This window comes from Chiloscyllium plagiosum, unplaced genomic scaffold (genome assembly GCF_037043375.1).
Source record: "Chiloscyllium plagiosum isolate Xiang-an unplaced genomic scaffold, Cpla_swu_hap1 HiC_scaffold_44, whole genome shotgun sequence".
NCBI classification, from domain to species: Eukaryota; Metazoa; Chordata; class Chondrichthyes; order Orectolobiformes; family Hemiscylliidae; genus Chiloscyllium; species Chiloscyllium plagiosum.
The window spans coordinates 36,304,527-36,448,705 of record NW_028270182.1 but is presented as its reverse complement, the minus strand read 5'-3'; positions in this window follow the sequence as shown (position 1 = coordinate 36,448,705).

The following is a 144,179-nucleotide window of genomic DNA, read 5'->3' as shown; positions in this document are numbered from 1 at the left end:
AGGGAGACTTGGAGCCTTCAATAAATCCTGAACTGAGGTAAGATCACTCACAGTGCACAGCGCAGTGAGCAATGAGAGGGCTCCAAACATCGGCCAACATGGCATGACATAGTTACAGTGCTGGAGGTGGAGCACAGTACAGACACACCTCAGGCTCAATCACCGCTCCTCCTTTAACTTACGTTGCACTGAGACAGCATTGGAAATTCAGAGTTATTAATCCAGGTCTTAATTAGTAAGCATCCGTACAACAGAGGGAAAAGCAGGCGTCCTACAAGAGGGTGGGAATGCTGACTGAGATCTTTCTGTTCTGTGTTCCCTCTCCAACACTATCTATGGCATGTCTGATGGACCAGTCTCTTCAAAAATTTGTAATTCCTACATTTGTTCCTATCCTTGTAACCTCCTCCTTTCCCTATAGTCCCTCCCCATATTTGAAATGTACTGCATTCCAGACTACCACCCTATCGCTGTAAGTTGCTTCAGTGTCTACAACATGCCTTACCTCGATAGTCTCTTCTTCCAGTAACTTAATACAGATTCATACAGGACGAAAACAGAACCATCGGCCCGACTATGATGAACAGGTTTCCCAAACTGAATGAGGCCCATGGCCCTTCAAACCTTCTCCTCTCCATGTACCTGCCGAAATGTCTTTTCCATGTTGTAATTGTTCTTGTTTCTCCATGTGCCACTGGCATTCCTTTCCATCTATGCACCTTTCACTGTGGATAATGTTGCCCCTCAGCTCCCTCGCTGCTCTCTCCCCTCACGTTTATGCCTCTAGTTTTGGACTCACCTACCATTGGCTATTCACCTTCCTTATGGACAGCATTGTTTTACAAACCTTTATAAGATCAACCCGTAGACTCCTCTGCTGAAGGGAAATATTGAGGACAATATTAAAAATATCTCCAACTGATGTACTCAATGCTCTGATCCATAAAGGTAAGTGTGCCAAATGCTGCTTTCCCTACTCACAGGTTCCACCAGGCCCCGGGAACTTATCAACCTTCAGACCTAACAGTCTCTCCAACACCAATTCCTCGTAAATATAAATTCCCTTATGTTAAGGTCCTTCAACCACTGTTACCTCAGGGAGATTGCTTATGTCTTCCCCAGTGAAGTCAGATCTGAAGTACCAACACAATTCTTCTGCCATTTCTTTGTTCCCCGTAATATATTCCACTGTTTGCGTCTTCAATGTCCCAATTTTAGTCTTAACCATTTTTTTGCCTTTCAAATAACTAAATAATTGCTTTTACTATCCTCCTTTATATTATTGCCAGTTTACCTTCGTACCTCATTTTTTTCCTCTGCGTATTTCCTTCTTAGAAATCCTCTGTTGTTCTTTAAAGCTTCCCAGTCCTCCGTTTTCCCACTTATCTTTGCTATGTTATACTTTCTCTCTATTAACTTTATATGTTTCTTAACTTCCCTAGTCAGCCACGGCCACCCATGCCTCCTCCTAAGATCTTTCTTCCTTATTGGAATGAACTGATCCTGCAACTTCTGCATTATACATAGAAATATCCGCCATTGTTCCTCCACTGTCATCCCTGCTAAGGTATTGCACCATTGAATTTTGGCCAGCACCTCCCTCATAGCTCCATTTTCCCCTTTATTCAGCAGAAATATTGTCACTTCCGATTGTACCCTCTCCCTCTCAAATTGCAGATTGAAGCTTACTGTAATATGGTCACGACTTCCCAATGGCTCCTTCACTTCGAGGTCCCTGACCAATTCTGGTTCCTTTTTCAATACCAGATCCAGAATTGCCTTCTCCCTGGTCGGCTCCAGCACCAGCTGTTATAAGAATCCATCTCTGAGGCACTCCCCAAAGTCTCTTTCTTGAGATCCAATACCATCCTGATTGTCCCAGTCTACCTGCATGTTGACATCCCCCATAACAACTGTAGTAACATCTTTGCGACAGGCCAATTTTGGGTCCGGATTTAACTTGCATCCTACATACAGACGACTGTTTGGAGTCCTGTAGATAACTCCCAAGAGGGTCATTTTAGCCTTAGTATTACTCATCTCTATCCACACTGACTCTGCATTCCCTGATTCTAGATACCCCCGCGCAAGGGACTGAATATCATCCCTTACCAACATGGCCACGCCACCCCCTCTGCCCGTCAGTCTGTCCTTATGATAGCACGTGTAGCCTTGAATATTCATTTCCCAGGCCCTATCCACTTGAAGCCACATCTCAGTTATCCCCTTAATATCGTATCTGCCAATTTCCAAAAGAGCGTCGAGCTCATCCATCTTATTTCTAATGCTTCGTGCATTCATGTATAGTATTATTAGTTTGTTACTGCCCTCCCCCTTCCCATCAACTCCTATTTCACTCAACCTTACAGCATGATCCCTTTCTGAGTTTTCTGCCTCATTGATACAGTTGTCTTTCTTGACTTCCCTTGTTCTAACTTGCCCTCCAATTTCCTTCTTAAGCATCCAGTTTGTCCGCTACACCCCCCCCCCCCCCCGCTAATTAGTTTAAACCTGCCAGAATGCTGGTCCCTAACCTATTAAGGTGCAATCGTCTCTCTTGTAGAATTTGTGCTTACCACAAAACATACCCCAGTGGTCCAAGAATTTAAATCCTTGCTTCCTGCACCAGTTCCCTAGCCACACGTTCAAGTCCATTATCTCCCTGTTTCTGGCCTCACCAGCCCGAGGAACTGGAAGCAAACCGGAGATAACCACCTTGGACGTCCTGCTTTTCAGCCTTCTTCCTCGTTCCGCTGTAGTATATTCCTCCTCTTCTTCCGACATCATTTGTGCTGACATGTACCACCACCTCTGGCTTTCACCTACGTCTTTGAGGATTTCCTTCACTCTGTCTGTGGTGTCTTTCACCCTGGCACCAGGAAGGCCACACACCATCCTTAAGTCCCGCCTGCTGCCACAAAAACCTCGGTCAGTTCCTCTCACTATGCAGTCCTGTATTACCATGGCTCTGTGCTATGTCCGACTCTTCCATGCCAACTTTTGATTGACAGACCTGGATGCCTCGCGGACTGGCAGTGTCATCTGTCTCTACTGTTTCCAAAAGATTCAACTTGCTCCTGACAGGTACTTCCCCCGGAATCTCTCGCACCTGTCTCGTCTCTGCTTTCCTCATCGTCTGCTTTCTTCTGCTCTCTTCTGGTACGATTGGTGTAATAGCCTCGCTGAAGGTCTTGACCAGAAAGATCTCGTTCTCTCGGATGAGCCTAAGGTCCTCGAGTTCCTTCATCAGTGCTGCAATATGCTCTGTCAGTAGCTGAACGTGCACACACTTTCCACACTTCTACGAGCCAGACAAACCAAAGTTGGTGACCTCCCACATCAAGCACGTAGCACACTGAACCAGCTGGGCAGTCATGTCTTCAACCACATCCACTGTGGTGTAATCACTTCACTCAACTTCCTTGTCAAAGACTCCTGAGCTAAAGCCTCACTCTTCAATCCACAGGAACTTCCTTGGACCCTCTTTTTGGGGCAAGTCTGTGGACCTTTAATTTAGGTTAGAGGAGGAGGGAGGCCCTACTTTGTAGGACCTGGGGTCTAGAGCACACCCACTCAAATAACAATCACTTACCTTCCCGACCGGCTTTGCGCTCTGCCTTCACTTCCGCCCAGCTCCCGCCGGTCTCTGATGCAGAGCTGTGAGAGATGAAGAAATGGTGACGCTGAAACACGAGGAGTGGCAGCGATCACTTATTTCCAAAATAGACATTGATAGTGTGAGAATTTCCATACTGTAACCAGGATTGATTGGTTTGATTTATTGCTACGTGCTCCTCAGTACAGGGAAAAACTTTATTTATGAGCATTGGAGGGAGATCATAGTAAGCATGAACAGACAGATCACAGGGTGGACATAGGCTGAGACAGAGTAAGGCATACAGGTTACTCTGCACAGGATGTGCACTCGACAAATCAACATGAACACGATCAGCATTATTTGAACTTAGAGTCCATTAATCCGTCTAACGTGGCTTTCCTAATGGTTCATATGTCTAAATTAACTCTCCCCACGTTATTGTGATGTCCGCATGTGAACCCGTACTGAATGTCATGTTGTTCACAATCCCTGGCAACAGCCACAATACCTTCATTCTGAAACAGGTAGCCATTCCCACCAGCTTCCGCCCTACATAGAGAACACTCGTCTATCTTCTCGGAGATGGAAGGTGCCTTCTTGAGACTTCACAAAAGACATATGGCTTCCCTCCTCATCATTAGAAAACTACGTTAAAGTCCAACCTGTGTATCATGAGCAACGGAGCCACGAGGAACGACATGGAGCAGCCTGTCTGTGTAGCCTCTGCTCCACTGGTTCATCATGTTGGAGCATCTATTATGAGACAGTGAGGACAGTCGATGCTGGAGATCAGAGTAGACAATGGTTTGCTCGAAAAGCACAACACGTCAGGCAGCATCCGAGAAGCAGGAGAATCGACGTTCCGGGCATAAGCCATTCATTAGGAATCAGCGTCAATTGCCTAATTCTGTCCCTGTGTAATTGCGTTGATGGGGAAATGGCCTCGTACTGTTCTTGCCTGAGTGGCTCAAGGGGCTGAATGGCTTCCTATTGTTCAATGTAAGCGACTCAAGGGGATGAATGACTACTTCCTCATCCGATTGGACAGGGCCAAGTGCCTGATTGGGTTACCCCTGGTTCCTGTTTGACCGCTTGATGTGCTGACAAGTGTGATGATGCTGTAGCTTTAAGAGGTTATCTTGTCCTGGTTTCTTTTTAAGAAAGAGATTGAATGATCGTTACCATGCTGACTAGTTAAGACCACTAAAGCAAACAGTTAGGGAAGCCTTAATTTATTTTAGTACAGCCCGAATGGGTGTGACCAGCTCTCACAGGTTCGGATCTCTGGGTTTTGTTTTCTCAGGAACATCAGAAGCTATTGGGGTCTCCACAGAATTGGAACCTTCAGTGGATGTTTCATGGCTGCTACTCTCTCTGAATTTTCTCTTCATGATGTTTTTAACTACTGGATTGGAGAAATGTTTGTGACAAGCTGTGTCTGAATATTCCTTTCTGCCAGGGGCTGTGTTTATGGGATTTTCCTATATTGGAATAGTTCCTAGATCTATTATTCTGTTAACTTGTCCCATAGACCTTCGTTATTCTAAATTCTTCTTTCTCTGGTTTCATTTTATCCTTCGTGTTTAAGTAGATGGTGTTTTGCTTCATACCGAGTAGTTTGACCAGTCACACTGCATCTGGAACAGACACTTTACATTTCCTTCAAAATAAAATAAAACATCAGAGTCTAGGCTACCACCTTCAAATATTGTGGAGGGGCTCTGGGGTGATCCATCACACTAGACTCCTTCTCTTCCTGAGTAATAGGCTGGAGGCACTGAATGGGCTGTCCCTGTTCTTCTCCAATAGAATCAATTGGCTGAATGACTTGCTCATATTTCTGTGAAACCAGCGTGAGGTGCTGAATGAACTCTTGTTTTACTGTGGCAATGTGCAGTGTCTGGCAGTGCTGTTACATGAATTTTACGGACCATTTAACAGCAGAATCCTCAATGGAGTCCGGGTCTTGCTGCATATGAACACAGACCAGTTTACGAGCTGACAGGGGAAAGATTATTCTGAACATTGTAGAATCTTCAGTGACTATCACTACTTCTGATCCTATGGTGGGGATGGTGGGAGTGGGGAGACGTTGATGAAGCATCTGACGATGTTTGTGAAGGGGATGCTACCTTGATGATGTCCCACAGAGGTGATCCAGGACTGAGATGATGAACATCTTCCTTTGTGCCATGTTTGACACCAAACACTGGAGAGTTTACAATGATTCTCATTAAGTCCAGTTTTGATAAGCTCCTCTATGTCAACAGAAGCCAACCACTGCCTTGATATCAGGGCCAGTCATTTGTACCTGAACCCTTGTGTCAACCTCTTTTGTTCATATCAAGAGGTCAAGATATAGGAGAAGCAAGCTTTTTCTTCAAACAGGTGGTATTGAATGTCAGGATTTCTCTTCTCAAGAGTGTTGGGGGAGCTAGATGACTGAAAGCATTTGAAGAGGAGGTAGATAGATATTAACCTGTCAGAGAGTTGAGGACTATGAAGAATTGGGTATGAAAGGATTTGAGACCAAGAGCAGATCAGTCATAATTTTAGTGAAGGACAAAGCAGGCTTGGGCGGTGAACGACCTGCCCCTGATTCTGATGTTCTCACATTCTGTTTTGGAAAGTTAGTGGGTGTTATTTTCCTGGAAGGTATTTTATTGAATAGTGCAGTGAGGGAGACCAGAGGATTTCCTGAGCCATCTCTGGGTGAGGTATAGGGGCTGTATTCACAGTAAATCTATGTCTACAAAATGACCAACAAATGAAGCACAAGTTGCTAAGAGGGGAAGCTCTATAAATAGAGATGAGGGGCCTCTTTCATACCCAGCCTGGGTTTTCTAACTAAATTTCCCAAATCCCTTCAAAGCGTGTGTGACAGTCGTGAAGGGCCGAATGGTCTCCTCTCTTTCTGTGCACCAGATTATAGCAGGAAATAGCCTCCCACTGCTCCTGTCTCGCAGGTTTGAGGGGCTGAATGGAACACAGGAACATGGTACTGAGGAGCAGGAGTGGGTCATTAGACACTTTGAGCCTTCTCCACCAGGCACTAAGAGTGTGGCTGATCAGGTTGTGGTCTCAGCCCCACTTTCCTGTCTGTATCCCATTATCCATGACTCACTTCCCTGTCAAATATTTAACTAATGCAGCTTTCAATCAATGTGAACACAGAGACACGATAAACTTTCAGTGAAGAGAAATCTGACTTGAAATGTCCTATCAGAATTTTTCGTCCTCTTATAGAATCAGAGAGTCATGCAAAATGGAAACAGAGCGGTTAGTCCAATCTGTTCACTCCGATCAGATATCAAATCTGATCAAGTCCCATTTGTCAGCATTTGGCCAATATCCCTCCTCTTTCAGATACTTCTTAAATGTGCGATTGTAACCGCCTTCAGCACTTCCTCTGACAGCAATTTCTGTACTCACACCACTCTCTGTGTGAAACATTTATCTTCAGGTCCCTTCTAAATCATTCGCCCTCTCCCCTTCAACCTATGCCCTCTTGTTCTGGTCTCCCCTATCCTGGGGAGCAGAACGTGGCTGTTCAGAATATCCATGACCCTGATGGTTTTATAAACTTCTATAATGTCACCCCTCGGCCTCCAACACTCCAGGGGGAGACACCTCAACCTATTCATCCTCTCTGTAACGCTCAAACCCTCCAGTCCTGGAACATCCGTGTCAATCATTTCTGCAGACAACCGACCTGTGTGCAGTATTCTTAAAGTGGCCTCACCAACATCCTGTACAGATGCAACATACCACCACAACTCCTATACTCAATGCTCTGATTGATTAAGGCAAATGTGCCAAATGTGTTCTGCACCACATTGTCGACCTGCGACTCCACTTTTAAGGAACAAATAAACCTGCAGCCCTCGGTCCCTTTGTTCCACAACATCCCCCAGAACCTGACAATGAAGTGTATAATTTCTGTCCTGATTTGCATTCCAAAAATGCAAAACCTCGTATTTATCTAAATTAAACTTTATCTGTCACTCCTTGCCCATTTGCCCCATCTAATTTTCGTCTCGTTGTACTCTGAGATAATCTACTACACCACCTTTCTGATGTAATCTGTGAATTTGCTAACTATGGCCCCAATATTCACATCCATATCCTTTATATAATTAATGAAATGCAGTGAACTCAGTACTGATTCTTGCAGCACACTGCTGCTCACAAGCCTCCAGGCCGAAAAATATCACTCTTCCTTCAAGCCAATTGTGACTAGATTCCTCTGTATCCCATGTGACCTAACCTTACTAATCTGTCTACCATTCGGAATGTTATGAACACCTTGCTGAGGCCTATGTAGACAAAGTCTACCAAACTGCCTTCATCAATCTTTTTGTCACCTCTTCATAAAACTCAATCAAATTAATGAGACATGATTTCCCATGCAGAAAGCCACGTTGTCTAACCCGATCAGCCCTTGCCTTCCCAAATGTATGAAAATGCTATCCCTCAGAATCCCCTCCAACAACTTATCCACCACTGACATCTATAGTTCCCCGGCTTTTGGGGTCACTGTTTCCTTTTCTAGTCCCACTCCTCCACTGCTCACAACAAATGTTAAATGTAACCATGTTGGTGATATGACCGATGATATCGGTCACAGACTGGGTCAGGGTCAGTTTTAGGAGCAAGTCAGGCTAGTTTCTTTAATCTGCAAAATTAGCACGTTTATGATCCAGAGCCATGTTACTCAAACTATGATGGAAATATGAATAGCAAACTGTTTGGATATTGCAAATATAGAATCGATATTTGCATTTTTAAATACACTGCCACACATAAACACTGCAATTTCAAATTGGAAGAACCTTGTCCAGATATTAGTGTAACTCTTGACAAAAGGAAAATTTGAGAGTTAGTCGAAAATGTTATTCTGCTTCTGAAGACATGCTACTCACACAAGTTGCTAGCAATGGGATTTTATCCTGGAACAGTTGGATTGGCTGAATTCCCTTTGCATTTGGCAGTGAGGAGATTCCAATGAATTCTGATCATGGATTGCCCCAAGGGTAGTACGGTGGCTCAGTGGTTAGCCTCGCAGCACCAGGGACATGGCTTCAAGTCCAGCCTCGGACGACACTCTGTGTGGAGTTTGCACATTTTCCCCTTATCTGTGTGAGCTTCTAATGGGTGCTCCGGTTTCCTCCCACGGTCCAAAGCTGTGCATGTCATTTGGATTGCTTATGCTAAATTGTGCATAGTGTTCAGGGGTTTCTAGGTTAAATGCATTAGTCAGGCTAAATGTAAGGGAACGGGTCTGGGAAGTTTGGCATGGACGTTTACGGCTGAAGGGCCTGTTTCCACTCTGCAGGAATTCTATAAAAATAAGAATCGTAACGCTGACTGTTGAGGGTTTTTTTTAGCTCACACACATTGTTGTGATGAGGAACAATGAAGGAGAGAGAGTGCAATCGGCTGTTCCTTCTCGGGCAGATTACATTTTCTCCCACACTGAGTTGAATCACACAATAATGTCATGCTCTCCCAAACTGGACCATGTGAGGTTTCTTTGTACATTGTCCAAACTATGTCTCCATCACATTCCCTGCTCCATGTGAGTGCATTATTGCTGTTGTCATGCACAGAGCCATACACTTAGCAGAAAATGATCTCAGTCGATTTGAAGATATGTTTATATGTTAAGTGTCATTAAAAAATAAAATGTTTAATGTATTCAGAAAATTGTGTCAAAAATGAATGCATTTTGTAACAAATACAGAAATTCCTGGAAAAGCTCGGCAGGTCTGTCAGCATCCAGATGTCTTTTCCATGTTGTAGTTGTACCAGCCTCCATCACTTCCTCTGACAGCTCATTAAATACGCACACTACACACTGTGTGAAAAGGTGCCCTAGGGCTCGTCAAAATCTTTCCCCTCTCACTTTCAATCAAAGTCCTCTAGTTTTGGACGCCCCTAACCTGAGGAGAAGCCCTGCCTACTCACTCTATCCATGACCATTATGATTTTATTAACCTCTACTGCTCCGAAATGTGACTTCAATCAACACGAATGGCTGTACTTTCAGTCATCCCTGGCCGAAATTCTGAAATTCAATACTGACACCTCTTCCTTCTCCATCAAGTCACAATTTTAAATCCATTTTTAATCAGTTTGTTCAAATATATTATGAAACATTTCTGTGGGATTCACACCTAGACCTTTGTGCCCAGAGGTAGGGACACTAGCACTACTCGGCAATACCCATAAAGCTGTAGCACTATTCTCCTGTGTGTTTGCTCATCAGCATGTTCTGACATGCTGTGACATACCTCTGCAACAGGCAGGACATGAATCCAGACCTTCTAGTCCAGAGCTAGGAACACCACCACACAAGTTCAGGAATTGAAATCAAATCCAGAGTTTTGGCTCAGAGGCGGGGACACTACCCACTACACTACCAAATCCAGATTTTGGGTCATATTTTAAGTGCCAGCTTTCAGCTCGGTGTGGATTTACTATAATGGAGTTACCATTACTAAACGACACAAAACTCTTTGTATTGTTAAACAGTTGCAAGATATTTGTCTCAACTATAGGATGTTGAGTGCGCGTGCTGTGCCATTGAAATTAACAATGAACATCCTTAATTGCTATTATCTGTAGTCTGCAATATTAGGGAAAGACATCCTGCAGACACACTCTGCCCAATGAAGGGTGTCAAATAGATATTTATTACTGAACACCAGAGATGAAGAAAGACCATAATTTCTGGCCCCAAAATACCAATCACTATTACCCACATCTAGCGTGTGACTGCCCTATTCCGAAAACCATGAAATGATACCAGGCCGCTGATTACTGTCCGGCATTTCCTGCCCACTGACTCTGTCTGCAATCTGTCCCTCCTCCCCCTAACCACAAAAAGCAAACCAAGCTCAGTGTCTTTGTGAAAATCAAGACTGAAGTGTGCAGTCTTCCTGGAGAGGGGGAGAGAATTTTAAATTAAACAGGGAAGGTGAGGAGGTGGTAATAACACTCACTGAGCTGAGAAGTGGCAGATGGAGTTTAGTTTGGAGTAATGCGAGGTATTGGATTTTGTAAATCAAACAAGAGCAGGACCTATACAATTAAAGGTATGACCTTTGGCAGTGTTGTAGAACAGAGACCTCGGCCGTCTGGTATAAATATTTAAAATTTGCATCCCATATAGATAGTGTGGTTAAGAAGGTGTTTATCACACTTGTTTTCATTGGTCAGACCTTTGAGTATCGGAATTGGGATGTCATGTTGTGGTTGTACAGGACATTGGTGAGACCACTTCTGGAATACTGTGTCCAGTCTGGTCACCCTGCCCGCTCATTCCATAGACACACCACCTTCTGGGTGAAAGAGCTGCCCCTTAGGTCGCTTTTAAATTTTTCCCCTCTCACCTTAAAAGTATTTCCTCTAGTTTTCGACTCCCCTCCCCTTAGGAAATATTTTGATTTTTCACTTTGATATTATTGACCTTGATATTATTAAGCTGGACAGGGTTCAGAAGAGATGAACGTGGATGTCGTTGGGAATGGAGGGAGTGAGCGATAAGAAGAGGCTGGATTTTCTGGGGCTTTTTTCACTGCAGAGGATGAGATTAAGGGGTAACTGCCCAGAAGTTTACAAAATCGTGAGGGGTACAGATAAGCAGAAGGGCTGATGTATTTTCCCTCGGATTGGGGATTCAAAACTGAGGGATATTTGAAGGTGCGAGGAAAAAAGATTTACATAATCATAAAAGGTAATTATTGGCTTGTGTGTGGAATGAACTTGCAAAGCAAGTGATGAAAGCAGGGACAGTTACAACTTTTAAAGGACATTAAGATCAGTGCATGGATAATACATCCATTTGGATGGTGCTGTGACCACCTGCCCTCTCCCTCCGCCTCTCTGAATGGATCCCAGTTGGTTTTTACTCTGTGCCAATGCCTGTGCAGTGGCGTAGCGAGGCCAGCAGAGGGTGGCATTGCATCACCTTAAGAATCGCAGAGACTGCTAGACCAGCCCACACAGAGATACACAGAAACACACACAGGAATTGTTAGGACACGGCATTGAGCTCATCTGGTAATTTAAACTAAACATTAAAGAAATGCTCAATTTGCCTCGTAAACTGTTAAAATATGAGTGACAGAGAACTCCCAAATTCCACTGTTTATATAAAAACATCAATTTATTTTTAAACTCTGAAAGTGAACATTTTACATCAAGCATTCACACTCTGAGACCCACTTTCTCTTCACTGCTTATTGCCCCACTCCAACTCTATAATAATATACTCTTTCAATCAGACATTTATTAAAATTACATCAACGTAATTTCAAAACCACACAGCAGCTTTTGTTTTTCTTCCAGCTGTAGATCTCCCTGGGCCTTTTCCTTTCTTTTTACTGCGGATATTTTTCATATGAGAAGGTACCTTTGATAGAACGTGTTTCCATGTCTCTTGGATCTGCGTTGATGGCATTTCCTTGGTCTGCAGTTTTCAAAATGCCTGCATTTTAGATGTCCACAAAGTCGGATTATCTCATTTGTTTGTTTTTTGAAAAACAATTAATTCAAACTTGATTTGGTTTTTAGTATCCTGGGGCATAAATTAAATTGATGGGTAAAATTATAATTGTTGTCCAAAGAGCAACCATCCCAGGGATCTATTTTACAGCCAAATGTGACAAATTTTCAATTGTCCTTGACACTCTGGGTCTGCCATCCTCTCATATACATGGGTGCTTGTAAGCCATCAGTTAAGAAAATCATTCATTCTTTCTTAAATGTACAGTACGCACTTTCAACTCAATAAGATTAATACCATTATGTCAATATGAATAAGTGGAGCCTATCCAGATTTCTCTTGCTCCATGGTTTATCAATCTTTCAGTCACTCCGTCTGGTGTGTGTCTGGATTTTTGTTGCTCTGTTGACAACATCTCATTATTTGACTCCCACCGTGGGAATATAGCAGTATTTCACTTGCTCAAACTCGTGCGTGGGGCAGGGTTTCAGTTGTTTCTTGGGGACTGTGATGCTGTGACAATCTCAGTGTTTGCAGATGGCACCAAACCTGGAAAAACTGTAAAGTCAATGCAGGACAGTGTGGAACTCTGACAGGACAATCACACGTTGGTGTAGTGTTCAGATGCATGGCAGCTGGGAATCAATGCAGAGCAGTGTGAGGTGATGCACTTTGATTGGAAGAACATTGAAAGACATTTTAAAACAGGTTGTACCGTTATAAAGGGGGTGCAGGAGCAGAGAGTCCTGGCTGCAGATAAGCACAGATTATTGAAGATGTCAGGACAAGTGGGGAGAACAGTTACTATCACAGATTAGTTTCAGTATCTAAGCTGTTTACAGGAGGAGGTGTAGGACGGAGTCTTGGTGCTCCCTTCCTGGGAGGTGGGGGAGATGATGTGTTGTGAGCCCACCCTCCAGCCCAGCGATACCGTGGGGATTCCATTTGTACCAGCTCGACACAAAAGGGAGATGGCAACAGGGCCACGGTTTCTAAGTTGTGCCGAGGGGAAACGGAGCTGCCAGTGGGTTTAAAGTGAGAATAGCCCTTAACTGAACATTGCTCCTTACTCGTTTAGTGGGACGTGGATGTTTCAGAATCTCCACACGAGGCGTCCCGGTGCTATCCAGCTCGTACCAGGTTCCTCCCCACATGGTGGGTGGATTGGTGTGAGGGAATGGATATCGGGCACTCCAACACCCGGCTTGGCCCTTTCTGCCCTATTCTAGGCTGTTTCTCCTGGAATGGGAAAAAGGGAGGGAGGGAGTGAGGGTGGGAGTGGGTGTCCCTGCTGTTAGTGCTGGTGTAGGTGTGGGGGGTGCGGGAATGGTGAGGTGTCAGGAGAGAGTCAGTCCACAGCGTTTTATGCATGCAGTGTTGCTCGTGTAGGGGGTAAAGTGGAGGGGGAGAGATAGGTAGAGAGAGAGAGAGAGAGAGAGAGAGAGAAAGAGAGAGAGAGAGAGAGGGGAAGGTGTTGGCCTGTAGTATAGAGAATGGTGGAGCATGATCTTTTTTCGGGGGTAGGCGCTATAACAGATTTTCAGTGAGTGTGAGGGAGCAGAGAGAAGACGGTGAGCCTTATCCTGACAGAACGGGGAAGGTTATTGACGCTTCTCTTGTATTGCTGGACATTTCTTCAGACCTCAGATCCTGCACTGAGCTGGGTGGTGAGCTCAGACCATGCTCAGTGGGTCTGATGCTATGGCCCACTCTGGGAAGAGAATCGTTCCCCTCTGTACTAGCCCATCCACCAGGCCCTCCGTGCCCCTGTCGACAAACCGTGGTGCATTTTCCCCTTATCTGTCATGCTCGGGGTAATCTGTGCAGAGCAGCTCAATACTGAGAATGCTTAACCGTGTGCACATTGGCCTTTTAAACGTAGCACCAGTGTTAGGGAACATGGAATATCCAGCGACATCCGGACGAAGGTGAGTACCTCCAGCCATGATGGGTGGGAGAATCGGGCTGGTATTGAAAAAGAGGGACGCCATGCAGTGGGGTGGGTCGTTAATAAGGTGAGTTCAATACGACATCACCAGGAAATTAGCTCAGCCTCATGCAAATAATCCCTCTGTCACACTGAAGGAAAATCAAGCAAAGATAAATTATTGTTAGAATCTGCCCAAAGTGTCACACATTCAGTGCAAACCAATTCTAGTTACAAAGGTGCAGAACAAATGCTCATCTGAGCTCACACCAACATCCATTTTTCCCATCTTGCCTGGAAATACTGGCTCATGTTACAGGATGCTATCGAAGTGTCTACATTTCAGCATTCTGAAACCTGCGAACACATCCTTCCATGACACTGCCGCTCAGAATACCCCTCTCTGTCGACTTCCCAAACCACTCCGATGTGGTGATATTTCAACTGACTCTCCCGCTATTTCTCTCTGAAAAAGATATTTACGACAACAGCAACACCTTATCATGGCACAATGGAGATATGGTGCTTTAAATGGATAGAAGCATGTGCTGCAAGTTTGCCCACGCTGGACAGGGGTCTAACACAGAGTTAATGAGCAATGCACAGCGGTGGTGTACTCAATCCAACATGCTGGGAGCGTAACTGCTCCTGGTTTACAGATCAATGCACTGGAGCGGGTTATACAGCTCTACATGCTGGGAGGGTAACTGCTCCTGGTTTACAGATCGATGCACTGGGATGGTGTATACAGGTCTACAGGCTGGGAGGGGAACTGCTCCTGGTTTACAGTTCAATGCACTGGGGTTGTGTACACAGCTCTACGTGCTGGGAGGGTAACTGCTCCTGGTTTACAGATCAATGCACTGGCGGTCTGGCCACCCCAGTGCACTGATGTGCAACCAGGCACATTTATAATCCCAGCATGAAAGACGGTGTACACTCCCCCAGTGCACTCACCTGTAATCCAGCAGCAGTTCCCCTCCCAGCATGTAGAACTCTTTACAGTGCATAGATCTGTAAACTAGGAGCACTTACCATACAAGCATGTAGAGCAGTGTACATCACCTCCGTGCATTGATATGTAAACCAGTAGCAGTTATCCTTCCAGCATGAAGAACACTGGACACAACTCCAGTGCATTGATCTGTAAACCAGGAGCAATTACCCTCCCGCATGGTGGGCGGGTAACTGCTCCTGGTTTACAGGTCAATGCACTGGGTTGGTGCACAAAGACCTAGATGCTGGGTGGGAAACTGCTCCAGTTTTACAGATCAATTCATTGGTGTGGTGTACATGCTCTTCTTGCTGGGATGGTAACTTCCTGCTGAACAGATCAATGCACTGTTGTGGTCTATACAGCTCTAAAAACTGGGACGATAACTGATCCTGGTTTACCAATCAAAGCACTGGGATGGTGTACACTGTCCAAGATGCTGGGACGGAATCTGCTCCTGGTTTACAGGTCAATGCACTGGGGTGGTGTACACACCTCTACTCGCTGCGAGGGTAACTGCTCCTGGTTCAGATCATTGCACTGGGTTTTGCACACAGTCCTACATGCTGGAAGGGTAACTGCTCCAGGATTACTGATAAAGCACTGGGATGCTGTGCACAGTCCTACATGCTGGGACGGAATCTGCTCCTGGTTTGCAGGTCAATGCACTGGGGTGGTGTTCACAACGCTATATGCTGGGAAGGTAAGTGCTCCTGGTTTATAGCTCAATACACTGGGTTGGTGTACATAGCTCTACTTGCTGGGAGAGTAATTGCTCCTGGTTTACAGATAAATACACTGGGGTTGTGTCCACTGTTCTTCATGCTGGAAGGGTAACTGCTCCTGGTTTACATATCAATGCACGGAGGTGGTGTACACTGCTCTACATGCTTGTACGGTAAATGCTCCTGGTTTACAGATCTATGCACTGTAAAGAGTTCTACATGCTGGGAGGGGAACTGCTGCTGTATTACAGGTGAGTGCACTGGCGGAGTGCACACAATCCTACATGCAGGGATTAGAACTGTGCCTAGTTGCACATCAGTGCACTGGGGTAGCCACATAGTCCTATATGCTGAGAGAGTAACTGCTCTTAGTTTGCAGATCAATGCCCTGGGGTGGGCAACACAGCTCTACATGCTGAGAGTGTAAATGCTTCCAGTTTGCAGGACAATGCAATAGTGGGGGCTACACAGCCATACATGCTGGGAGGGAAACTGCTCCTGGTTTACACATCAATACACTGGGGTGGTGTACTCATCTCTATATGTTGGGAGGGTAACTGCTCCTGGTTTACGGTTTAATGTACTGGGGTGGTCTACACAGTCCTGCATGCTGGGAGGGTAACTGCTCCAGTTTACAGATCAATGCACTGAGGCGGAGTACACATTACTGTATGCTGGGCTTATAACTGCGCCTGGTTTGCAGATCTATGCACTGGGGTGTTGTACGCAGTCCTACATACTGGGTGGGTTACTGCTCCAGCTGTACAGATGAATGAAATGGATTTGTCTATAAAGCTGTACATACTGGGACGGTAACTGCTTCTGTTTACTGACCATGGCACTGGGGTGTTTATTGATCATTGCACATGCACATTCCTACATGGTGGAAGGGTAACTGCTCCTGGTTTACAATTCGATGTACTGGAGTGGTGACACAGTCCTAAATGCTGGGAGCGTAACTGCTCGTGGTTTACAGATCAATGCACTGCAGTGGTGTATACAGTCCGACACGCTGTGAGGGGAACTGCTTCTGTTTTACAGATCAATGCACTGGGGTGGTTTGCACAGGCCTGCATGCTGGATGGGTAACTGCTCTGGTTTACAGATCAAAGCACTGGCGCGGTATACACAGTCTTACATGTTGGGCAGGTAACTGCTCCTGGTTTACTGATAAATGCACTGGGGTGGTGCACACAGACATACATGCTGTGAGGGGAACTGCTCCAGTTTCACAGATCAATTCATTGGTGTGGTGTACATTGCTCTACTTGCTGGGATGCTTACTGCTCCTGCTGAACAGATCAATGCACTGTGCTGGTCTATACAGCTCTACAAACTGGGACGACAACTGATCCTGGCTTACAGATCAATTCATTGGGGTGGTGTACACGGTCCTACATGCTGGGAGGGTATCTGCTCCTGCTTTACAGATCAATGCACTGGGGTGTTGTACAAAGTTCTAGATGATCGGACGGTAACTGCTCTTAGTTTACATATGAATGCACAGGGGTGGTGTACACAGCTCCATATGTTGGGATGTTAACTGCTCCTAGTATACAGATCAATGCATTGGGGTGGTGTTCACAACGCTACACGCTGGGAGGTTATCTGCTCCTGGGTTATAGATGAATGCACTGGGGTAGTGTACACAGTCCTCCATGCTAGGAGGTTAACTGCTCCTGGTTTACAAATCAATGTACTGGGGTAGTGTACTCAGTCCTCCACGCTGGGAGGGTAACTGGTCCAGGATTACAGATCAAGGCACTGGGGTGGTGTACTTAATCCAAAATGCTGGGAGGTTAACTGCTCCTGGTTTAGAGATCAATGCACTTGAGATGTGTACACAGTCCTACATGCTGGGGGGGATAAATGCTGCTGGTTTACAAATAATTGCACTGGGCTATTGTACGCAGACCTACATGCTGAAATTGTAACTGCTCCAGGATTATAGATTAACGCACTGGGGTGGTGTACACAGTCCTACATGCTGGGACGGAATCTGCTCCTGGTTTAAAGGTCAATGCACTGGGGTGGTGGACTCTATCCGACATGCTGTGAGGGTAACTGTCCCTGGTTTACAGATCAATTCATTGGGGTGGTGTACATTGCTATAATTGTCGGATGGTAACTCCTCCCGGTTTTCAGATCAATGCTCTGTTGTGTGTATACAGTGCTTCATGCTGGATGGTTACCTGCTCCTGGTTTACAGTTCAATGACTTCGATGGTGTACACAGTTTAACATGCTAGGACGGTAACTGCTCCTGGTTTACAGATCAATGCACTGGGATGGTGTGCACAGTCTTACCTGCTGTGAGGGTTTACGGATCAATGCTACTGGTTTACAAATCAATGCACTGGGGTGGTGTACACAGCTCTATATGTTGTGAGTGTAACTTCTCCTGATTTACAGTTCAATGCACTGGGGTGGTGTACACAGTCCTACATGCTTGGACGGTAGCTTCTCCTGATTTACAGATCAATGCACTGGGATAGTGTACACAGTCGTACACGCTGGGTGGACAACTGCTCCTGGTTACAGATCAACTCACTGGGGCTTTGTACACAGTCCTGCATGCTGGGTGGACAACTGCTCCTGGATTACAGGTCAATGGACTAGGGTGGTGCACACAGTCCTACATGCTGGGAAGTTTAACTGCTCCTGGTTTATTGATTAATGCACCAGTGCTGACTGCACAGGTCGTGGTGCTGTTCAGAATATTTAGTTATGTAGCCTGTGCATCTCCCCATGCTGGATGGATATTTGTTTCAGGTTCAGACATCAGTGCACTGCCGTGTTCTGCATTGCTCCCCGTGCTGCACTGATATCCAAGCAGGGTTTATGGATCAATGTATTTCTGTGGTCTGCACAGCTCCCGTTGATGGACAGATATCTCACCCGGGTTTATAGATGAATGCACTGCTGTGGTCTGCACAGCTCCCCGTGCTGGACAGATATCTAGTCTATGTTTATAGACCAATGCACTGCTGTGGTCTGCACAGGTCCCCGTGCTGGAGAGATATTTAGTCCGGGTTTGGAGATCAATGCACTGCTGCGGTCTTCACTGCCTCCCCGTGCTGGGCAGACATCTGGACCATTTTATCGACCAATACACGGCTATGGTCTGCATAAATCCCCGTGCTGGTCAGATATCTAGTCCGTGTTTATAGATCAATGCACACAAGTGTGTACACAGTCTTACATGCTGGGTGGCTTACAGATCACTGCACTGTGGTGGTGTACACAGTCCTACGTGCTTGAAGGGTAACTGCTCCTGGTTGACAGATCAATGCACTGGGTGGTGTGCACAGGTCGACATGCTGGGAGGGTAACTGCTACTCGTTTACAGATCAATGCACTAGGGCGTTGTACACAGTCCTATATGCTGGGTGGGTAACTGTTCCAGTTTACAGATCAATGTAGTAGGGTGATGTACACAGTCCTACACGCTGGGAGGGTAACTGCTCATGGTTTGCACATAGATGCACTGGTGTGGTGTACACAGCTCTACACGCTGAGAGGATTATTGCTCCTGGTTTACATTTCAATGCACTGGGGTGGTTTACACAGTCATACATGCTTGGAGGGTATCTGCTCCTGGTTTACAGATCAATGCACTGGGGTGGTCTACACTGCTCTACTCACTGGGACGGTAACTACTCCAGGCTTACAGATCAATGTACTGGGATAGTGTAGATGGTCCGCCATGCTGGGATGGTAACTACTCTTGGCTGAAAGATCAATGTACTGGGATGGTGTACACAGTCCTACATGCTGGGAGTGGAGCTGCTCCTGGTTTGCAGTTCAATGCATTTGGTGTGGTGTACACAGTCCTACATGCTGGGAGAGGAACAGCTCTTGGTTTACTGTTCAATGTACTGGGATGGTGTACACGGTCCTACATGCTGGGAGGTTATATGCACCTGGTTTACAGATCAATGCACTTGGGCGTTGTACACAGTCCTACATGCTGGCAGGGTAACAACTCCTCGTTTACAGATCACGCACTGGGGTGGTGTACACAGTCCTACTAGCTGGACAGGTAACTGCTTCTCGTTTACAGATCAATGCACAGGGGTGTGTACGCAGTCCTACATGCTGCAATAGTAATTGCTCTTGGTTTACAGGTCAATGCACTGGGATGGTGTATACAGTCCTACATGCTGGGAGGGTAACTGCTCCTGGTTTACAGATCAATGCACTGAGGTGGTTTACACAGTCCTACATGCCAGTAAGGTAACTGCTCCAGGTTTACAGATCAATGCACTGGGGTGGTCTACACTGCTCTACTCACTGGGAGGGTAACTACTCCAGGCTTACAGATCAATGTACTGGGATAGTGTAGATGGTCCGCCATGCTGGGATGGTAACTACTCTTGGCTGAAAGATCAATGTACTGGGATGGTGTACACAGTCCTACATGCTGGGAGTGGAGCTGCTCCTGGTTTGCAGTTCAATGCATTTGGTGTGGTGTACACAGTCCTACATGCTGGGAGAGGAACAGCTCTTGGTTTACTGTTCAATGTACTGGGATGGTGTACACGGTCCTACATGCTGGGAGGTTATATGCACCTGGTTTACAGATCAATGCACTTGGGCGTTGTACACAGTCCTACATGCTGGCAGGGTAACAACTCCTCGTTTACAGATCACGCACTGGGGTGGTGTACACAGTCCTACTAGCTGGACAGGTAACTGCTTCTCGTTTACAGATCAATGCACAGGGGTGTGTACGCAGTCCTACATGCTGCAATAGTAATTGCTCTTGGTTTACAGGTCAATGCACTGGGATGGTGTGTACAGTCCTACATGCTGGGAGGGTAACTGCTCCTGGTTTACAGATCAATGCACTGAGGTGGTTTACACAGTCCTACATGCCAGTAAGGTAACTGCTCCAGGTTTACAGATAAATGCACTGGGTTGGTCTACTCGGTCCTACATGCTGGGAGGGTAACTGCTCCTGGTTTGCAGATAGATGCACTGGTGTGGTGTACACAGCTCTACATGCTGGGAGGATAACTACACCTGGTATACAGATGAACGCACTGAGGTCTTGTTCACAGCTCTACGTGCTGGGATGTTAAAAGCTATTCGTTTACTGATCAATGCTCTGGGGTGGTTAAAAGAGCTCTTCATGCTGGGAGGGTATCTGTTCCTGATTTACAGAACAGTGCACTGGGGTTGTGTATACAGATCTACATGCTGGGAGGGTAACTGCTCCTGGTTTACAGACTAATGCACTGGGGTGGTGTTCACAACTTTTTCTTGCTGGGAGGGTAACTGCTGTTTGCAGATCACTGCACTGGGGTAGTGTACACAGCTCTACATGCTGGGAGGGTAACCGCTCCTGGTTTACAGATCAATGCACTGGTGTGTGCTACAGAGCTCTACATGCAGGAAGGTTAACTGCTCCTGGTTTACAGATCACTGCACGAGAGTTGCGAACACAGCTCTACCTGCTGGGAGGGTAAATGTTCCTTGTTTACAGATCAATGCACTGCTATGGTGTACACAGTCTTACATGCTGGAATGGTAACTGCTCCTGGTTCACAGATTAATGCACTCGGGTGGTGTACACAGACCTACATGTTGGGATTATATCTGCTCCTGGTTTTAAGCCGATGCACTGTGGTGGGTTCTACAGTCCTACATGCTGGGAGGGCCAATGCTCCTGGTTTTCTGATCTTTGCACTGGTGTGGGCTATACAGCTCTACATGCTTGTAGTGTAATTGCCCCTGGTTTAAAGATCAATGCACTGTGGTTGAGTACAAAGTCCCATATGCTGGGAGGGTAACTGCTCCTGGTTTACAGATCAATGCACTGGGGAGGTCTATACAGCTCTATATACTGGACGGTAACTACGCCTGGTTTACAGATTAATGCATTGGGGTGGTGGACACAATCCTACAAGCTGAAAGGGTAACTGCTCCTGGTTTACAGTTCAATGCACTTGTGTGGTGTACACAGTCCTACATGCTGGGGAGTGTAACTGCTCCTGCTTCCCAGATCAATTCACTGGTGTGGTGTAGAATGTCCTACATGCTGGGAGGGTAACAGCTCCTCGCTTACAGATCAATGCACTGGTGTGGTGTACACAGTCCTACATGCTAGAAGGGTAACTGCTCCTGGTTTAAATTTCAATGCACTGGTGTGATGTACACAGCTCAAAATGCTGGGAAGATTAAATGCTCACGGTAACAGATCAATGGAATGGGATGGTGTACACAGTCTGAGATGCGCGGAGGGTAGCTGTTCCTGGTTTACAGATCAATGCACTTGGATGGTGTACCCAGTCCTACAGGCTGTGAGTGTAACTGCCCCTGGTTTACAGTTCAATTCACTGGGGTGCTGTACCCAGTCCTACATGCTGGGAGGAGAACTGCTTCGTGTTTACAGTTCAAGCTCTGGGGTGGTGTACACTCCTACATGCTGGGAGTGTACCTGCCCCTGGTTTACAATTCAAGCGCTGGGGTCGTGTACACAGTCCTACATGCTGGGAGGGTAACTGCTCCTGGTTTTCAGATCAATGTACTGGGGTGGTGTGCACAGTCCAGCATGCTGGGTGGGTTTCAGCTCCTGGTTTAGAGAACAGTGCAGTGGGGTGGTGTACATAGATCTACATGCTGGGATGGTAACTGCTCCTGGTTTACAGATCAATGCACTGGGATGGTGTACACAGCCCTACATGCTGGGCTGGTAACTGCTCCTGGTTTGCAGATAGATGCACTGGGTGGTGTACACAGTCCTACATGCTGGGATGGTATCTGCTCCTGGTTTGCAGCAAGATGCTCTGGTGTGGTATACACAGCTCTACATACTGGGGGGATTACTGCACCTAGTTTACAGATCATTGCATAGGGGTGGTGTACAGAGTCCGACATGCCAGTAAGTGTAACTGCTCCTGGTTTACAGATGGTGTGGTGTACACCATCTGCTCCTGGTTCATAGATCAATGCACTGGGGTTGAGTACACAGTCCTACATGCTGGGCGGGTAACTGCTCCTGGTTCACAGATCAATTCAACAGGGCATTGCACACAGACCTACATGCTGGGAGGGAAACAGCTCCTCATTAACAGAGCAATGCACTAGGGTGGTGTACAAAGCTCTACATGCTGGGAGGGTAACTTCTCCAGTTTACAGATCAATGCACTGGGGCAGCATACACAGTCCGATATGCTGGGTGGGTAACTGCTCCTAGGTTAAATTTCAATGCACTGGGGTGGTGTACACAGCTCTAAATGCTGGGAGGATTAACTGCTCACGATAACAGATCAATGCAATTGGGCGGTGTACACAGTCCGTGATACGTGGATGGTAACTCCTCTTGGTTTACTGGTCAATGCACTGCGGTGGCGTGTACAGTCCTACATGCTTAGAGGGCAAGTGTTCCTGGTTTACATATTAATGCAGGAGGATAGTGCACACAGTCCTACATGCTGGGGTTATAAGTGCTCCTGGTTTGCAGATAGATGCACTGGTGTGGTGGACACAGTTCTACATGTTGAGGGGGGGGGGGATTACTGCTCCTAGTTTACAGATCATTGCATAGGGGTGTTGTGCAGAGTCCTACATGCCAGGAAAGTAACTGCTCCTGGTGTACAGATCAATGCACTGGGGCGTTGCACACAGACCTATGTGCTGGGAGGGAAACAGCTCCTAGTTTACAGAGCAATGCACTAGGGTGGTGTACACAATCCGACATGCTGGAAGGGTAGCTGTTCCTGGTTTACATTTCAATGCATTGGGGTGGCATACACAGCTCTACATGCTGGGAGGATAACTGCTCCAGTTTACAGATAAATACACTGGGGCAGTGTACACAGTCCGACATGCTGAGCGTGTAACTGCTCCTCCTTTATAGTTCAATGGACTGGGGTGGTGTACACAGTCCTACATGCTGGGAGGGTAACTGCTCCAGGTTTACAGATAAATGCACTGGGGCGTTGTACATAGTCCTACATGCTGGGAGGGTAACAGTTCTTCGTTAACAGATTAATGCACTGGGGTGGCTTACAATTTCCTACAAGGTGGGCGAGTAATTGCTCTTGTTTACACATCAGTGCAAAGGTGTGTGTGTACGCAGTCCTACATGCAGGAAGGGTAACAACTCCTGATGTACAGATCAATGTACTGCGGTGGTGTATACTGTCCTACATGCTAGGAGAGTAACTACTCGTGGTTTACAGAACAATGCACTGAGGTCTTGTTGACAGCTCAACATGCTGAGAGGGTAACTGCTCTTGATTTACAGAACAGTGCACTGGGGTGGTGCACACAGATCTGCATGCTGGGAGGGTATCTGCTCCTGGATTGCAGATAGAGGCACTGAAGCACTGTACATAGCTCTACATGCTGAGATGATTACTGCTCCTGTTTGCACATCAATGCACTGGGGCAGTGTTCAAAGTCGTACATGACGGGGCAGGTAACTGATCCTGGTTTACATTTCAATGCACAGGTGTGGTGTACACAATCCGACATGATGGAAGGGTAACTTCCCCTGGTTTAAAGACCAGTGCATTGGGGAGGTGTACCCAGTCCTGCATGCTGGGACGGTAAGTGCTCCTGGTTTACAGATCAATGCACTAGGGTGGTGTACATAGTCCTACATGCTGGGTTGGTAACTGCTCCTGGTTTGCAGATAGATGCAGTGGTGTGGTGAACACTGCTCTATATGCTGGGAGGATTACTGCTTCTGGTTTAAAGGTCAATGCACTGGGGTGGTGTACACAGTCTAATATGCTAGGATGGTATCTGCTCCTGGTTTGCAGCAAGATGCAGTGGTGTGGTGTACACAGCTCTGTATGCTGGGGGGATTACTGCTCCTGGTTTACAGATCAATGCCCAGCGGTAGTGTACACAATCCTACATGCCAGTAAGGTAACTGCTCCTGGTTTAGAGATGCACTGAGGTCTTGTTCACAGCTCAACATGCTGGGTGGGTAACTGCTCTTGATTTACAGAACAGTGCACTGGGGTGGTGTACACAGATCTGCATGCTGGGAGGGTATCTGATCCTGGCTTGCAGACAGAGGCACTGAAGCACTGTACACAGCCCTACATGCTGGGTGGGTATCTGCTCCAGTTTACAGATCAATGCACTGGGGCGGTGTACACAGTCTGTCATGCTGGACGTGTAAGTTCTCCTCCTTTACAGTTCAATGCACTGGGGTGGTTCACACCATCCTACATGCTGGGAGGATAACTGCTCCGGGTTTAGAGATCAATGCTCTGGGGCGTTGTACACAGTCCTACATGCTGGGAGAGTAACTGATTCTGGTTTACAGTTCAATGCACTGGGAAGGTGTATGCAGTCCTAAATGCTGGGAGGGTAACTGCTCCAGGTTTACAGATCAATCCACTGGTGTGGTGTATACTGTCCTACATGGTGGAAGGATATCTGCTCCTGGTTTACAGATCAATGCATTGGGGTGGTGCACACAACTCTTCATGCTGGTGTACACAGCTCTATACTCTGGGAGGGGAACTGTTCCAGGTTTAATGATCAATGCACTGGGATGGTGTACACAGACCTACATGCTGGGATCTTTATCTGCTCTTGGTTTATAGATTAATTCACCAGTGATCACTGCACAGTTTGCGGTGCTGGTCAGACTATCTGGTTGATGTATTCTGTGCACCTCTCCATGCTGGATGGATATTTGCTTCATGTTCACATTAGTCCACTGCTGTGGTCTGCGTAGCTCTCCATGCTGTACAGGCATATAAGCGCCGTTTTATGGATCAATGCACTGCTGCTGTGGTCTGCTCAGCTGCCAGTGATGGACAGATATCTCACCCGGGCTTATAGATCAATGCACTGCTATCGTCTGCATTGCTCCCCGTGTTGGACAAATATGTAGTCCATGTTTATAGACCAATGCACCGCTGTAGTCTGCACAGCTCCCCGTGCTGGGCAGATATCTAGTCCGGGTTTATAGATCTATGCACTACTTTGGTCTGCACTGCTCCCGGTGCTGGACAGATATCTAGTCCTGGTTTTTAGCTCAATGCACTGTTGTGGTCTGCATAGCTCCCCGTGCTGGACAGATATCTGGTCCGCGTTTATAGATCAATATACGGGTGTGGTTTGCACTGCTTCTCATGCTGAATGCTTGCTGGAGGAACACAGCAAGTCAGGCATCATCAGGAGGTGTAGAATTTGATGTGTCGGATGTAGTCCTCCTTTAGGACTCTTCCAGAAGGGTTACACCCGAAACGTCGACTTCACCACCTCCCGATGCAGCCTGGCTTGCTGTGTTCTCCCAGCTTCCTGCATGTCTACTTTGGATTCCAGCATCTGCAGCTTTCCAGTCTCTATCCTGGCTTCCCGTTCTGGACATATGTCGAGTCAGCGTCTGACGATAAGTGCGTTTATATGGTCTGTGCAGTGTTCTTCTTTGAACATATTGCTGGGTTACAATGAGCAGTAAATTGGCCTGGTCGGCACAATGTTCCACGGTGAACAGATATTTCCTCTGGGTTTCTGATGTCCGGGCTGGTTCTGTGGGGTGGATTGAGAATGTGGTATACCGAAAAATTTCAGCTGATCTGGCAATGCTTTTAGTTGCCATTATTATGATTGGGCCCTCCGTCTCTCACCCCATTAATGTTACAGTGTGGCCGTGCCCAGTACATCATGTTGATGGAGTGGATGGGGGGAAAAGTGATGGACAGGTCAAGGAGTTCCCCGGAATGTTCTGCCCCCAAAATTCTATAAGTGACACTCCCCGGACCGTTTTGTCCCCAACATTCTGTAACTGACACTCCCGGGACCGTTCTGTCCCCGACATTCTGTAACCGCCATTTCCTGGAATGTTCTGTACCGACATTCTATAACGCGGCACGGTGGCGCAGTGGTTAGCACTGCTGCCTCACAGCGCCAGAGACCTGGGTTCAATTCCCGACTCAGGCGACTGACTGTGTGGAGTTTGCACATTCTCCCCGTGTCTGCGTGGGTTTCCTCCGGGTGCTCCGGTTTCCTCCCACAGTCACAAAGATGTGCGGGTCAGGTGAATTGGCCATGCTAAATTGCCCGTAGTGTTAGGTTAAAGGGGTAAATGTAGGGGTATGGGTGGGTTGCGCTTCGGCGGGTCGGTGTGGACTTGTTGGGCCGAAAGGCCTGTTTCCACACTGTAAGTAATCTAATCTAACCGACATTACCCGTAACATTCTGTCCCCTGACATTCTCTAACTGGCATTCCCTGGAACATTCTGTCTCTGACATTCTTTAACTGACATTCCCTGGAACATTCTGCCCCATAACATTCTCTAATGTACATTCCGCAGAACATTCTATCCCCGATATTCTATAACTGACATTCTCCGGAATATTTTGACCCTGACATTCTCTAACTGACAGTCCCCGGAACGTTCTGTCCCTTGATATTCGATAACAGACATTCACCGGAATATTCTGCCCCTGACATTCTATACCGGACATTCCCCGGAATATTCTTTCCGCAACATTCTATACCGGACATTCCCCGGAATATTCTGTCCCCAACATTCTATAACTGACATTCCCTGGAACGTTCTGTCCCCAACATTCTATAACTGACATTCCCTGGAACCTTCTCTCCCTGACATTGTTTGTGAACGGCCGGACGTCAGTGAATTGAACAAACGTTAAGATCCCGAGGGAAGAGATCCCGTTCCAGGGAGAAGAAGACACTGTTCCGAAGACTGCTCAGATAGTTAAATGGGTGAATATGTTTTCGCTGCGTTTACATTTCTTCACGACACAGGATCGACCACAATTTCGACCAAAATACAGAAATTCCCAATCAACGTTTGTCTTCAGGAAACTGGGAGAGAATCCTTCAGGACAGCAACGTTTCCACCCTCCGTATCAGGAACTGGAATGAAGACACCTGTGTCTACTCTCGAGTGATCGAGTGTGTGGGAATGTTCCAGAAACCATCTTCCTTATGGATGTATTTCTGCGTGTTTGGGGAGGGAGTGTTTCTCGTGATTTATGTCACATTTTTGTCACAAATTCTGGCCTTCCCATTTGTTATTCCAGCTTCAATTGTTTTAATAAATCTTTGAATAGTGACACATTTGAAAATCCTACTGGGTCCCCAATTAAACTGGTACCTTTGCTCCAGGTTGATGGATAATGTGTGTGTTTTCCTTCCTCGAAATGAACATAGTGCCATCTACGTCCTGCTTTATAAAGATTGTGGATTGCCTCCATGTGTCAGACGTTACCTGGGGGCCATGGCAGCGGCGGATCTCCTGGTCATTATCCACGACCTGATCCTGAGACACATTCCCATTGTTTATCGGCAACAGTTTTATTTCCTGTACTCCGTCCCCGTGTGTAATATCCCCGCCGTCCTGCTTTATGCAGCCACTGACTGCTCTGTTTGGTTCATCGTCACTTTCACCTTTGATCGTTTTGTGGCCATTTGTTGCCAGAAGCTGAAAACTAAATATTACATGAGAAAATGGCGGCTGTGGTTCTGGGAGCAGTGACTGTGCTGAGCAGTTCAAAGAACATTTCCTGGTATTTTATGCTCACGGCTCGGTATTTTCTGGGGAACCGCCCCTGGTTTTGTGAGGTAACAGACGCTGTTCTATTCTCCATTGTCTGGGTCACAATCGAGTCCCTCCACCACATTCTAACCCCGTGTGTCCCATTTCTCCTGATTCTGCTGCTCAATGTTCTCACCGTCAGACACATTTTGCTGACCAGCAGAGCCCGCAGGAGACTCCGCGCTCACACCAACGGGGACGCTCAGTCTGACGCTGAAATGAGAAACCGAAAAAAATCCATCATTTTACTATTTGTGATCTCGGCCAATTTCATCCTGCTATGGTCAACGTTAATGGTGTATTCCATATGGGACCGTATGTGGTTTATTGGGTATCGGTCTGTGTCTCTCCATCACTTCGTGCAGGAATTGGGCTTCATGCTGCAGTTCCTCAGTTGCTGCACAAACACCGTGATTTATGCCGTGACCCAGACTAAGTTGAGGCAACAGCTGAAGAATGTGCGGAAATATCTCTTCACCCGAATCCATCAATCAATCAAATTCCCTCATTAATCAATCCCTCCTGGATTTTCTCATTTCAGTTCAGTGTTTCAGTGATGGAGCTGCCTGTCGGTATGGTAACAGACTGAGGGTAGCGCTGGTTTGTCCATCCATATCCCACAGGGGGGTTACAGGGACACATTTCAATGTTTCTAACAATTCAGGGTCCAGTAAGAAAAGGCACCATCCCACTGACTGTATCCCTCACTTCCATTTGTAAACAATAAAAAATGTCATTCAAGGGTGCCAAGCAGCAGAGTGAACGATGTTGTTTTGTGTCTTTGTGCTGAAGAAGCTGGAGAGAGGGAAAGAATCAGACCGAAGTCCGGGTCCTCAGAGAAGGGGAGGGAACGCGCCATGAGCTCAGGAGCTGGGTTTAACTCCCTCTGTCCCCGCACTCCAACCTGGCCGCCCCATTTCCTCTCCCTTACTCTTTCTGCTCATTTCTCTCCCCCTCTCTCTCTTCAAATACACTCTTTCTCACCACCTCTTGCTTGCACTCTCCCTCGTCCGCCCTCTCTCTCACATACATCTACTCCCCGGTTTCTCCACCTGCCTCCACTCTTTGCTCTCTCCTCCACTTCACTCTCACTCTCCTGGGGGAGAGAGTGTGGACGAGAGGGTCGAGAGAGAGGCGGGAGAGAGTGGCAGAGAGACGGGTTAGAGGGGAGCAGATTGGTCGAGAGATTAGGGGCGAGAGAGGGCGAGAGAGAGGGGGAGAGAGGGGGAGAGAGAAGAGGCGAGAGAGACAGAAATTGGACAGAGAGAGGGAGGCGAGAGAGAGAGAAAATGGTGTGGGAGAAAGAGGGGAGAGAGAGTGGTAGAGAGACGGGGCGAGAGAGGGGGCGAGAGAGGGGGGCGAGAGAGGGGACTAGAGTGCGGGCGAGAGAGGGGATGAGAGAGAGGGGGGTGAGAGTGGGGGGAAAGACAGGGAGCGAGCGGGGTGGCGAGAGAGGTTGCATGAGAGTAGTCGAGAGAATGGGGCGAGAGAGGGGAGCGAGAGAGAGGGGCGAGAGAAAGAAGGGGACGAGAGGGGGGAGAGAGTGGGGGGTGAGTGGGGGCGAGAGAGGGGGAAGAGAGCGGGGCGCGATGGAGGAGGGCGCGAGAAGAGTGCGAGAGAGGGAGGCAAGAGAGGGGTCGAGAGAGTGGGGCGAGAGTGAGAGGGGGATGAGAGAGGGGAAGAGACAGGGGGGCGAGAGAGAGGAGGTGAGCGAGAGAAAGGGGAAAGACAGAGGGAGGGAGGTAGAGAAAAAAGGGTGTGGGAGAAAGAGGGGAGAGAGAAAGTGGTAGAGAGATGGGGCTAGAGAGGGGGCGAGAGAGGGGGGCGAGAGAGGGGGCAAGAGATGGGGTGATAATCTGGGCGAGAGAGGGTGGTGAGATAGAGGGGGGCGAGATAGGGGGCAAGGCAGGGAACGAGCGAGGGGGTGAGAGAGGGTACGAGAGAGTGGTCGAGAAAATGGGGCGAGAGAGAGGGACGAGAGGGGGGAGAGAGTGGGGGTGAGTGGGGCGAGAGAGGGGGCAAGAGAGCGGAGTGCGATGGAGGGGGGCGCGAGACGGTGCGAGAGAAAGAGGCGAGAAACGTGTCGAGAGAGTGGGGCGAAATTGAGAGGGGGACGAGAGAGGGGGAGAGAGAGGGGAGTGAGAGACGGGAGAGATAGAGAGTGGGAGTGAGAGTGGGGAGAGATAGTGAGCGGGAGAGAGAGAGTTGTGAAAGACAGAGAAGGAGTGGGGAGAGAGACTTTGGGGAAAGAATGTGGGGAGAGTGAGAATGGGGTGTGAGAGAGGGGGAGAGAGTGTGTGTGGAGAGAAAACGGGAAGAGTGAGAGTGGGAGAGAGAGAGTGTGGAGAGAGAGGGGGAGAGAGGGAGCGAGATGAGAGAGAGCATGAAGACAGAGAGTGGCGAGAGAGAGTGGGCAGAGAGAACGTTCGGATAGAGAGAGTGGGCAGTGAATGAGTGGGGAGAGAGAGGGTGGGGCAAGATAGAGTGAGGAGAGAGAGTATGGTGAGATAGTGGGGAGAGGAAAAGAGTGGCGAAAGGGAGAGAGTGGGGAAAGAGAGAGGGGAGACAGAGAGAGTGGGGGGAGAGAGAGTGGGGTGAAAGAGGGTGGGGAGAGAGAGTGGGGAGCGAGAATGGAGAGAGAGAGGGTGGGGAGAGAGAGAGTGGGCAGTGAGAGTGGGGAGAGAGAGAGTGGGGAGAGAGGGGGAGAGAGAGTGGGGAGAGAGAGTGGGCAGAGAGTGTGTGGGGAGAGAGAGTGGGGAGAGAGAGACAGAGAGTGGTAGAGAGGGAGAGTGGGGCCAGAGATATTCGGGAGAGATTGGGCATAGAGAGAGTGAGGAGAGAGAGAGTGGGGAGAGAGAGAGAGCGGGGGGAGAGAGTGTGGAGAGAGAGAGTGGAGGGAGAGAGAAAGAGTGTGGAGAAAGAAAGTGGAGAGAGAGTGAGCGGGGAGAGAGAGATTGTGGAGCGTGAGAGTGGAGAGGGAGGGCGTGGCGAGAGATCGAGAAGGAGAGAGAGAGGTAGGAGAGAAAGAATGGGGAGAAAGAGAGGGAAGACATTGGGAAAACAAGGAGTGGGGAGAGAGTGTGTGTGGAGAGAAAGGGAAGAGAGAAAGGGAGGGAGAGAGTGGGGAGAGAGAGGGGAGAGAGAGAGACAGAGAGTGGGGGAGAGAGAGTGGGATGTGAGAGAATGGGGAGAGAGTGGAGAGAGAGAGGGAGAGAGCGAGTGTGGAGAGAGAGGGGATAGAGTGGAGAGAGATTGTGGAGAGGGAGAGTGGGGAGAGAGGGAGCGAGAAGAGAGAGAGGGTAGGAAGAGACAGATTGAGGAAAGAGAAGTGGGACGAAAGAGCGGGCAGCGTGTGGAGAGAGAGATAGAGTGGGTAGTGAGAAAGTGGGGGTACAGAGAGTGGGGAGAGAATGAGTGGGAAGAGAGACAGTGTGGGAAGAGAGAGGGGGCGAGTGAGAATGGGGAGAGGGAAAGAGTGGGGAAAGAGAGAGTGGGGAGAGATAGATTGGGGAGAGATACAGTTGGGAGCGAGAGTGTGGGGAGAGAGTTTGGGCAGACATAGAGTGGGGAGAGAGAGAATTGGGATAGAGAGTGGAGCGAGAGATACGGAGAGTGGGGGAGAGAGAGTGGGGTCTGAGAGAGTGCGGAGACACAGTGTGGGGAAGCTGAGAATGGGGAGGGAGAGAGTGGTGAGGGAGAGATTGGGGAGGTCGAGAGAGCTGAGAGTGACAGAGCGGAAAGAGAGTGCGGGGAGAGAGAGTGTGGGGAAAGAGAGTGTGGAGAGGGAGAGAGTGTGGCGAGAGTGAGTGGGGAGAGCGAGAGTGGAGAGAGAGAAAGTGGGGAGAGATAGTGGGGAGAGAGTGAGAAGGGGGTGAAAGAGAGAGACTCTGGACGAGTGAGCGTGTGGGAGAGAGTGAATGCGGAGGTGAGAAAGTGGGGACAGAGAGTGTTGGGAGTGAAAGAGTGGGGATGGAGAGACTGTGGAGAGATAGAGTGGGAAGAAAGAGCGTAGGGATAGAGGGAGCGGGAAGTGAGAGAGAATGGGAAGAGAGAGAGTGCGGAGAGAAGAGGGAGCGAGAGGGGAGGGAGAGAGTGGGGAGGGAGAGCGCGGAAAGAGAGAGTGGGGAGAGAGTGTAGTGAGAGAGTGTGGTGAGAGAGTGTGGGGAGAGCGAGAGTGGGAGAGAGAGCACGGGGAGAGAGAGAGTGGGGAGGGAGAGAGTGTGGGAGAGAGAAAGTGGGGAGAGAGGCAGCGGGGAGAGAGTGAGTGGGGACGGAGAGAGTGGGGAGGGAGGAAGAGCGGTGAGAAAGAGCGTGGGGAGAGAGTGGAGAAGGAAAGAGTGGGGAGAGAGTGAATGGGGAGCGCGAGTGTGGGGAGAGAGAAAGTGGGGAGAGAGAGTAGGGAGAAAGCGCGGGGAGAAAGAGAGAGAGTCTGGAGTGAGGAGTGTGGGGGAGAGAGAGTGCGGAAAAAGAGTGGGGAGGGAGAGAATCGGGAAGGAGGGAGTGGGGAGAGAGAGAGTGGGGAGAGAGAGTTCAGAGGTGCGAGAGTGGGACGAGAGAGCGGTTGAGAAACAGAGAGAGCCTGGAAAGTGGGAGTGTGGGAGAGAGTGAGTGCGAATGGAGAGTGGGGAGGGAGACAGTCAGAAAGGAGGGAGTGGGAAGAGAGAGAGTGGGGAGAGAGAGTACGGAGGTGAGAGAGTTGGGATAGAGAGAGACGGGAGGGAAAGATTGGGAAGGGAGAGGGTGGGGATGGAGAGAGTGGAGAGAGAGAGTGGGGAGGGAGAGAGTGGGGGTGGAGAGAGTGGGGATGGCGAGAGTTTGGCGTGAGAGTGAGGGGAAGGGAGATAGAGGGGAAAAGAGAGAGAGGGAGGGTGGCAGAGTGGCGGGAGAGAGTGGGGAGTGAGGGGGAGACAGGGAAAGAGAGAGAAGGAGAGGAGAGAGAGGGAGAGAGGGGAGACAGAGAGAGCGGGGAGTCAGCGTGGGGTGAGGGTGATGGGCGAGTGTGAGTGGAGGGAGAAAGGGGAGAGAGGGAGTGGGGAGAGACAGAGGGTGCGGGGAGGGCGAGTGGGGAGAGAGAGTGGGGAAAGAGATGGGGGAAAGACAGACTGCGAGAGAGAGAGAGAGGGGGGAGAGATAGAGTGGGGAGAGAAGTGGGGAGAGAGACAGAGAGTGGGGGAGAGAGTATGGAGATAGAGAGAGTGGAGGATAAACTGGGAAAGAGAGAGTGGGGGAAGGGAGAGAAGGGAGAGAGGGGGTGGGAAGAGAGACATTGGGGAAAGAGAGTATGGTAAGAGAGAATCGGGAGTGAGGTACGGGAAGAGAGAGAGAATGGGGAGTTAGAGAGTGGGGAGAGAGAGTGGGGAGAGAGTGTGGGGAGAGAGTGTGTGCGGAGAGAGAGAGTGTGGAGACTGAGTGTGTGAAGAGAGAGTGGGAAGAGAGAATGGGGATAGAGTGGAGAGAGTGTGTGGAGAGAGAGTGGGGAGAGAGGGAGCGGGAAAAGAGAGAGTGGGAAGAGACAGAGTGGGGAGAGCGAGAGTGGGAGAGAGAGCGCCGGGAGAGAGAGAGACTGGGGAGGGAGAGAGTGTGGGAGAGAGAAAGTGGGGAGAGAAAGCGGGGAGAGAGTGAGTGGGGACGAAGAGAATGGGGAGGGAGGGAGAGCGGTGAGAAAGAGCGTGGGGAGAGAGAGTGGAGAAGGAAAGAGTGGGGAGAGAGTGAATGGGGAGCGTGAGTGTGGGGAGAGAGAAAGTGGGGAAAGAGAGTAGGGAGAGTGCGCGGGGAGGGAGAGAGAGAGTCTGGAGTGAGAGAGTGTGGGGGAGAGAGAGTGCAGAGAAAGAGTGGGGAGGGAGAGAGTTGGGAAGGAGGGAGTGGGGAGAGAGAGAGTGGGGAGACAGAGTTTGGAGGTGCGAGAGTTGGGCGAGAGAGCGGGGAGAAACAGAGAGAGCCTGGAGAGTGAGCGTGTGGGTGAGAGTGAGTGCGAATAGAGAGTGGGGAGGGAGACAGTCAGGAAGGAGGGAGTGGGAAGAGAGAGAGAGGGGAGAGAAAGTACGGAGGTGAGAGAGTTGGGATAGAGAGAGACGGGAAGGATAGATTGGGAAGAGAGAGTGTGGGAATGGAGAGAGTGTGGGGAGGGAGAGAGTGGGGATGGAGAGAGTGGGGATGGAGAGAGTTTGGCGTGAGAGAGAGGGGAAGGGAGATAGAGGGGGGAAAAGAGAGACAGGGGAGGGTGGGAGAGTGGAGGGAGAGAGTGGGGTGAGAGGGGGAGATAGCGAAAGAGAGAGAAGGATAGGGGAGAGAGAGGGAGAGAGGGGAGACAGAGAGAGTGGGGAGTCAGCGTGGGGTCAGGGTGATGGGCGGGTGTGAGTGGAGAGGGAAAGGGGAGAGAGGGAGTGGGGAGAGACAGAGGGTGCGGGGAGGGCGAGTGGGGAGAGAGTGTGGGGAAAGAGATGGGGAAAGACAGACTGCGAGAGAGAGAGAGGGGGAGAGATAGAGTGGGGAGAGAGAGTGGGGAGAGAGACAAAGAGTGGGGAGAGAGAGTCGAGATAGAGAGAGTGGAGGGTAAAGTGGGAAAGAGAGTGAGGTAAGGGAGTGAAGGGAGAGAGGAGTGGGAAGAGAGACATTGGGGAAAGAGAGTATGGAAAGAAGGCATAGGGAGTGAGGTACGGGAAGAGAGAGAGAATGGGGAGTTAGAGAATGGGAGAGAGAGTGGGGAGAGAGTGTGCGGGGAGAGAGAGTGGGGAAACTGAGTGTGTGAAGAGAGAGAGTGGGAAGAGAGAATGGGGATAGAGTGGGGAGAGAGTGTGGAGAGAGAGAGAGTGGGGAGAAGGAGCGGGGAGAGAGATAGAGTGGGTAGTGAGAAAGTGGGGATAGAGCGAGTGGGGAGAGAGACAGTGTGGGAAGAGAGAGAGTGGGGAGAGAGAGAATGGAGAGAGGCAGAGAGTTCTGAGAGAGAGAGAGGGTAGAGAGAGTTAGAGAGTGGAGGAGGAGAGAGAGTGTGGTATCAGAGAGAGTGGGGTGAGAGAGACTGGGGAGAGAGAGATTGGAGAGACAGATTAGATTAGATTAGATTACAGTGTGGAAAAGGCCCTTACCCCTTACCTAACACTACGGGCAATTTAGTATGGCCAATTCACCTGACCTGCACATCTTTGGACTGTGGGAGGAAACCGGAGCACCCGGAGGAAACCCACGCAGACACGGGGAGAACGTGCAAACTCCACACAGTCAGTCGCCTGAGGCGGGAAATGAACCCGGGTCTCTGGCACTGTGAGGCAGCAGTGCTAACCACTGGGCCACCGTGCCGCCCACGAAGAGTGGGGCGAGAGAGAGTGAGGAGAGTGGGAGAGTGTGGGGAAAGTGACAGAGTGGGTAGAGAGAGTGTGTGGAGAGAGAGAGAGTGTGGGAGAGAGAGCGGCGAGAGAGACTGTGGATAGAAAGAGCGAGGAGGGAGAGTGGGGAGAGAGGGAGCGGGGCGAGAGAGAGTGGGAAGAGACAGAGTGGGGAGAGAGAGCGGGAGAACGAGCAGGGAGAGAGATAGTTGGGAGAGAGATAGAGTGAGTAGAGTGAAATCGGGGATTCAGACACTCGGGAGAGAATGTGTGGAGCGAGAGAGAGTGCCGAGAGAGTGTGATGAGAGAGAGTGGTGAGAGGGGGAGAGTTGCGACAGGGACAGATTGGGGATAGAGAGAGGGGAGAGAGAGTATGGGGAGAGTGTGTGCGAAGAGAGAGAGTGGGGAGACAGAGAATGGGGAGACAGAGAGTGGGGAGATAGAGAGTGGGAAGTGAGAGTGGGGAGAGAGAGAGTGGGGAGAGAGAGAGTGGGGGAGAGAGAGAGTGGGGCAAGAGAGAGAAGAGGGGGGAGCGAATGGGGTCAGAGTGAGTGGGGAGAGAGCGAGTGGGGAGAGAGAGTGGGGAGAGAGTGGGGAGACAGATTGTGAGGAGACAGATAGTGGGGAGACATAGATTGGGGAGTGAGAGTGGAGAGAGAGAGTGGGAGAGAGAGAGAGTGGGCAGAGAGAGTAGGGAGAGAGAGGAGAGAGATTGCAGAGAGAGAAAAAGAGAATGTGGAGAGAGAGTGGGATCAGAAAGAGTAGGGAGAGAGAGTGGGGAGAGTGAGTATGGGGAGAGAGAGAGTGGGGCGAGCGAAAGTGAGGCGAGAGGAGTGGTGAGAGAGAGTGGAGCGAAGGAGAGAGTCGTAAGAGGGAGACCGTGGAGGGAGAGAGAGAGTGTAGGGGGAGAGAGAGTGGGGAGAGAGTGTGGGGAGTTTGAGAGTGGAGACAGAGAGTGGGGAAAGATTGTGTGGAGAGAGATAGTGGATAGAGAGGGGCAGACAGAGAGTGGGGATAGGGTGGGGAGAGATTGTGGAGAGAGAGAGTGGGGAGAGAGTGCGCGGGCAGAGAGAGAGTGGGGAGAGAGAGAGAGTGGGGTCAGAGAGAGTGGGGCGAGAGAGAGTGAGAAGGGAGGTGTTGTGAGAGACAGTTGGTAGAGGGAGAGACTGTTGAGAGGGAGGGAGTGGCGAAATGCAGAGAGTACGGTGAGAGAGAGGAGACAGAGAGAAAGTGGGGGGAGAGTGTATGGGAAGAGAGAGTGGGGAGTGAGAGAGTGTGGAGTTAAAGAGCGCGGAGAGAGTGGGGATAGAGAGTGTGTGGAGAGAGAGGCAGAGAGAGTGGGGAGAGAGAGTGGCTATAGAGTGGAGAGGGAGAGTGTGGAGAGAGAGGATGGGGAGAGAGAGTGGGTAGAATGAGCGGGAAGAGAGAGAGTGGGAGAGAGATAGTTCGGGTAGAGAGAAATTGGGTATAGAGAGACTGGGGAGAAAATGAGTAGGTAGAGAGACATTGGGGAAAGAGAGTGGGGGAGAGAGAGGGAATGGGGAGTGAGAGAGGGGGAGAGAGAGTGTAGGAATTTAGAGAATGGGGAGAGAGTGTGGGAAGAGAGAGCTTGTGGAGAGAGCGTGAAGAGAGAGAGTGGGAAGAGAGAGTGTAGAGAGTGGAGAGAGAGGGAGCGGAAAGAGAGAGATTGGGAAGAGAGTGTAGGGAGAGAGAGGGGGAGAGAGAGTGGAGAGAGAGAGAGTGGGGCGAGAGAGAGTGAGGAGAGGGTGTGGTGAGAGACAGTGGGGAGAGAGAGAGACTGGTGAGAGGGAGGGAGTGGCGAAAGGGAGAGAGATGGGTGAGAGAGAGAGGAGAGAGAGAGAGAAAGTGGGGGGAAGAGAGCGTGGGATAGTTAAAGAGTGTGGAGACAGTATGGATAGAGACTGTGTGGAGAGAGAGAGGGAGAGAGTGGGGCGAGAGAGAGTGAGGACAGGGTGTGGTGAGAGAGAGTGGGGAGAGGGAGAGAGACTGATGAGAGGGGAACGTGGCGAAAGGGAGAGAGTTGGGTGAGAGAGAGAGAGGAGAGAGAGAGAGAAAGTGTGGGGGGGTGAGAGAGTGGGGAGTTAAAGAGTGTGGAGACAGTAGGGATAGAGACTGTGTGGAGAGAGTGTGGAGAGAGAGAGTGGAGAGGGAGGGTGGGGAGAGAGGGAGCTGGAAGAGAGTGGGTAGAGAGAGAGTGCGGAGGTGAGAGAGTGGGGATAGAGAGAGATGGAAGGGAAAGATTGGGAAGGGAGAGGGTGGGGATGCAGAAAGTGGAGAGAGAGTGATGAGGGAGAGAGTGGGGATAGAGAGAGTCGGGCGTGAGAGACAACGAAGGGTAGGACAGTGGAGGGAGAGAGTGGGGAGAGAGAGAGAAGGGAGACAGGGAAAGAGAAGGGAGAGAGAGAAGAAGAGGGGAGAGAGAGGGAGAGAGGGGAGACAGAGAGAGAGGGGAGTCAGAGGGGGTGAGGGTGATGGGCGAGTGTGAGTGGAGAGAGAAAGGGGAGAGAGGGAGTGGGGAGAGACTGAGTGGGAAGAGTGAGTGGGGAAAGAGAGAGAGGGAGAGAGAGACTGGGGAGAGAGAGTGGGGAGAGTGGGGAAGAGAGACACTGCAAGAGAGAGAGCGGGAAGAGAGAGATTGGGGAGAGAGAAAGAGTGAGGGAGAGACAGTGAGGAGAAAGAGTGGGAAGGAGAGAGTGGGGAAAGGGAGAGAATGGAGAGAGGGGGTGGGGAGAGAGACATTGGGTAAAGAGAGTAGGGAAAGAGAGAATGGGGAGTGAGGGATGGGAAGAGAGAGAGAATGGGGGGTTAGAGAGTGGGGAGAGAGTGTGGTTAGAGAGATTGCGTGGGGAGAGAGAGTGGGGAGAGAGTGGAGAGAGACTGTGGAGAGAAAGTGGGGAGAGAGGGAGCGGGAATAGAGAGAGAGTGGGAAGTGACAGAGTGGGGAGAGAGAGTGGTGAGAAAGAGTGGGGAGAGATATAGTGGGGAGAGAGATAGAGTGGGTAGTGAGAAAAAGGGGATAGAGAGAGTGGGGAGAGAATGAGTGGGGAGAGAGACAGTGTGGGAAGAGAGAGAGTGGGGAGAGAGAGAATGGGGAGAGGGAGAGAGTGGGGAAAGGGAGAGAGTGGGGAGAGAGGGGAGAGACAGTGGGGAAGAGAGGGTGGGAGATATGAAGTGGGATAAGAGATAGTGGGGGAGAGAGTGGGGAGAGAGAGAATGTGGAGAGTGTGTGTGGAGTGAGACTGTGGATACAGGGAGAGTGGGGAGACAGAGTGTCGAGATAGAGTGTAGGGAGAAAGAGAGTGGGAAGAGAGTAAGTGGGAAGAGAGTAGGTGGGGAAAGGGAGTGGGGAGAGAGAGGTAGAGAGAGTGAGTGTGGGGAGAGAGAGATTGGGGAAAGAGAGAGAGTGGGGAAGGAAAGAGAAGGGGAGAGAGGGGATGGGGAGAGAGACATTGGGGAAAAAGAGTAGGGGGAGAGAGGGAATTGGGAATGAGAGAAGGGGAGAGAGAATGTGGGGAGTTAGAGAATGGGGAGAGTGTGTGTGGAGAGACTGTGTGGAGAGAGCGCGGGAAGAGAGAGAGTGGGAAGAGAGAGTGTGGAGAGTGGGGAGAGAGGGAGCCGAAAGAGAGAGTGGGGAGTGAGAGTGGGAGAGAGAGAGAGTAGGGAGAGTGTGTGTGGAGAGAGTGTGGGGATACAGAGAGAGGGGGAGAGAGTGTGGAGAGAGTGTAGGGAGAAAGAGAGTGGGAAGAGAGTAAGTGGGAAGAGAGTAAATGGGGAGAGAGGGAGTGGGGAGAGAGAGAGGGAGAGAGAGTGAGAGTGGTGAGAGAGAGTGGGGAAAGAGAGTGGAGAGTGGTGAGAGAGAGTGTGGAGAGAGAGAATGGTGAGCGAGGGAGCGGGAAGAGAGACAGTGGGAAGAGAGACAATGGGGATAGAGAAGAGAGAGAATGGGGAGAGAGGGAGTGGGGACAGAGAAAGTGGGGAGACTGAGAGAGTTGGGGAGAGAGAGGGGAAGAGAATAAATGGTGTGAGAGAGAGTGTGGGGAGACACAGAGAGTGCGGGATAGGGAGTGGGGAGAGAGAGAGGGAGACAGAGTGGGGAGACAGAGTGGGGAGAGAATAAAGATAGAGTGTGGAGTGTGAGAGTGGGGAGAGAGGGAGAGAGAGGTGTGATAGAGTGTGGCGAGAGAGAGAGAGAGGGGAGTGGGGAGAGGGAGAGCATGGTGAAAGGGAGAGAGTGGGGAGAGAGAGAGTGAAGAGAGAGAGTGCAGGGAGAGAGAGTGGGGAGAGAGTGTGGGGAGTGAGAGAGTGTGGAGTTAGAGAGTGGGGAGAGAGAGTGGGGAGAGAGTGTGTGGACAGAGTGGAGAGAGAGGGGAGAGACAGTGGGAATAGACTGGAGAGAGAGTGTGTGGAGTGAGAGAGTGGGGAGAGAGAGTGCGGGAAGAGGGAGCGGGGAGAGAGAGTGGGGAGAGATAATGGGTAGAAAGAGCGGGGAGAGGGAGCGGGAAGAGAGAGAGAGTGAGAAGAGAGAGTGGGGAGAGAGAGTGGGGAGAGGGAGTGGGTAGAAAGAGCGGGGAGAGAGAGACTGGGGAGAAAGAGTGTGTGGAGAGAGAGAATGGGAAGAGAGAGAGCGGGAAGAGAGTGTGTGGTGAGAGAGAGTGGGGAGAGAGCGGGAAGAGAGAGAGAGAGTGGGAAGAGAGAGTGGGGAGAGAGAGTGGGGAGAAAGAGCGGGTAGAGAGAGTGGAGAGAGAGAGGGGCAGAGAGAAAGAGGGGGTAGAGAGAGTCGGCAGAGAATGAGTGGGGAGAGAGAGAGTGGGGTCCCCACTCTCTCTCTCCCCATTCTCTATCCCCTCTCTCTCCGCACTCTCTCCCTTTCGCCACTCTCTCCCTCTTACCATGCTCTCCCTTTCCCTACTCTCTCCCTCTTACCACTCTCGCCCCGTCCCCAATCTCTCTCACCAAACTTCTCTCCTCATTCTCTCTCGCCCCACTCTTTCTATCCCCACTCACGCTCTCCCCACTCTCTCTGACCCCACCCTCTCTCTTCCCACTCTCTCGCCACTCTCTCTCTCCCCTCTCTCCCCACTATCTTCCCACTCTCTTCCCGCTCTTCCTCTCCACACACTCTCTCTCCACTCTTTCTCCCCGCTCTCGAACTCACACTCTCTCTCTTCGCCTCTCTCACTCCCAATTCTCTCTTTCCCTACTCTCTTTCCCTACTGATTCTCTCCTCGTTCCCTCTCTCCCCACTCTCTTTCTCGCCACTTTCTCTCTCCCCACACTCTCTCCCCCACACTCTCCCCCACTCTCTCACCCCACTCTCTCCCTTTCCCCAATCTCTCCCTCTCCCTATTCTCTCATCACACTCTGTCTCCTAACTCTCTCTTGCACCACACTTCCTCTCCCCACGCTATCTCTCTCCCCACTCATTCTTCCCGCACTCTCTCTATCCCCACTTTCTCTCTCCCCACTCTCTATCCCCTCTCTCTCCGCACTCGCTCCCTTTCGCCACTCTCTCCCTCTCCCCACTCTGTCTCTTCCCACACAGTCTCTCTCCCCACTCATTCTCTCCCCACTCTCTCTATCCCCACTTTCTCACTACCCACTCTATCTCTCTCCCCACTCTCTCTATCCCCACTCTTTCTCCACACCCACTCTGTCACTTCCCACTTTCTCTTTCTTCCCACTCCCTCTCTCCCCACTCTCTCTCCACACTCTCTCTCCACTCTATCCCCACTCTCTATCTCCCCCTCTCTCCACTCTCTCCAAGCTCTCTCTCTTCCCGCTCTCTCTCTCCACAGAATCTCTCTCCCCACTCTCTCTTTCCATTCTCACTCCCCATTCTGTCTTTCCCTACTCTCTTTCCCCAATGCCTCTCACCCCACCCCCTCTCCCTTCTCTCTATCCCCACTGTCTCTCACCTCAATCTCTCTCTCCCGCGCTCTCTCCCAGTCTCTCTCTCCCCCACTCTTCCCACTCTCTCTCCCCACTCTCATCCTCTCTCTCTCTCTCCACACTCTCTCTACCCACTCTCTCTCCCCACACTCTCTCTCCCCACTCTCTCTCCCCACTTGCCGTCTCCGCACTCTCTATCTCTCCCCAATCCCTCTCACCCCTTTCTCTCTCCACTCACACTCGCCCATCACCCTCACCCCACACTGACATCCCTCTCTCTCTGTCTCCCCTCTCTCCATCTCTCTCCCCTCTCCTTCTCTGTCTCCCATCTCTTTCCCTGTCTCTCCTCTCTCTCTCCCCACTCTCTCCCTCCACACTCCCACCCTTCGTTGTCTTTCCCTACTCTCTCTCCCTCCCCTCTCTCACAAGCCCCATTCTCTCCATCCCCACACTCTCAATCCCCACTCTCAACCGCCCCACACTCTCCCTCCCCACTATCTCTCCCCACTCTCTCCACCTCCACTCTTTCCCGTCCCACTCTTTCCCTCCCAACTCTCTCTATCTCTAACTCTCTCTTTCCCCACTCTCTCTCCAAAATCTCCCTCTTCCCACTCTCTCACCACGCTCTCTCCCTCCCCAATCTCTCCCTCCCCACTCTCTACCTCCCCAAACTCTCTCTCCCAACTGTCTTCCTCCCCATTCTCTCTCCCCACTCTCTCTCTCGCCACTTCCTCAATCCCGACTCTCTCCCTCCCAACTCTCTCTCTCCACTCTTTCCCCACTCTCTCTCTCCCAAACTCTCTCTCCCCACTCTCACTCTCCCTACTCTCTCTCTCCACTCTCTCCCCACTCTCTCTCTCTTCCAAACTCTCTCTCTCACCGCTCTCAGTCTCCCCACTCTCTCTCCCCACTCTCTCCCCACCTGCCCTCTCCGCACTCTCTATCTCTCCCCACTCCCTCTCTCCCCTTTCTCTCTCCACTCACTCGTCCATCACCCTCACCCCACACTGACACCCATCTCTCTCTGATTCTTCTCTCTCCCCTCTCCTTCTCTCTCTCCCATCTCTTTCCCTGTCTCCCCTCTCTCTCCTCACTCACTCCCTCCACACTCCCACCCTTCGTTCTCTTTCCCCACTCTTCTCCCTCCCCTCCCTCTCACGCCCCACTCTCTCCATCCCCACTCTCTCAATCCCCACTCTTAACTGCGCCACACTCTCCATCCCCACTCTTTCCCTTCCCACTCTTTCCCTCCTAGCTATCTCTCTCTCTCAGTCTCTCTTTCCCCGCGCTCTCTCCCACCCACTCTCTCCCTCCTCTCTCTCCACAATCTCTCTCTTCCCACTCTCTCACCGCGCTTTCTCCCTCCCCAATCTCTCGCCATTGTCTCTCTTCCCACTCTCTCTCTTCCCGCTCCCTCTCTCACCACACTCTCTCTCCACACTGCCTCTCTCCCCTCTCTTTACCCACTCTGTCTCACCACTCTCACTCTCTCTCCCTCTCTCTCTCCCCACTCCTTCTCTCCCCACTTACTCTCTTCTCACTCTCTCTCCACTCTCTCTCTCCCCACTCTCACTCCCCACTCTCTCTCTCCCTACTCTCTCTCCTCACTCTCTCTCCCCACTAGCTCTCCCTTCTCTCTCTCCCCACTCTCTCGCTTTCCCCACTCTCTTCCTCTCCCCTGTCTCTCACCACACTCACTCCTCACTCTTTCTCGCCCCTCTCTCTCTCCCCACTCATTCTCTGCCAACTTTCTCTACCCCCACTTTCTCTCTGCCCTTCTTCCTCCCCACTCTCTCTCTCCCCACTCTCTGTCTTCCCGCTTCCTGCCCCCACTCTCTCTCTCTCCACTCTCTCTCTCTTCCCGAACTCTGTTCTCCCGCTCTCTCCACGCACTCTCTCCCCACACTCTCTCCACACTCTCTTTCCCCAATGTCTGTCTCCCCAATCCCGCTCTCCCCTTCTCTCTCATTCCCCCACTCTCTCTCTCCCCTGTCTACCACCACTCTCTCCCTTTCCCCACTCTCTCCCTCTCACCACTCTCTCGGACCACACTCTCTCCTCTCTATCTCTCGCCCCACTCTCTCTCTCCACCATGTCTATCTCCGCACTCATTCTCTCCCCACTCTCTCTATCCCCACTTTCTCTCTACCCACTCTATCTCTCTCCCCATTCTCTCTCTACCCGGTCTTTCTACCCACACTCTCTCACCTCTCTCTCCACTCTCTCTCCACACTCTCTCTCTCCCCACTCTGCCCCCACTCTCTAACTGCCCACTCTCTCACTCCCCACTCTCTCTCCCTCCACTCTTTTTGTCCCCCCTCTCTCTCTCCCCCTCTCTCTCTCCCCACTCTCTCTCTCTCCACACACACTCTCTCCCCACTCTCTCTCACGACTCTCTAACTCCTCACTCTCTCTCTCCCCACTCTCTCTCCCCACTCTCTCTCTCTCTCCCCACTCCCGCCATGCCCGGCGGCACGGTGGCACAGTGGTTAGCACTGCTGCCTCGCAGTACCAGAGATCCGGGTTCAATTCCTGCCTTGGGCGACTGACTGCGTGGATTTTGCACGTTCTCCCCGTGTCTGTGTGGGTTTCCTCCGGGTGCTCCGGTTTCCTCGTTCAGGCCAGGTGAATTGGCCATGCTAAATTGCCGTAGTGTTAGGTAATGGGTAAATAATGTCTCTCCTCTCTCTCTCGCCACTCGCTCCCTTTCGCCACTCTCTCCCTCTCACCATTATCTCCGACTCACTCTCCCTATTCTCTCTCACCATAATTCTCTCCTCACTCTCTCTCGCCCCATTCTCTCTCTCCCCACTCTCTCACTTCCCATTCTCTCTGACCCCACTCTCTCTCTTACTCACTCTCTGTCTCTCTCTCCTCCCTCTCTCTCTCTTCCAACTGTCTCTCTCATCCCGCACCCTCTCTCCCCACTCTCTCTCTCTTCACCCTCTCTGCCCCTCTCTATCCACTCTCTCTCCTTTTCTCTCTCCCCCCTCTCTCTCTTGCCACTCTCTCCCTTTCCCCACTCTCTCCCTCTTACCACTCTCTCCCTGTCCCCACTCTCTCTCACCAAACCTCTCTCCTCCTTCTCTCTCGCCCCTCTCTCTCCCCCCACTCTTTCTCTCCCCACTCTCGCTCTCCCCACTCTCTCAGACCCCACTCCCTCTCTCGCCCACTCTCTGTCTCTCCCTCTCCACTCTCTCTCTCCCCACTATCTCTCTTCCCGCTCTCTCTCCACACACTCTCTCTCCCCACTCTCTCTCCACACGCTCTCTCTCCCCACCTCTCTCTCCGCTCTCGCTCTCTCCGCTCTCTCTCCCCACTCTCTCACTTTCCCCACTCTGTCTCTTCCCACTCTCTCTCTTCCCGTTCCCTCTCTCCCCACTCTCATTTCGTACGCTCTCTCTGCCCACTCTCTCTCTCTCCACTCTCTCTCTTCGCTCTATCGCCCCACTCTCTCCCTTTCCCCACTCTCTCGCTGTCCCCACTCTCTGACCACACTCTCTCTCTTCACTCACTCTCTCCCCACTCACTCCCTTTCGCCACTCTCTCCCTCTCACCACTCTCGCCTTCTCACTCTCCCCATTCTCTCTCACCATACTTCTCTCCTCACTCTCTCTCGCACCATTCTCTCTCTCCCCACTCTCTCACTGCCCACTCTCTCTGACCCCACTGTCTCTCTTACTCACTCTCTGTCTCTCTCTCCTCACTCTCTCTCTCTTCCAACTGTCTCTCTCATCCCGCACCCTCTCTACCCACTCTCTCTCTCCACTCTCTCTGCCCCTCTCTAGCCACTCTCTCCACACACTCTCTCTCCACATATTCTCTCTCCCCACTCTCTCTCCCATCTCTCTCTTGCCACTCTCTCCCTTTCCCCACTCTCTCGCTGTCCCCATTCTATCACCACACTGTCTCTCTCTTCATCTCTCTTTCTCCAACCTCTCCCCACTCTTTCTCTCTTTGCGCTCCCTCTCACCCTACTCTCTCTCCACACTCTCTCGATTCTATTCCCCACTCTCTCCCCCCACACTCTCTATCCCCACTCTATACTGACCCCACTCTATCTCCCTCACTCTCTGTCTCGCTCTCTCTCTCCACTCTCTCTTTCACCACTCCCTATCTCCCTACTCTCTCCACACTCTATCTCCCCACTCTCTCTCCACACACTCTCTCTCCCCACTTCCACGCCCCGCTCTCTCTCTCCCTACACTCTCTCTCTCTCCACTCTCTCTTTCCCCACTCTCTCTGCCCTCTCTCTCCAATCTCTCCCCATTGTCACTCTCCCAACACTCTCTTTTCTCACACTCTCTCTTGCCGCTCTCTCTCCACACTCTCTCTCTCCCCACTCACTATCCACGCACTCCCTATCTCCCCACGCTCTCTCCCCACTCTCTCTCCCCACTCTCTCACCCTACTCCCTCTCCCCACTCTTTTTCCCCATTCTCTCTCGTCACTCTCTCTCTCCCCACTCACTCTCCCCCACTCTCTCCCTCTCCACTCTCACTTCCCCACTCTCTCTCCGCTCTCTCTCCCGACTCTCTGTCTCACCGCTCTCTCTCCTCAACTTCTCTGTGCCCACTCTATCTCTATCGCCACACTCTCTCTCCCCACTTTCTCTCTTCCCTCTCTCTCTCTTCCCGCTCCCTGTCTCTCCACTCTCCCTTCCCCCTCTCTCTCCACTTCTCTCTCCAATATCTTCCCACACTCTCTCTCTTCCCACTCTCTCTCTCTTCCCGTTCTCCCTCTCCACACGCTCCCTCTCACCTCTCTCTCTCTTCCCACTCTTTCCCTTTCCCCACTCTCTCCCTCTTACCACTCTCTCCCCGTCCCCAATCTCTCTCACCAAACTTCTCTCTTCATTCTCTCTCGCCCCACTCACGCTCTCCCCACTCTCTCTGACTCCACTCTCTCACTTCCCACTCACTCTCCCCACTCTCTCTCTCTCGCCACTCTCACTCCCCTCTCTCTCCACTATCTTCCCACTCTCTCTCTTCCCGCTCTTCCTCTCCACACACTCTCTCTCCCCACTCTCTCTCCCCGCTCTCTAACGCACACTCTCTCTCTTCCCCTCTCTCACTCCCCATTCTCTCTTTCCCTACTCTATTTCCCTACTGTTTCTCTCCTCGTTCCCTCTCTCCCCACTTTCTCTCTCGCCACTCTTTCTCTCCCCACACTCTCTCCCCCACTCTCTCCCCCACTCTCTCTCCACACTCGCTCCCTTTCCCCAATTTCTCCCTCTCCCCATTCTCTCATCACAGTCTGTCTCCTAACTCTCTCTTGCCCCACACTCTCTCTCCCCACACTCTCTCTCTCTCCACTCATTCTTCCCCACTCTCTCTATTCCCACTTTCTCTCTGCCCACTCTATCTCTCCCTACTCTCTCTCCGCACTCACTCTCGCCCCACTCTCTCCCTCTCCACTCTCTCTTCCCCACTCTCTCTCTCCCCGCTCTCTCTTCCCACTCTCTCGCCGCTCTGTCTCTCCCTCCCCACTCTCTCCCTCCCCAGTCTCAACATCCCCACAATCTCTCTCCCCTTTCTCTATCCCCAATCTCTCTCTTCCCGCGCTCTCTCACCGCGCTCTCTCCACTCTCTATCCCTTTCCCCAATCCCTCCCTCTCCCCATTCTCTCATCACACTCTGTCTCCTAACTCTCTCTCTTGCACCACACCTTCTCTCCCCACACTATCTCTCTCCCCACTCATTCTTCCCCCACTCTCTCTATCCCCACTTTCTCTCTGCCCACTCTATCTCTCCCGACTCTCGCTCTCCCTACTCTCTCTCCGCACTCACTTTCTCCCAAACTCTCTCCCTCCAGACTCTCTCTCTCCTTCCCCCCGCTTTCTCTCCCCACTTTCTCTCTCCGCACTCTCGCTCTCTCCACTCACTCTCGCCCCACTCCCTCCCTCTCCACTCTCACTTCCCCACTCTCTCTCTCTCCACTCTCTCTCGACTCTCTCTCTCACCGCTCTCTATCCCGCCGCAATCAATCCCTCCCTCGCCTCAACATCCCCACAATCTCTCTCCCCATTCTCTATCCCCAATCTCTCTCTTCCCGCGCTCTCTCACCGCTCTCTCTCACGCCACTCTCTGACCCCACTCTGTCTCCCCAACTCTCTGTTCTCTCTCTCCACTCTCTCTTTCAACTCTCTCTCTCCCCACTCTCTGTCTGCCCAGACTCTCTCTCCCCACTCGCTCTCTACCCCTCTCTCTTACCGCTCTCTTTCTCTCTCCCCACTCTATCTCTCCCCACTCTCTCTCCCCACTCTCTCTCTTCCATCTCTCTTTCCCCACTCTCTCCCTTTCCCCAATCTCTCCCTCTACCCAATCTCTCTCGTCGCACTCAGAATTCCCACACTGTCTCTCTCCCCACTCTCTAACTCCCCATTCTCTCTTTCGTTCCCCAATGTCTCTGTCCCCACTGTGACTCTCCAATCTCTCTCTCCCCGCTCTTTCTCCCAGTCTCTCTCTTTCTCACTCTCCGCACTATCTCTCTCCCCACTGTCAACGTCTCTCTCTCTCGTCCCACTCTCTCCCTTCCCGCTCTCTCTCCACACTCTCTCTCTACCCACTCTCACTCTCCCCACCCTCTCTCTCCCCACTAACCCTCTCCGCCCTCTCTATCTCTCGGCACTTTCACTCTCCCCTTTCTCTTTCCACTCACCCTTGCCCATCACCCTCACCCAACACTGACTCCCCTCTCTCTCTGTCTCCCCCTCTCCCTCTCTCTGCCCTCTCCTTCTCTCTCTCCCATCTCTTTCCCTGTCAACCCTCTCTCTCCCCACTCTCTCCCTCCACACTCCCACCCTCCCCTCACTCTCCTTCCCCACTCTCTCTCCCTCCCCTATGACTTCCGACGCACTCGCTCCATCCCCACTGTCACAATTCCCACTCTCTCCCTCCCCACTCTCCCTTCACTCTCTCCATCACCACTGTCTCCCTTCCCATTCTTCCCCTCCCAACTCTCTCTATCCCCAGACTCTCTCTCTTTCTCCCTGCTCTCTCTCCCCGCTCTCTCTCCCCACTTCCTCTCTCCAAAACTCTCTCCATCCCAACTCTTTCTCTTTCCCCGCTCTCTCTCCTACACTCACTCTCCCCACTATATTTCACCATACTCTCTCTCCCCGCGCTCTCCCACTCTTTCCCTTCCCACTCGCTCCCCTCGTTCTCTACGCACTCTTTCTCTTCCTATTCTCTCTCACTTCCCGCTCCCTCTCTCCCTACTCTCTCTCTCCCCGCTCTCTTCTCCACTCTCTCTCCATCCCCACTCTCTCCCTTCCCACTCTTTCCCTCCCAACTATCTCTATCCCGACTCTCTCACCTCCGCACTCTCTCTCCCCACTCTCTCTCCCCACAACCTCCCTCCCGACTCTTCCCTCCCCACTCTCTCCGCACTCACTTTCCCCCACCTCTCTCTCTCCATTCACTCTCACCACTCTCGAACCCCACTGTCTCGCAACACTCTCTCCCCACTCTCGCTCCTCCCACTCTCTCTGTCCCCACGCTCCCTCTCCCCACACTCTCTGTCCCCTCACTCTCTCCCCTCTCTCTCCCCACTCTCTCTACCCGCCGCTCTCTCTTCCCCACTATCTCTCCCTCCCCACTCTCGCTCTCCCCAATCTCTCTCCCCACTTCCTCTCTCCCACACTCTCTCCATCCCAACTCTCTCTCTTTCCCCGCTCTCTCCCACACTCTCTCGCCCCAAACTCTCTCACCACACTCTCTCTCCCCGCTCTCTCCCACTCTCTCCCTCCCCACTCTCTCCCCTCTTTCTCTACGCACTCTTTCTCTTCCTATTCTCGCTCACTTCCCGCTCCCTCAGTCCCCACTCTCTCTCCCCGCTCTCTCTCCACTCTCTCTCCATCCCCACTCTCTCCCTTCCCACTCTTTCCCTCCCAACTATCTCTATCCCAACTCTCTAACCTCCGCACTCTCTCTCCCCACTCTCTCTGCCCACGCCCTCCCTCCCGACTCTTCTCTCCCCACTCTCTCCGCACTCACTCTCCCCCACCCCTCTCTCTCTATTCACTCTCACCACTCTCTAACCCCACTGTCTCTCTCGACTCTCTCCCCACTCTCGCTCCCCCATTCTCTCTGTCCCCACGCTCCCTCTCCGCACACTCTCTATCCCCTCTGTCTCTCTCCTCTCTCTCCCCACTCTCTCTCTACCCGCCGCGCTCTCTTCCCCACTGTCTCTCCCTTCCCACTCGCGCTCTCCCCAATCGCTCTCCCCACTCTCTCTCTCCCACACTCTCTCCATCCCAACTCTCTCTCTTTCCCCGCTCTCTCCTACACTCTCTCGCCCCAAACTCTCTCACCACACTCTCTCTCCCCGCGCTCTCCCACTCTTTCCCTCCCCACTCGCTCCCCTCTTCCTCTACGCAATCTTTCTCTTCCTATTCTCTCTCACTTCCCGTTCCCTCTCTCCCTACTCTCTCTCTCCCCGCACTCTTCTCCACTCTCTCTCCATCCCCACTCTCTCCCTTCCCACTCTTTCCCTCTCAACTATCTCTATCCCGACTCTCTCACCTCCGCACTCTCTCTCCCCACTCTCTCTCCCCACAGCCTCCCTCCCGACTCTTCCCTCCCCACTCTCTCCGCACTCACTTTCCCCCACCTCTCTCTCTCCATTCACTCTCACCACTCTCGAACCCCACTGTCTCGCAACACTCTCTCCCCACTCTCGCTCCCCCCACTCTCTCTGTCCCCACGCTCCCTCTCCCCACACTCTCTGTCCCCTCACTCTCACTCCTCTCTCTCCCCACTCACTCTACCCGCCGCTCTTTCTTCCCCACTATCTCTCCCTCCCCACTCTCGCTCTCCCCAATCTCTCTCCCCACTTTCTCTCTCCCACACTCTCTCCATCCCAACTCTCTCTCTTTCCCCGCTCTCTCCCACACTCTCTCGCCCCAAACTCTCTCACCACACTCTCTCTCTACCCGCCGCTCTCTCCCACTCTCTCCCTCCCCACTCTCTCCCCTCTTTCTCTACGCACTCTTTCTCTTCCTATTCTCGCTCACTTCCCGCTCCCTCACTCCCCACTCTCTCTCCCCGCTCTCTCTCCATCCCCACTCTCTCCCTTCCCACTCTTTCCCTCCCAACTATCTCTATCCCAACTCTCTAACCTCCGCACTCTCTCTCCCCACTCTCTCTGCCCACGCCCTCCCTCCCGACTCTTCTCTCCCCACTCTCTCCGCACTCACTCTCCCCCACCCCTCTCTCTCCATTCACTCTCACCACTCTCTAACCCCACTGTCTCTCTCGACTCTCTCCCCAGTCTCGCTCCCCCATTCTCTCTGTCCCCACGCTCCCTCTCCGCACACTCTCTGTCCCCTCTCTCTCTCCCCTCTCTCTCCCCACTCTCTCTCTACCCGCCGCGCTCTCTTCCCCACTGTCTCTCCCTTCCCACTCGCGCTCTCCCCAATCTCTCTCCCCACTCTCTCTCTCCCTGCTCTCTCCCCCTCTCTCCCATCTCTCTCTCCCCTCACTTTCTCTTCCCACTCCATCAATCCCCACACTCTCTCCCCACTCTCTCTCTGCCACTCTCTCTCCCCATTCTCGCTCTTTCCCCAACTCTCTACACCACTCTCTATACACCCCTCCCTCTCCCCCACTCTCTCCCCTCACACTCTCTACCCTCTTTCTCCCCTTTCTCTCTCTACTCACACTCACCCATCACCCTAACCTCACACTTACTCCCCTCTCTCTCTGTCTCTTCTCTCTCCCTCTCTCCCCTCTCCTTCTCTCTTTCCCATCTCCCCCTCTTTCTCCCGACTCTCTCTCTCCAGCCCCCGCTCTCTCTCTCCCACTTTTCTCCCTCCCCACTCTCTCTCTCCCTAGTCTCTCTCTCCCCACTCTCTCTCTCCCCTCTTCCTCCCCTCTCTTCCCTCTCTCTCCCCTCACTTTCTCGTATCACTCTCTCGCTCCCCACTCTCCCTCTCACCCATTCTCTCTCTCCCCATTCTCTCTCGCCCCCACTCTCTCTCCATAGTCTCTCTCCCCACTCCATCTCTCCCCACTCTCTCTCCCTACTCTCTATCTCCACTCTATCTCTTCCCGAACACTCTCTCCACCATCTCTCACTCCGGTCTCTCTCGTGCCCCCTTTCTCTCCCACTCTCTCTCTCTCCCCACTCTCTGTCCACACACTCCGTCTCCCCTCTCTCTCCCTAGTCTCTATCTACTGCCCCGCTCTCTCCCCCCCACACTCTCTCCCCCACTCTCTCCCCAATCTCACTCTCCCTCTCTATCCCCTCACTTTCTCTTCCCATTCGTTCTCTTCACGCTATCTCTCCACCCTCTCTGTTTCCACACTCTCTCACTCCCCACTCTCTCTCGCCCCCACTCTCTCTCCATTCTCTCTCTTCCCACTCTCTCTCCCTACTCCCTCTCTCCAGACTCTCTTTCCCCATTCTCACTCTTTCCACACTCTCTCTCTTTCTGTTGCCCCACTGTCTCTCTCCCCACTCTCTGTCCACACAGTCCCTCTCCCCTCCATCTCTCTCCCCACTACCTCTCTTTCTCTCCCCCCACTCTCTCGCTCTCCCCCCTCGCTCCTCTCACATTCTCTTCCCATTCTCTCTCTTCCGGCTCTCTCTCTCCATCCCCTTTCTCTCCAATCACTCTCACCACTCTCTTTCCCCACTCTATCTCCACTCTCTCTCCCCCACTCTCTCTCTCGCTCCCTCTCTCTCCCCACTCTCTCTCCCACTTTCTCTGTCCCCACGCCCTCTCTCCCCTCTCGCTCTCTTCCGGCACTCTCTCTACCCCCCGCTCTCTCTCCCCAACCTCTCCCTCCCCACTCTCTCTCCCCTCTCTGTCCCCCTCTCTCCCCTCTCTCTCCCCTCACTTTCTCTTCACACTCTCTCACTCCCCACTCTCTCATCGAACCTCTCTCTCTCCACTCTCTCTCACTCCCCACTCACTCTCTACAGTCTCTCTCCCCACTCCCTCTCTCCCCACTCTCTCAGTCTCCCCACTCTCTCTCACCACTCTTTCTCTCCACACTCCGTCTCTCCCCACTCGCTCTCTCCCCACTCTCTCGCTCTTCCCTCTCGCTCCCCTCACTTTCTCTTCCCAGTCTCTCTCTTCCTGCTCTCACTCTCTCCACCCTCTCTCTCTCCACACTCTCTCTCCCATTCTCTCCCCTCCCCAATCTCTCTCGCCCCCACTGTCTCTCCCCCTCCCTCTCTTTCTCTACTCTCTCTCCCACACTCTCTCCCTCTCTCTCTCCCTCTCTCTCTCCCCACTCCATCCTTCCCCAATCTGTGTCTTCCTAACTCCCTCTCTCCCCCACTCTCTCGCCCCCACTCTCTCTCACCCCACCTCTCTCATCAATATCTCTCGCCCCACTCTCTCTCCCCACACTCTCTCCCCACTCCATCTTTCTCCACTCTGTCCCTCCTCACACACTCTCCCCAGTCTCTCTCTCCATTCTCTGTCTCAAGTCTCTACCCACTCTCTCTCCCCACTCTTTCCCTCTCCCTCTTTCGCTCTACCCACTCTCTCAGTCTCCCCACTCTCTACCCACTCTTTCTCTCCACATCATTTCTCTCCCCACTCTGTCTGTCGCCCCACTGTCTCTCTCCCCACCCTCTCCCAGCTCTCTCCCCACTGTCTCTCTTTCCACTCTCTCTCTCTTCCCGCTCCCATTCTCATCGTTCTCTCTCTCCACAGTCTCTCTACTCTCTCTCCCCACTCTTACTCTCTCTCACTCTCTCTCCCCACTCCCTCTCTCCCCACTTACTCTCTTCCCACTCTCTCTCCGCACGCTCTCTCCCCACGCTGTCTCCCCACTCTCTCTCTCCCCACTCTCTCTCTCCCCACTCTCTCTCCCCAGTCTCTCTCTCCATTCTCCTCCTCCCCACTCTCTCCCTCCCCACTCTCTCCCACCCCACTCTTTACCTCCCCACACTATCTCTCCCCATTCTGTCACTCTCCACTTTCTCTCCTCACTCTCTCTCCTCACTCTCGCCCACCTCACTCTCTCCCTCCCCACTCCCTTCCTCCCCACCCTCTACCTCCCCACACTCTCTCTCCCCAATCTCTCCCTTTCCACTCTCTCTCCCTACTCTCGCCACTCTCTCTCTGCCCTCTCTCTCTCCCCCACTCTCACCAACTCTCCTCACTCTCTCTCTCCCTCTCCCCACTCCCTCTATATCCCCTCTCACTCTCCCTACTCTCTCCACCCCCACTTTGTCTCACCCCAATCTCTCTCCCCACTTTCTCTCTCTCTCTCTCCCCACTCTCTCTCCCAACATTCTCTCACCCCACACTCTCCCTCTCTCCCCACTCTCTCACTCCACACTCCCTACCTTCAGTCTCTCCCCACTCTGTCTCCCCACTCTCTCAATCCCTCTCTCTCTCCCCACTCTCTCTCTTCCCGCACTCTCTCTCACCGCGCTCTCTCCCTCACCACTCTCTCCCTCACCACTCTTTTCCTCCGGACTCTCTCCCTCCCCACACCCTCTCTCCCGATTCTCCCCCTCCCCATTCTGTCTCCCTACTCTCTCTTTCGCCACTCCCTCCCTTCCGACTGCCTCCATCCCCACTCTCTCTACTCTCTCTCCCCATTCTCTCGCCCACTCTCGCTCCCCACTCTTTCTCCCTCTCCACACTCTCACCCCATTCTCTCTCTCCACACTCTTTCTCTCCTCACACTCTCTCTCCCTGCTCTCTCTCACCGCTTTCTCTCCCTCCCCACTCTCTCCCTCTCCACTCTCTCGCACCCCACTCTCTAACTGCTCACACTCTCTCTCCCCACCTTCTGCTTCCCCACTATATACTCTCACACTCTCCCCACTCTCTCCCCCTGTATCGCCCATCCTCGACGCTCAACTTTCTGTTCCCCCTCTCTCCCCACTCTCTCTCCCCCTCTTCCTCCTCCTCTCTCCCACTCTCTCCACTCTCCCTTCTTCTCTCCACTCACTCTCTACAAAACTCATTACTCTCCCCACTCTCTCTCCCCACATTCTCTCTCCCCACTTTCATTCCACACACTCTCTCCCCTTTCTCCCCCCGCACTCTCTCCCTCTCCACACTCTCCCTCTCCCCACTCTCTCCCTCTCCCTACTCTCTCCCTCTCCCCATTCTCTCCCCACACTCTCTCTCCCCACTCTCTTTCTCCCACTCTCTCTACCCACACTCTCTCTCCCAACTCTCTCTCTCACCCGACTTTCTGTCTCCCCACTTTCTCTCTCTCCCCACTTTCTCACTCCCCCACTCTCTCTCTCTCCACCCTATCTTTCTCTCCCCTCGCTCTCTCTAAATCACTTTCTCTCTGCCCCAATCTCTCTCTTCCACACTCTCTTCCCACTCTCTCACCCCCACTCTCAATCTCTCCATTCTCTCTCGACACTCTCTCACCTCACTCTCTCTCCCCACTCTCTCACCCGCACTCTCTCTCTCCCCAGTCTCTGCACACTCTCTCACCCCACTCTCTCTCCCCAGTCTATCTCTACCCCTTTCTCCACACTCTTTCTCCCTCTCTCCCCTCTCTCTCCCCACTCTCTCTCTTCCCACTCTTTCTCTTCCTGCTCCCTCTCTCCCCATACTCTCTCTCCCCAATCTGTCTCCCCACTCTGTCTCCCTTTCTCTTTCTCCCGCCTTCCTCTCTCCCCGCTCTCTCTGTCTCCCCACACTCTCTCTCCAACCTCTCTCACTCAGAACTCTCTCTCTACTCACACTCTCTCTCTCCCAACTCTCTCTCTCACACCACTTTCTCTCTCCCCACTTTCTCACTCTCCCCACTCTCTCTTTCTCCACCCTCTCTCTTTACCCTCGCTCTCTCTACCTCACTTTCTCTCTGCCCCAATCTCGCACTCCCACACTCTCTCTCCCCACTCTCTCTCCCCCCTCACCTCCTCTCTACCACTCCATCCACTCTCCCTTCCTCTCCCCACTCCCTCTCTACAAACTCTCACTCTCTGCACTCTCTCTCCCCACTCTCTCTCCCCACTCTCATTCTACCCACTCTCTTACTCTCTCCACTCTCTCTCCCCATTCTCCCTCTCCCTATTCTCTCCCTCTCCCCATTCTCTCCCCACACTCTCTCACCCCACTCTCTGTCTCCCACTTTCTGTGTACCCACTCTCTCTCTCCCAACTCTCTCTCTCACCCAACATTCTCTCTCCCCACTTTCTCTCTCTCCCCACTTTCTCACTCTCCCCACTATCTCTGTCTCCACCCTCTCTCTCTCCCCTCGCTCTCTCTAAATCACTTTCTCTCTGCCCCAATCTCTCTCTCCCAAACTCTCTCTCCCCACTCTCTCACCCTCACTCTCTCTCCCCGTTCTCTATCTAGACACTCTCTCACCTCAATCTCTCTCTCCCCACTCTCTCACCCGCACTCTCTCTCCCCACAATCTCTGCACACTCTCTCACCCCACTGTCCCTCCCCACTCTCTCTCTACCCCTCTCTCCACACCTTCTCTCCCTCTCTCCACACTCTCTCTCTCCCCTCTCTCTCTCCCCACTCTCTTTCTTCACACTCTCTCTTCCTGCTCCCTCTCTCCCCACACTCTCTCCCCACTCTGTCTCCCCACTCTCTCTCCCCACACTCTCTCACCACACACTCTCTCCCCGCTCTCTCCCACTCGCTCCCTCCCCACTCGCTCCCCTCTTTCTCTACGCACTCCTTCTCTTCCTATTCTCTCTCACTTCCCGCTCCGTCACACCCCACTCTCTCTGTCTCCCCCCACTCTCTCTCCAACCTCTCTCACTGAGCTCTCTCTCTCGCACCCTCTCTATATCTTGCCCTGCACTGTCTCTCACACCTTTCTCTCTCGCCCCCTCTCTCCCCTCTCTTGAATCCTCTCTCTGTTCACCCTCTCTCTCTGCCATCTCTTGCTCCCTCTCTCACACCTCTCTCTCCCTCCTCTCTCAGCCCCCACTCTTGGCATTTCTCTCAACCCTTCTCTCTCGCCTCGTCTCTCGCCACACTCTCCCCATCTCTCTCTCACTCTCTCTCGTCCTCTCTCGCATCCCTCTCTCACTCACCCCAATCTCTCGCCCCTCTCAACCCACTCTCTCGACCCCCTCACTCTCGTCCATTCTATCCCGTCTCTCTCCCCCTCTTTCTCCCACTCTCTCGCCGTCTCTCTCACCCCCTCTCTCTCGCCACCATCTCTCTTCCCCTGTCTCTCGCGTCCTCTCTCACCCCCTCTCTCTCCACCTCTCTCATCCTCCTCTCTCTCTTGCCTCACGCTCTCGGCCCCTCTCTCGCCCCTCTCTCTTACACTCCTGTCTCGCCCCCTTTCTCTCCCCTATCTCGCCTCCTCTCTCGCCCACCTCACTCCCGCCCGCTGTCTTGCCCCCTCTCTCTCCCCCACTCGCCCTCACTCTGTCCCCCTCTCTTGTGCCCCTCTCTCTCGCGCGCCCCTCTCTCGCCCCATTCTCCCGACCCTCTCTGCTCCTCTAGCTCTCACACCCTCTCTCGCCCCCTCTCTCGCACCCCCCGACTCCATCTCACCCACCCCCCTCTTTCCCCATCGCTTGTCCTACACTCTCCTGCCACCTTTCTCGCCCCTCTCTCTCACACACCCCTCCCTCCCCCGTCTCTCGCCCGCATCTGTCTACCCCCTCTCTCACCCCCTCTCTCTCGTGCCCCTCTCTCACCCCCTCTCTCTCGGCTCCCTCTATCCCCCTCTCTCACCCCGTCTCTCAAAAGCCTCTCTCGCCACTACTCTCTCGGCCATCTCTCGCCCCCTCTCTCTTGCCCCCTCTCTCGTCACCCCTCTCTCTTCCCCTCTCTCTCCCCCTCTCTCTCGCCCTCTCTCTCGCCCTCTCTCGCCTCCCTCTATCGCTCACCCCAATCTCTGGACCCCCATCTCTCTCTCTCACCGCACTCTCTTGAACCCTCTCTCACGCCCACTCTGTCCCGTCTCTCTCTAGATCCTTCCTCCCCCTCTCTCGCCCTCCTCTCTCACCCCCTTTCTCTCCGCCTCTCTCGTCCTCCTCTCTCTCGCCCCACTCTCTCAGCCCATCTCTCGCCCGTCTCTCTCACACTCCTCTCTCACCCCCTCTCTCCCGCCCGCCTCTCTCGCCATCCCTCTCCTCCCACTCTCTCCCCATTCTCTCGACCTCTCTCTGCTCCTCTCTCACACATCCTCTCTCTAACCCCCTCGCCCCACCCCTCTCTTACACCCCCTCTCTCGCCACCAGTCTCCCCCTCTCTCTCCCCCTCTCTCGTCCAACTCTCTCTCACACCCCTCTCTCTCCCCCTCTCTCGTCCCCCTCTCTTGACCCCTCTCTCGCCCGCATCTCTCTACCCCCTCTCTCGCCCACTGTCCCTCTTGCATCCCTCTCTCTCACCCCCTCTCTCTTGGCCCCTTCTATCCCCCTCTCTCACCCCCTCTCTCGAACTACCCTCTCGTCTCCACTCACTCTTGCCAACTCCCCTGCCTCCTCTCAACCCCACTCTCTCTCGACCCCTCTCTCTACCCCTTCTCTCGCCCACTCTCTCTCGCCCCCTATCTCCTCCATCTCTCTCGCCTACCTCTCTCACCCACCTCCCTCTCCCTCTCTCGAACACCTCTCTCTCTTGCCCCCATCTCGATACACCATCTCACACCCTATCTCTCTCACCCCCTCTCTCCCTACTCTCTCCCTACTCTCTCGAACCCCGTCTCTCGACTCCCTCTCTCTTGCACCCCTCTCTCTCCCACTCTCTCTCCCCCTCATTCCACACACTCTCTTTTATCCATTTCTCCTCACCCTCTCTCTCTCCACCCTCTCTTGGCCCCACGTCTCTGTTCTCTCTCTCCCCCCCCCTCTCTCGTGCCCTCTCTGTCCCCCGCTCTTGCCCACCTTCGATTGTCCTCCTCACTCTCCCACTCTCTCTCCCCACTTTCTCCACCCCTCTCTCTCCACCCTCTCTAGGCCCCCATCTCTCGCCTCCCCCCTCGACCCTCTCTCTCACACCCCACTCTTTCCCTTCTCTCTCTCTCGCCCGCCTCCCTTCCTCCTCTCTCTCACCCCTCTCTCTCTCGCCCCCCTCTCTCTTGCACCCCTCTCTCTCCGCGTCTCTCTCCACCTCTCTCCCACCCCTCTGTCTCCACCCTCTCTATCCTGCCTCACTCTCTAGTCACCCTCTCTCTCTCACCCTCTCTCTCACCCCACTCTCTCTCCCCACATTCTCTCGTCCACTCTCTTTCTCACGCCGTCTCTATCCGCCTCTCTCGCCCTCCTCTCTCTCCCCACGCTCTTGACCCCCTCGTTCTTCCCCCATATCGAACCCCTCTCTCTCTCTTTCGCCCCCTTCCCTCGCCCTGCCCTCTTTCTCGACCCCTATCTCTATTTTCCCCTCTCTTGCCCCCTCTCTCTCGCACCTCTCTCTCTCGCCGCCCCTTCTCTCGCCCGCTCTCTTGGCCCACTCTGTCCGCCATCTCTCGCCCTCTCTCTCACCTCCCTCTCTCCCCCTCCGCCCCCACTCTCGCCCCCTCTGTCGCCCATTCTCTCTCGCCCCGTCTCTCGCTACCCTCTCTCCACCTGTCTCCCCATCTCTCCACCTCTTTCGCCCTCTCTCGCGCCCCCTCTCTTGCTCAAAACAATCTCTCACCCCCTCTCTCGCTCACCCCACACCCCTCTCTTCCCCCCCGTCCCGTTTCTCTCTCCCCTCTCTTTCCCCCATCTCGTCCCCCTCTCTCGCCCCCTCTCTCTCGCCCCACACTCTCTCGCCCCCATCTCTTGCCCCCTCTCACCCCCCTCTCTCCCCCTTCTCTTGTCTTCCTCTCTCTCTCGCCCCCTCTCTCGCGCCACTCTCTCGACTCCTCTCTCGCCACTCTCTCTCTCATACCCCTCTCTTGCCCCCGCTCTCGCCCTCTCTCTCGCCAACCTCTCTCGCGCCCCGCTCTCTTGCTCCCCTCTTTCGCCCTCTCTCACCCCCCACTCTCTCCCTCTCTCTCGTGCCCCTCTCTCTTGCACCTTTCTCTCGATCCCTCTCACGCTCCTCTCTCTCTTGCACCCTCTTTTGCCCCATCTCTTGCCCTCCTCGACCCCTCTCTCGCCCCCCTCTCTCTCGCCCCCTCTCTTGCCCCAACTCTCTCTCACACCCCCTCTCTCACCACCTCTCTCACCCCTCTTTCTCTCCCTGTCTAGTCCCACTTTCTCGACCTTCCCCCTCTCGCCCCAATCTCTCGACCCTTTGTCCCTGTCTCTCGCCCTCCTCTCTCTCGCCCCTCTCTCTCTCATCCCCACTCTGTCTCACCACCCCTGTCTCGCCACCTCTCTCACCCCTCTCTCATGCCCCATTCCTCGCTCCTCTCTCTCACAGCCTTCACTCGCCCCCTCTCTCGACCCCTGTCTCACCCCCTCTCTTACCCATCTCTCTCCTGCCCCCTCTCTCGCTCCCTTCTTTGTCTTGCCCTTGTCTCGCTCCTCTCTCGCCCCCCTCTCTAACCCGTCTCTCTGGCCCCCTCTCTCCTGCCCCTCTCTCCCGCTCCTCTCTGTCACTCGCCCCCCTCTCTCGCATCCTTCTATTGCTCACTCTCTCTCGCCCCCTCTCTCGCGCACCGCGCACTCTCTCTATCTCTCCCCATTTCTCGCTCCCCTCTCTCTTGTCCCCCTCACTCTCCCAATCTCTCTCCCCCTCTTTCAATCCCCATCTCTCCTCCCATTCCCTCTCTCTCCACCCTCTCCCGGACCCCTTCTCTCACCCCCCTCTCTCGCCCCACTCTTTCTCCCTCTCTCACTACCCCTCTCTCTCCCGCTCTCTCTCGCCCCCTCTCTCGCCCCATTTCCCTCTCTCTCCCGCATCTCTCCCCTCTCTCTCTCGCCCCCTCTCTCTCTCGCCCCTCTCACTCCCTCACCCTCTCTCTCTCACCCTTACTCTGCCCCTCACCCCTCTCTCTCCACCTCTCTCCCACCCCTCTCTCTTCTGCCTTTCTCTCTCTCGCCCGCCATCTCTCCCACCCCACTCTATCGTCCCCGCTCTCTCTCGTCCCCTCTGTCCCTCTCGCTCCTCTGTCTCTGCCTCTCTCGCCCTCCTGTCTCTCCCCCTGCTCTTGCCCTGCCCTATCTCTCCGACCCTTTCTCCCTCTCCCACTCCCTCGTCCCCTCTCTTGACCTCTCTCTCTCTTCCCATCTCTCGCACCCTCTCTCGCACTCTCTCTCACACTCCCTCTCTCTTGCCCTCTCTCTCGACCCCTCTTTCACCCCCTCTGTCTCGCCCACTCTCTCTCTCGCTCCACTCTCTCTCTCGCACCCTCTTTCCCCCCTCTCCCCCTCACTCACCCCCTCTCTTTTCCTCCTGTTCTCTCCCCCGCCTCTCTCGCCCCCTCTCTATCCTCCCCTCTCTCACCCACCTCTCTCGACTGCCTCTCTCGCCCCCCTCTCATCGACTCTCCCTCTCGCAGCCTCTCTCTCACGCACCCGTCTCTCTCACGCCCCTCTCTCTCTCGCCCCCTGTCTCTCTCCCCCTTTCTTGCACCAATCTCTCCACCTCGTCTCTCGTTCCCCGCTCACACTCGCCCACTCAATCGCCGCCCCCTCTCACCCCATCTCTCCTCCTCTGTGTCTCGCAACACTCTCTCACCAGCCTGTCTCGCAAGCCTCTCTCTTCTCGCGCCCCTCTCTCTACCCCATCTCTCTCGCCCTGCCTCTAACCCCTCACGCCCCGTATCTCTCCCAACTCTCACTCTCGCCCCATCTCTCCACCCGCCTCTCGCCCAACTCTCTCGCCCGCCTTTCTCTCCCCATAGAACATAGAACATAGAACATAGAACAACACAGCACAGAACAGGCCCTTCGGCCCACGATGTTGTGCCGAACTTCTAACCTAGATTAAGTACCCATCCATGTACCTATCCAAATGCCGCTTAAAGGTCGCCAATGATTCCGACTCTACCACTCCCACGGGCAGCGCATTCCATGTCCCCACCACTCTCTGGGTAAAGAACCCACCCCTGACATCTCCCCTATACCTTCCACCCTTCACCTTAAATTTATGTCCCCTTGTAACACTCTGTTGTACCCGGGGAAAAAGTTTCTGACTGTCGACTCTATCTATTCCTCTGATCATCTTATAAACCTCTATCAAGTCACCCCTCATCCTTCGCCGTTCCAACGAGAAAAGGCCGAGAACTCTCAACCTATCCTCGTACGACTTCCTCTCCATTCCAGGCAACATCCTGGTAAATCTTCTCTGCACCCTCTCCAAAGCTTCCACATCTTTCCTAAAGTGAGGCGACCAGAACTGCACACAGTACTCCAACTGTGGCCTAACCAAAGTCCTGTACAGCTGCAACATCACTTCACGACTCTTGAATTCAATCCCTCTGCTAATGAACGATAATACTCCATAGGCCTTCTTACAAACTCTATCCACCTGAGTGGCAACCTTCAAAGATCTATGTACATAGACCCCAAGATCCCTCTGTTCCTCCACCTGACTTAGAACCCTACCATTAACCCTGTATTCCGCATTCTTATTTGTTCTTCCAAAATGGACAACCTCACACTTGGCAGGGTTGAACTCCATCTGCCACTCCTCAGCCCAGCTCTGCATCATATCTAAGTCCCTCTGCAGCCGACAACAGACCTCCTCACTGTCCACAACTCCACCTATCTTCGTATCATCTGCAAATTTACTGACCCACCCTTCGACTCCCTCATCTAAGTCATTAATAAAAATTACAAACAGCAGAGGACCCAGAACTGATCCCTGCGGAACTCCACTTGTAACTGGGCTCCAGGCTGAATATTTACCATCTACCACCACTCTCTGCCTTCGACCGGTTAGCCAGTTTTCTATCCAATTGGCCAAATTTCCCTCTATCCCATGCCTCCCGACTTTCCGCATAAGCCTACCATGGGGAACCTTATCAAATGCCTTACTAAAATCCATGTACACTACATCCACTGCTCTTCCCTCATCCACATGCTTGGTCACCTCCTCGAAGAATTCAATAAGACTTGTAAGGCAAGACCTACCCTTCACAAATCCGTGCTGGCTGTCCCTAATCAAGCAGTGTCTTTCCAGATACTCATAAATCCTATCCCTCAGTACCCTTTCCATTACTTTGCCTACCACAGAAGTAAGACTAACAGGCCTGTAATTCCCGGGGTTATCCCTATTCCCTTTTTTGAACAGGGGCACAACATTCGCTACTCTCCAGTCCCCTGGTACCACCCCCGTTGCCAGTGAAGACGAGAAGATCATTGCCAACGGTACTGCAATTTCCTCTCTTGCTTCCCACATAATCCTAGGATATATCCCGTCAGGCCCGGGGGACTTGTCTATCCTCAAGTTGTTCAAAATGTCCAACACATCTTCCTTCCTAACAGGTATCTCTTCTAGCTTACCAGTCCATTTCACACTCTCCTCTTCTACAATACGGTCCCTCTCGTTCGGAAATACTGAAGAGAAGTACTTGTTCAAGACCTCTCCTATCTCTTCCGACTCAATACACAGTCTCCCACTACTGTCCTTGATCGGACCTACCCTCGTTCTCGTCATACCCTCCCATCTCTCTCTCGCTCACCTCTCTTTCACCAGCCTCTCTCCCGACCCCCCTCACGACCCCCTCTCTGTCTCGCCCCGTCTTGATAACCCCTCACCCACGTTCGCTCTCGCCCCGCCCTCTCTCTCCCCCACTCGCTCCCCCTCTTTTGAAACCCCTCTCTCGCCCCATTTCTCGCACCCTCTCTATCCCCATCTCACGCCCCAACTCTCATTGCACCTCTCTTTCCCACTCTGTCTCCCCCTCATTCTTCCTCCTCTCTTTCATCCCTTTCTCCTCCCCCTCTCTCTCCACCCTCTCTTGGCCCCCGTCTCTCTCCCCCTCTCTTGTCCCCCTCTCTCTACCCCTCTCTCGCCCCATCCCACTCCCCCTCTCTCTCCACCTCTCCCTCCACTTCTCTCTCCCCCTCTCTCGCTCCTCTCTCATGTCCCCCTAACTCTCCCCATCTCTCTCCCCCTCTCCTTCCCCCTCTCTCGCCCCCCTCTTTCGCCCCCTCTCACTCTCCCCCACTCTCTCTCCACCCCATCTCTCACCCCATCTCTCCCACCTGTCTCGCAAACCTCTCTCTTCTCGCTCCCCTCTCTCTACCCCTCTCTCGCCCTCCCTCTCTCACCCCGTCTCTCTCCCACGCTCTCTCCCACCTCTTTCTCCCACACCCTTTTCTCCCTGTCACGCTACCCTCTCTCTATCCCATTTCTCTTACTCACCTCCTCTCTCTCACCACCTTCCTCTCTCGCACCCCACTCTCTCGTCCCACCTCTCGCTCCCCTCTCTCGCCCTCTCTCCCGCCTCTCTCTCGACCCCTCTCGTCCAATCTTTCTCCCCCAGGAGAGTGAGAGTGAAGTGGCGGAGAGAGCAAAGTGTCGAAGCAGGTGGAGAAACTGGGGAGGGGATGAGTGTGAGAGAGAGTGGGGACGATGGAGAGTGAAAGGGAGAGGTCGTGAGAAAGAGTGGGTGTGCAGAGAGAGACAGAGGGTGAGAAATGAGCAGAAAGAGTCGGGGAGATGAAATGGGGAGGCCAGGTTGGAGTGCGGGGACAGGGGGAGTTAAACCCCAAACCCTGAGATCAAGGTGCGGTTCCCTCCCCTTCTCTGAGGGCCAGGACTTCGGGCTGAGTCTCTCTCTCTCTCTCTCTCTCTCTCTCTCTCGCCAGATCAGCTTTTTCAGCACAAAGACACAAAAACAACATCGGTCACTCTGTTGCTCGGCACGATTTAATTAAATCTTTTATTGTTCAGAAATGGAAGTGATGGATACAGTCAGTGGGATGGTGCCTTTTCTCACTGGCCCCTGAATTGTGAGAAAAATCGAAATGTTTCCTTGTAACCCCGCTGTGGGATAAGGATGGACAACCAGCGCTACCCTCAGTCTGTTACCATACCAACAGGCTGCTCCATCGCTGAAACACTGAACTGAAATGAGAAAATCCCGGATGGATTGATTAATGAGGGAATTTGATTGATAGATGGATTTGGGTAAAGGGATATTTCGACACATTCTTCAGCTGTTGCCTGAACTTAGTTTGGGTCACGGCATAAATCACGGTGTTTGTGCAGCAACTGAGGAGCTGCAGCATGAAGCCCAATTCCCGCACAAACCAATGGAGCTTCACAGACCATAACCCAATAAACCACATCCGTCTCCATAGAGTAAACAGCATTAACGTTGACCATAACAGGATGAAATTGACCGAGATCAAAAACAGTAAAATGATGGATTTTTTTCGATTTCTCATTTCAGTGTCAGACAGAGCGTTCCCATTGGTGTGAATGCGGAGTCTCCTGCGGGCTCTGCTGGTCACTAAAACGTGTCTGACGGTGAGAACATTGAGCAGCAGAATCAGGAGAAATGGGACACACGGGGTTAGAATGTGGTGGAGGAACTCGATTGTGGCCCAGACACTGGAGAATCGAACAGCGATTGGTACACGACAAAACCAGGGGGCGTTCCACAGCCAATACCGAGCCGTGAGCATAAAATACCAGGAAATGTTCATTAAACAGCTCAGCACAGTCACTGCTCCCAGTACCATAGCCGCCGTTTTCTCACTGCAATATTTAGTTTTCAGCTTCTGGCAACAAATGGCCACAAACCGATCAAAGGTGAAAGTGACGGTGAACCAGACAGAGCAGTCAGTGGCTGCATAAAGCAGGACGGCGTGGATATTACACACGCGGACGGAGTCCTTCAGGAAATAAAACTGTTCCCGATAAACAATGGGAATGTGTCTCAGTATCAGGTCAAGGACAATGACCAGGAGATCCGCCACTGCCATGGCCCCCAGGTAACGTCTGACACATGGAGACAATCCACAATCTTTATAAAGCAGGACGTAGATGGTCACTACGTTAACTGTGAGGAAGGAAAACAAACCCATTATCCATCAGCCTAGAGGCAAAGGGACCCGTTTAATTGGGAACCCAGTGAGATTTTCAAATGTGTTCCCTGTATTCAGGGGTTTATTAAAATAATTGGAGCTGGAGTAACAAATGGGAAGGTCAGAATTAGTGACAAAAATGTGACATAAACCACAAGAAACCCTCCCTCCCCAAACACACAGGGACACATCCATTAGGACAGATGGTTTCTAGAACATTCCCACACACTCGATCTCTCGAGAGCAGACACAGGTCACACCTTCCCAGTACCTAATACGGAGGGTGGAAACGTTGCTGTCCTGAAGGATTCTCTCACATTTTCCTGAAGACAAACGGAGCTTTGGAAGTTCTATATTTTGGTCGAAATTGTTGTCGATCCTGTGTCGTGAAGAAATGTAAACGCAGGGAAAACGTATTCACCCCTTTAACTGCCTGAGGGGCCTTCGGAACAGTGTCTCCTTCTCCCTGGAACGGGATCTCTTCCCTCGGGATCTTGTCATTTGTTCAATTCACTGACGTCCGGCCGGACACAAACAATGTCAGGGACAGAACGTTCCGGGCAATGTCAGCTATAGAATGTCGGGGACAGAAATTTCCGGGGAACTCCTTGACCTGTCCCTCACCTTTCCCCCCTACCCACCCCACCAACATGATGTACTGTGCCTGGGCACACTGTAACATTAATGGGGAGAGAGACGGAGGGTTCAATCACAGGGATGGGAACTAAAGGCATTTCAAGATCAGCTGAAATGGTAAGATATTCCACATTCTCAATCCACCTCACAGAACCAGCCCAGACACCATCAACCCAGAGGAGATATCTGTTCACCGTGGAACACTGTGCAGACTAGGCCTGTGTACCGCTCAGTACAACCCAGCAATCTGTCCACATTCATCCATTGCACTCGTCAATAAAATCCAGTAATCTGTCCAGAGTGAAACACAGCACAGATCATGTTACGGCACTTACCTTCAAACGCAGACTAGACATCTGTCCAGTTTGGGAATCTGGGTTAGAGACGTAAAAATTGCAGATGCTGGAATCCAAAGTAGACAGGCAGGAGGCTGGAGGACACAGCAAACCAGGCAGCATCAGGAGTTGGAGACGTCGACGTTTCGTGTGTAACTCTTCTGCAAGAGTCCTGAAGAAGGATTACACCCAAAACATCAAATTCTACACCTCCTGATGCTGCCTGGCTTGCTGTGTTCCTCCAGCAAGTATTCAGAAAGGGAAGCAGTTCACACCCGTGCATTGATCTATAAACCCAGACTAGATATTTGTCCAGCACAGGGGGCTATGCAGATCACAGCAGTACATTGATCTATAAACCCGGACTAGACACCTGTCCAGCACGTAGTGTGCAATAAGAGAATGATCAAAGAAAGAGTAGGGCCGATCAGGGATAGCATAGGGAACTTGTGTATAGAGTCCGAAGAGCTAGGGGAAACCCTAAATGAGTTTTTGCGTCTGTCTTTACTAAAGACATTGACCTTGTTGTGAATGAAACCATTGAGGCGCTGGTAAGCATGCTGGAACAGATAGAGATTTGGAAGCTGATGTGCTGAAAGTTTTGACAAACATTAAGATTGACAAGTCGCCAGGGCCAGGCCAGATTTGTCCTCGGCTGCTTTGGGCAGCAAGAAATGTATTGTTTCGCCGCTTGCGAAGATCTTTTCATCCTCGCTCTCCACTGGAGTCGTACCTGAGGACTGGAGGGAGGCAAATGTAATTCTTCTCTTCAAGAAAGGAAATAGGGGAATCCCCGGCAATTACAGACCAGTCAGTCTCACGTCTGTCGTCTGCAAGGTGTTAGAAAGGATTCTGAGGGACAGGATTTATGACCATCTGGAAGAGGATGACTTGATTAAATGCAGTCAGCGCGGCTTTGTGAGGGGCAGGTCATGCCTCACAAATTTATTGAGTTCTTTGAGGATGTTACTGGACAAGTTGATGATGGTCGAGCGGTGGTTGTGGTGTATGTGGATTTCAGCAATGCAATTGGTAAGGTTCCCCATGGTAGGCTCGTTCAGAAGGTCAGGAGGCATGGGATACAGGAAAATTTAGCTGTCTGTATACAGAATTGGCTGGTCGACAGAAGACAGCGAGTTGTCGTGGAAGGAAAATATTCTTTCTGGAAGTCAGTGGTGAGTGGTGTTCCACAGGACTCTGTTCTTGGGCCTGTACTGTTTTTAATTATTATTAATGACTTGGATGAGGGGATTGAAGGATGGGTCAGCATGTGTGCAGACGACACAAAGGTCAGAGGTGTCGTTGACAGTATAGAGAAATGTTCTAGGCTTCTGCGTGACATTGACAGGATGCAGAGATGGGCTGAGAGGTGGTAGGTGGAGTTCAAACTGTATAAATGCGAAGTGATGCATTTGGGAAGGTCGAACTTGAAATTTGTGTGCAGGATTAAAGCCAGGATTCTTGGCAGTGTGGACGAACAGCGGGATCTTGGTGTGCTGGAACATCCATCCCTTAAAATTGCCACCCAAGTGGACAGGGTTGTGAAGAAAGCATATGGTGTTTTGGCTTTCATTAACAGGGGAATGGAGTTTAAGAGCCGTGAGATCTTGTTGCAGCTCTATAAAACTTTGGTTGGACCGCACTTAGAACACTGTGTCCAGTTCTGGTCGCCCTATTATAGGAAAAATGTGGATGCTTTGGCGAGGCTTCAGAGGAGGTTTAACAAGATGCTGCCTGGAATGGAGGGCTTATCTTACGAACAGAGGTTGACTGAGATCGGACATTTATCATTGGAAAAAAGAAGGAAGGGAGGGGACCTAATTGATGTGTCCAAGATAATGAGAGGCATGGATAAAGTTGATAGCCTTGGACATTTCCCCAGGGCAAAATTTGTTAACACGAGGGGTCATAGTTTTAAGCTGTTTAGCGGAAAGTATAGAGGGGATGTCAGAGGCGGGCTCTTTACGCAGAGAGTTGTGAGATCATGGAATGCGTTGCCAGCAGCAGTTGTGAAAGTGAGGTCATTGGGGATATTTAAGAGACTGCTGGACATGCGTATGGTCACAGAAATTTGAGGGTTCGTACATTAGGTTTACCTTACATGAGGATCAATGGTCGTAGGATCAATGGTCGTGGGATCAAGGACCTGTTCTGACCTGTACTGTTAAAAGAAAAAAAGATATCTGTACAGCAGGAAGCTATGCAGACCACAGCAGTGCATTGATGAATAAACTCGGATTATATATCTGTCTAGCACGGGGAGTTGTGCAGACCAGAGTAGTGCATTGATCTGTAAACACAGACTAGATATCTGTCCAACACTGGGGGTGGGGGGTGGGGGTGGGGGGCGGGGAGCTATGCTGGTCAAGCAGTCCATTGATATTTACAGCAGGACTAGATATCTGTCCAGCACGGGGAGCTGTGCAGACCACAGCGGTGCATTGATGTATAAACCCGGTCTAAATGTCTGTCCAACATCAGGAGCTGTGCAGACCAAAGCAGAGCACTGAGGTGTGAACCAGGAACAAAGATCCATCCAGCACTGGGAACTTCACGTCCCACATCATTGCATTATCTGTAAACCTCTACCAGATACTCTGACCAGCACAGCAAGCTGTGCAGTGATCACCCGTGCATTAATCTGCAAACCAGGAGCAGTTCCCCTCCCAGCATGTAGACCTGTGTACACCATCCCAGTGCACTGAACTGTAAACCAGGAGTAGTTTCCATCCCAGCATGTAGGACTGTGTACAATCCCCAAGTGCATTGATCTATAAACCAGGAGCAGTTACCCTCCCAGCATGTAGAGCTATATACACCACCCCAGTGTATTGCTCAGTAACACTGTGTTAGATCACAGCCCAGCGTGGGGAAACTTGCAGCCTATACTGGAAGTGACAGGATGTGCAGCTCCCATCCATATCCAGATCCATGTCTCCATTGTGTCATGACAAGGGGGTGCTATGGGTGTGAACATCGCTGCCAGAGAGAGATAGCGGGGGAATCTCACCGCAGGGGAGGGGTTTGGGTTATAGACAGAGAGGGGGAAACTGAGGGACAGTGTCATGGAAGGATGTGTTCCCAGGTTGAAGAATACTGAAATCTAGACACTTCAATAGCATCCTGTAACATGCGCCAGTCTTCCCAGGAAAGATGGGAAAAGGGATGTTGGTGTGGGGTCAGATGAGTATTTGATATGCAGCTTCCCAATTGGAAGTAGTTTTAAAAGAATCTATGACTCATTGGGCAGATTCTAACAATAATTTATTTTTGTGTGAATTTTATTGAATGTGACAAAGGGTCGTCTGTACGAGGCCGAACTAGTTCCTGGTGCTTTCTAATCGAACTCACCTCATTAACTACCCACCCCACTTCTTGGATTCGCTCTCATTCAATACCAGCCCGATTCCCCCACCCAACATGGCTGGAGGTACTCACCATCACCCGGGTGCCCCTGGATATTCTGTGATCCCTGGCACTGGGGCCATCTTTAAAAGGCCAATGGGCACACAGTTGAGCTTTCTCATTAAGGAGCTGCCCTGCACAGTTTACCCCAAGCATGGCAGATGAAGGGCAATTACACCATGGTTTGTCGGCAGGGGCATGGAGTGTCTGGTGGATGAGCTTGTACAGAGGGTGACCATTCTCTTCCCACAGTGGGGAGGGCAAACCACCAGACCCACCGAGCATGGTATGAACTCACCACCCAGCTCAGTGCAGTATCTGTCGTCTGAAGAAATTTCCAGCAATGTAGGACAAGCATCAATAACCTTCCCAGCTCTGTCAGGGTAAGGCTCACCATATTCCCTCTGCTCCCTCACACTTACTGTACATCTGTTATAGCACGTACCCTCGAAAAAGGCTCATGCCCCACCACATTCACTACTGCATGCAGCAGCTTCCTCTTACTCTCTCTTCTCTCTCTCGCTGTCACCCCTTCCACTACACTGGTAAAACTGCATAGATACAACACTCTGGACTAACTGTCCCCGGACCCCTCACAATGACCTGTCCCCCACCTGCACCAGCACTAACAGCAGGGTCACCCACTCCCACCCTCCCTCTCTCCCTCCCTTACTCCCATTCCAGGCGAAACAGCCTGGAATAGGACAGAAAGAGCAAAGCCGGGTGTTGGAGTGCCCGATTTCCGTTCCCTCTCCCCCCTCACCCCGCCATGTGGGGAGGACCTGGCAGGAGCCGGAGGAGACTAGTACGCCTCGAGTGGGAATTCTGAAATATCCACGTCCCACCGACCGAGTATGGAGCAATGTTCAGTGAAGGACAATTCTCACTTTCAATCCACTGGCAGCTCCGATTCCCCAGGCACAAGTTAGAAGCGTGGCCCTGATGCCATTTCCCTTTTGTGCAGAGCAGGTACAAATGAAATCCTCCCGTTCTCGGGTGGCAGGAGGGTGGTCTCACAACACATCATCTCCACCACCTCCCAGGAAGAGAGCACGGAGACTCCTTCCTATAACTCCTCCAGTAAACAGCTCAGATGCTGAAACTAATGTGTGATAGTTACTGCTCTCCCCACTGGTCCTGACATCTTCAATAATTGTGCTCATATACGCAGGGCCGTCTGCTCCTGCACCCCCTTTATAACGGTACAGCCTGTTTTATTTTGTGTTTCAATGTCCTTCCTACTAAATTGCATCGCCTTACACTGCTCTGCATTGATCCCCATCTGCCCAAAAATTACATCAACGCGTCATTGTCCTGTTTCACACTGTTCCCTATCGACTTCACAGTTCTTCAGGTTTGGTGCCATTTACAAACATTGAAATTGTCATAGCATCACTGTCCTCAAGAAAGAACTGAAACCCTCCCACACTCACGATTGTGAGCATGTGAAATATTGATATATTCCTATGGAGGAAGTCAAATTATGAGATTTTGTCAACAGAGCAACAAAAGAGCAACAAAACGCATCAGACACAGTGACTGAAATATTGACAAACCACGTAGCAAGGGAAATTCAGATAGGCTCCACCTATCTTCATTGACATCATGGTATTAATTTTATGAATTCAAAAGTGCGTACTGTACCTTTAAGATAGAGTGAACGCTGTTCTGAGTGTATGAGCGGATGACCGACGCAGAGTGCCAAGGACAACTGAACATGTGTCACATTTTGCTCCGAAAAAAAATCCCTGAGTGCTTGCTCTTTGGACAACAATTCGAATTTTACCAAGCAGTTTAAATTATGCCCTAGGATACTAAAAAGAAATCAAGTTTGAATTTATTGTTTATCGAAAATCGAACCAATGAGATAATCTGATGTTGTGGATATTAAGAATGCAGGCATTTTGGAAATTGCAGACAGAGCAAATTCCATCAACCCGGTCCAAGAAATTAGGAAAGATTCTCTATCAAGGGTATATTTTCATATGGAACATATCTGCAGTAAAAGAAAGAAGATGACCCAGGGAGATCGACAGCAAGAAGAAGACATCGAAAAAACAACTGCTGTGTGGTTTTGAAATTAAGTTAATCCAAATTTTAATAAGCAGTTTATTGAAACAGTATATTGTTATAGAGCTGGTGTCGGATTATACGCACTTGAGAGAAAGGGGGTCTCAGAGTCGTGAATAGTTGATGTAAAATGTTCATTTTCAGAGTTAAAAAATAAACTGATGTTTTTTTATTTAAACAGTGGAATTTGGGAGTTCACTGTCACTCATATCTTTATAGTTTATGAGGTGAATTGAGCATTTCTTTATGTTTAGTTAAAGTTACGAGATGTGCTTCACGCCGTGTCCTAACAATTGCTGTGTGTGTATCTGTATGGGGCAGGTCTGGCAGTCTCAGGTGTTTAAAGTGATGCAATGCCACTATCTACTGGCTTCTCCATGCCATTTCACAAGCATTGGCAGAGGGTAAAAACCAACAGGGATTCATTCAGAGAGGGGGAGGGAGAGGGCAGCTGCTCACAGCAGCATCCAAATTGATGTCTTATCCATGGACTGATCTAAATATCCTTTAAACGTTATGATTGTCCCTGCTTTCACCACTTCCTCTGGAAGTTCATTCCACACACAAGCCAGCTTTGTCTAAAATAATTGCCTTTCATGATTTTTGTAAATCGTTTTCTGCACACATTACAATAACCCCCAGTCTTGAATCCCCTCACTCGAGGGAAAATACATCAGCCGTTTAAGTTATCTGTACCACTCATGATGTTATAAACCTCCCTATAATTACCACTTAATCTCATACTCTCCAGTGAAAAAATGTCCCAGCCTACCCAACCTCTCTTTATCGCTCGATCCCTCCTTTCCCAGCAACATCCAGATGAATCTCTTCTGAACACTCTCCAGCTTAATAATATCTGGGTCAATAATATCAATGTGAATAGTCAAGGCCTTTTCTAAGGGTAGGGGGGACCAAAACTAGACGGCATAGGTTTAAGGTGAGAGGGGAAAGATTTAAAAGTGACCGAAGGGGTAATTTTTTCACCCAGAGGGTGGTGTGTCTATGGTATGAGCGGGCAGAGTGACCAGACTGGACACAGTATTCCAGAATAGGTCTCGCCAATGTCCTGTACAACCACAACATGACGTCCCAATTCCGATACACAATTGTCTGACCTATGAAGACAAGTGTGTTTAAAACTTTCTTAACCACACTATCTATATGAGATGCAAACTTTAAAGAATTTTACCTGACGGCCTTGGTCTCTGTTCTACAACACTGCCAAAGACCCTACTTTTCATCGTATAGGTCCTGCTCTTTTGTGATTGACCAAATCCAATACATTGCATGAACCCAATCTAAACGCCATCTGCCACTCCTCAGCCCAGTGAGTGAAATTACTGCCTCCTCACCTTCCCCATTTAATTTTAAAATTCTCTCCCCATCTCCAGGAGGCCTGCATATTCTGGCCTTGACTTTCTCAAAGACCTTGAGCTTGGTTTGCCTTATGTTTTTAGGGGGATGAGAGACAGATTGCAGACACAGTCAACGCGGAGTAGAGGCTGAAAAGTAATCAACGGCTTGGTGTCATTTCATGGTTTTAGGCAGAGGGCAGGCACACGTGAGAGTTGGTTAATACTGATCGGTGTTTTGCGGCCATAAACTATTTCTCCGTCTCTGTTTTTCAATAATAAATATCTATTTGAGACCGTTCATTGTGCAGAGTATGCCTGCAGGATTTCTTTGCCTAATACTACTGTCTACAGATAATAGCGATTAAAGACGTTCTTAGTTAATTTTGATGGCACAGCACGTGCGCTCAATATCCGACAGTTGAGACAAATATCTTAAATTTGCTTAACAATACAAAGTGTTTTGTGTAGTTCAGTATTGGTAACCTGATTATAATAAATCCACATTGAGCTGAAAGATGGCACTTAACATATGACCCAAAGTCAGGGTATCGTAGTGCAGTGGGTCGTGTTCCTGCCCCTGAGCCAGAGCTCTGGATTTGATTCCAATTCCTGAACTTGTGTGGTAGTGTTCCTAGGTCTGGACTAGAAGGTCTGGATTCAACTGTCGCCTGTTGCAGAAGTATGTCACAGCATGTCATAACAGGCTGATGAGCCAGCACACTTCCGGGCACAAAGGTCTAGGTGTAAAGCCCACAGAAGTGCCTCATGAAACTCTGAACAAACTGATTAAAATGGATTTAGAATTGTGCCTTGTTGGAAAAGGAAGAGGTGTCAGTTTTGAATTTCATAATGTAGGCCCGGGTTGACTGAAAATACAGCTATTCGTATTGACTGGAGTCACATTTCGCAGCAGTAGAGGTTTATAAAATCAGATTGGTCATGGATAGGGTGAGTAGTCAGGGTTTTCTTCCAGGTTAGGGGTGTCCAAAACTATAGAGCATTGGTTGAAAGAGAGAGGGGAAAGGCTTTGGTGAGGTATCAGAGACACCTTTCCACGGAGAGGTTAGTGTGCGTATGAAATGAGCTGCCAGAGTAAGTGGTTGACATTGGTACAACTACAGCATGTAAAAGACATCTGGATGCTGTCAGATCTGCTGAGCTTTTCCAACAATTTCTGTATTTGTTAAAAAAACATTCATTTTAACACAGGTATTCTGTATACATCAAACATTTTTTTATGACGGAGGGATATGTAGACATATCTTCAAATCGACCGAGACCATTTTCTGCTAAGTCGAACGGCTCTGTGTATGATAGCAGAAATGATGCACCTACATGGAGCAGGGAATGTGATGGAGACATAGTTTGGACAATGTACAAGGAGACCTCACGTGGTCCAGTTTGGGAGAGGATCACATTATCGTGTGATTCAGCTCAGAGAGGGAGAAAATGTGATCTGCCCGAGAAGGATCGGCCTATTGCACTCTTTCTCCTTCATTGTTCCTCATCACAGCAATGTGTGTGAGCTAAAAAAAAACTCCACAGTCATTGTTACCATTCTTGTTTTGATAGAATTCCTGCAGTTTGGAAACAGGCCCTTCGGCCCAACACGTACATACCAACCTTCCAAAGAATAATCTTCCCAGACTCGTTCCTCTACATTTACCCAGACTAAAATAAATAACCTAAAAAACCGTGAACACTGTGGACAATTTAGAATGACCAATCCATCTAACCTACACAGCATTGGACTGTGGGAGGAAACTGGCGCACCCATTAGAAGCTCACACAAACAGGAGAGAATGTGTACACTCCACGCAAATAGTCGCCCGAGGCTGGAATCAAACCCAAGTCTCTAATGCTGTGAAGCAGCGTTGCTAACCACTGTGCTACTCTTTTGGCGATCCCTTACCAGAATTCATTGGAATCTCCTCACTGCCTCATGCAAATAGAATTCAGTCAAATCCAACTGTTCCAGGATGAAATCCCATTGCGAGCAGCTTGTTTGAGTGGAATATCTTCAGAAGAAGAATAACATTTTGGACAATCTCTCAAGTTTTACTTTTGTCATGGGTTACACTAATATATGGGCAAAGTTCTTTCAACTTGAAATTGCAGAGATTTTGTTTATCGTGTGTGTGTGTGTCTGCTTGTACACAAAGAACAAAGAAAATTTTCAGTCCAGGAACAGGCCATTCAGTCCTCCAAGCGTGAGGCGATCCAAATCTACTGTCGAAAACTGCCGGTTCATTCCTAAGAATCTGTATCCCTCTGCTCCCCACCTACTCATGCATTTATCCAGATGCACCTTAAATGAATCTACCGTACCTGCGTCCACCACCTCTGCTGGCAACGCGTTCCAAATGCCCACTGGGTGAAGTACTTGCGCATCTCCCACCACCTTTCCCCCTCTCACCTTGAAACCGTGACCTCTCGTTATTGAATCCTTCACCCTGGGAAAAAGCTTGTCTCTATCCACCCTGTTTACAACCTTCATGATTTTGTAAACCTCAATCAGGTTCCCTCTCAATCTCCTTATTTCTAATGTACTCAACCTTTCTTCATAGCTAGCACCTTCCATACCAGGCAACATCCTCATAAATCTTCTTTGCACCCTCTCCAAAGCGTCCACATCATTTTGGTAATGTGGCGACCAGAACTGTACACAGTATTCTAAATACGGCCGAACCAATGTATTGCACAATTTTAATATGTCACGCCACTTCTTGTACTCAATACCCCGTCCAAAGATGGCAAGCATACCATATGCTTTCTTGACCACTCTATCCACCGGTGCAGCAACTATCAGGGTAAAATGGACTGCACTGCCAGTTCTCTCTGCACATTAACTTTTCCCAAGGCTCTTCTGTTCATTTTATAATTCGTTCTGGAATTAGTCTTGCCTACATGCATCACCCCACATTTGTCTGGATTAAAAACCACTTTTCCGCCCAATTCTCCAGTCTATCTATATCCTCCTGTATTCTCTGGCAGTTCCTTGTGCTTTCTGCTACTCCACCAATCTTCGTGTCATTTGCAAATTTGCTAATCATACCAACAGTGGCCTCAACACTGACCCCTGTGGAACACCACGAGTCACTTTTCTCCATTTCGGGAAACTCCCTTCAATTACTACTTTGTGTCTCCTGTTTCTCAACCAGTTCTTTATCCATGTACCTATAACACCCTGCACACAATATGACTTCAATTTCTCCATTAGTCTACCATGGGGAACCATATCAAACGTCTTACTAAATTCCATGTATATGACATCAACAATCCTTCATTCATCTATCAACTTGGGCACTTCCTCGAACAACTCTATTAAATTGGTGAGGGACGATGTCGCCTGCACAAAACTATGTTGCCGGTCACTGATAAGCTCATTCTTTTCTAAATATAAATAGATCCTATTTCTCAGTACCTTCTCCAGCAACTTTCCCACCACTGACGTCAGGCTCACTGTTCTGTAGTTACCCGGAATATCCCTACTACTCATCTTGTACAGGGGGACAACATAAGCTACCCTCCAGTCCTCCATCACCTCACCTGTATTTAAAAATGCCGCAAAGCAATCTGTCAGGGCCGCAGTTATTTCCTCTCTCGCCTCCCTCAGCAAAACCTGGGATAGATCCCATCCAGTCCTGGGGTTTTGTCCACCTTAATGACCTCTGGCCTACCCAGCACATCTTTCCAACGTGTGTGTGTGTGTGTGTGTGTGTGTGTTTGTGTGTGTGTGTGTGTGTGTGTGTGTTTAGAAATGGAAATATTGATGCTTTATTTCCAGTATCCAATCCGTTTGCCATTCATCTTTTCATCATAGTTTAAGTAACTTTGCTCTGGATCATAAACGTGCTATTTCAGCTGATTAAAGAAACTAGCCTGACTTGTTCCTAAAAATGACCCTGACCCAGTCTGAGACCGATATCATCGGCCATGTCACCGACCTGGTTACATTTTACTTTTGTTGTGAGCAGTGAACGAGTGGGACTAGAAAATGAAACAGTGACCCAAAAAGCCGGGGAACTATAGACCGATGAGCCTGATGTCAGTGGTGGGTTAGTTGTTGGAGGGAATTCTGTGGGAAAGGATTTACCGACATTTGGGAAGGCAAGGGCTGATCGGAGTTGTCAACGTGGCTTTCTGCATGGGAAATCATGCCTCATTAATTTGATTGAGTTTTATGAAGATTTGACAAAAAAGACTGATATAGGCAGTTTGGTAGACATTGTCGACATGGACCTTAATAAGGTGTTCACAACATTCTGATTGGTAGTCGGATTAGGAAGTTTCGGTCGCATGGCATACAGAAGAAGCTAGTCACAATTGGTTTGAAGGAAGAGGGGTATTTTTCAGACTGGAGGCTTGTGAGCAGAAGTGTGCTCCAAGAATCAGTACTGAGTTCACTGCATTTATCATTTATATCAACGATTTGAATGTGAATATCGGGGCCATAGTTCATAAATTTACAGGTTACATCAGAAAGGTGGTGTAATAGATTATCTCAGAGAACAAAGAATCCATAGTTAGATGGGACAAAGGGATTGGGAGTGACAGGGAGAAATTATACACTTAATGGTAAAGTCCTGGTGAGTGTTGTGGAACAAAGGGACCTCGGACTGCAGGTGCATTGTTCCTTGAAAGTGGAGCCGCAGGTCGACAGTGTGGTGCAGAACACATTTGGCACATTTGCCCTAATCAGTCAGAGCATTGAGTATAGGAGTTGTGGTGGTATGTTGCATATGTACAGGATGTTGGGGAGGTCACTTTATAAATACTGCAAACAACTCGATTGTCTGCAGAAAAGATTTACACGGATGTCCCAGGACTGGTAGTTTGAGCTTTAGCGAGAGATTGATTAGTTTGAGTTGTTACCCCGTGGAGTGTCAGAGGCTGAGGGGTGACATTATAGAGGTTTATAAAATCATCAGGGGCATGGATATTCTGAACAGCCACGTTCTGCTCCCCAGGATAGGGGAGTCAAGAACAAGAGGGCATAGATTGAATGTGAGAGGGCGAATGATTTAGAAGGGACCTGAAGGTAAATGTTTCACAGAAAGAGTGGTGTGTGCACAGAAAGTGCTGTCAGAGGACGTGGTGAAAGCGGTTACAATCGCACTTTTAAAAAGTATCTGAAAGAGGAGGGACATTGGATAAATGCTGGCAAATGGGACTAGATCAGACTTGATAGCTGTTCAGAGTGAATAGATTGGAATAACGGTTCTGTTTCCATTCTGAATGACTCTCTGAGCCTATAAAAGGGATGACGAATAATTCTGAAGGTACCCTTCAAATCAGAATTCTCTTCACTGGAAGTTAATCATGTTTCTATGTTCACATGGATGGAAAGATGCGTCCGTTGAATATTTAACAGGGAAGTGAGTCACCGATAATGGAATACAGACAGTAAAGTGGGCTGAGACACCACCCTGATCAGCCACAATCTAAGGGCCTGGTGGAGAAGGGTCAAATGTCTAATTACCCACTTCTGCTCCTCAGTCACATGTTTCTGTGTTCCATTCAGCCCCTTGAACCTGCTAGACAGGGTCAGTTGGAGGTATTTACTCGATAATCTGGTGCACAGAAAAAGAAGAGATCATTCAGCCCCTCACGGCTGCCCCACATGCTTTGAAGTGGTTTGGGAAATGTAATTGGAAAACCCAGGCTGGGCATGAAAGAGGCCTGTCATCTCTCTTTACAGAGTTTCCCCTCTCTGCAACTTGTGCTTCATGTGCCAGTCATGTTGTAGACCCAGATTCAGTGTGAATACAGCCTGCTTACTTCACCCAGAGATGGCTCAGAAAATCCTCTGTGCTCTCTGACTGCAACATTCAATAACAGAACATTCATGAAAATGACACCCACAACCTTTCCAATAGCAGAATGTGAGAACATCAGAAACAGGGGCATGTCATTCACTCCCCAAGCCTGCCTTGCCCTTCACTAAGATAATGGCTGATCTGCTCTTGGTTCCAAATCCTCTTTCATACCCAATACTTCGTAGTCCTCAACTCTCTGACAGGTCAATATCCATCTATCTGCTCTTCAAATACTTTCTGTCATCTAGCTCCCCGAACACCCTTGAGAAGGGAAATCCTGACATTAAATCCCACCTGTTTGCAAAAAAAATCACTTGCTGCTCCTATATCATGGCCTATTGATATGAACAAAAGAGGTTGTCACAAGGGTTCAGATAAAAATGACTGGCCCTGATATCAAGGCAGTGGTTCCGTCTGTTGACATCAAGGACCTCAACAAAACTGTGCTTAATGGGAATCTGAGTAACTCTCCAGTGTTTGGAGTCAAACATTGTACAAAAAGGATGTTCATCATCTCAGTACTTGGTCACCTCAATGGGAGATCCTCAGGGTAGCTTCCACTTCACAAACATCTTCAGCTGCTTCAGCAATTTCTCCCTGTTTCCACCCTCCCACCATAAGATCAGAAGTGGGGATGGTCCACAATGTTCAGAATAATTTGTTCCCTGTCAGCTCCTGAACTGACCTGTGTCCATGTGCAACAAGACACGGACTCCATTGAGGCTTGTGCTGTTAAAGCGTCGGTAACATTCATGTAACAGCATTGCCTGACACTGCACATTGCCACAGTAAAACAAGAGTTCATTCAGCACCTCACGCTGGTTTCACAGGAATATGAGGAAGTCGTTCAGCTCATTGACACTATTAGAGAAGAACAGTGACAGCCCATTCAGTGCCTCCAGCCTATTACTCAGGAAGAGAAGCAGTCTAGTGTGATGGACCATACCAGAGCCCCTCGAAAATATTTGAAGGCGGTAACCTAGACTCCTTTTTTTTGTATTAGAGGAAATGTGAAGTGTCTGTTCCAGATGCAATGTGACTGGTCAAACTACTCGGTGTGAAGCAAAAAATCATTTGTTTAAACACAAAAGATAAAATGAAACCAAAGAAAGAGGAATTTAGAATATCTTAATCGTATTGGACAAGTTAACAGAATAATGGATCTAGGAACTATTATTCATGACCTGCTCCAATATAGGAAAATCACATAAACACAGCCCCTGGCAAAAAGAATTATTCAGTTACAGATTGTCACAAATATTTCTCCAATCCAGGAATTAAAAACAGTATCAAGAGAAATTTCAGGTTTGATTCGGAGCAGTCAGCATAGACTTATGAGTGGGAGATCATGCTTCCCAAAATTGTTAGAGTTCTTTGATGAAGTGACCAAGGAGGTTGCCGAGGGCAGAGTAGTAGATGCAGTCTCCATTGATTTCAGTGAGGCCTTTGACAAAGTTCCACATGGTAGGTTGCTCTGGAAGGTTACATTACATGGAATTCTGGGGAACTGGCCAATTGGATACACAGTTGGTTTGATGGTAGGAAGCAGACTGTTTTGTGGAAGGATGCTTGTCAGACTGGGGGCTTTGTCCATTGCTGCTATCTATGATTTAGTTGAGAATGTACAAGGCATGATTAGTCAGTTTGCAGATGACGCTAAAATATGTGGGAGCGTGATAAATGAGAATTTTTTATCAGAAATTGCAGCAGGATATTAATCAGGTGGGGAAGTGGACCGAGAAATGGCAAAGACAATGTAATGTAGATGTGTGATGTCTTTCATTTTGCAAACTCAAATCAAGGTAGGAGATTCATGGTGAATGGGAGGGCCTGAAGTGGTGTAGTGGGCAGTGAGAACTTGGCGTTCAGGTGCACGATTCTCTGAGAGTGGAGTCACAGGTAGACAGGGCAATGAAAAAGGCATTTGGCACACTGGCCTTCATCTGGCAGGATATTGAGGATAGAAGTTGGGAATATATGTTGTAGTACACAGGACATTGGTAAGGCCGCACTTGGAGTATTGTGTTCAGTTTTGTCACCTTTGTTTGCCGGGACCCAATGATCTGAGATTTAGGGAGAGGTTAGATAAGCTAGGACCTTTACTTTAGACCATAGGAGACTGACGGGGAACGTTATAGAGCTATATAAGATCATGAGAGCCACGGATAGGGCGAATGCGATGAGTTATTTTCCAAGGTTTGGAGAATCGAGGAATGAGGGGATCAGTTTAAGGTTAAAGGGGAAGGAATAAAAGAGAACCTGAGGGGACACTTCTTTACACAGAGGATGGTATGCAGATGAGCTGCTAGCAGATGTGATTGAGTGGGGTACATGAACACCGTTTCAAAAGCATTTGGATAAACATGTGGACAGGAAAGGACGAGAAGGATATGGGCCAACTGCAGAGAAATTGGGATAGCATGGATGGAAATTTACAAGGTGGAGTCGAACCCCTTTGTTAATTAAAACCAAATACCCAGAAAAGCTCGCCTCAACTCGTAACATATTAAACTATGCCCTCTAGTTCTGGATTCCCTTACACCAGGGTAAACCTCGATAAGTTCACCCCTCAGCCTCCGACACTCCAGGGAGAACAGCCCCAGCCTGTTCAGCCTCTCCCTGTAGCTCAGATCCTCTAACACTGGCAACCTCCTTGTAAATCTTTTCTGAACCCTTTCAAGTTTCACAACATCTTTCCGATAGGAAGGGGACCAGAATTGCACGCAATATTCCAAGAGTGACCTAACCCATGTCCTGTACAGTCGCCTCATGACCTCCTAACTCTTGTACTCGGTACTCTGACCAATAAAGGAAAGCATACGAAACGCCTTCTTCACTAACCTATCTACCTGCGACTTTACCTTCAAGGAGCTATGAATCTGCACTCCAAGGTCTCTTTGTTCAGCAACACTACCTAGGACCTTACCATTAAGTATATAAGTCCTGCTAAGATTTGCTTTCCCAAATTGCAGCACCTCGCATTCATCTGAATTAAACTCCATCTGCCATTTCTTAGCCCATTGGCCCATCTGGTCAAGTTCCTGTTGTAATCTGAGGTAACCCTGTCCACTACACCTCCAATTTTGGTGTCATCTGCAAACTTACTAACTGTACCTCTTATCACCTCTGCCTTCATGAATTTTGTTTTCTTAAAGTTTATTACCAATTCTTGTAATCATTGAACGTGCTCCGCTAAAAGTAACATGTGAGATTTCAATCACTTGCAAAAGATCCCTACATCATACAAATAGAATGCGCAATTTGTTCATCTGGCCACAACTCTGACCTGAGTGCGAAATGTGGCTGGTGCTTTATTCATTCACCTGACATACTCGATAATGTTTTTGTCATATCCGGTATCTTTATAAGATAGTTTAACTGACTCAGCACTTTTTTAAATTTGAAATGGGCTACCAAAAGCTGGCTTTGAAGGGATTTCCTACCATTGCTGACAATACTAATACCTCATCCCCACGCGAAATCGTCAAAGTTTCAGAGTTTGTATCTGCCACCTGCTTCACCCTAGGCTGTGCCCTCTTCAGGTGCTGTTCAGCTAACTCACCTACTCCAACTAATCCCTCCCTCACCTCACACACGTAGTCCAAGTATGAGATCTCTGAATTCGGTTGTCAATTTCTTATTAACTAACTTCAAAGGACTTCTCACTTCATGTACGAATATTAACTCAAAGGAAGTAAAATGAATATATATATATATATTTGGGACATCTCAGATGGCAAACAATTTAATGGGACACCTTTATCCCAATCATTCGGGTAATCCTGACAGTATGTTGTTAACATGATCTTCAGCGTCTGATGCTAACTTTCCAAGGTTCCCTGGAATTCAGTATGGAACGCACTTAATTTGAAGCGCTGTATGCCTAAACTATTCCATGACTTCCTTAAACAGCTGAGCCGTAAAATGAGACCCTTAGTCTGACTGACTCTCACTGCTTTGCCCACAGCGAGTAACGAAAGCTACCAACTCCACCACCTCCCTTTTTGCCCTAATATTGTGTAATACAATTGCCTCTAGAATTCTGGTAGACACATCTATTATGTTCAGCAAATATTGATGTCCACTTTTACTTTAGAAAGGGGAGCTCCACAATTAATCATAAACCATGTGAAAGTTTCTTCGAAGTGTCTGTGACTTACCTACCATTTGGCATAATTGACATATACAACAAAATTTCTCCATATCCTTGTGCATTCCAGGCTGCTAGAAATGCTTCCATACCTTAGCCTGAATCTTCCGTACACCTAGATGACCACCTGCAGTTAGTTCTTTTGCTACCCATAACACTATATGTTACCGTTAACAATCTGGTGCACTTCAGCTCATTCCCTTCTGCACTGACCTGTTGTGGTCTCCATTTTAATTTTAGGATTCTACCTTTAAATTAGCAACGTTCGACATGGTGAAGAGTGGTTAGCACTGCTGCCTCACAGCACCAGAGACCTGCATTCAATTTCCACATCAGGCGACTGACTGTGTGGAGTCTTCCCGTGTCTGTGTCAGTTTGCTCCGGTTTCCTCCCACAGTCATAAAATGTACAGGTTAGGTGAATTAGCCATGCTAAATAGCCCGTCGTGTAGGTAAATGGGTCTGGGTGGGTTGTGCTTCGGCAAGTCGGTGTGGACTTGTTGGGCTGAAGGGCCTGTTTCCACACTGTAAGTAATCTAATATATTTAAATTCCTTTTCTGTATGTGTATCTATTTTAAGTCCATTAGCGCTTCGGGACTAAACACCTCTGCCTGACCCTCTGCCTGATCAGGTTTTTCCTGCACCGTGACATCAAACAAGGTGTAAGTTAACTGAACATCAACTCTTTTGTCTTTTTCTTTCGTTTTTCCTTCCTGCTGTAACTTTTGACAGCGGGATCTTGTCACTACACGGTCTGGGAGAATTCCTGGATATTTTTCTTTTAGCTCCACAGTTCGCTCGTCTTCCTTTGCCTTTTCCACCACAAGGGGTGCCTCTCCCACCTTGGATCCTGTTAAATCACTCACAAGAACAAACTGTATTCCTGGAACTGATACTCTGTCGCTCACTGTCACTGTTACTTCCCCAACATTGATTTGGCATTCCAACCTGATGCTACACAAGGGAATGCTTAATTTAAGTCTCCATTCCACACATTATCATGCTCTTTAATAACATGTCTGAAAGACTGAAAATTCTCCATTCTCTTACTATTAGAAGCCAAGAGAAAGTGTGGACTGCAGATGCTGGAGATCAGAGTTGAAACGTGTGAGGCTGGAAAAACACAGCAGGTCAGGCAGCATCAGAGGAGTAGGAGAGTTGCCTTTTCAGGCATACATCCTTCATCAGGAAAGTGTGGCTAAGGGAGGGGCAAGGGGGTTGAGAAATAAATCGGATGGTGGAGGTGGAGCTGAATGGAATGGAGCTTGGAAGGCGATAGGTAGATGCATGTGGGTGTGATGCTGATAGGTCGGAGAGGAGAGTGAAGTGTATAGGTGGTAGGACAGCTGGAACCCTACAGCTACACAGCATCAACATCAACTTCACCAATTTCCAAATCTCCCCTCCACAAAACCTCATCACAGATCCAACCGTTCAACTTAGCACTGTCCTCTTGAATTGTCTAAAATGTCCATCCTGCTTCCTACCTATCCACTCCACACTCCCCTCTAAAATATCACTGTCACTCCCAACTGCATATTCCTATCGCCCTACCAGTGACCCTCCCACAAACCGAGCTCTCCCATTTAACTTTCAGCCCCCTTGTACCCCCGCCACATTCCTGATGATGGGTTTCTACATAGTATTTCGACTGTCCTGCTCTTAGGATGCTGCTTGATCTGTTGTGTTTTTCTGGCACCTTACTTCTCAACTATTAGAGAGTGAGCAGATCCCGTACCTCAAAAAATTATAATTTATTGTCCTCCCGCCCTCCCCCCACGCACCTTCTGAGTAAACTTTATCCACAGAGGCCAATTGCTTTATCGAGACCGGGCATTGACGCTATAGCTAGGCTGTGCGCTAACCTGCAGCACCTTGGAGACTTGGGGTCTTCTTTACCAGGTTCACTAATGCCACTGGCTTAGCATCTTTTAGCACATCCTTTCCCAAAGAGCCTTCCTTCAATGCCCAGCACTATATGTCCAGCTTACTGCAGTGAACACACCTTTTCCCAGTACCCTTCTTAAACCAATGGCACTGGAATTTTAAGGGTTCCACTCCCTTATTGTGAAAGCACCTGAGGACTTACACCACCTTTCAACCACCTTGAGCTTATTTTTCACCTGTGTTAAACTATTTCCAGTGTGCTTTCCTCTACGTTTTGCAGTGTAGGATCTCCCCTTCTCCCAATTTCTATCCCTCACAGAATGAAAATCCTCCCAGAAGCTAAACTGCATCTCATGCACCAATGCGTATTCACTGCCATTTCTGCCACGCTTCTCACTTCTTGAACTTTCAGTTCATTTACATGTATTTTAAACATCTCTGGAAGTGAGTCTTTAAATTCCTCGATCAGAATAATCTCCCTTCGAGCCTCAAAGGTCTTCTCCATTTTAAGGCCAGCATCCATCTATCAAAATGACTGTGGTTAATTCTTTCAAACTCAGCATAAGTTTGACCTGGTTCTGTCTCTATTTTTCTGAACCTCTGTCTATATTATTCTAGTGCCAATGCATAACCACTGAAAATAGTAAGTTTTACATCTGCATAATCTCTCGACCCTAATCTGATAGCGCTCATACCTCACTAGCAGTGCCCACCAGCTTAGTCTGAACTAGCATTACCCACAAGTTCACTGACATACCATCCGCCTAGCCAATTTTCGAAACGAAATAAAAGAGGTTTTGATTTTTTTTTACCGCAATATGGCAAGGTATTAACATAGTTGTATACATCCCTACGTTTTCCCTCCATCTCCATCCTGTTAATTTAGCTTTCTTGTCTAAGTCCCAACTCCTAAATTTCAAAATCTCTCTCTCTCTTTAGTTTTCCTCTCGTTCTCTTTTTTTCTCTCTGTTTCCGTCTCTTTCTTTATCTTCTAACTTCAGTTGTTATATTTGCAATTTATGTTTTTTCTAACTCTACTGCACTTGTCTGTTTCTCTGATACACCAATGTGCTTGACCAACTCAATTATAATTTCAGCTTTCTTTTTGTCCCTGGATAAACCCAATTAAAATCTATTTCATAATTCTAAACAAAAGTCCTTCTGTCTTTCTAAACTTCCTTGGAAATTTTGGAAAGTAATTTGGAGAGTAATGTTGAAAGCCATTTCTCTCACTTGTAATTTAACCAACCACATGTGAACACATTTTTCCCACCGGTTTTATTTGAAGGTCTAGGTCACTATTTGCCACGTGTTTGAATCTGCCGAGACCTTTTGCACCCAAATCTGTTCAAATCTGTCCAAATCCCATATAGCAAGTCGCAAACTTTTATGACTTCAATGTAGAATCCCTCTGTTAATTAAAACCACACACCCATAAAAGCTCACTTCACCTCGTAATCGGTTAAAACATGGGAACTCCCAAATTCCGCTAATAAAAGAAAAAAAAAATGACAGTTCATATGTATGCAAGTTAGCTCGTTGTGGTTGAAGGTCTGATTTCAGATGTTTCGACACCATGACTAGGTAACATCATCAGTGAGAGTCTCTGCTGAAGCGCTGGTGTATGTCCCGCCTCTCGATTTATCAGTCTTGGTTTCGAGAGGTGGGTGATGTCATTTCCGGTTCTTTTGTTTTACAAGAGAAGGTAGATAGGATCTAAATTGATGTGTTTATTGATGGACTTCTAGTTATAATGCCATTACTCTAAGAACGTCCTTGCGTATCTTAGTATGTGTGTATGCTGTCCCAATAAAAATGGTGCCCTTCTTTGTCTCTATGGATGGAACATAGTGATAATGGGTCATGTCTTTTGCTGGTCAGTTGGTGTTCATGTATCCTGGTAGCACGACAACAGGACTATTTCGATGGCGGAAAAATAATGTTATATACACTGTTTAATCAATATGTATGTGTAGATAAGTAACATTTTTCATATGTGCACCAACACTTTCTAAATGAACAACGGAGACACAGTTAACGAAAAATGATGCACATGATGTATAAAACATTAAATCATTATTTGATCTTCATCTAAAGTGATATGTTCCCCTTCTCTCAATGTTTCCTCCTTTTCTGGAATTTTCTAATCTAATCTCTCATTTTTTATCAGGATGCGTGTTATAAATTCTTGCTTCTGGTATCCCAACTTATTTCCATTAATCCCCCTTCTACCGGAAATTCAATATATTGGCCTGTTGGGTTCTTTCCAAAGTTTGTGTCTGCCATATCATTGGAGATAAAAATTCTGCCATCAGACGAAGCATTTGAACACATTGCTCTGTTGTACATGCACTGTACAAAGGACCACAGCACACATACATTGCCAAAACATTGAGGGATGTACATCTACTATTTTCAATAATCAAGTTTTCTTATTTTTCAAATTTCGTCATCGATATCCTCTCTCTCGTTCTCTCTTTGTATCTAGTTAAGAAATTTCCAAATTATTCTTCGCGTCCCTTCTCTCAAAACTCATTTTTTTTTGGTTTATATCTATTGCCGTCTTCTCGATGTAATGTGATTTCAAGTGAGTAACATAAGTACAAAGACATGCGGGAGGAGCTGGCCAGAGTTAATTGGAAGGGGAGCCGAGCAGGAAAGTCCATGGAGTCGCAAAGGCAGGAACTTCTGTGGAAAATTCGGATGATATCAGAAATCCATCCCAAATGAGATGAAACATACTCATGGGAGGACAAGACAGCCATGAGTGATTAGGCATCAAACCAAAAGAGGAAACATACAATGTGGTGAAGATGATTGGGAATCAGAGAATTCATTGGCTCTGAAACTGCATATGGCTGGCATCACTGACGCTGCAGAGCTCTTAATCATGGTCAGGGAGAGAAACAGAGGGAAAAACATTCATGTTAAACACAGGAGATGGTATTACTCAAGGAAAAAAAGGATTCAGATGCATTAAACAATTAAATTAAAATCAGTCAATTGGTTTTGCCGAATGTGTCAGATTGGAAGCATGGCTCGGGGAGCGACCCTCAGATGAATGTGAGTGTGAAAATGGACACCAGAAGCAAGAATTTATAACACACAACCTGAGAGAAAAAAAATGAGAGATTAGATTAGAGAATTCCAGAAAAGACGAAACATTGAGAGAAGGGGAACATATCACTTTAGATGAGGATCAAATAATGATTTAATGTTTTATACATCATGTGCATCATTTTTCGTTAACTGTGTCTCCGTTGTTCATTTTCTGACCAATTTCAGAAACTAGAGTATGTCACTGAGTACAGGGTTGATAGTTGAATGGGTTTCGATGTGAACTAGGAGACAGACAGCGTTATTGCATTACAAATATTGCAGCTAAAAACTGCGTATTTATGTAGTACTGCAGACTACAGCAGCAGGAGAAGCAGAACAACACTCAACCACAATCTGGAACATTTTGCCCAGGGATAATCTCCTCTGTCTGCCATTACCATCAACACGACCTACGTTTCAGTAATGACTGTGGGAGAACATGTCAGGATCAGAAGCATGTGAACCTAGACCTAATGCTAAAACAATAAAGTTACCACACTTGACCTACAGATCTGATCGAATCTCTGCAGTTCTGCCACATTCAGTCATAAATGGTGATGGACGGTTAAAGAAATGACTGTCAGAGAGGATTCCATAAATATCTCCATTCTGCATTACAGAACTGCCCTGTACAACAGTGTAAAACACAAGGATGTAGTACCTGCACCATTCTCTGCCAGAAGTGTTGAGCTGACGATTCACCTCACTCTCGTCATGATACCCACAGAATCACAGATGCCAGTATTCGACCAATTCGATTTTATGCTCGGAACATGAAGAGACAGCTGAACACAATAGATACGACAAAGGCAATGGGCCCTGACACCATTCCTGCAATAGGACTGAAGACTTGTGCTGCACAACAAGCCGTGTCCCTGGGGAACATGTTTCATTCCAGCTCCAACTCTGACATCTCCATGGCAATGTGGTAAATTACACAGCTATGTTCAGTCCCCTAAGAGGAGAATAATTACAGTCTGACCAATTACCGCTCACTCAGTCCAATCACGATAGTCACGAAGTTGGGAGTTCTTTTTGACAGAGTTGTCAAGCATCACAGAAAAAAAACCTGCTCAGTGTGGTTTTCGATAGGTCCCCATTTGGAGATGGTGCTGTTGGGGAAACTTCACTGAATTACTAATCCAAACCAGAATAATGCTCTAGCAGCTGGTGGAAATTTAAAACAATTGATAAAATATTAAGATGCGAAATCTGGTGTCAGTAACAGTGACCTTAAAACTAATGTCGATTGTAATCACCAATTTGCTTCCCCAAATTGCTTTCAAGATGTGAATCTCCTGTGCTTTCCTGGTCTGGCCTAAAAGTGACTCCAGACACTCAGACATGTGATAAACTTTTTAATGGTCTCTGAATCGGCCAAGCAAGACACTTTATTGTGTCAAACTGTATCGAGGTCTTAAAGGATAAACCTGGACAGAACTCCCAGCCCCAGCCATTATCGGAAAAGGGAAAGGAAACACAGTCCTGTTGACCCTGCAGAGACCTCCTTCCAAACATCTGAGAGCTTGTGACAATTTTTACAGAGCTTTCCCACAGACTTCACAGAAACATCAGGAACGGAGTAGGCCATTCAACACGTTGAGCCTTCCTCATTGCCGTTCATTTTCAAATATCTCCATAATGTACTTATCCCACACAATGAATATATTCGTTAATATGATTAACATCGGAAAGCTATAATACAGGAAGTGTAGCAGTCCCTTTGCTCCATAGAGTTTGCTACCCAATTCAATATAATGATGGCTAGGCCATTATGTCCCCACACCGTACTCCTGCTCTCCCACCATCCCTTTACTGTATCTAAATCTTTATTTATATTCAGTGCCTTGGTTTCTAGGTTCGAGCGCATTCCCCAGTCTCTGAGTGCAGACATTTATTCTCATCTGAATGAAGAATGGCCTATCTGTATGAAATAGTGTGGCCCCTTGTTTTACACGCCACAGCCTGGGGAATTATCATCCCTGCTTCCAATCTTCTCACCCTGTCAGAGTTTTATATATCTCACTGAGATCTCCACGCATTTTCCTAAACCCCACGGAATACAGGTCCAGTCGCCCCAAACAGTGCTCCCACAACAAGCCTGTCATCCCAGAGATCAGTCTGGCCATCCTTCGCTGATCTCCATCAATGTCAGGTTTGTCCTTTATGAGGTACAGAGACCACAACTGCACAAAATATTGCACAATGTTTGAGATTGGGTCTCTCCAAGGCCCTGTACAGCTGCAGTAAGCCACCCTTACTCCTCGATTCAAATTACCCTGAAATGAAGGTCAACACACCATTTATATTTCCAACTGCTTTATTTCCTACAATATCGCTTTTCATGACTGGTGTACAGAGCGATCCAGATCATTTGCAATGTCACAGCTCCCCACTTAATGGGTTTATGTACACTGGTCAGCGTGACAATACCATTCCCAGTATTGACTTCTGGGTTCAGAACTCACTGCCCTGCAGGGACATCGGAGGGCTGCGCAGAAGGAAACAACAAAAAGGAGCATGCGTCCTTTTGTAGATCAACGTGTTTCAAACAATCCTTTTTCAAACGACAGGCTGCGAATTTCTTTTTTCCTACTAAACGGCACACCGTCCCCTCTACTCACTTTGCTCTCATCTGCCACATATGTGCCCATTCACTCCACTTGTTTTCGTCACCTTGACGCTTTTTTACAACCTCCTCATCCACTCACAATCCAATATCCTTTAGTTCTGTCAGCAGGTTTGGATATATTCTATTTGATTGCCGCAACCAAATGTATAGTGTATATTGTGAACAGCTGGGACCTGTGCACCGATCCCCGTGATACCTCAGCAACCTTCCGCTGTGAAAAAAAATGTTGTTTTTCTATTCATTTATGTCGTGAATCTGGGTGTGACTGGCTGGGCCAGCAATTATTGCCCGTCCTTTGTTGCCCTTGAGAGGGTGGTGGTGAGCTGCCTTGTTGAACCGCCGCAGTCCACTGTGGATTCAGTGATAGTAACACCTTTGAATGCCAAGGGGTGGTGTTTAGATCGTATTTTAGTGGTGATGGTCACGGTCTGGCATTTGTGTGGCCTGAAGATTACTTGCCACTTATCAGCCTGGATGCTGTCCAGATCTTGTCGCATTTGGTCATGGACTGCTTCAGTATCTGAAGAGCTACAAATGTTGCTGAACATTGTGCAATCATTGGCGAACATACCCACTTCTGACCTTATAATAGAGGGAAAGTCATTAACGAAGCAGCACTGAAGATGTTTAGGCTGAGGTCACTGTCCGAGGGACTCTTACAGACTTGTCCCGGAGCTGAGTTCACTCACTTTTATTCACCATAGCCATCTTCCTATGTGTCAGGTATGATTCTAACCAGCGGGGAATTTTCCCCTGATACCCATTGATTCCAGTTTTGCTAACACCCCTTGATGCCACATTTGGTCGAAAGCAGCCTTGATTTAAAGGCCTGCCACTCTCATCGCACCTCGGGAATTCAGCTCTTTTGTCCATGTTTAACCAAGGTAATGAGATCAGGAGCTGAGTGGCCCTGGTGGAGCGCAAACTGGGCGTCATTGACCAGATTATTGCTGAGCAGGTACTGCTTGAAATCACTGACACTTTCCATCACTTAACTGATTATCGAGAGTAGACTGATGGTTAGGTAATTGGCCGAATTGGATTTGTTCTGCATTTTATGTACAAAAGATACGTGGGTAATTTTCCACGGAATCGGGAAAATGTCGTTTTTGTAACGATATTGGAACAGCTTCGTGAGGGTAGTGACAAGATCTACAGCACAAGTTTTCAATACTATTTCCAGAATATTGTCAGCATGTGTAACCTTTTGGTACATTGTCTCCGACCATTTCTGGATATCGCGTGGATTGAATCAAATTGGCTGATGAGTGGTAACTGAATTGCTGAGGACCAACTGAAGGAGGCCGAGATGGATTGTGCACTCATCACTTCTGACTGAAGATTGTTGCGAATGCATCAACCTTATATTTTGCACTGAAGTGCTGGGCTCTTCCATCAGTAAGGATGGGGATACTTGTGGAACCTCCTCCTCCAATGACTTGTTTAATTGTCCATAACTATTCTCAACTAGAAGTGGAAGGACTGCAGAGTTTAGATCTGAACCGTTTCTTGTGGGATCACTTAGCCCTATCTATCACTTACTGTTTATGAAAGTTGGCACATGAGTCGTTCTGGTTTGTGGATTCACCAGGCTGACATCTCATTTTCAGGTAAGCCTGGTGCTTTTCCTGACCTCCTGCACACTTCATTGAACCAAGATTGATTCTCAGACTTGATGCTAATTGTTGTGAGAGGGTATGCCAGTTCAGGTTGTGCGGGAGTACAATTCGGCTGCTATTTCTGGGCCATAGCACCTTATGGAAACCCCGGCTTGAGCTGCCATATCTGTTTAGGTCTGTCTTATTTAGCACGGTGACAGTGTCACTCAAAGTTATGGAGGTTATTCTCAATGTGAAGGCGGGACTTTGTCTCCACAATGACTCTGCGGTTGGTCACTCTTACCGAGACTGGCATGGGCAGATTCTTCTGCAAGTGGAAGTTAGGAAGGAAGTGGTCAAGTATATATTTTCCTCTTGTTGTTTCATTCACGAACTGCCGTAGACCCAGTCCTGACCAGCTCAATTCGTAATGCTGCTGCCGAATCACTCTTGGTAGTGGACATTAAAATTCCCCACCCAGACGACATTTTGCACCCTCGCCACCCTCAGTGCTTCCTCCAAGTGTTGGTCAGCATGGAGGAGTACTGATTAATCAGTTGAGAGAGGCTGGTACATGATAATCAGCAGGAGGATTCCTTTCACATGTGTAAATTAACGCCATGAGATTGCATGTGATACGGACTCACTGTTGAAGACTCCCAGAGCAATTTCCTTCCAACTGTATCCGACTGTGTCGCCACTTCTGCTATGTCTGTCCTGCTGGTGAGACAAGAGATATCCGGAGAAGGTGATGGGGAGCCTGGGACATAGTCATACTCACAGAATCATACCTTACAGATAATGTCAGGCTGTTGCTTGACGAGACTGTTTATTTCTATTCACTGTTTCCTGCCAGCTGTCCCATTCGAGAAACATGACGATATATATTCGCCCCATTCCATTCAGATTTAATTTTGCAAACTAGGATTGGAGCATTACTAAAATATGTTTCTGAAAATCCAAATGTTTTACATCCATTGGTTCTCTTTCATTTGTCTCTCAGTTTGTTTCTCAAAAATAATTCCCGTTACATAAATCTATGTTAGTGTTTTCTATGACCATTACTTCAGCCCCAATAATTTCTCCTAAACCATTTACTTACTATGTTTTATGTTCCATGTACTATGTCGTTTTCCATACCAGACTTGGTTCTCCTAGTACTGTTAGAAAGTTCTGTGAAGACAGAACTGAAGTAGCTATTTCATAATTCTGCCATTTCCCTGTTCACCACTCTCCATTCTCTGGTTTCAGATTGTAAGGAAGCTGCATTCGTGTTCTGATATTTCTCACATTGACATAATTTGACAAGGTATTACAGTTCACTCTTATAACACTTGTTAATATACTCTTCAGAAACCCATCAATTCCTGCCTTAGGCTGCTCAATGATTGACATTGCACTGCCATACAGTCACAGGAGCATAGATTCTAGACTATCAGAAATGCAGCATGATCTACACCAGACCTATAGCCGGGAATGTTATGACACTTACAAGTGCTCGTTCGAGCACTTTTTAATGGTTGTGAGGATACTGGAAATAATTCTCCTCTCAGGAAGGAAATTCAAGACCCCAACACGCGATGGGTGAAAAAAAATACAATCTTTAAATTCTCACTAAACTTCAAACCGTTCAATTTAAAAGTTTTGACCCTCTGTCTAAAAGGAACGGTTGCTGTATATCCACCCTGTCCATGCACCTCGTAATCTTATCCTTCTGAATCACATCCCCTTGAGCCTTCTCTGCTCCAAACTAAACAACCAGAGCTTACTCAGTCTCTCTCCATATCTAATATGCTCAATCCCAGGGAACCACCTGGTGAATCTCCTCTGCACCCCCACACGTCCTTCCTGTAATGTGGTTCCCAGAATTGCACACAGTACCCCATCTTAGCCTCTCCAAAGCAATGTATAGCTCTTATAATCTACGCCCCGATAAATGAATGCTAGACCCAAGGTCCACTTCTTAACTAACCTATTAATCTGTCCAGTCAGATTCAAGGATGCGTGCTGAAGCACCCTCTGAGCTTCATAGTGTGTTGCCATTCATTGACTCCTCCCCTGTCTCTTCGTTGTAAATTGTCAAGTTATCCTTGATTTCATGAGATTTGACATTATTTTTCACTTTCACATGTGAAGCTTTGTCAAATGACTTGCTGCAAAACTAATTAAGCGACCTCCTCAAACTAATTCAAATTCATTAGATGTGACTTACCTCTGATGAAATCATGATGATTTTCCCTGACCAAGCCTTGGCACTGATTGGAGTTCAATTTTCTCCTTCCCTATTTTCTCCAGTAGTTTCCCTAACAGTGATCTAATACTTGCTTATCTATAGTTCCCTGGTTTATCTCTACCATCCTTACTGTGAAGTGGAAACACATTAGCTGTTCTCCAGTCCTCTGGCACCTCCCCTATGGTCAGATTCAAATTCAATTTTTCATTCAGGGTCTTTTCTCCCTTGACTCTAACAGCAGCCTATGTTACAATTCATTCAGACCTGGCAATCAGTCCAATTTTCTACCAGCCAAAACCTCAAATTCCTGCTCGCATTTTGCATCAAACTGTTCAAGAGCTTCCCCATCCATCTTCTCGAATTCTGTAGCTGCCTCCTCCTTCTCCCGAGTAAAACAGGTGTGAAGCTCTCATGTCACAACCTTTCAATTTTCTCCAGTTTCACACAGGGATTGCCCCCTTGGTTTCTTATGAACACTAACTGTTCACTGATTATTCTGTTCTACTTGTTGTCCGTAGAGACAATCATGGGATTCTCCCTAATTGCGCCTGCTTGCAGTTTTCCATGTCCCTCTGTCATTCAATCCTCTCTATGTTTCTAAGTTTCTAAGATTCACTACTATCACCTCTCATTATTTGAAATTCAAGATTACAGGCTGAGTTTCCCAATCGGACAATCTTGCCATTTTAGGGATTAATCTGGTGAATGCCTTTTGCAGTTCCTCTGTACTCAGTGTTTTCTTTTTTAGATAGGGACTCCACAGCAGTACACATTACTCTCAGTTTTGAATCAGCAACCTAATTTTACTTTCCCATTTGCATATGTTCTGCCCAATTCAATTCGCTTTAATTTTTCTTATGATATTAGTATGTGATTTCTTTTAAAAAATGCTCCTGAACATCGACCTATACGTTATCCATTGGTTCTGCATTGCTGATGGCGACAAGAAACATCTTCATACCATTCCAAAAATTGTTTGCCACTTCTGGTTTTCCTTCCATCGATGCATTATCATGTTCCCCAGTTTTGCCATTACATTCTATATATCTAGTAGCATGTTCTTTGTAATTGAGTCGAATAGACATCCGACTGCGGATGACAAGTTACTGGTCTGTAGATCACCACACTCCGTCTACACCCTTTCTTAAACTGGCGGATAATATTTATAATCGTCCCTATTCCTTATCTCTAATAGCTCCCTGCCTTTCAGGAATGTGTCGGAAAATAACGTGAAAATCCGTGATGCAATCAATATGACTATTTCTGCTTCCACTGAAATTTTTGTATGAAGTAAATCTGGTCTGTCAGAATAATCAACATTCAATCCAGCTGTCTTTTCAAATGATACCTCATCACTGATATGAATGATCTTACACTTTACTTACATAAGTCCCATGGTCACTTGGTATTTCTGGGAGAATTTCTGAGTACTCATCCATGAAGACAGACACAAAGAAACTGTTTCTTTTCCCTGTAATGCCTCTGTTCTTTACAACAAATTACCCTGTCCGCGCACTCACTGTTCCACGTTTGACCTAGTTTTCTATTTTTGTTCCATACATTGTTAGAAGCTTTATAGCAGTTTTTTGTTTGCATGCTTTTTCTCGTTTTGATTTTTTTTTCTCAGTTTCTTGGTCCTCCTTTGCTGGGTCCTACATTTCTCTGAATCCACTGGCTTACTACTACACTTTGCATTTTTATAAGCATCTTCCTTTGATCTAATAGGTGGATGAGGTGGGGTGTGTGGAAGTGATAGGTCCGAGAGGACGGTGGATGGGATAGGTGGGAAGGCAGATGGACACGTAGGAACATTGTAGATGGCGGTGCCAAGTTGGAAGGTTGGACTGGGACAAGGTGGAGTTTGTGGAAATGGGAAACTGGTGAAATTCACATTGATCCCCTGTGGTTGAAGGGTCCCATGGCGGACACTGAGGCGTTCTTCCTCCATTATTCAAGTAGTTATGGTTTGACGATGGAGGAGGCCATGTACCTGCGTGTCCTTGATTGAATTGGAAGGGGAATTAAAGTATTTAGCCACAAGGTGATGAGGTTGGCCAGTGTGGCTGTACCAGAGATGGTCACTGAAATGATCCACAATTTGACGTCCTGTCGTGCGAATGTAGAGAAGACCACATTGGGTTTAATGGATGCAGTAGATGAGGCGTTCTGTCTCCCTTCATCACCTAACGCTTTCAACCCCTCATTCATCTATTTCTCACATTCTCGAAACGGCGATTCTCATGCCACTAATATGCTGCCTGACGAACTGTGATTTTCCAGCAGCACATTCTTCGACTCTGACCTCCAATATCTGCAGTCCCCACTTTCTGTTCACACTTTCATGGCTTGCATGGCTCAGATTCGTAATCGTTACTTCAAATAAAACAAAAATTGTTGTGTACACAAACATCAGAAAACTAATAGAGGCAGCACCGTGCTTCAATGTCGAGCACTGCTGCCTAACAACAGGGACCCCCATTTGATTCCAGTCTCGGGTGAATGTCTGTGTGCAGTTTGCACATTCTCCCCGTGCCTGTGCGGTTTCCCTCCGGGTGCTCCGGTTTCCTCACACAGTCCAAAGATGTGCAGGTCAGGTGAATTGACCATATTGAACTGCCAGTAGGTGTATTAATCAGAGGGAAACTGGTCTGGGTGGATTAATCTTTGGAGGGTTGATGTGGACGTTTTTGCCCAAAGGGCCTGTTTCCATACTTTCGGGAATCTAATCTCAAGTTAAAAGTTGCCGTCATTGTTCCCAAAGGGTCGTTTACAACAAGTTTCAAGTCGCTCTTCTGCTCATCCAACACCAATTCCTAAATAACCTGATCTCGTCCTCGGTGCTGGAAATAATGATAATGCAAGCCATCTCACACACGCTCATGTAATCCGTTTTCCCACCATTAGCATTCAGTTGAGTTAACACAGGTTAGATACAATTTAAATAGTACATTATTACTGCAGTCCCCACAAACGTGTATATCCCAATTGCTGTTTGATAACACGCCCAATATTTGTATTGCAGCTTTCACTTTAATATATAACTCCCACCAATGTTTTCTGCTCATTGCTCTTCCTGAGCGCCACCATTCAGAATTCAATGAAATCTCAGTGAATTTGGTTCTAGGGAGACTAATGGTAGAAATTATCCTGCCACATTATTTACGATCTTCTCAACTTTATCATGAATTTTTCTCCAGACCTCCCGTTATGCTGGTGGAGTTGAGAAGGACAATGGGATCTTTCAACAATGCTCTCTATTCCCCGCAACAGCTGTGACTGCTGTAACCTGGGTGGGAACCTTACAGTAGGTTGGTAAAGCGTCGTTGCTACTGTACAGGGGTCTTCGTGGAACACAGCTGGAGTAGCGTGTACAGATTTAATCTCCTTACTGAGGAAAATATATTGTTACATTGGAAGAAGTTCTGAGATGGTTCCCTCAACTGATTCGTTTAATGAAGCTTTTAGTTTATAAGGAAAGGATGGTCAGGTTGATCCATTGCACATTAGACTTTACAAGAATGAAAGATGATCTTATTTCAACATAGATGACCAGAAGGAGTCAGGAACAGAAGCCAAAAGCACACATAATGGAGATATCCATGCCATTTTCCAGCTTGTTACAAGAAACAACAGAAGGATATTTAGGTCTTCAACCCTGTTACACCAGAACAGGACGAGGCTATTCAGACCCTGGAGCCCGATATGCAGTTACAGGAGGAGGCCAATCAACCCCTCGAGCCTATAACACTGGACCCAGAGCAGACCATAACGGACTAGTATCCTATTACACAGCAACAAGATCAGTCAATTCAGCCCTATCAAGTCTGTTACACATGACCTTTAAGAGGCCACACAGTGATTCGGCGATTGTTACAATGGGATAACAGGAGGCCATTCAGCCCCACTGAGCCTGTTTCAAGTGAATTGCATAAGGATATAATCTATCTGAGACTTATTTATGAGAAAGGCAGAGGTAATTCAGACACGTGCAAGTTGTAAAGAATCATCAAAAGACCAATCACTCCTTTGTTCCCATGTCAGGGATGAATGAAGAGACCGTTCAGTTTCTCCAGCCTGTTATGGGGGAATATGGGAAGACCCATGATCCCCTCGAGCAATACAGCAACAGGAAGATTCCATAAACCCCAAATCTCTCACACATCACAGTAAGATCAGAGGAGGTTATTCTGGCCTTTGAGACGACAACATGAGAACACCAGAAAGATGTCAGTCCATCGATTTTGTACACCAGCTGGATGATGAGACCATTCAGCCACACATGGTTCTTACACAGCAGTTGGAGGAGATCTGTTAAAGCCTTGCGCCTGTTAAACGGGAATTCAAAGAAAACGTAAAGGGAAGAACTTATAATAACATTAGGGAATAATGTGTAACGATATACTATAGTAAGTTAAGGCAAGTTGTTAAAATCCATTGTTCAGGACATTTGCAAAGTTAAACCACAATCCGTCAGAGTCAACATGTTTTTAAGAAGGCTAAATCGTGTTTGAATTGTTTATTTCAGTTATTTAAAGATGTCATAACAAGGCGGATAGTGGGAATCCAGGAGGTGAAATATATCTGGTTTTCCAGAAGGGTTTGGATGTGTCACTTCTCCAAAGTGTAAGCCGTAAGATCAGACAACATGGGTTTAAGAGTAATTTATTAGCTTGGATTGTGGATTGGTAAACCAACAAAAGGCAGGCAGATGGAAAAAGTGTGTCATATTCTTTTGGTAAATGTAATTTGTGGGGTGACACGAATTTCAGTACTCATGCCTTTATTTTTTGTCATCAATATTATTACTGGGTTGAACGGATAGAAAATACTATAGCCAATTTTTCAGATGACACTAACATCAGTGGGAAATTACTTCGGAATGAAGAGGTAAGAGTTTTAAAAATCAATATGGATAGGTTGGGTGAATCGGATAACACTTGGCAATGAAATTTAAAGTGGACAACTATGGGATTTAACAATTTGGTCAGCAAAATAGAAAGGCAAATTATTGTCTAAATGGAGAGAAACCTCAAAGTGCTCATGTGCAGAGGGGTCAGTGTGTTCATGTGCGTATCACAGAAAGGCTGCATGCAGGTACAGCAAGACATGGGAAAGACAAGCATAGTTTCAGTTTTCATTTGTAGAAAGATAGAGTGGAAAGGTAGGTAGAGTTGCTGTAGCTATACAAGGCATTAGTGAGGCTGCAACTGGATTAAAGTTTTACTGCCCTGACTTGCACAAGAACGTAATTGCATTGGAGGTAATTCAGAAGGTTTTCATTAGATTGATTCCAGAGATGAAGGGTTTGTCTTACGAAAAGAGATTAAGCAATCAAGGCCTATAACTCTCAAGTTTATAATAGTGAAAGGAGATCTCATTAATATCTGTAAAATGCTAAAAGTAATTGAAAGTATAGATGTTGAACAGATATGTTTTTCATGTGCTGCAATCTACAAGAGATCAGAGTTTCAGGATGGAGATGGTAGGAAAGTGGAACAGGGCCGTGATGACATCAGCCATGATTGTATTCAGTGGTGGAGATGATTCGAGGGGCTGGATTACTGACTGATGTTCCTTGTTCTTATTTAGCCCTTCGAATATGTTACACAGGAATAGGGGCGGACTGGTTAACAAACAGGAAACAGGCACTCCAGATAACTGAGTCTATATCAGTTTGACAGAACGTTACCAGTGATGTCGACATACTGCGAAATGATGGATATGTCACCCACTCCTGCCTGGAAAGTTCTGGATCATAGAAGCTAAATACAACTGTGACTCTAACAGCCATTGACAGCACCGTCCGCCCTCGGAATTAAGCTGCAGGTCGTATTGAAGGAGGTGACACCGCTCTGTGACCAGCTCCCTGTTCAGTCAGAGACCACTCACACTCTGCTCCTGGGTAACGTGGAGCTTGGGAAACGGTTCCTGGACAGCCAGGGGAGGATAAAGCAGATCCCTTTCCCCACACACACTCATTCCGTGGTTTCAGAGCTTTCCCTCCCCTAACCTCTTCTCCATTTGTTATTCAAGTTGCAGGCTCAGTTGCTGTAACTACAGTCCCCATGCTCCATCCAGAGCCAGGTCTCCAAATCCTCAGGTCTCGTTGAATGTCTGACGCGGGTCACAGCACAACTTCCAGCAAACCATCCCCAGCCGCTCCACTAAATTTTCAATAACAGGAGTCAGTCAGAAGCCCCTGAGCTATGAGAGCTATGGATCAGACGAGACCTCAGTAAAATATTTTAAGATGGTTTCTCCAGCCCAAACCTTTCCTTATATGAACATAGATATGAAGTGTGAAGCAAAATACAATCTATTCAAAAGCTTTAGTTAAAATACAATCAAAGGAAAGAACAATGGGGTTAGCTTACACATACACAAACCATAGATGCCGTACCTTCTTGGTAAACACCGCTTGGCACAAAGGAAAATGTTGTTTCCAATCCAGAAAGAAACAACATTAGAAGAGATCACAGAGAGAAGAGCAGCTGGGGACCATGTACTGAAATTTCCAACCTTTCCGGGACCCCAAGCAGCCGCTGAATGCTTCAACTAAGCACAAACAGAGAAAACCTGCTCTGGGAGAGCTGGCCGCTGCCCTTCCATTGCTCCCACCGTTTTAATAAAATATAAAGACATCATCACTTATTTACTTCAGTCGTTTTCAGGTGGCAGCCTGGCATCTCTGCCTTTAAGATCTGTCTTCAAAAACGACGAAGAGAAAATAATCTTTTTAAAATGACAGTATCGTCAAACCTCCCTATTTGAAAACAAAGAAGCATCAATATACAAGGGTAGCTTCATTTTAAGGCCCTTATTCTTACTCTATTAGTAGATTACAATACATATATGTGACATTGACACTAAACACGCAAACATTCGCAACCGCATTCTATTTCAATCCGTTTACTCTGGTCACAGAACGCCTCTGTCTTCCTTCATCCAAGTCTAAACAACTTGGCAGCAAGTGCAGTTTCTTGTATTGTCACCTGTATAACTTCCAAATTGAATAGCAACAATAGTAACCTCTCTCGGAACAGGCTGGAAGAATTCTCCCTAAATTTGTCCAAAAACTTGTCGGCGTTATGATCTGTATATAGATTTTGCTCAGGCATGTTATTTGTAATATAAATGTTGCAACGCCAACACCAAGTTCAAGGCCTCCTTCCCCATTGAGAAATATGTTTGTTTTAGCGGGCACTCCAACCACATGTTACATAATGGAGCACTTCTTATCTCTCTGGTGGTCCTTCTGAATGACATAGCCTCTTATGTCTCAGCATAAAAGAATTACATGTTTCTGTACCATAAAATGTTGTAACCCCTTTACCTGCTACTCCTGGCCTACGCCAGTAAACATTAATCTCACAGGTATATGTTTTAAGAAGATCTCGCAAATTCTTCTCAATCCCTCACAGAAGCCAAACTTTGATTGATGGGCCAACTGATAATCATCAGCCATTTCAGCTTCTAGTCTTGCCATTTTAAGTCTCTGCTCTTCCACACGAGTTCTCACGACTGCAGGAAGTGAATTTTTGAAATTCTCCCAAGTAAGAATCTCTTTAAGGGTATCGTAGGTTTGCTCTGCTGATAGTGCCCTTATCCACCTTTCAAATTACTTTGTTTGATTTTTCAAAACTCAATGTACGTTTAAGCAGGTACGCTATTTTAGATTTTTGAAACACTGTCTGCAGGCTTCTGGCACAAGCTCATATGCAATTCAGATGACTTTCTTCAGCTTCTCATACCCCCTAGATACCTCCTCCGATAGGGACGCAAATACCTCACTCTTGATACAGCTTTGTTTGGATCAAATAAATCCACATAGTCACTGGCATTCGTTTAGCCACTTTCTCAAACAAAATTAAGAGCACTTCCACATCCTCCTCATCAAATGTCGACAATGCCTGGATATACTGAAACAGATCCCCATCAGGTCTTTGGCTCCCATAGGGTTGATCATCCTCACTCTCCTCCTCATTCAGCCTACTGTGTAAACTCATATCCGCATTCTAAGTCGACTTTCCTCTCTAATTGCTAACGTTCAAAGTTGAAACTCACTCGATGTTCCTGTTTTTCTTTCTTTTTCTGTTTTTTTTCTTCATCTCCTTTTATTTGAAATGCCAATCTATAGCTATAATTATCTCTCCTTCTCGCACTGGCAAATTCAAAGCCAACTCCAGCTTGTCTGCCAATTCTAACAGCTTTGACTTGCTCACCTTTTATAAAGTCTCTTACTTCACTTCTTCCACACCCAGAGAACGCTTAGAGAAAGAAGAACCATTACTAACAAAACACTGTTCAAACCAACTGAATTCAAAACCCGGAACAAAAGGGACTAACAACGACCCAGATGTCGCCTTTGAGCCCAAAGATCTCCCTGGGCACATTCTCCCCATGCCCGAATGGGTTTGCTCTTGATTTTCAGTTTTCCTCCCACAGCCGAAAAATGTTCCGATTCGGTGAATTGGCCATGTTACATTGCCTGCACTATTCAGTGAGGTGTAGATTCGATACATTAGTCAGAGCTGAATATGGAATTTTAAATTAGGGGAATGAGTCTGGGAGGTTTCTTCTTCGGTGGATTGGTGTGGACTTGTTAGGCGAAATGGCCTATTTCCACACTGTAGGGATTCTAAACCTGAACCCAATTTGGAATTATCGATTTCAAAACGGACAAGAGTCCCCAGTTTGCTACGGACTGGACCAGACTGCCTCAAAATAATTCAAGATGGTAGCCTGGACGGAAACCTTGTCTTATAATAAAGATAGATATGAAGTGATTGTTCCAGATGTGATGTGACTGGTCAAACCACTCAACTTTAGGCAAAAGACAATTTATTTAAAAACTCTAATAAACACACATACAAAAAGAAGAGGAGTTGAGAATAGCATAACTACTGGAAATCTTAACAGAATAATAAATACAGTATCGTCTACTAACGAACTGTTCCAATGTACTAACATCCAATGAACTCATCCCCTGGGAAAAAGAGACACCCAAGGCCAATCATTCTCGAATGCAGTTCTCCAATTCAGGAGGAAGCAGCATTAAGTTGGATTTCAGACAGAATAGCAGCGAGGAATCATTTAGTTGAATGATGCAACCCTTCTCCCACCCCTGGCATACACCCACCTTACACATGGAACACCATACGAAGCACACCGGGAAGTGAACAACAACCCGACACACCCCCCATGCCCCGACATGGAACACCATATGGGACAGACCGGGAATTGAACAACAACCCGACACACAAACACACACACCTGCCCATGGAGCATCAGATTGGACACACTGGGAAGAGAACAAAAGCCCAAGACATACCATTTCATTTTTTCCGAGCTTCACAATCTCAGCACTCTATACACTATGCAGCCAAAAACCAAAGCCAGGGAAAGATACAGAGGGACAGAGAGATTCACATTAAAGACAGATACAGACAGTTAATTAACTGAGATCGCGTTGTGGAAATATATAGAAAAATACTGGGTAGTGGGACTAACTGTTGGATTGAACCCCTAGAGAGCAAAATTGCAAGAATGTGAACATGGAATAAAGGTACTTTCAGATCAGCTGAAATAGTTTGTTTCAACAAATTCTGAATCGGCTTGAAAGAACAGTTCAATCAACATAAACTGGGCTAAGATGACAGACTGACACGGTGAGCTGTGCAGGCTTTACTGGTGTATTGCTCAGTAATCTGGATTGTTTGCAAAGCATAAGGAGTATTGCTAACCTTTACTATCAAATGGGAACGATATATATATCAAACACACACAGCAGCTGAAGATTTCTATCTCCATTGGACCAGTATAAGGTGTGTGTGTGTGTGTGTGTGTGTGTGTGTGTGTGTGTGTGTGTGTGTGTGTGTGTGTGTGTGTGTGTGTGTGTGTGTGTGTGTGTGTGTGTGTGTGTGTGTGTGTGTGTGTGTGTGTGTGTGTGTGTGTGTGTGTGTGTGTGTGCTGGGAACGTGAATTGGGGTGGTCGAATGAGAAAATCATTGCTTGAGAGAAAATGATCTAGAAGGAAAACAGGTTAAATATGAACAATTGTCAGGGATTTGGAAAATCGACACAGAAAGACTGAGAGAGGTATCATGAACAGATGAGTTATAGTGCTACAGTGCTTAAGAATATTATTCTAAAGGCATTGCCAGATACTGATCCCTGTTAGTGCTGTCGGTGACGCTCCCGTTCACACTGTGGAATAAAATGTTTACGGAGTCCATTTATCAGTAAAAGATGGTAACCCTCCACTGGGATAAATGCAGTCCATGGAGGTCAGCATTACCACAGTCACTGAACAAACAGGTTCACTTGATCCCTTCCTTATATCACATTTCATATCATAATAAAAGCGAATATTTGCGCAGACTGGATGGATTGAATGAGGGTTACTGAGAGACCGACTATAAATATTTCAATATTTCTTTTCACCATTTCCTTGTATCTGGAAAATTGCCAGAGCTGCGCAAGGCTGTATATGTCCCACTCTGTTTATAAAAGGAGACACGGATAAAATAACAGATCACCTGCATAAAATTTCTGGTGAGGAAATTTCTGGGCACACTAACCCAAGGGAGAAAGTGAGGATTGCACATGCTGGAATTCAGAGTCGAGAATGTGTTGCTGGAAAAGCACAGCCCTTCAGTCAGCATTCAAAGAACAGAAGAATCCACATTTCATGTGTCAGTCCTACATCAGGAATGATGCTTGTCGTCAAAAGCTGCCGAGAGATAAATGGGAAGGGGACGGGAATGGGGAAGGTAGCTGAGAATGTCATAGGTAGATGAAGTTGGGGGTAGAGGTGATATGTAGGAGAGGAGGGTGGAGCAGAAAGGTGGAAAGTAAAATGGGCAGGTAGGACAGGTCATGGGGGCTATGCTGAGTTGCACGGTTAACGTGTGGGAAAGGAAAATGAGGATACTAGTGAAATCCACATTGATCCCGTGTAGTTGTGGTGTCCCAAGGTAAAAGACGAGGCTTTCTCTCTCCAGGCATCAGTTGGTTAAGGGATGGTGGTGGAGGAGGCCCAAGACCTTGATGGAGTGGGAAAGGAGACAACATCGGGAGCAACGGATAGAGTAGGTGACGTTTCTGAAAGTGCAGGTAAAACTCCGATAGATGTGCAATGATTCGGTGAGGCCTTGGGCCGAGGTGAGGATGGGAGGTGAGGACACAGGTTTTGCAATTCTTGCGGTGGCAAGGGAAGGAGCTGCGGTTGGAGAGTGTCTTGGTGGGAGGTGTTGACCTGATGAGGTAGTCACGGAGTGAAAGTTCTTTATTGTATACGGATAGGTGTGGCGAGAGAAATATATCTTTGGTGGTGGGTCTGTTTGAAGGTGGCGCAAATTGGGAAGAAGATGCATTTTATTTGGAGGTTTTGTGGGGTGGTAGGTTAGGAACAGGAATGTTATTTTCCTGTTGCATTAGGAGAGTTGGGATTCGAAGGCAGTGGTGTGGGAAGTGGACAAGATGCGTTGCAGGGCATCGCGCACCATGTGGGAGGGGAAACTGCGGTTTTTGAAAAAGGAGGCCATCTGGGATATACACTGGGTTAAGAGCGTGGTGCTGGAAAAGCAGGCTAGATCAGACAGCATCCGAGGAGCAGGAAAATCGATGTTTTGAGCAAAAGCCCTTCAACAGGAATCGGGCATATGCCTAAAGCATTCACTTTCCAGCTCATCAGATGCGACATGACATGCTGTGCTTTTCCAGACCACACTCTCGACTCTAGTCTCCAGCATCTGCAGTACTCACTGTCGCTTACAAACTAGTTTCAGCCACTTCTGTAATACTGCCTTGAATTCTGTTCTCTCTGCTACAGAAAAGATGTTGTTAAACTTGAAACGATGCAGCAAAGATTTACAAGTATGTTGCTGATGTTGGCGGACCGGGTGATATTGAGCTACACAGAACGTGTGAATGGGCAGGGGCTATGTTCCCTTGAGCGTTGAGTCTGAGGAATGACTTTACTGAGGTTTATAGCGATGAATCCTGATACTCCAGAGTGAGCAATGTCAAAGCCAGTGAAATAGACAGCACAGTTATTCATATTCTATTCATATATCATGGGACAAGTTCCTGAAATATGCAAATAGACTGAAGAATAGGGCTAGCCGGAGGATTCAGAATTTAGAGGGTCCAATCACAACAAATAGAACAAAAATAAAGGCATTGCCATATCAATTGAAATGATTAGTTATGCCACATTCTCAATCCACCTCAAACAACCAGCCCTGAAACCATAAATCCGGAGGAGATATCTGTTCATCATGAAGCATTGTGCAGACCAGGCTCGTGTACTGCTGAACACAACCCTGCAATCATTCCAACGTGCAACACTGGGAAGACCATAGCAGTACATTGATCTGTACACACAGATGAGAAATGTTATCAGCTTGGAGCACTGTGCAGACCTGGCTGATGTACTGTACAATAAAAGCCACAGTCTACCCAGAGTAGAAAGGCATGCAGACCACAGCAATGCATTGATCTATAAACCCAGATAAGGTATGTGACCAGGGTGTGGGACAGTGTCCATCACCCCAATACATTGCTCATTAACACTGTTTTAGATCACTGGCCAGCGTGGATAAACTTGCAGCCCTTGCAGGGAGTGACAGAATGTGCAGCTCCCATCCATTTACAGATCCATGTCTACACTGTGACAATGCAAGAGGTGCTGTGGGTGTGAACATCACTGCCAGAGAGAGATCGAATAAGGTTAAATACCAACAAATGGGAGGAGTTTGGGGTATAGACAGAGAGGGCGAAATTGAGAGACAATACCATGGTGGATGTACTCACAGGTTCTAGAATGCTGAAGTGAAGACATTTTGACAGCATCCTGCAACATGAGCCAGTGTTTCCAGGAACGATGGGTGAATCGAATATTGGTATGAGGTCAGATGATGGAGAATTTTGGATGAGCATTTGTTCTGCAGCTTTGTAACTGGGAGTAGGGTCAGCAGAGTCTTCGATTCATTGAGCTGAGTCTAACAATAACTTGTCTCAGTGACATTTTCATTGAGTGTGACAGAGGGATTGTCTGTACGATGTCGTGTTAGTTTCCTGATGCTATCTTATTTAACTCACTTCATTAACTACCCACGTCACCGCATGGTGTCTGTCTGATTCAATGCAGCCTGATTCTCTCACCCATCATGGCTGGAGGCACTTACCATCTTCAGGATTTCCCTGGATAACACGTGATCCTTGGCACTGGTGATATCTTTGAAAGGCCAATGGGCACACGGTTGAGCTTTCTGTGTTCAGAGCTGTCCTACACAGTTTACCCGAGCATGGCAGCTAAGGGGCAAATATACGACGGTGTGCCGACATGGGCAAGGAGGTTCTGGTTGATGGGCTAGTACAGAGGGGGACCATTCTTTTCCAAGAGGAGGCAGTCCACCAGACCCACCGAGCATGGTCTGAAGTCACGACACCACTCACTGCAGTATCTGCCGTCTGAAGAAGTGTCCAGCAATACAGGGCAAACATCAATAACCTTTCCTGCTCTGTCAGGATAAAAGTCTCCGTATTGTTTCTGTTCCCTCACAGTCACTGTATATCTGTTATATCACCCGAACAAGGCTCATGCTCAATACTCTCACTGCATCGCTGTCTCTGTTCCCTCCTCTCTCTCCCTGCACTACACCCTCTACACTAACAACATTGCATGGACACATCCCTCCAGACACCGCACCATGTCCACCCTCTCCACCTGCACCAGCACTAACAGCAAGATCACTCAATCCCACGCTCACTCCTGGAATAGGACAGAAAGATCCAAGCTGGTTGGTGGAGTGCTGGATATCCGTTCCATCACACACCCCTCACCCCCGCCATGTGGGGAGGACCCTGGAGGAGCTGGAGAGGACAGGGACACCTCGTGTGGAGATTCTGAAACATCCACGTCCCACCAAACGAGTAAGAAGCAATGTTCAGTGAAGATCAATTCTCACTTTAAACACACTGGCTGTTCTATTTCCCCCCAGACACAACTTAGAAGCGCGGCCCTGATGCAATCTCCCTTTTGTGTCGAGCTGGTACACAAGAATCCCTTCGGTCTCGGTGGGCAGGAGGGTGGGCTCACAACACATCATCACCACCAATTCCCAGGCAGGGAGCAAGGAGGCTCCCTCCCACACCTCCTCCTGTAAACAGGTCAGACACTGAAACTAATCTGTGATAGTTACTGCAGTCCCTACTTGTCCTGACATCTTAATAATCTGTGCTCATATAACCAAGGGCCTTCTGTTCCTGCATGCCTTTTATGACCATACAGCCTGTTTAATATTGTATTTCATTGTTGTTCCTACCGAAGTGCATCACCTCACACGGCTCTGCATTGATCCTCAACTGCCATAAAGCTGACAACTACACCAATGTGTCTCTGTCCTGTTGGAGTTCCACACTGTCAATCACAAACTACATAATGCTTCCAGGTTTAGTATCTGCAAACATTGAAAATGTCCTACAGTCACACGCCACACAGAAATACCGACTCACTCACTTTTGTTAACAAGTGCAGTACTAACAAATTCCATGAGGACAGAATTAAATGTTGACGCACACCAGACAGTGTAAGTGACAAGAAAAACATGGCGCAAGAGAATTACTGACCGACACTCCATGTCTGTATTAGTTTCCGCGTATTAGTGAGTGTCTCTATGTCCCTGTATTCGTGTTTGTGCGTATCTGTGCGTATCAGTGTGGGGCGAGTTTGACAGTCTTTATGCTGCTTAAAGTGATGTAATATCCCACTGACACGAGTTCTGAGGATGGGTCCCTATACCTGAAACGTTAACTTTCATTTCTGTCCACAGATGCTGTCAGGCATGCTGAGATTTCTGTTGTTCTCAGTCTCTGCTACCTCCCCTCACCACTGGACAAGTGGGAGTGAAGGGTGAGAATCATGAAGGATTCCGTTTACGAGGGACACATGGGGCACACAGAGACACATATAGACATACAAAAATAGACTAGCGCGGAAAGAAATATGCAGATACATGCATGGCCATACAAACACACATGGAGTCATAGAGTTACACTGGGTGTTTGGAAACAGACCTATCGGCTCATACAGTCCATGCTGATGATAATCTCAAACTCAACCAGTCCCACGTGCATGCGCTTGGACCAAACCTTCTCTTATACTTGTACTTCATCAAATGTCTTTTAAACGTTCCAACTTTACCCACATCCATCACTTCTCAGGACGTTCATTCCACACACGAAACAAATGGTGTGTAATCAAAATGCACTTCATGGGTCCTGATCAGGTACATACGAGAACTCTGTGGAATGCTCGGGAACTAATTACTGGGAATCTTGATGACAAGTTCTTATCATCAATAGTCAAAGGTGAGGTGCTGGAAGACATGAGGCTGACTAACTTGGTGTCATCATTAAACAAATTGGGAAGGAAAAGCCAGAGAACTATAGACCAGTGAGACTGATATCAGTGGTGGACAAGTTATTGGAGAGAATTCTGAGGGAGAGGAAGTACATGTATTTTGAAAGGCAAGGACCGATTAGGGATAATCGACATGGCTTTGTGCATGGGAAATCATGTCTCACAAACATGATTATTTTTTGTTTAAAGAAGTAATAAAAAGAATAGATGAGCACTGAGAAGTGCACGTGATCTATCTAGACCTCAGTAAGACGTTCGACAAAGTTCATCATGGTAGACTGGTTAGCAAGGTTGGGTCTCTTGGAATACAAGGAGAACTAGCCATTTGGATACTGAACTGGCTCGAAGGTAGACGACAGAAGGTGGTGGTGGTGGTTTGCTTTTCATACTGGAGGCCTGTGACCAGTGGAGTGCCACAAAGTTCGGTGCTGTGTCCACTGCTATTTGTGATTTAAATAAATGATTTGGTTATAAACATCGGAGGCATGATTACTATGTTTATAGTTGACACCAAAGTTGGAGGTGCAGTGGACAGAGAAAAAGGTTATCTCAGAGTATAACAGGATCTTGATCAGATGGACCAATGGGCTGAAGAGTTGCAGATGGACTTTAATTTAGATAAATGTGAAGTGCTGCATTTTGGAAAGGAAAATCAAGGCTTGGCTTATACATTTATAGTTAAGTTCCTGTTCAACAAAGAGACCTTGGGGCGCAGGTTCATATTATTTTGAAAGTGGAGTCGCAGGTACATAGGATAGTGAAGAAGGTGTTTGATATGCTTGCCGCTGTTGGTCAGGGCATTGAATATAAGAGTTGCGACGTCATATTGCGGCTCTACAGAACATTGGTTAGACAAGTATTTAATACTTCGTTCGATCGTCGCTGAAGGATGGGTGAAACCTGAAAGGAGTCAGAAAAGATTTACAAGATACTGCCAGTGTTGCAGGCTCTGAAATTTATGGAGAGGCTGAGTAGGCCGGGGTTATTGTCCCGAGAGCACCAGCGGTTGAGAGGTGATCATAGAGTTTCCAAAGTCATAAGTGGAATGGATAGCGTGAATAGCCAAGGTCTTTTCCCCAAGGTTGCACGTTCCAAGCTAGAGTGGTTAGGTTGAAAGTAAGAGGGGAAAGACTTAAAACGGGTGTAAGGGGCAACGGTTTCATGTAGAGGGTGCTGTGTATGTAAAGAGTAGACAGAGGAAGTTGTGGATGCTGGGTATCTGCATGGGCACATGAATAGGAAGTGTTTAGGGTATATGGGCTAAATTCTAGCAAATGGAACTACATTAATTATGGTCATCTGGTCAGTTGGGACGAGTTGGATAGACAGGTCTGTTTCCATGCTGGGCAGCTCTATGACACTATGTCTTCTGAAAAACTTTCTCCTGTCATTTTAGTCCACTACCTAAAGGGAAGGACACCTGCCATTCAACATTACATATACCCCTCATTGTTTTATAAACCTCTATAAGGTTGATAAGGTCTCATTCTTCTACGCTGCAGTGGAAAAGGTTCCAGTCTATCGAGCCTGTTCTTATAACCTAAACACTACATTCAGAACAACAGCCTGATAATCTTTTCTGAACCCTCTCCAGTTTAATAATATCATCAATGTGACCAGAATTGCACACAGTACTTCAGGAGAGACCTCACGAATGTCCAGCACAATCTAAAGATAATGTCCCACTTCCTGTACTCAAAGGTCTGAGCAATGAAGGCCAGCTAGTCAAACATCTTCATACCCACCCTGCCTGCACATGTTGCAAACTTGAAAGAAATATGCCAGAACCCCAAGATGTCTGTGTTTTACAACACTACCAATGGCTTGACATTGAATTGTATAAGTCCTCTCGTTGTTTGTTTTACCAAATTCTGATACCTTGTATTTATCGAAAATAAACTCCATGCGCCACTCCTCAGCCCAGTGAATGATAGTACTGGGGAAGAAAGTCTGGAAAGTACTCCGCTGCCTTGGATCATTCCGTGATTTTAAGAAGAGTGCAGACACACGTTACAGGCGCGAAAGTGTGATTGGTGTTTTTGATCCAGAAAATATGTTCTTTTTTCATCTTTGGTGTTCAGTGATAAGTATCTATTCCAGATCCTTTCTAGTGCAGAGTGTGTCTGCAAAATGTCATTCCCTCATATTGCAGATGTCAGATAATAGCCACTTAAGGTGGAAATCATAGGCAAACAATTAAAGATCTTCATAGTTGATCAAGAAGGTAGAGTACATAAACTCAACATCCTATATTTGAGGTGAGTACCTTTCATCTATTAAACAATGTAATTCTTTTAACTGTGTACTTCAGTAAAAGTGAACCAAATTTTAATGAATCCACACCGTGCTGAAAACTGACATTTAAAATGTGACCCAAAATCTGGGCATGGGAAAAGTCTTGTGTAGTGGATAATGCCCATCCCTCCGAGCCAGAGCTCTGGGTTAGAGTCCAATAGCTGAACTTGCGTGGTAATGTCTCTCACTCTGGACCAGAAGATCTGGATTCAAGTCGTGCCTGTCACGGACGAATGTGACAGTATTTCAAAACATGCTGATGAACAAACACACAGGAGAATAATGTTGCAGCTTTAGGGATTGTTGCCAAGTGTTTGTAGTGTCCCTATCTCTGAGCCCAAAAGTCTCGATTCAAATCCCACAGATTCAATCATAATGTGGCTGAATACGTTGATAAAATAGTTTTATAATTGTGACTTGATGGAGAAGGAAGAGTTGTCAGTATTGAATTTCAAAATTTAGGCCCGGGGTGATTGAAAACACAGACATTCGTGTTGATTGGAGACACATTTGAACATTCTAGTGATTTATAAAACCATGAAGAGCATGGATAGTGTGAATAGTCGTGGTCCTGATCCAAGGCTAGGGAAGTCCACAACTAGAGGAAATAGGTTTAAGGTGAGATGGATAGAGGGTCGTGCATGTATACTATGAGCTGCCAGAGGAAGTGTTGGAAGCTGGTACAATTACAACAATTAAAAGGCATCTGGATAGGGACATGAATTAGAAGGGCTTAGAGGAATTAAAAGGAATTAGAGAGATATGGAACGAATGCTGGAAAATGAAACAAAATTAATTTACAATCTGTTCGGCACAAGTGAGTTGGATGAAAGGGTGTGCTGTACAACTCTGTGATTCATTGATCCAATTAATTATGATTTCTTTATAATCTTATGTGACTTTCTTCACCTTCCACGATATAACTAATCCTGGTGACATCCATAAACGTGCTCACCATGTTTTCTATTATTTACATCTAAATTATTGATATAAATGACAACCAAAAGTGGATCGAGCACCAATCCCTGTGGAGCGCCGCTGGTCACAAACCTGCAGTCCAAAAGACAACCCTCCTGCACTATCCTCTGTCTGCCACCAATGAGCAGAAATACACACACACACACACTTCCAGACATATAGAGACACAGACACAGTGCGGTCTTCAAGGCAGAGGTAGGCATGTTTTAATTGATAAGGGGATCAAGCATTACAGTGAGAAGGCGGGAGAATTTTGTTGCGAAACATGTCAGCCATGATCAAACAGCTGATCAGACTCGATGGACCAAACAATCTACTTCTGCACCAATTTTGTACGCTCTATGGTTTACGAATTCTGAAATGTATACACAAAAGAGAAGTGAGGCTGAGTCTGATAAATACTCGACTGAACAGAGTCAATTGGAATGTGGGATAGGTTTTAGGGGCTGAATGGCCCATTTTCTTCCTATTCGTAGCGCCCTCATACCTAAGCAAAGAGAACGTGACTTGTATTGAAGTTCATACACTTTATTTTTAGAGATTCCCCCATTGACTATTGAGATAAGGATGTTCTTATCTCCTTAAGGTTGTGCTGTCTGTGGTATTCTGATCCCCAAGGAACAGTGAAGATTGGGCCATTTAAGATATTCAAGGCTGACCTTGACTGACCTTTGTTGAACAGGGGAGTCAGTGTTTATTGCGAATGGACAGGAAAAGAGTTTTCGGCCGCAAACAGACCAGCCATGATCTTTATAAACTGAACAGCCGGCTGGAGTTCATATCTCATATATTGTTCTCTCACTGAACCCCTTGATGCCATTACAGAGGGAGAGGAAGACCCCATTCTGTCAGTCAGTATCACTGCAATGCGGCAGGAGAGCCCATTCTGCCCATCTAAGGAGATACACAGGAATAGAATGAAGGATTCAGTCATAGTGTAATAGAGATATACATCAGGAAAACAGACACTTTGGTCCAACTTATCCGTGTCAACCAATAATTTAGTCTCATTTGCCAGCATTTCGCCCATATCCCTCTGAATCGTTCCTTTCCATATACCCATCCGGTTGACATTAAATATTGTAATCACACCAGCCTTCATCACTTACTCTGGCAGCTCATTCCATACACCACACTGCATGTGAACAAGTTACCCCTTAGGTCCCTTTGATATCTTTCCCCTCTGACCTTAAACATATGCCCCTTATTTCTGGACTCCCGTGCGCAAGGAAAAAGACCTTGTCTATTTACACTGTCCGTGCCGCTCGTGATTTTATAAACACCTATAAGGTCACCTCTCAAAGACAATAGTTTATTTTAAATGTGTAGTTTATTTTAAATGTGTAGACTGCGACAATTTTTCAACACAGCACCAAAAGCCAAAAATGAAATTAATGTTTAAGATTCTTGGTTTTTTTATTTGTTAAGGGGATCCATGTTAATCTGGCAAATAGGAAATCTCCCCACTTCCTCAGTATCTGTCTGGTGAAAATTGAGCATATGATTGATATTGCAGAATGGTTCTATTGCTGCATCTGAAAGATCACATTTTTGACTGGGTAGCGATCCCCCTAAATCTTAGTCTATATTCTGTGCTCATATTCTAAACTTTCAGGGATCAGGATCATTGACAGTACAAGCTCCACCTGATCATCTGACAATAAATGGCTTGAAGGAGGATCACTGAGATCAGACAAAAATCGACAATCAGCTACACAGCATTGCAGGAGGCCATGCAACCTTTCTGGGCAGGTACACAGGAACAGGGAAGGCCTGGTCAGCTACCAGGAAATACAGAATAGATATAATTACTTATTTTCCGGTTGGAAAGCTGTCACTCGTGGAATTCCTCAGGGATCAGTGTAAAGTCATCTACACTTTACAATCTAGATGATTGGATTGGAGGAAGAGGCTGAATGGACTGCAGCTCAATTTTCTCATGCACCAGAATATTCATTCAATAAGATGTCAAGTGGAGACACGGTGTCTGCAATGGGATACAGACAGGGGAGTCGTGAGCAAAACTTCAGCAAAAAAAAGCACAATGTCGGTGATGACAAGTTTGTGTTTTGGACAAAGCATAAAACAACAGTAAATTATGTAACTGGAGGCAGAATGCAGAATTCGGTGGTACAAAGCGATTCGTGTGTCCTGGTACATAAATCACATCAAATTAGACTGTAGATTCAACACATTATTTGGAACATAAATGCAATGATACTTTTTCTTGCAAATTGTATTGTGTCTGATCTTAAGGATGCTTTACTGCATCTGCACAGGCCGTTGCTGCGACGACATCTGATGTCCTGTTGGGTGGATTGTAAGTCCACTGAAGTGAAAAACAAATTGCTTCTGAAACTTTTCAAAGAAGTTTCTCTTTACTCACTCTTGTGATAAAGACATTATTTTATGTACGATTAGATGTTCAGGCCTGAGAATGAGACCATATAAGATTTTGAGCTCGTGAAGACCTGATGCATGTTTCATCTTGTATGAGAGAATAAGACTGGGGAAAAAATTAAGACGAAGATGTATTCATTTAAATACAGATACAGAATATATAAAAAGTTGTATTTTATGTATTTTAAAAGTATACCGGAACATATAAACAAATCTTCAAATATAATGGGGCTGTTTGTTACGAAAGTATTGGCTCTGCATACGATGCAGCTACATGGAGAAGGGAATGCGATGGAGTCGTACCATTCAGACACTGTCCACAGATACCTCATTTGGTCAAGTTTGGTGCTGGATAAGGTTATTGTGTGATTCAACTCAGAGATGGAGAAAATGTATTCTTCCTAAGAAGGAACAGCCTGTTGCTCCCTCTCTCTCCGTGTTCCTCTTCCCATCAAAGTGTGTGTGCTGAATATTCCTCAGTCATCTTTACCACTCATGGAGGATTCCTGTTGAGGATTAACTGGAATCGTCCAACTGCCTGAAGTAAAGTCAATTCAGCTAAATCCACCTGTTCCAGGAAGTGATCCCATTACCAGTAGCTTATAAGAGCAGAATAGCTCCATAAGCTGAATGATATTTGGAACAATCACTAATGTTTCCATTTCATCATGAGTTCAATTAATACTTGGGAAAGGCTCTTCCAAATAAAGCTCTGCTGAGATGTTGTTGTTCTGTTGGTCACTGTTTCAGACTGGAAGCCTGTGATGAGTGGTGCATGTGTCAGTACTTTTAGAAAGAGGATCATTGGTGCTCAAATTTGTAATATGCAAACTGTTTGACATTCATCTTTCCAACGTAGTTTTTAAGTAACTGTGTTTGGGTCATAAATGTGTTAATTTTAGCAGATTAAAGAATCCTGCCTAATTTGTTCCTAACCCTGACCCAGTCTGAGATCTATATTGTTGGTCAAATCACCAACCCAGTTACATTAGCATTTGCAGTGAGCAGTGGAAGCATGGGACGAGGAAAAGGAATCATGACCTGAACTATAGATCGGTGAGCCTGATGTAATTAGTGCGCACGTTGTTGGAGAGGATTTTGAGGAATAGCATTTACATGCAATTGCAGATGCAACTACTGCTTAGCGATCGTCAACAGGTATTTGTGCATGTGAAATCATTTCTAACAAAATTTTTGAGGTGACAAGCGTTTTTTGAGAGGTGACAAACAAGTTTAATGAAGACAGTGTGGTAGACGCTGTCCATACAGCCTTCAGCATGTCATTCGACTGGATTCCACATGACAGACAAATTACTAACTTTAGATCATAAATGGATCCAAGGTAAACTAGCCAATACACTGCAAAATTACAGTGAATGTAGGAGGCAGAGAATGATATAAAACTGTTTTCAGACTGGAACCCTGTGACCAGTGGTGTTACACAAGGTGCTGAATCCACTGCTTTTGTCATTAATATAAATGATTTGAATATTAATATTGGCCTGTTTATTATGTTTACAGATGACATCAAAATTGGTGGTGCAGTCGCCAGCAAGATTTACCTTGGAGTACAATGTAACTTTGATCAGACGGGGCAATGGGCCAAGGAGTGACAGATGGAGTTAAATTTAGATAAATGATGAAGTGTTGCATTTTGGTAAGGTAAAATACGGCAGGACGTATACAATTAATGGTAGGGTCCTGGGGAGTGTGGCTGAACAAAAGAGTGCTGGATCATTGTTCCTTAAAAGTGTAGTCGCATGTTGACAGGGTGGTGAAGGAGTTGTTTGGTATGCTTGCCTTTATTGGTCAGTGCATTGAGTATGCGAGTTGGGAGATCATATTACAATTGGGCAGGATGTTAGTGAGGTGGCATTTAGAATATTGTGTCTAATTTGGTTCTAATTGCTGTAGGAAAGATGTTGATGACAGAGATTGAGATGTTGATGACAGAGATTGAGATGACAGACATTGAGTCATGGATAATGGGATACAGACAGGAAAATGGGGCTGAGACCACAACCTGATCATCCACTATCTTCGTGCCTGTTGGAGCAGTTTCATAGTGTCTAATGACCTAATCTTTCTCCTGAGTGCGATGCTCCATTTTTCCATTCAGCCCCTCGAAGCTGCTTGACATTAGCAGTTGGAGGTCATTTACTTCTATAACCTGGTGCACAAAAACAGGAAAGACCATTCAGAGATTTTTCAGTGATCTAGCTCCCCTGACTCTCTGGAGTAGAGAATTCTTGGCATTTGCCATCCTCTGTTTGAAAAACCATTGTCTGCTCATACACGATGACCTATTTGATATAAACGATAGAAGTGAATACAAGGGCTTAGCTAAGAGGACTGTCCCTGATATCAAGGCAGTATTTAACTGAGGAGACATCAAGGAGCCTGAGAAAAATCGCTCTTCACGAGAATCAATTGCAAACTCTCAAGTGTTTGGAGAGCACAAGGGAAAATGTTTATCGTCATTGGGCATCAATCATCTCAGCCGTTGGACATCACTGCAGGAGCTCCTCAGCGTAGCACCCTCAGCCCAGACATCTCCAGTTTGTCAGTGGGGAATCCCTGCAGTGTGGACGCCGGCTATTCAGCCCATTGAGTTCACACCGATAAGAAGTGGGGATTTTCACTCTAGGTTACACAATGTTCAGAACACTTCATCATCCCTCAGGTCCTAAAGTAGTCTGTGTCCATGCGCAACAAGACCTGGACAGCATTCAAGTTAACGTGTCGACAACATTCATGGAACAGAGCGCCAGACACTGCACATACTAAACGAACGAGTTTATTCTGCACTCCAATCTGGCTTCACAAGAATGTGGGAAAGTCGTTTAGCCCATCAAAACTGATGTGCAAAAAGAGGGACAGCCCATTCAGTCCCTCTTGCTTGTTACAGAGGAAGACCAGGAGTCTGCTCACTTCCACACGTCACTCACACGGGATCAAAAAGAGACCATTTCACACCCGGAGTCATTAAAAAGGAACAAGAAGAGGTCATTCAGCATCTCAAGTTAATAACCAGGCACAGGAAGACGTCAGAGATGCTTCAACATCACAAGAAAATGGTGCAGCGGCTGCACAGTTAGACTACTCCACCTTGTTCCTCGTGGCGTCATTACTCATAGTACATGCGTGATAATTTAACATGGTATCCTGAGAGGAGGAATGAAGTCAATTTTTAACCAGTTTCAAAGGCATCTTCCATCGCTGAGAGAGCAGATCCATGTTCTCTCTGGAAGTAAGCAGCTGGTGAAGAATAGCTAACTGCTTCAGAATGAAGGTAAAATGGTTTCTGACAGGATTGTGTATAATCTAATATTGAGTGCAGGGTCACACAGTAAGTGTGCATGAAACTGTTCAGAGTTCATTCAGACCCTGTACCTTACGGTCAATCGAAATAAGGTCTCTGCACAGGCATGCAAACTATCAGGAATCGAGAATCCTATGGAAAGTATGGAATTTCTCACCTTATCAATGACTGCTTGAGACATAATAAGTGAGCATCCATAACCATCAATTTTCAACTTCTTATTCTCTCATGGTGCTGCCGATTAAACACATAGTTACTGCACTTTCTCCTTATGGAAACATCATGAGAAGGTTCAGTCTGGTGAAACTCCTTTGCACTGTCTCGGTAACATGGAGATCATTATTTATAAGGAAGACTGTGTACACAATACTGGCTAAATACTGGCTCATCAAAATGCTACCATTGAGAAAGATATATTTGCTCTAGTACTTTAATAATTTTCCATGATGGATCGCATATCCTTTACAGTAAGAATTGCTTCCTGCCCAATACGAATTCTGTTAGTGACTGATAACCAAGGACATCCAGATCCTTTTCAACAACAACCCTTCTCAACCTCTCACCATTTAATAAACTTAAATGTGAATGATGGGATTTGCTGTTCACATCGGAATCATTTTTATTCCTTGTGCACAGCAATTGCAGAAGTGCTGATCCTTCTGATACCCCACAAGGCTTCCATCCAGAGAAAAAATCACTACTCTCTACACTTTGTCCATGATCTAATTTTTAGAACATAGAACATAGAACATAGAAGAATACAGCGCAGTACAGGCCCTTGGGCCCTCGATGTTGCGCCGATCCAAGCCCACCTAAACTACACTAACCCACTATCCTCCATATACCTATCCAATGCCCTCTTAAATGCCCATAAAGAGGGAGAGTCCACCACTGTTACTGGCAGGGCATTCCATGAACTAACGACTCGCTGAGTGAAGAACCTACCCCTAACATCAGTCCTATATCTACCCCCCCTTAATTTAAAGCTATGCCCCCTTGTAATACCCGACTCAATACGCGGGAAAAGGTTCATACTGTCGACCCTATCTAACCCCCTAATCATCTTGTACACCTCAATCAAGTCACCCCTAAACCTTCTTTTCTCTAGTGAAAACAGCCCCAAGTGCCTCAGTCTTTCCTCATACGATTTTCCTTTCATACCAGGCAACATCCTGGTAAACCTCCTCTGCACCCGTTCCAATGCCTCCACATCCTTCCTATAGTATGGCGACCAAAACTGCACACAATATTCCAGATGCGGCCGTACCAGAGTCTTATACAACTGCATCATGACCTCAGGACTCCGGAACTCAATTCCTCTACCAATAAAAGCCAGTACGCCATATGCCTTCCTCACCGCACTATTTACCTGGGTGGCAACTTTCAGAGATCTGTGTACATGGACACCAAGATCCCTCTGCTCATCCACACTACCAAGTATCCGACCATTAGCCCAGTACCCCATCTTTTTGTTATTCTTCCCAAAGTGAATCACCTCGCACTTAGCTACATTGAATTCCATCTGCCACCTTTCTGCCCAGCTCTGCAGCTTCTCTATATCCTGCTGTAACCTGCCACATGCTTCCTCACTGTCAACAACTCCTCCGACTTTCGTATCATCCGCAAACTTGCTCACCCAACCTTCTAACCCCTCTTCCAGGTCATTTATAAAAATGACAAACAGCAATGGTCCCAAAACAGATCCTTGCGGAACACCGCTAGTGACGGCACTCCATGAAGAAACTTTGCCATCAACTACTACCCTCTGTCTTCTTCCATCCAGCCAATTCCTAATCCAAACCTCCAACTCACCCTCAATGCCATATCTCCGTATTTTCTGCAGTAGCCTACCATGGGGAACCTTATCGAACGCCTTACTAAAATCCATATATACCACATCTACCGCTTTCCCCTCATCAACCTCCTTCGTCACCTTTTCAAAGAATTCAATAAGGTTTGTGAGGCACGACTTGCCCTTCACAAAACCATGCTGACTATCCTTGATCACATTATTCCTATCTAGATGTGCATAAATCCTATCCCTTACAATTCTCTCTAAGACTTTGCCCACAACAGAAGTGAGACTCACCGGCCTATAGTTACTAGGGCTATCCCTACTCCCCTTTTTGAACAAGGGAACCACATTTGCTATCCTCCAGTCTTCTGGGACTACTCCTGTAGACAAAGAGGACATAAAAATCAAGGCCAATGGCTCTGCAATCTCCTCCCTTGCTTCCCAGAGAATCCTAGGATAAATGCCATCAGGCCCAGGGGACTTATCTATTTTCACCTTTTCCAGGATTTCCAACACCTCTTCTCTACATACCTCAAAGCCATCCATTCTACTTATTTGTGCCTCAGTATTCTCATCGACAACAATGCCCTGTTCCTGAGTGAATACTGAAGAAAAGTATTCATTCAGTGTCTCCCCAATCTCTTCCGCCTCCACACGCAACTTCCCCCTACTATCCTTGACTGGACCTATTCCTACCCTAGTCATTCTTTTATTCCTAACATACCTATAGAAAGCCTTAGGGTTTTCCCTAATCCTATCTACTAAGGACCTTTCGTGTCCCCTCCTTGCTGCTTTTAGCTCTCTCTTCAGGTCCTTCCTGGCTACCCTATAACTCTCAATCGCCCCAATTGAACCTTCACGTCTCATCTTGAGATAGGCCGCCCTCTTCCATTTAACAAGGGATTCCAATTCCTTATTAAACCACGGCTCCCTCGCACGACCCTTTCCTACCTGCCTGACAGGTACATAATTATCAAGGACACTCAATAGTTGCCCCTTGAACAAGTTCCACATATCATTTACACTCTTGCCTTGGAGTCTACTTTTCCAAGCCACACATCCTAAGTCATGCCTCACCGCATCATAATTTCCCTTACCCCAGCTATAATTCTTGCCCTGTAGTACACACTTATCCCTCTCCATCACGAGTGTAAAAATCACCGAATTATGGTCACTATCCCCAAAGTGCTCACCTACCTCTAATTCTAACACCTGGCCTGGTTCGTTACCCAGAACCAAATCCAGTATGGCCTCACCTCTTGTTGGCCTGTCTACATATTGTGTCAGGAAACTCTCCTGCACACATTGAACAAACACTGACCCATCTAACGAACTTGAGCTATAGCTTTCCCAATCAATATCAGGAAAGTTAAAGTCCCCCATAACAACCACCCTATTACTGTCACTCATCTCCTGAATCACCTTCCCAATCCTTTCTTCAATGATTCTAGGACTATTAGGAGGCCTGTAAAAGACTCCCAACAGGGTGACCTCACCTTTCCTATTCCTAACCTCAGCCCAAACTACCTCAGATGGCAAGTCCTCATCCATCGTCCTTTCCACCGCTGTAATACTGTCTTTGACAAGCAATGCCACACCTCCCCCTCTTTTACCCCCACCTCTAAACCTACTAAAACATTTAAATCCCGGAACCTGCAACAGCCAATCCTGTCCCTGTTCTAGCCATGTCTCCGTAATAGCCACAACATCGAAGTCCCAGGTACCAACCCACGCTGCAAGTTCACCTACCTTATTTCGTATACTTCTTGCATTGAAGTATACACACTTCAAACAACTTCCCTGTTTACAGGCACCCTCCTTGGAAATTGATGCCATGTTCCTCACCTCCCTACACTCCAGGCCCTGCACCCTGAAGCTACAATCTGGGTTCCCATGCCCCTGCCGAGTTAGTTTAAACCCCCCCCAAGAGCACTAGCAAACCTCCCCCCAAGGATACTGGTTCCCCTCAGGTTCAGGTGTAGACCATCCTGTTTATAGAGGTCCCACCGTCCCCAGAAAGAACCCCAGTTATCCAAAAACTGGAACCCCTCCCTCCTGCACCATCCCTGAAGCCACGCATTTAATTGTTCTCTCTCCCTATTCCTCGAATCTCTATCACGTGGCACGGGTAACAAACCAGAGACAACAACTCTGTTTGTTCTAACTCCAAGCTTCCAACCTAGCTCCCTGAAAGCCTGTCTAACATCCTCAGCACTCCTCCTACCTATGTCGTTGGTGCCAATGTGGACCACGACTTCGGGTTGCTCCCCCTCCCCCTCCAGGACCCGGAAAACACGATCAGAGACATCACGTACCCTTGCACCTGGGAGGCAACATACCAAACGTGAGTCTCTCTCGTTCCCACAAAACCGCCTATCTGTGCCACGAACTATCGAGTCCCCAATTACTACTGCTCTGCTCTTCTTCACCCTTCCCTTCTGAGTAACGGGGACAGGCTCCGTGCCAGAGACCTGAGCCCCGTTACTTACCCCTGGTAAGTCATCCCCCCCACAAGTATCCAAAACGGTATACTTGTTCTTGAGGGGAATGGCCGCAGGAGGTCCCTGCACTGGCTGCTTCCTCCCAGTCCCCCTCACTGTAACCCATCTATCTGCCATCTTTGGAGTTACTACTTCCCTATAACTCTGATCTATGACCCCCTCTGCCTCCCGAATGATCCGAAGTTCATCCAACTCCAGCTCCAGTTCCCTAACACGGTCTTGGAGGAGCTGGAGATGGGTGCACTTCCTGCAAGTGTAATCGGCAGGGACGTCGATGGCATCCCTCACCTCATACATGTTGCAGGAGGAACATTGCACTGCCTTCACTGCCATCCCTCTAAAGCTAACTGTTTAAACAAAAACTGTGTCTAAATAATACAAGCAAAATTCAGCACTTACCTGCTTGCCACAACAGATGTTATTAATAGGTTAGAGGAGGAGGGCGGGTGGGAGGCACTACCCGTGTAGTGCCTCAGGTTCCTCTCCTTCACGCTTTTAAAGGGGGAAAAAACTAACCCAGCTAAGCTTACACTAACTGCTTCCGGGTCTCGGCTGCCCCTCTGCTTGCCGTCACTTCCTCTGCTGCTCCCGCTCTTTCTGTGAAGGAGAGAGAAAACAAAACACCGATGCCCGCTACAGGTAAGTAATTTTGAAAAAAAACTCTTACCTTAGCTGTAGTCTCCCGGGTTCACCTCAACTCGGCCGCTGCTCCCACTCAAATGACCGTTGGTGGTGAAACAGTGAGTATTTATACTCAGTTCTCCTTCCCGGCTGCCCCTCTGCTTGCCGTCACTTCCTCTGCTGCTCCCGCTCTTTCTGTGAAGGAGAGAGAAAACAAAACATAATATATATGGTGTATATTCCACCCTTACCTACCCATGGACTCTAACATTCTCCACTCACCTGCATTCAACAATATCAAACTTCGTCTGAAAATTCAATTCCTCCACTGAGGCTGGTTCTCAATTTTCAATGACACAACTGACAGAGTTCACAAACTCCAGTAGGTTTAGCAAAGATAATTTCCCTTCACTGAATCTAGGCCATATCTACCAGATCATACCATTATTTTCCAAGTGTCTAGTTGCCACATTCTTATAAAAGGTCCCAAAGATTTTTTTTCTCAGCTGACATCAAGCTATTTAGTTTTCTGTTTTCCCTTCCGTCCTGTTTTAAACGTTTGGTTTTACAATAGCTGTTTTCCAGTCTGCGGATCCTTTCTCGTATGTAACCAGTTTTGAAGAATAATCAGTAAATCTGTTGTTAGCTCTATTGCCACCTCCTCGATATTCTGGGATGTAGCTCAGCAGAAGCAACACATTACCAATCTTCAATTAGATTAGATTTTCAAAAAACATACATTTCAGTAATTCTAGTTTCGTGCAGTTCCTTATTTTCGCCAGTCCTGCTGTTCGCTAGTATATCTGGGAGTTTGCTTCCATACCTTCATCATGGGCATAAACTCAATGTATTCCTCTCAGCTGGCAGATGGATTCAGACAGCCAGTGAATACTTCGGAGTTCTGAACATCGGAGATGATGAATATGTTAACAACTCCTGTCTGGAAATTTCCAGAACTGATCCAGTTCACTTCACGGTGAGTGTCAGCAAAGTCCTATCCCTGGTGTGAGGCTAGAGGTTATAGTGATGGAGGGAACACAACTCAGTGACCACCTCATTTTTGAAAGATTCACATTTTATGTTTAGAATTGGTTCAGCTTAGAAAAATACTCCTGGAAATCCCAGGGAGGATAATACAATGTCCAGCCCCTTGCCGTGTACAGAGATTTCCTTCTGTATAGTCTCGGCTCCATTTGTTTCCCATGGACCCAAACACTCTATAAATGTAGTGTCCAGGGTGGGGTCACCAGACCGTTGGTCTCTCTGAATACATGCATCAGCTGATAATACAAACCGGAGATAAGCAACCATTGAACCTGCCCTTACTGTTTAATAACAGGCGCAAGTCAAAATTCCACACACACAGACCATCCATTCCATGTTGAAAATGTTTCTCTTCCTGGCTAAAAAAAAGCCGTTGCATCTCTGCACAGTCCCACAGTAACAGTTCCTCTCTCCAAAGAAGCAGTTGGCAATATTTAATTACGTTTCTCTTTTTTTCAGCAACTATAAGGGCAGCACCAGTATTGCTACCACAATTGATCACCACACTGAGAGAAGAGTGACAGAGGGAATATAACTCACTTTAAGCAGAGGCATGTCAAGATTGAAGTGATGTTCAGCAATATGGGGAAAGGAGTTATGTTAGAAGAAGGTCCCTTCTTATTATCATTCTATTTCATCATCAGCAGATCCTTTGTTTGCTTTTCATTTATTTCTCTGTCTCTCTCTCTCTTTATCTTCTTCTCTCTTGCTGGACATTTCTCCATCCATTCAACTAACCTCCACCTCACTCATCCAGCTTTCCCTGATATAAATAATATTATTTCTAGGTTGCTTTCAGTGTTGATGTAGGGTCACTAGACTTGAAACTTTATCTGTTTTCCTCCTGACAGACGCTGCCAAACTTGCTGAGATTCTCCAACATCTTCAGACGTTGGAGAATTTTATTCCAGTTCTCCATCATCCATTTTGCCTTGGTTTATTTCACCTTTAATCTTACTGATTCCTGGGATGTCAGCATCACCGGCAAGGGCAGCATTTGTGGTCCATCACTAAATGCCCTTGACTGTGAGGTCATTTGTCAACACAATATGGAGCCAGCCATGTGGTTATAGGTCTGAAGTCACATTTAGTTTCTTTACCAAAGGCTATCAGTGAAATAATGAAAGAAATCCTGATGGTTTATGGTTTCCATTAGTAAAATGAGGTTTCACTCCAATTTTTTGTGATTCGAATTTAAGTTCTGTCATCGGCGGTGTTAGGATTTGAAACAATACCTTTAAGGTCCTGTCCAGTGCCATTATTACTCTGATATGGTGTCCCTCTTCTGAAATAGCTGGAGAAGCAAGTGCAAGTATGTGTTCAAAATATTTGCAATTGGAGGAAAGGTCAGAAGAGAAGTTGAGCAGAAAATCTGAAGTTTTCAAAGGGGCAGATGACAGCTAAATCAACAACGGCACTGAGGCAGAGGTGGATATGACAGAACTGGGTGGAGACAGGTTTGATGGCAGAGAGAACACAGAGAACCAGTTGAGCGTAAAAGGAATATTCAATGGTCAGAACAATTTTATTCCTGCTTAGAGGTTTATGAGTGAGGAGTCTGAAATTGATGGAAATTAAGTGGAGTTTGTGACTGAAACTGAAGATAACAAATTATGCATTTGTTCAATATATAAAAAAACTGAACTAGCAATAACCTTAAACATAATTTATAGAATCGACAGAGATAGCCTTATCAGGAACACCAATAATAGCGAGGATGGGATAGCAACCTGCTTGAATAATTACCTGTACGGCTTCTATCCGCAACTTTAACCGTGCCTAATTCCGTGCAAGATAGGAAAGACCATCGGATTAACTCCTGTCCGTTGTTGGAACATGCCAGTCTAATGCTTTCAGACTCTGATCCATTGTTGGAACATTCCAGTCTCATGATATCAAATTCTGATCCTTTGTTGAAACATTCCAGTGTATGGTTCTCAGATTCTCTTCCTCTCCCTCTCTCTGTCGCTGCTGATTCCAATAGTTTTGAGGATGATGCTGCGGTTGACACTATGGGACAACAGGTTGAAGGAAGCCCTTTTTACTAGAAGAGGAAACCCTGCAGTGACACAGCTAGGATCTCTGGAGACTGACATCAATCACAGTCATTGCACAAGCATATCTGGTTAACCCCTTTCACAACAACCCTGACCTATCACAATATTACTTGGTGTAGATGGGATGTTGACATCGCTTACTATTGGGTGAATTGTACATCGACAATTATAAAGTTAGAGGAGAAGGAGAAAGATGATGTTTTCTTTTCACTAGCACGATAATTCTCCTGTGTTTTGGCAGGGTAGGAATTGCTGGGCTCCCGAGGCCATCTGTGTCTGATCACCAGGCCTGCTGCATCCTTTGGCTTTATTTATTTATGTTTAACTTTGAAATTTATCTTACCATCATTTCGCGGCTTAGGTGGAGTTAGACATTTTTGAGAGGCTGCTACAGTGCCATAGATGGTGTAGATACAGTGCATTCCTTGTGGTCATTGCAGCCATGGCCTGGTCCTTTGGAGTGATGGTCAAACTCTCCCAGAACCAGGATTCTTAGTTTTACCTTTCGCCAATTATTGCTGGGGTCTCAGCTGAGTTGGAAGGCAGGAAATCTCTCCTGGCTGCGACACTCTCTTTTTGAGATTTCTCTCAGAATTGTCTTTTGATGTTCTTCGTCCTGGATTGAAGAAGTGCATGTGAGACAATCTGTTTGCTGAATTTGTTTATTGACAAATGTGTGTTTCTCGGATATTACCATATTACAGTAGTTACATTTTAGTAATTAAATGACGTATTAATCTGTTAAGTTTTCCAATAAATTAAAATAATAAATGTCCCCCGATTTTAAGAGAGAAAATGCTGGAAAACCTCAGCAGGCCTGGCAGCATCTGTCAGGGAAGAAAAGACCTGATGGTTCGAGTCTAACTGACACTTTATCAAAGCCAGCTTTGACAAAGCGTCAGGTAGACTCGAAACGTCAGCTCTTTTCTCTCCTTACAGATGCTGCCAGACCGCTTGTATAATTATTGGATAATTCATTGGATAATCATATAATGTACATTCCGGAATTATATCGGATACACAAACCACCTCATAGATTCAGCCCAGAGACGTATAAGACCAGATGAACACCGTGCAGACCAGGCTCAGTACAACTCAGCTAACTGTCCAGGATGGAGCACTGTGCAGACCAATGTCCACACAACCCAGCAATCTTTCCAGGATGGAATACTGTGCAGCTGTCAGTAATACACTAGCTATCGGTCCAACACGGGGAGTAGTTCATACCATACCAGTGCATTGATTCAGAAATCTGGACGAAATGCTCTGTCCAGCATGGGGTGAGTTACCCTCCCATCATGTAGAACTGTGGACACCCCACAATGCATTCAACTGTAAACCAGGAGCAGTTACATTCACAATTTGTAGGACTGTGTACACCACCCCAGTTCATTGATCTGTAAACCAGGAGCAGTTACCCTCCCAGCATGTAGAGCTGTGAGAGATCACTGCAGGAGATCGTCAGAGTAGCTCCCTCAGCCCTATGTATCATCCAATTTGTCATCATAGAATCCCATGTGGAAAGAGGTCATTCAGTCCATTGAGTCCAAACTGAGCAGAAGTAGGGATATTCACTGAAGTTTACATAATGTTCAGAACAAGTTGTCCCCTTCAGCTCTTCAAGCTGTCTATGTCCATATGTCAATATCGTGCTGTTAAAGTCTGGATAACATTCATATAACAACACTGTACATTTCCAAAAGGAGGAGCGCATTCAGCACCTCAATCTGGATGCACAAAAATATGGGGAATTCATTCAGCCCATCAAACTATTGGACACGACGTACGATAGCCCATTCAGCCCCTCCTGCGGATTTCACAGGAAGTGAAGGAATCTGCTCACTCACACACGTCACTTACACGGGATCAGAAAGAGACAAATTCACACCCGGAGTCATTAAAAAGGAACAGGAGGAGGTCATTCAGCTTCTCAACTCACGAACAGAGGAATAGGAAGGCGTCACAGATGCTCCAACATCACATACAAATGGAGCAGGGCGTGAACAGATCGATTTCTCCAAAGTGAACCACCTGCCTTAATTACACATAGTACATAAGTGTTACTTTATCACGGTTTTCTGGCAGTCAGACTGAAGCCGACTTCTTTAGCCATTCTCCAATTTGTCTTCCATCTCCAAGAAAGCATACCTTTGGTGTCCATAGAGGTCAGAAACTGGTGCAGAATGGCTAACTGTTTCAGAATGAAGTTATTGTGCCTGCTGACAGGATTGTGTACAAAGTGACATTCAATGCCGTGTCACACAGTAACTGTGCATCAAAGTGTTCAGAGTTCATTCAGAGCCTGCACCTCTCTGTCAATCGACATGGTTGCTCGAGGCACGTAAACTATCGGGAATCAAACATCCAATGAGAAGTATGGAATTTTCACCCTATTCTGCTACTTGAGACAAAATGAATCTCCGTCCATAACTTTCAAGTTTCAATTTCTTATTCTCTCACAGAGCTACGGACTAAACACATAGTTACTGCACTCTCTCCTCATGGTACCATCATACCACGGTTTAGTCTGGTGAAACCCCTTTGCACTGTCTCGGTGACAAAGAGATCATTATTTATGAAGCAGACCCAATCTGCACACAATTCACCAAATACTCTATCATCAAAAGACTACCATTGGGAAAGATATACTAACTCTGTTTCTTCAATGATTTTGCATGAAAAACCACATATCATTTACATTCTGCCCCGCAAGAATTCTGTTTGTGACTTATGACCAAGGACAGCCATGTCTTTTCAACAATAGCATTTCCCAGCCTCCCTCAATTTAATAAATATAAATGCGAATGATGATATTTGATGTTCCCATCTAAATTATTTTAATACCTTGTGAGCAGCTACTGTCCAAACAGTGTTCTATCTGATACCCAACAAGCCTTCAGTCCAGTGAATAAAACACCATACTTCTCGTATCTTCATTATCCAATTTTTAATCGATGGTATATATTCCACCCGTACCTTCCCCATTCTTCATTGCCTAACTTATTCATGTCAAACGTCTGCTGAAAGTTTAAATACTCCACTCCCACGGGATCTCAATTGTTGATGTCACAGCGGAGAAGACAATAAGAGAATGATCAGGGATAGCATAGGGAACTTGTGCCTGGAGTCTGAGCAGGTAGTGGAAGCCCTAAATTAGTTTTTTTTTAGATTCGGTTTTCACCAAGGAAAGGGAATATTTTATAAATGAAAACTTCGAGATACAGTCTTGACCAGGTCAAGATTGATGAAGTTGATGTGCTATAAATTTTGCAAAACATTAATATTGATAAGTCTCCAGGGCCAGACAGATTTATCCTAGGCTGCTCCAGGAAGCGAGGGATGAGGTTGTAAAGTCACTTGCGAGGATATTTGCGTCCTCACTCTCCACAAGAGTCGTAACGGAGGATTGGAGGGAGGCAAATGTTGTTCCTCTTTTCAAGAAGGGTAATAGGGAAATCCCTGGCAATTACAGATCAGTCAGCCTTACAACTGTGGTGAGCAAAGTTTTGGAACGAATTCTGAGGGATTGAATTTATGACTATTTGGCAAAGCATAGTGTGATTAAAGCAGTCAGCATGGCTTTGTGCGTAGTAGGCCATGCCTCACAAATCTTATTGGGTTCTTGAAGAGGTGTCAAGACAGGTCAAGCAGTATGTGTGGTATATGGACTTCAACAAGGCATTTCATAGGGTTCCCCATGGTAGGCTCATTTACAAAGCCAGAAAGTATGAGATACAGGGAGATGTGGCTATCTGGATTCAGAATTGGCTGGCTGACAGAAGGCAGAGAGTGGTTGTGAATGAAAAGTATTCTGCCTGGAGGTCAGTGTTAAGTGAGGTCGTTAAGGGCTCTGTTCCTGGGCCTCTGCTCTTTGTAGTTTTTATAAATGACTTGCATGAAGAGGTTGAGGGGTGGATTAGTAAATTTGCAGATGACACAAAGGTTTAAGGTGACCTCGAGAGTATAGAGGGCTACTGCAGGCTGCAGCGTGACATAGACAGGATGCAGAGCAGGGCTAAGAAATGGCAGATAGAGTTCAACCTGGATAAATGTGAAGAGATGCATTTTGCAAGGACGAACTGGCATGCTGAATATTGGATTAAAGACCGGAAATTTGGCAATGTGGGGGAACAGAGTGATTTGGATGTGAAAGTACATAGATCCCTCAAAGTTGCCACCCAAGTGGATAGGGTTGTTAAGAAAGCATATGGTGCTTTGTCTTTTATTAACAGGGAAACGAGTTTAAGAGCCGCGAGGTTTTGCTGCAGCACCCTGGTGAGACCACACTTGGAATGTTGTGTCCTGTTCTGGTCGCCGTAACATAGGAAAGATGTAGAGGCTTTTGAAATGGTGCAAATAAGATTTACTAGGATGCTTTCTGGACTGGGGGTGGGGGGGGGAGGGGTGGTAGCGGGAGGGATTGCCTTATGAAGAAAGTTTGAATAAGCTCGGACTTTTCTCTCTGGAAGAGGAGGAGGAAGAGTGGGGACCTGATCGAGGTGTACAAAATAATGAAAGGAATGGATAGAGTCAATAGCCAGAGGCTTTTCCCCAGGGCAGGATTGTCTCGTATGTGAAGTCATAGTTTGAAGATATTAGGAGGAAGGTATGAAGGAAACAAAGTTTGTGAGAAAATTTGTAGCTCGAGTGCTCGGTTATCAACAAACACATCGAACTGGACACAATATATCCGCCACTGCAGCGGACAGCTGGAACGGACAACCGGAAGCAGCAGAGACAAACCACTATAAATGCCGGAGGAAACATTACAGAAACGCTTCAGAGGAGGCCCCCAAATGCTGAGGATGTCACCTAGAAAGGGGACGAAACATCTGCAACACAAATTCCCAGCTCGGCGAACAGAACCAATATAAAGGAAACGTCAGAGGTAGATTCTTTACGCAGAGAGTTATGAATGCATTGAATGCGTTGCCAAAGGTGGTGGTGGAAGCAGAGTCATTAGAGACATGCACATGGATCGCAGTGAGTTGAGGAGTGCGTAGGTTAAGTTACTATATTTTACATTAGGATTAAATCTCGGCACAACATTGTGGGCCAAAAGGCCTGTTCTGCGCTGTACGTTTCTATGTTCTATGTTCTATTCCTGCTCATTCCCCGACAATCCTTGACTACATTGTTACTTATGGACCTTGCTGTCTGCGCCACAAATATATTCAACATCTCTGTCTCTCATGCTCTGCAGGGAAGAGCATTCCAAAGACTCACAGCACTCTGAGAAAACAAAAATAAAAATCACTTGGGGTGTGAGGTTACATTTTGTCTACTGACATGAGAATGGATATAATTACATTGGAAGCTGTTCAGAGATGTTTCGCTTCATATATTCCAGGGGTGAAGGTCTTATATTATGGAAACTTTAACAGGTTACTCATAGAAAGGGAGATGATCTTACTGAAACGTACAAGACCTTCAGCAGAGTGGATCAGGTAGATATCCACTGGGTGTTTTTATGGTCCAAACTTGTTGCCATTATTATACAGCCTCGGCAGTGTGGAAGCAGGACATTCTACCTATCGAATCCACACCGACCTTCGAACAGCATCCCACCCAATCTGTCATGGCCAATCCACTCCAAGTGGATCTTTCCATGTTGGAGGAAACTGGAGCACTGGGAGAAAACCCACACAGACATGGGGAGAATGTTCAAACTCTACATAGAGGGACGCCTGAATTTTGAATTGAACCCAGCTCCTTCGGGATGTGATGTACTAGTGCTAACCACAGATCCACCATGCTCCTCCATTATTTCTATGAGTTACTTGTGGCTGACTAAAGGAATCTGCCTGACTTGTTCTATCACTGAACCTGACCTAGTTTAAGACCTTTACCATCGGCCATGTCATGAACCTGGTTACAATAAAAAATTGTTGTGAGCAGTGGAGGAGTGGGACTAGAAAAGGAAAAGTAATACTCTCCATAACCGGAGTGTAGAGAAACACACAAAGTGGGATTTCACTCAAGTGTAAATTCCGTTTCCCAGATGTTTGCGATTGCCAGATCTTTATATTATATCGAGGCTAGCTTTGTCTGATTTTCCACAGATAGGTGAATCAGGGATAATGGTGCATGGAGAGCAAAATGCACCTGAGACCACAATGAGATGATGCACGACCTTATCTCCTGGTGGAGTAGTGTCAAAAGACCGAATGGCCCCCTCTTGTCCCTCAGCACTGTCTTCTGAAGTTCCATTCAGCCATTCGGACCTGCTACACAGGAGCAGATCGAGGCCACTCCGATGGTTTCGGAAATATACTTGGAAAATCGAGACTGGACAGGAAGTGAGCCCCCACCCCCAATCCCCCTTTTCAGGCTTCTGCTCACTGTAATTTCTGTTACAGACTCAGCTTCGCTGTGAATACAGCCGCCTTACCTGACCCAGAGTTAACTCAAACAAATCCTCTGCTCTCCTTGAATGCAACAATGTACAACACGACTTCCAGGAATAAAACCAGTTTTTCTTTCCAGAAGCATAACATAAGAATGTAAGAAATGGGAACAGGCGTAAGCTGTTCGGACCCTCGAGTCTGCAATGTCATTCAATAAGAGCATGGCTGATCTACTCCACGGCTCAACTCCACTTTTCTGCTAATCTATTGCATCCCTCAGCTCGCAAAACCCAACCACTCCGTCTGTAAATGCATTCAGTGTCCCAGCCTCCACAACTTTCTGGATTAGGGAATTCTGGATATTCACTACCTTCAGAGAGAAGACAGTTACGTACATTACAATTTGAAATCAGTATCCCTTATTCTGTATCTATGTCCCCGAGTTCGAGACTCTACCCAGGTGTGAAACCATATTCTCAACATCTACCTTGTTAAGACCCCTCTGTCTCTTGTACTTTTTAGCAATATCGCCCTCATTCATTTCAACCCAATGAATAATTGCCTCACCATTTTTGATTTACTCGATAATTGAACCCTTTTATCCCAGGAACCTGTCTAATGAACTAAACTAGTTACTTGTTGCGTCAGCATGCAGACTTTATGGTTCATTCACAGGAACGCTCCAATCCCTTTGTACTGCTCTTTAGTTTGGGAGTCCTCTTCAATAAATAACAGCCTGCCTCTTGGTTCTCAGTGTCATCCCCAAACTCGCATGTATATTGCACTCAGCTCCCTCTATCAGGCTATCAGGATAGATTGTCAATAACTGAAGCCGTTGGACTGATAATTGTGGTAATCCAGTAGACACATCTTTGACATAAAGATCGATTAAGCCTGACTCTCCGATTTCTATGTGTTAACCAACCTTCATCCTATGCTAGTAAAGTATCCACTATACTATGAGGTTCTGTCTTGTGTACGAACCTCCATTTTCTGATACTCGTGGAAAATCTCTGGAAACCCTCATGTCTACCAGTCGCCTTTCATTACTTCCAGTTGTTAATTTCTCAGGGATCTCCCGAAAATAAAATGCATGATTTTACAGGCAAAATGTAGATCCCCTTTCACAGAACCATGCTGACTCTGTGTGAAGCTTTTCTCAATGCCCTGCAATTCCTTCTGTACTAACAGATAGATGTGGGACAGGAATGGCTGTTGGAGGTTCCTGGTTACAGGTGTTTCAGTAAGATTAGGGAGGGTGGGAAAAAGGAGGGGGGGTGGCATTGCTAATTAGAAATGGTATAACGGCTGCAGAAAGGAAGTTTGAGGGGGATCTGCCTCTGGAGGTAGCATGGTCTGAAGTCAGAAATAGGAAAGGTGCAGTCACCTTGTTGGGTGTTTACTATAGGCCCCCCAAGCAGCAGAGATGTGGAGAAACAGATTGGGAAACAGATTTTGGAAAGGTGCAGAAGCCACAGGGTCGTAGTCATGGGCGACTTCAACTTCCCAAATATTGATTGGAAGCTCTTTAGATCAAGTAGATTGGATGGGGCAGTGTTTGTGCAGTGTGTCCAGGAAGCTTTTCTAACGCAGTATGTAGATTGTCCAACCAGAGGGGAGGCCATATTGGATTTGGTACTCGGTAATGAACCGGGACAAGTGGTGGGCTTGTTAGTTGGTGAGCATTTTGGTGGTGGTGACCATAATCCTGTGACTTTCACCTTGGTTATGGAGAGAAATAGGTGCGCACAACAAGGTAGATTTTATAATTGGGGGAAGGGAAATTACGATGCTGTAAGGCAGGATTTGAGGAGCATACTTTGGGAGCATAAGCTGTCAGGGAAGGATGTGGTGGAAATGTGGAACTTTTTCAAAGAGCAGATACGACGTGTCCATGATATGTATGTACCTATCAGGCAGGAAAGAAATGGTCGTGTGAGGGAGCCTTGGTTGACGAGAGGTTGAATGCCTGGTAAAGAGGAAGAAGGAGGCTTACATAAGGTTGAGGAAACAGGATTCAGACAGAGCAGTGAAGGGATACAGGATAGCCAGAAGGGACCTGAAGAAAGGGATTAGGAGAGCTAAGAGAGGGCATGAAAAATCGTTGGCGGATAGGATCAAGGATAACCCCAAGGCATTTTATGCGTATGTAAGAAACCTGAGAATGACGAGAACGAGGGTAGGTCCGATCAAGGACAGTAGTGGGAGACTGTGTATTGAGTCGGAAGAGATAGGAGAGGTCTTGAACAAGTACTTCTCCTCAGTATTTACGAACGAGAGGGACCGTATTGTAGAAGAGGAGAGTGTGAAATGGACTGGTAAGCTAGAAGAGATACCTGTTAGGAAGGAAGATGTGTTGGACATTTTGAACAACTTGAGAATAGACAAGTCCCCCGGGCCTGACGGGATATATCCTAGGATTATGTGGGAAGCAAGAGAGGAAACTGCAGTACCGTTGGCAATGATCTTCTCGTCTTCACTGGCAACGGGGGTGGTACCAGGGGACTGGAGAGTAGCGAATGTTGTGCCCCTGTCAAAAAAGGGAATAGGGATAACCCCGGGAATTACAGGCCTGTTAGTCTTACTTCTGTGGAAGGCAAAGTAATGGAAATGGTACTGACGGAGAGGATTTATGAGTGTCTGGAAAGACACTGCCTGATTAGGGACAGCCAGCACGGATTTGTGAAGGGTAGGTCTTGCCTTACAAGTTTTATTGAATTCTTCGAGGAGGTGACCAAGCATGTGGATGAGGGTAGAGCAGTGGATGTAGTGTACATGGATTTTAGTAAGGCATTTGATAAGGTTCCCCATGGTAGGCTTATGCGGAAAGTCAGGAGGCATGGGATAGAGGGAAATTTGGCCAATTGGATAGAAAACTGGCTAACCGGTCGAAGGCAGAGAGTGGTGGTAGATGGTAAATATTCAGCCTGGAGCCCAGTTACAAGTGGAGTTCCGCAGGGATCAGTTCTGGGTCCTCTGCTGTTTGTAATTTTTATTAATGACTTAGATGAGGGAGTCGAAGGGTGGGTCAGTAAATTTGCAGATGATACGAAGATAGATGGAGTTGTGGACAGTGAGGAGGGCTGTTGTCGGCTGCAGAGGGACTTAGATATGATGCAGAGCTGGGCTGAGGAGTGGCAGATGGAGTTCAACCCTGCCAAGTGTGAGATTGTCCATTTTGGAAGAACAAATAAGAATGCGGAATACAGGGTTAATGGTAGGGTTCTAAGTCAGGTGGAGGAACAGAGGGATCTTGGGGTCTATGTACATAGATCTTTGAAGGTTGCCACTCAGGTGGATAGAGTTTGTAAGAAGGCCTATGGAGTATTATCGTTCATTAGCAGAGGGATTGAATTCAAGAGTCGTGAAGTGATGTTGCAGATGTACAGGACTTTGGTTAGGCCACAGTTGGAGTACTGTGTGCAGTTCTGGTCGCCTCACTTTAGGAAAGATGTGGAAGCTTTGGAGAGGGTGCAGAGAAGATTTACCAGGATGTTGCCTGGAATGGAGAGGAAGTCGTACGAGGATAGGTTGAGAGTTCTCGGCCTTTTCTCGTTGGAACGGCGAAGGATGAGGGGTGACTTGATAGAGGTTTATAAGATGATCAGAGGAATAGATAGAGTAGACAGTCTGAAACGTTTTCCCCGGGTACAACAGAGTGTTACAAGGGGACATAAATTTAAGGTGAAGGGTGGAAGGTATAGGGGAGATGTCAGGGGTGGGTTCTTTACCCAGTGAGTGGTGGGGGCATGGAATGCGCTGCCCGTGGGAGTGGTAGAGTCAGAATCATTGGCGACCTTTAAGCGGCATTTGGATAGGTACATGGATGGGTACTTAATCTAGGTTAGAAGTTCGGCACAACATCGTGGGCCGAAGGGCCTGTTCTGTGCTGTATTGTTCTATGTTCTATGTTCTAAGATCTAACAGACTCGCAGATTCCTAGCAATAATGGTTAGACTAAATAGTTCCAGTTTTCTGTCTCGTCCCTTTCTTGAAGACAGTCGCCACATTAGAGGGTCTCCAGTTTCACTGGAACACCCCTGTAATCCAGACAGTTGTGGACTATTTCGCACGGTGCCCCCAGTTACTCTGTAAGTTAAAATCAGCAATGAATTACTGCTAACCTGCCTACCCTTAGCCTTATCTGTTTGTTAATAACCTTGTACCTTTTCTTAGGGACAGTTCAAGTACTTCCCTCCTATTATCATTTGGTTTATATCATTTAAATATTTGCAGCACCTATCCTTGTGAGGAATGTTGTAAAATACTGGTGTAAGTTATCTGCCTGTTGCCTGTAGCCAGTTCCCCAGTCACAACCTCCAAATGTCCTCAATATACATTCCTCACTTTCTTTCTCCGAAAGGTCACACACTCATCTTGTACATTTTCTTTTCATATACACGGAAAAGCTCAGGATGCTTGCTTTTATATTTCTTGCCAATTTACTGCATCATGTATTTTCTCCCCTTTACCTATAATGTGAGAGAATGTGTTCTCTAATTGGAGAGGGGGATCCTGGAATCAGGAAGAAGTTATGAGAAGGGAAGAGAATACAGCAGCAATGACAAGGGGTTCTGGGGGTAATACTGGAAGCACAACTGAAATTCATGCCTAGCATCTGTTTATGGTCCCTGAAATAAACGACCGAAATTAGGCCCTACACTCATGCTCATCAATTTGTGATTGAATAGTATCCTTCACAGCTTTAAGTTCATCTTCTTATCGATTCCTTATTTTTGAACACCCGCTGACCTTCCTCTGGATTAATTTCCAAATCCCGCTTCAGACCAGATGTGAGACAGAAATTTTCAATTTAAATGTCTGGTTCGTTACAATTATTCAGGAGGAACTTCTGCATGTGGATGAAAACATGATCAGCGGAGGCTGACTCCATTCTCCCAGTTTCTCCATCTCTGTTGTTTCTGTTTGATGATGCCTCATTCCAATGATCTGCCGCTGACGTGAATGCCTTTTCCCTCAAACCAGAAATCCCCTCACTCCAGTGGACAAGGCCTTGAGCTGTTACTGTCCCATCTCCCGCGCTTCTCCCAGCCCCTTCTTCCCAGAGCAATGATAGACCTCCCCATGTCCTCACTTCCCACTGCAATAGAATCCACATTCACGTAATCAACTTCCACCAGTTTCACCACCTCCAACAGGACAGCACCATCAAACACATCTTTCCTTCCCCTCCACTGTCAGCATTTCACACGGGAACCCTCCATTACCCCGAATATTTCCCCACTCCCCCATGGCACCTTCCCATGCAAATGCAGAAGCTGAAAAACTTGCCAATTCACCTCTTCCCTCCTCACTGCCCAAGGCCCCAATCACACCTCCCAGTTGAAGCAGCATTTCACTTGTAATCTTTCAATCCGGTCTCCTGTCATTGCTGCTCACAATGCAGTCTCCTTTACAGAGGGGAAACGAACAGAGACTGCACTGGGAAGACTTCCACTCAATCTATTGGAATAACTTTAACTCTCTCGTTGTTTCCCATTTCGAAAACGTCCCTTGATTTCATGCTAACATTTCAGTCCTGGGCTGCTGCAATGTTCAAATGAAGCACAGCCTAAGCCTGACTAACACCCCACTTTACACTTTTGTATGTTACAGACTGTAGGAGTTAATATACAATTTCATAACTTCACAGCCTGACCCCATTATGGCTGTTCTCCATTTTTCATGTGTTCTCCCTTCTGGTCTTCCCATGACCTTGCTGGTTGAGTCTTCCTTATCTTGCACGTAATAAAGAGAAATCAGCTTTTATCCATCACATCTTAATTTAAAACCGTTTCACATCATTCCCTCGCTCACCAATTTTAAAAGCCCATTTATATACTGCCACATCCTCTTTTCTCTGGTCACGCACACTCCACCTCTGTCAAGATATTAAAAAGCCAATTTTAAAAGTGTCACACTGGATTTGAAACGCTAACTCTGTTTTGCCGGCCCTATAGATGCGGCCACACCTATTGCCTTTCTCCAGAATTGAATAGGCACAGCACAAATTTTCAATTAAACAAATAAATATAGACACTGGAAATAAAGATACAAATATTGCTGGAGAAACTGCGGGAGCTTTGTAGAAGGGTCACTGTTGATGAAAAATCAACTCTACTTTCACTCCAGGAAATGCTGCCACACCTGCTAAGTTTCTTCAGCAATTTCTGCTTTTGATCAAGATCCACAGACTTGTGTCAAAGATTCTTAAAAGCCCTGTCCAACATAGAGCACCAGACACCCGGAAGTAAACGGTCATACCACGTGCACAAATCCATTGGCACTGAAACTGCAAAATGCTGGCAGCACTGACACAACAGCACTCTTCCTCATGATCAGTGACAAAACCAGAGGGAAACACATTCACATCAAACACAAATGATGGTATTATGGGAATGGAAAAGATTCAAGATGAATATGTTAAAGTGTTTGAGTAATGTAACAAATTAGAGGTGTGACACTTGGGAGAGACCCTAACAGAATGATACTATGAAAATAGAAGCCTTACCAAATCAGAAAACAGGTTAGGTCACTGAGTACATGGCTGATGAGTCAATGGGAATTGGTATGAACTGGAGGACAATCAGTAGAATTGAATTACAGATATTGCAGCTCAAACTGGGCATTCATGTGGTTCTCTAGATCTCAGCAGCAGCAGCAGAATTGTATTCAAGCATAATCTGTAACTTTTTCAGTCTGGGAAAATCCCTCAGTCTACCATAACCAGCAAGCAGATCTATGGTTCAGTGACGAGTGTGGGTGAACATCCCAGAGTCAGAACCATGTGTACCTAAACATGATGACAAGCCATTAAAACTACCGCACTTGACGGGTTACATTCTAGACAGCAGAACTAACATCTGATGCAGAGGGTGAAATGATCCTGATACAAGTAGATCGAATCTAAGCTCTGCCATCCTGCATCATCCAGACATAAGTGTTGATGGACTATTTAACAACTCACTGGAAGAGACAACTCCACAAAAATCCCCATACTACAGAAGAGAAATGCCCTGTATATCAGTGTAAAAGACAAGGATGCAACATCTGCACTATCCTCAGGCAGACATGTTGAGTGGGTGATCCACGTCACACTCGCCATGATGCCCACAGAAGCACATATGCCAGTTTCAACCAATGTTATTCGCTGCACGTGACATGAAGAAACACAGTAGATACTACAAAGGCAATGGGCCCTGACCCCATTCCTGCAATAGGACTGAAGACTTGTGCTGCACAACAAGCCGTGTCCCTGGGGAAGCTATTTCATTCCAGCTGCAAATCTGACAATGTGGAAAATTACTCAGCTATGTCCAATCCCCGAAGAGGAGAATAATTACAATCTGACCAATTACCACCCCCTCAGTCCCATTACTATAATCAAAGTGATGGTAATTCTTTTTGACAGAGCTGTCAAGTAGCACCGAAATAATCAGGTCAGTATGGTTTCCGATAGGTCCCTATGTGGAGGTGGTGCGGTTGTGGAAATGTCACTGGATTATTAACCCAGACCAGGCTAATGCTCTGTCAACTGGTGGAAGTTAAAAACAAGTAATAAAATATCGAGATCTAACATCTGGTGCGAGGAACAGTAACCTTGAAGCCAGTATCAATTATAAACACCAAATTCCTTCTCCAATGTACTTTCAGGAAATGAGTCACATATGCTTTCCTGGTCTGGCCTAAAAGTGACTCCAGACGCACAGGTATGTGATAAACTCTTCAATAGTCTTTGAAACGGCTGAGCAAGACACTCAATTGTATCAAACCGCTCCGAGATATTAAAGGATAACCCGGACAGAACAGCCAGCACTAGACTCAGTATTGGAAAAGGGAATGGATACACAGTCCTGTTGATCCTGCAGAGGCCTCATTCCTAACATCTGAGAGCTTGTGACAACATTTACAGAGCAGTCCCACAGACTGCACAGAAGCATCAGGAAAGGAGGAGGTCACACAACACATCGAGCATTCCCCATTCTAGCTCATGGAGAAAATCTCCCCAATGCAGTTTTCCCCACAGTGTCTCCATATTCCTTGGTATGTTCAAACATCTGGACATATAAAATAGGAACTGCAGTAATCGCTTTGATCCATCAACTTTGCTCCTCCATTCAATACACAGGTAGTTCTCCAATAATGCGTGTTTATTAAACATGATTTGGCTGCAACACAATTCGTGAATGGCGCCCCTTTCTTTATATAGCAAACTCCTGTTCAGTGTGATGTCATTCCTGGTTGGGCACCCGCTGAACAGTAAATCCCAACCTCAGGATCCTCTGTCTGCAAAATGCACCCTCAGTGTGTTCAGCTAAAACTGGAATGTAAGTCACTCTGCAAGCCTTGAAACTGAGCCTTAAACTGGGAATTGTAGTTTGAAGGAACTTTATTTCAAACAAGGGGAGAATCTTGGGGAGAACTGGAACTCCGTGTCGAGATCACGTGGTCAGCCGTGTCGCATGCTTTCTTGTGAAGCGCTTGGTGTAGTCAGTGATTGTCGTGTTAAAGTGTTACATTTACAGCACTATGTCATTAAAATATAAGAGCTAAAGATTTAAATGGATTGTGCTTTCATTTGTGATAGGCGTTTTTTTATTGTCTTTTAATGATATTATTGGGGGTTCGCCCTTCCCCTCTATTTCCCACAGGGCCCATTATTTAGATTGCACCATTTTCTATAAGACGGTTTTCCACAAGAACAAAGCTTCCCTGTTAACATAGAACTACTTGGAAAAATCGCTGATCCTGCAATTCCACACCATATTCCTGCGCTGTTCCCATTCCTTTAGTGTCTTGAATTCCTTATTAAAATTCAGTGCCTTGTCTTCCACAGTCTTGTGTTGTCAAGAATTCTTGAGGTTCGCCAGTCTTTGAGTACAGAGATTTATTCTCATCTTAATGCGCAGTGGCCTGTCTATACCTAATACTGTGGCCCCTTGATTTAGACATCCCTGCTTCCATACTTTCTCGCCTATCGGAGTTTTATATATTTCACTGAGATATCCTCTCATTTTCACAAACCTCATGAAATACAGGCCGAGTCGCCCCAAACTCTGGTTCCACAACAAGCCTGTCATTCCAGAGATCATCTGGTCGTCCTTCTTTGCTCGCTGTCAATGTCAGTTTTGTCCTTTATTAGATGAGGAGACGAAAACTGCACGCAATAGTGCACAGTGTTCGAGATGGGGTCTCACCAACGCCCTGTACAGCTGCCGTAAGACACGCTTTCTCCTTTACTGAAATCCCCCTGAAATGAAGATCAACACACCATTTATCTTCCTACTGCTTTCTGTGATCACAACCAATCACAGAAGCATAGAATCTGTACCGTCAGAAAAGCAGCACGAACTACATTCGTCCTACTTTTTTTACATGAAATCAATAGCGTAACTATTATGATACTACAAGAGTTGGCTGAATTACGTATTAATGGTTGTGAGGTTATCCATCAGAATTCCCCTCTCAGGAAGTTTATTCCTGACCTCAACACCCTCTGGGTGAAAAACAAATTTTGAATCCTCCCTGAACATCAAACACTTCTTTCAAAAGTGTGCCCCCCTGTTATTGACCCTCTGACTAAAAGGAACAGCTGAGGTCGATCCACCCTGTCCATTCCCCACGTAATCTTATCCTACTGAATCATATTCCCTTCAGCCTTATCTACAGAAAACTAAACAATGCGAGTTCATTCAGCCTCTCTCCATAGCTGATATTCTCCATCCCAGGGAAGATCCTGGTGAATCTCCTCTGCACCACCTACAGTGAATCACATCCTTCCTGTAATGTGGCTCCCAGAACTCCACACAGTATTCCATATTAGCCTAACTAAAGTCCTGTATAGCTTTTACAATCTGCGTCTCGATGAATAATGGCGATGCCAACAGTCGCCTGTGATTTCTTAAATAACCTATTATTCTGTCCAGTCCCATTCAGGGATGTGTGGAGAAGCACCCTCTGAGCTTCCTAGTGTGCTGCCATTCATTGAGTCCTCCTCTGTCTGGTTCCTTCTTCCAAAGTGCATTACCTCATACTTATTAGGGTTACATCCCATCTGCCATTGATCTGCCCATCTGACCATTTCATCCACACCTTCCTCGAAATACTTCCTCCTCACTGCCAACCACCCAGCCAATCGTATGTCAAACACACATTTATTTTCACTCTCCCCACCACGCAACTCCATATTCATGTCTATATCATTTATAAATACCACAAGTAATAAGGTACACAGCACTGATCCCTGTAGTACACCAGGGAACACTGGGCTACGGACACACAAACAGCCTTCTCCCACCACCCTCCGTCTCCTTACACGAAGACAATATGAATGTCACTTACCAAGTTACCCTTGATATCATGAGATTGTACTTTCTTTATCAGTTTCCCCTGTGGGGCTTTGTCAAAGGCCTGGCTGAGAAACCATATAAATGTCCTCTTCGAAATAAATCAATAAAACTTCTGCATGACTTCCCTCTGATGACTGCATGCTGGCTATCCCTGATCAAACATTGCCTTTCTAAGAAGGGCGTATGCCCGAAACATCAATTCTGGCCTGCTGCGCTTTTCCAGCAACACATTTTTCAGCTCTTTCTAAACTATGATCAGTTTTCTCCTTCCTTATTTAATAAAATAGTTTCCGTGACACTGATCTGATACTCACGGATCTAGAGTTGCCTTGTCTATCTCCACCAGCCTTCCTGTAAAGGATGCCCTCCCCCACCCCCCACCGTCCTCTGACCCTTCTCCTTTGACCCGAATCTATTGAAACATTTGAGTCAGACCCTTTTATCCCTTGTCTCCCACTGCAACCTGTGT